Raw genomic sequence first — 144,179 nt, 5'->3', positions numbered from 1 at the left:
CCCATGTGACTGTACCCTAAAAACACTACACTACACTAACACTAACCTAAAATAAAAAGTAAAAAACACTACATATACACATACCCCTACACAGCCCCCTCCCCAAAAAAAATGAAAAACGTCTGGTACGCTACTGTTTCCAAAACGGAGCCTCCAGCTGTTGCAAAATAATAACTCCCAGTATTGCCGGACAGCCATTGACTGTCCAAGCATGCTGGGAGTTTTGCAACAGCAGGAGGCACCCTGTTTGGGAATCATTGGCATAGAATACCCCTATGTCCACCCCTATGCAAATCCCTAATTCAGGCCTCAAATGCGCATGGCGCTCTCTCACTTTGGAGCCCTTTCGTATTTCAGGGCAACAATTTTGGGACACATATGGGGTATCGCCGTACTCGGGAGAAATTGCCTTACAAATTTTGGGGGGCTTTTTCTTCTTTAACCCCTTATGAAAAGGTGAAGTTGGGGTCTACACCAGCATGTTAGTGTAAAAAAATAATTTTTTTACACTGACATGCTGGTGTTGCCCTATACTTTTCATTTTCACAAGAGGTAAAAGGGAAAAAAGACCCTCTAAATTTATAATGCAATTTCTCCCGAGTACGGAGTTACCCCATATGTGGGCGCAAAGTGCTCTGGGGGCGCACAACAAGGCCCAGAAGGGAGAGTGCACCATGTACATTTGAGGTGATTTGCACAGGGGTGGCTGATTGTTACAGCAGTTCTGACAAATGCAAAACAATAAATATCCATATGTGACCCCATTTTGGAAACTACACCCCTCACGGAATGTAATAAGGGGTGCAGTGAGCATTTACACCCCACTGGCGTATGACAGATTTTTGGAACAGTGGTCTGTGAAAATGAAAAATAAAAATTTTCATTTGCACAGTCCACCGTTTCAAATATCTGTCAAACGCCAGTGGGGTGTAAATGCTCACTGCCCCACTTATTAAATTCCATGAGGGGTATAGTTTCCAAAATGGGGTCACATGTGGGGGGGTCCACTGTTCTGGCACCATAGGGGCTTCCTAAATGGGACATGCCCCCCAAAAACCCTTTCAGAAAAACTCACTCTCCAAAATCCCATTGTCGCTCCTTCCCTTCTGAGCCCTCTACTGTGCCCGCCGAACACTTTACATAGACATATGAGGTATGTGCTTACTCGAGAGAAATTGGGTTACAAATTTTAGGGTGATTTCTCTCCTTTTACCCCTTGTAAAAATTCAAAAATTGGGTCTACAAGAAAATGCGAGTGTAAAAAATGAAGATTTAGAATTTTCTCCTTCACTTTGCTGCTATTCCTGTGAAACACCTAAAGGGTTAAAACACTTACTGAATGTCATTTTGAATACTTTGGGGGTTGCAGTTTTTATAATGGGGTCATTTGTAGGGTATTTCTAATATGAAGACCCTTAAAATCCACTTCCAACCTGAACTGGGCCCTGAAAAATTACGATTTTGAAAATCTTGAGAAAAATTGGAAAATTGCTGCGGAACTTTGAAGCCCTCTGGTGTCTTCCAAAAGTAAAAACTTGTCAATTTTTTTATGCAAACATAAAGTAGACTTATTGTATATGTGAATCAATGTTACGCCAAGCGCTCCGGGTCCCCGCTCCTCCCCGGAGCGCTCGCTTCACTCTCCCCGCGGCAGCGCTCCGGTCACGTCCTCTGACCCGGGGCGCTGCGATTCCGCTGCCAGCCGGGATGCGATTCGCGATGCGGGTAGCGCCCGCTCGCGATGCGCACCCCGGCTCCCCTACCTGACTCGCTCTCCGTCTGTTCTGTCCCGGCGCGCGCGGCCCCGCTCCCTAGGGCGCGCGCGCGCCGGGTCTCTGCGATTTAAAGGGCCACTGCGCCGCTGATTGGCGCAGTGGTTCCAATCAGTGTGTTCACCTGTGCACTTCCCTATATCACCTCACTTCCCCTGCACTCCCTTGCCGGATCTTGTTGCCTTAGTGCCAGTGAAAGCGTTCCTTGTGTGTTCCTTGCCTGTGTTTCCAGACCTTCTGCCGTTGCCCCTGACTACGATCCTTGCTGCCTGCCCCGACCTTCTGCTACGTCCGACCTTGCTTTTGCCTACTCCCTTGTACCGCGCCTATCTTCAGCAGCCAGAGAGGTGAGCCGTTGCTAGTGGATACGACCTGGTCACTACCGCCGCAGCAAGACCATCCCGCTTTGCGGCGGGCTCTGGTGAAAACCAGTAGTGGCTTAGAACCGGTCCACTAGCACGGTCCACGCCAATCCCTCTCTGGCACAGAGGATCCACTACCTGCCAGCCGGCATCGTGACAGTAGATCCGGCCATGGATCCCGCTGAAGTTCCTCTGCCAGTTGTCGCTGACCTCACCACGGTGGTCGCCCAGCAGTCACAACAGATAGCGCAACAAGGCCAACAGCTGTCTCAACTGACCGTTATGCTACAACAGTTACTACCACAGCTTCAGCAGTCATCTCCTCCGCCAGCTCCTGCACCTCCTCCGCAGCGAGTGGCCGCTCCTGGGATACGCTTATCCTTGCCGGATAAATTTGATGGGGACTCTAAGTTTTGCCGTGGCTTTCTTTCCCAATGTTCCCTGCATCTGGAGATGATGTCGGACCTGTTTCCCACTGAAAGGTCTAAGGTGGCTTTCGTAGTCTGCCTTCTGTCCGGAAAAGCCCTGTCATGGGCCACACCGCTCTGGGACCGCAATGACCCCGTCACTGCCTCTGTACACTCCTTCTTCTCGGAAATCCGAAGTGTCTTTGAGGAACCTGCCCGAGCCTCTTCTGCTGAGACTGCCCTGTTGAACCTGGTCCAGGGTAATTCTTCCGTTGGCGAGTATGCCGTACAATTCCGTACTCTTGCTTCAGAATTGTCCTGGAATAATGAGGCCCTCTGCGCGACCTTCAAAAAAGGCCTATCCAGCAACATTAAAGATGTTCTGGCCGCACGAGAAATTCCTGCTAATCTACATGAACTTATTCACCTAGCCACTCGCATTGACATGCGTTTTTCCGAAAGGCGTCAGGAACTCCGCCAAGATATGGACTCTGTTCGCACGAGGCGTTTCTTCTCCTCGGCTCCTCTCTCCTCTGGTCCCCTGCAATCTGTTCCTGTGCCTCCCGCCGTGGAGGCTATGCAGGTCGACCGGTCTCGCCTGACACCTCAAGAGAGGACACGACGCCGTATGGAGAACCTCTGCCTGTACTGTGCTAGTACCGAACACTTCCTGAGAGATTGTCCTATCCGTCCTCCCCGCCTGGAAAGACGTACGCTGACTCCGCACAAAGATGAGACAGTCCTTGATGTCTACTCTGCTTCTCCACGTCTTACTGTGCCTGTGCGGATGTCTGCCTCTGCCTTCTCCTTCTCTACAGTGGCCTTCTTGGACTCTGGATCTGCAGGAAATTTTATTTTGGCCTCTCTCGTCAACAGGTTCAACATCCCGGTGACCAGTCTCGCCAGACCCCTCTACATCAATTGTGTAAATAATGAAAGATTGGACTGTACCATACGTTTCCGCACGGAGCCCCTTCTTATGAGCATCGGATCTCATCATGAGAGGATTGAACTTTTGGTCCTCCCCAATTGCACCTCGGAAATTCTCCTTGGACTTCCCTGGCTTCAACTTCATTCCCCTACCCTGGATTGGTCCACTGGGGAGATCAAGAGTTGGGGGTCCTCTTGTTCCAAGAACTGTCTAAAACCGGTTCCCAGTAACCCTTGCCGTAACTCTGTGGTTCCTCCAGTAACCGGTCTCCCTAAGGCCTATATGGACTTCGCGGATGTTTTCTGCAAAAAACAAGCTGAGACTCTACCTCCTCACAGGCCTTATGATTGCCCTATCGACCTCCTCCCGGGCACTACTCCACCCCGGGGCAGAATTTATCCTCTCTCTGCCCCAGAGACTCTTGCCATGTCCGAATACGTCCAGGAGAATCTAAAAAAGGGCTTTATCCGTAAATCCTCCTCTCCTGCCGGAGCCGGATTTTTCTTTGTGTCCAAAAAAGATGGCTCCCTACGTCCATGCATTGACTACCGCGGTCTTAATAAAATCACGGTTAAGAACCGCTACCCCTTACCCCTCATCTCTGAACTCTTTGATCGCCTCCAAGGTGCCCACATCTTCACTAAATTGGACTTAAGAGGCGCCTATAACCTCATCCGCATCAGAGAGGGGGACGAGTGGAAAACGGCATTTAACACCAGAGATGGACACTTTGAGTATCTAGTCATGCCCTTTGGACTGTGCAACGCCCCTGCCGTCTTCCAAGACTTTGTCAATGAAATTTTTCGTGATCTGTTATACTCCTGTGTTGTTGTATATCTGGACGATATCCTAATTTTTTCTGCCAATCTAGAAGAACACCGCCAGCATGTCCGTATGGTTCTTCAGAGACTTCGTGACAACCAACTCTATGCCAAAATTGAGAAATGTCTGTTTGAATGCCAATCTCTTCCTTTTCTAGGATATTTGGTCTCTGGCCAGGGACTACAGATGGATCCAGACAAACTCTCTGCCGTCTTAGATTGGCCACGCCCCTCCGGACTCCGTGCTATCCAACGCTTTTTGGGGTTCGCCAATTATTACAGGCAATTTATTCCACATTTTTCTACCATTGTGGCTCCTATCGTGGCTTTAACCAAAAAAAATGCTGATCCCAAGTCCTGACCCCCTCAAGCAGAAGACGCCTTTAAACGACTCAAGTCTGCCTTTTCTTCGGCTCCCGTCCTCTCCAGACCTGACCCTTCCAAACCCTTCCTATTGGAGGTTGATGCCTCCTCAGTGGGAGCTGGAGCTGTTCTTCTACAAAAAAATTCTTCCGGGCATGCTGTCACTTGTGGTTTTTTCTCTAGGACCTTCTCTCCAGCGGAGAGGAACTACTCCATCGGGGATCGAGAGCTTCTAGCCATTAAATTAGCACTTGAGGAATGGAGGCATCTGCTGGAGGGATCAAGTTCTCCTGTTATTATCTACACCGACCACAAGAACCTCTCCTACCTCCAGTCTGCCCAACGGCTGAATCCTCGCCAGGCCCGGTGGTCTCTGTTTTTTGCCCGATTTAATTTTGAGATTCACTTTCGTCCTGCCGATAAGAACATTAGGGCCGATGCTCTCTCTCGTTCCTCGGATGCCTCAGAAGTTGAACTCTCTCCGCAACACATCATTCCACCTGACTGCCTGATCTCCACTTCTCCTGCCTCCATCAGGCAGACTCCTCCAGGAAAGACCTTTGTTTCTCCTCGCCAACGCCTCGGAATCCTCAAATGGGGTCACTCCTCCCATCTCGCAGGTCATGCGGGTATCAAGAAATCTGTGCAACTCATCTCCCGCTTCTATTGGTGGCCGACTCTGGAGACGGCTGTTGTGGACTTTGTGCGAGCCTGCACTATCTGTGCCCGGGATAAGACTCCTCGCCAGAAGCCCGCTGGTTTTCTTCATCCTCTGCCTGTCCCCGAACAGCCTTGGTCTCTGATTGGTATGGATTTTATTACTGATTTACCCCCTTCCCGTGGCAACACTGTTATTTGGGTGGTCGTTGATCGATTCTCCAAAATGGCACATTTCATCCCTCTTCCTGGTCTTCCTTCTGCGCCTCAGTTGGCTAAACAATTTTTTGTACACATTTTTCGTCTTCACGGGTTGCCTACGCAGATTGTCTCGGATAGAGGCGTCCAATTCGTGTCTAAATTCTGGAGGGCTCTCTGTAAACAACTCAAGATTAAATTAAATTTTTCTTCTGCATATCATCCCCAGTCCAATGGACAAGTAGAAAGGATTAACCAGATCTTGGGTGATTATTTGCGACATTTTGTTTCCTCCCGCCAGGATGACTGGGCAGATCTCCTCCCATGGGCCGAATTCTCGTATAACTTCAGGGTCTCTGAGTCTTCCTCCAAATCCCCATTTTTCGTGGTGTACGGCCGTCACCCTCTTCCCCCCCTCCCTACTCCCTTGCCCTCTGGTCTGCCCGCTGTGGATGAAATTTCTCGTGACCTTTCCATCATATGGAGAGAGACCCAAAATTCTCTCTTACAGGCTTCATCACGCATGAAGAAGTTCGCGGATAAGAAAAGAAGAGCTCCCCCCGTTTTTTCCCCTGGAGACAAGGTATGGCTCTCCGCTAAATATGTCCGCTTCCGTGTCCCTAGCTACAAGTTGGGACCACGCTATCTTGGTCCTTTCAAAATTTTGTGTCAAATTAATCCTGTCTCTTATAAACTTCTTCTTCCTCCCTCTCTTCGTATCCCTAATGCCTTTCACGTCTCTCTTCTCAAACCACTCATCCTCAACCGTTTTTCTCCCAAATCTGTTCCTCCCACTCCTGCTTCCGGCTCCTCGGACATCTTCTCGGTCAAAGAAATTTTAGCTGCCAAAAAGGTCAGAGGGAAAACTTTTTTTTTAGTGGACTGGGAGGGTTGTGGTCCTGAAGAGAGATCCTGGGAACCTGAGGACAACATCCTAGACAAAAGTCTGCTCCTCAGGTTCTCAGGCTCTAAGAAGAGGGGGAGACCCAAGGGGGGGGGTACTGTTACGCCGAGCGCTCCGGGTCCCCGCTCCTCCCCGGAGCGCTCGCTTCACTCTCCCCGCGGCAGCGCTCCGGTCACGTCCTCTGACCCGGGGCGCTGCGATTCCGCTGCCAGCCGGGATGCGATTCGCGATGCGGGTAGCGCCCGCTCGCGATGCGCACCCCGGCTCCCCTACCTGACTCGCTCTCCGTCTGTTCTGTCCCGGCGCGCGCGGCCCCGCTCCCTAGGGCGCGCGCGCGCCGGGTCTCTGCGATTTAAAGGGCCACTGCGCCGCTGATTGGCGCAGTGGTTCCAATCAGTGTGTTCACCTGTGCACTTCCCTATATCACCTCACTTCCCCTGCACTCCCTTGCCGGATCTTGTTGCCTTAGTGCCAGTGAAAGCGTTCCTTGTGTGTTCCTTGCCTGTGTTTCCAGACCTTCTGCTGTTGCCCCTGACTACGATCCTTGCTGCCTGCCCCGACCTTCTGCTACGTCCGACCTTGCTTTTGCCTACTCCCTTGTACCGCGCCTATCTTCAGCAGCCAGAGAGGTGAGCCGTTGCTAGTGGATACGACCTGGTCACTACCGCCGCAGCAAGACCATCCCGCTTTGCGGCGGGCTCTGGTGAAAACCAGTAGTGGCTTAGAACCGGTCCACTAGCACGGTCCACGCCAATCCCTCTCTGGCACAGAGGATCCACTACCTGCCAGCCGGCATCGTGACAATCAATATGTAATTTATTTGGAATATCCATTTTCCTTTCAAGCAGAGACTTTCAAAGTTAGAAAAATGCTAAATTTTCAAAATTTTCATGACATTTTTAGATTTTTTACCAAGAAAGGATGCAAATATCAGTGAAATTTTACCAATAACATAAAGTAGAATATGTCACGAAAAAACAATCTCGGAATCAGAATGATAAGTAAAAGCATTCCAGAGTTATTAATGTTTAAAGTGACAGTGGTCAGATTTTCAAAAAATGCCCAGGTCCTGAAGGTGAAAATGGGCTGGGTCATGAAGGGGTTAAGGGTCTTAAAAACAGGCGTATTCCCAACCAAAGTACTTGTGGCATTTGTTTGTAGTTGCATATGAACTGTGTATGACATGATTTAAAAAAAAAAGTTTTCCACAGGAGTAGCCCTTTAACGGAGTGGAAGGGAATGACAGGCTACTGCCAACCTACTCGCCATAGCAACCAATCACAGCTCATCATTCATTTTGCCAGAGCATAAGAATGATTGGTAAATCCATGCTGTATTGCTATGTCATCTTTGAGAACTCAGGAGTTAATAATTGTGAAGTAGCTGTGCACTCAGGCATTGTGGTCATCATAACACCAAGATGAACAGCCAGGAAGCTATCAAGCAATGCTGTTGGTGGAATCCTGTGCCTGGGATCGATGGAGGCAGTCATCACACTGTGTGTGTGTGTGTGTGTAAGGCCCCACATAAGCAAGTAGCAGCATGGGTGTGACCAGGTCTCTTAGGTAGAAAGACCTGCTAAGAGGGCACTGGAGGTGGAAACATATATGCAGGAGGTGATACAGCCACTTCTGCAGCCCTTTTTGAGGCCTGGGGGAGATCATTGTTGGATTGTCCTATGTCTGTGAGCATCTTCATGAGAGGAGATGAGCAAGAGAAAGCAGCCAAGTCCAGAACTGGGCATGCTGACTGAAGACAATGTTTTCCTTTTTTAAACTTTTTGAGGTGAGTGCCTCTCTCAGCTCAAAGAAAAAAAGTTAATGTTGAGTAAACAACTGCTCCAGCCTTTACCTGCCTAACAAAGCCACACACCATGAAAACCACATGGCCATTTGCCCTATAACCCATGATAAAGCCACTTCAGGGGAGGTGTCGATGTGTATATATATTTTTTTTTTAAAGTCAACAGTTAGGTCCATAAGATATCATGTGGCTACATGCTTGACTGATTACAAAATTATTGTGATATCATGGATGAAACTTAACTGGTTGAGGTTTTTAACAGCGGAAAAATTACTGTGATTCGGTTTATTAGTGGATGGTAAATTTAGCATATTAATGATCACTCAGTGATTACCTGTAAATAGGAATGAGCATAGCACTAGTGACACTGATGGTAGATGTGGTGATGATATTGGAAAGCATCATGGTGGACATGATGAGGGGTGCAAGGAGCCAATGTTCAGATATCAGAAGTTCTTACTGAGAGGAGTGGTGGGGATGATGAGAAGGAGTCTGATGATGATCATGTAGTTTTGCACAGGACATGGGAACCAGGTGAGAAAAAAGGGAGCAGGAGAGTAGTGGTGGTATTTTCCGTGATGAAAAGCGGAACCAAGGTAGGGTCAGAAGAACATCTGGGAAATGTACAATATGTAGGCCTGCTGGTCTGATCAGCTCAGGAACAGGTAGACTCAAGAAATAATCCTTCTAGGGAGGGGCATAGTTGTGTGATGGTGTACTTATCTCTTTGCAGTATTCTGCTGTGTGGAAATTATTTTCTATCTTGCCAGTTGGGGACAACCAGGCACAGTGCCATCTCTGCTAACAGTAAGGTTTGGGTATGGCCTGAGTTTAGGAATTACGTAAGCACATGAAGTGATATCACAAGGCCTGGCTACAAGTATTACTAATCCACCACCCCTGCTGTCTGCTACAACTACCACTAGTCCCCTCTGCCTTCAGTCCCCTGGCTACTGCTACCACTAGTCCACCAACATCTGCTGTCTTTTGGTTACTACAACTATGACTAGTCTGAAAATGCCTGCTGTCCACTGGCTACTACAACTACTACCAATCCACTACCCCTGCTGTCTACTGGCTACTGCATCTATGACCAGTCCACCAATGCCTCCTGCCTGCTGCCTACAGCTACCACTTGTCCATCAATGCCTATTGTCCACTGGTTACTACAACTATAATCAGGCCACCACCTGTGCTGCTGCTTCTTTCAGCAAGGCTTACATACACATAATCCATGATCCCAAAAAAAGGGAACAAATGTTGGCTTTTATTTAGAAAACAATTTTTTCTCTACTATTTTGAGACAACAAATCTGTTGGGATTGCCAGGGCCAAAGTTTAGGAATTAAGATGCTATGTAACTACATGAAGCAGCATCAGCTACAACTATCACTGGTCCACCACCCCTGCTGTCTGCTGGGTACTAGAACTACCATCAGTCTACCACTGCCTGTTGTCACGATGCCGGCTGGCAGGAGGTGGATCCTCTGTGCCAGAGAGGGATTGGCGTGGACCGTGCTAGTGGACCGGTTCTAAGTCACTACTGGTGTTCACCAGAGCCCGCCGCAAAGCGGGATGGTCTTGCTGCGGCGGTAGTGACCAGGTCGTATCCACTAGCAACGGCTCAACCTCTCTGACTGCTGAAGATAGGCGCGGTACAAGGGAGTAGACAGAAGCAAGGTCGGACGTAGCAGAAGGTCGGGGCAGGCAGCAAGGATCGTAGTCAGGGGCAACGGCAGGAGGTCTGGAACACAGGCTAGGAACACACAAGGAAACGCTTTCACTGGCACAATGGCAACAAGATCAGGCGAGGGAGTGCAGGGGAAGTGAGGTATACATAGGGAGTGCACAGGTGAACACACTAATTAGAACCACTGCGCCAATCAGCGGCGCAGTGGCCCTTTAAATCGCAGAGACCCGGCGCGCGCGCGCCCTAGGGAGCGGGGCCGCGCGCGTCGGGACAGGACCGACGGAGAGCGAGTCAGGTACGGGAGCCGGGGTGCGCATCGCGAGCGGGCGCCACCCGCATCGCGAATCGCATCCCGGCTGGAGGCGGTATCGCAGCGCACCGGGTCAGTGGATCTGACCGGAGCGCTGCAGTAGCGAGAGTGTAGCGAGCGCTCCGGGGAGGAGCGGGGACCCGGAGCGCTTGGCGTAACACCTGTTGGCTACAGCTATAACTAGTTTACCACTGCTTGATGTCCACTGACTGCAGCTGCCACTTTTCCACCACTGCCTGCTGTCTTCTGACTACATCTATCACTAGTCCACCAATTCCTGCTGTCTTCTGATTACATCTATCACTAGTCCACCAATTCCTGCTGTCTTCTGGCTACAGCTACCACTAGTCAACCAATGCTTACTATCTTTGCCACGCATCACCTCGTCAGCCTTTGTGGAGGAGTCGTGTCAGGGGTATCGACCTGGGTGCTGCCTGCCGCAGCAAGTCCATCCCACTTTGCGACGGGCTCTAGTGAAAACCAGCGGCACCATAGACTCTGCTCCCTGGTACGGCCCACGCCATCATCCACAAAGGTACAGTGGATCCACTTCACCACTGCCATTACAAAGGGTGTGTGTTGCTGACTCCATTTCCATCCTGTGCTGCCTTTAGTTCATTGCAGTTGATGTTGTACCCCCATAATAGCTACCATGTGGCTTCCACCACAGGCGACTATTGGCCCGTTATATCACTGCTGTCAAAGGTGCAGTCTAAAGTGTTCCTTAACCAGTTTCTTTTGTTATAGTGTGGTGGATTGGCCATCTGCGGATCCACTTCACCACTGCCATTACAAAGGGTGTGTGTTGCTGACTCCATTTCCATCCTGTGCTGCCTTTAGTTCATTGCAGTTGATGTTGTACCCCCATAATAGTTACCATGTGGCTTCCACCACAGGCGACTATTGGCCTTTTATTTCACTGCTGTCAAAGGTGCAGTCTAAAGTGTTCCTTAACTAGTTTCTTTTGTTATAGTGTGGTGGATTAGCCATCTGCTGCTTCATTGCGAGGTACATCCACTTTTGAGTTATCCTGAGGACTTACCTCTCCTGCTCTGCTTTCTGTGGCTCTGTTATTGATAGAGCTTGTCTGCTGTAGTCGGTAGTAATCTAGCTGTAGTTGCTAGTAATCAAGCTTGAGCGCTCAGCAAAAACATCAGTGATGCAGCATTGACCAAAAACTCACTAACAAACGATCCCACAATTATGAGCTTTTTCAACTGATTGGTTATAGTTATAGTCTCAACATACAATGGTTTCAAGATACAATGGCTTTTAATGTAATATTGTAACTTGAGGGATCACTGTACATGTACCTATACAAAAGTTTTTTCACTAATTCACACAATACATGTAGAAAAAAAAATCTTGAAAATGTGAATATAGTATTGTGCTATGCTTGAAAATACAGTTCAAATTTCTATCCTATATCATTTATCCAGAGGAAGGAAATGCATTGTCAGATGCCAAATGTCTTACTTTTCTTCCTGACTCCAAAAATAAATCCCTTCGGAAATGTAATAATACCCATAACTTATGATCTAATATATTTTGAAATAATTTCCAGTTTACTTTGCAGCTAGTGCTGTTTTTGAAGTCACTGGTACAAGAAGGGGGGCATGTGTTCCTGATTTAGGGGGTTAATGTGTAACTGGAACAACAGTGTGGCTGGAATTGTTAATAGGACGATAAATGTTGCTAATGGGAAAATCTTTTTAAGTTACACAGCCCATTACTGGTGTCTTCCTGTTCCTCATGTGAAGGCCACAAGAGTAAAACACAATAATATATATTGAGGGCCAGTAAGAAAAAAATAATGATAGTAAAGAGTTAATTGTCGTTTTTTTTTTAAACAGTAAATGTTTGAGCCAGTAAACACATTAGATGTTATTTCTACATAAACCGGTCAAACAGCTGATTGCTGTTATATAGTAGTTTACACAATAACCTCACTCTACACAAATACTTCAGTGTTACTTTGCATTGCACAATGCTCGTCCACTGTGAAGAAAAGTTACCGCAAATATTGGTATAGCAGTTATATGATCAAAATATTCAAAATATACTGCAATCAATAACAGAAGGGATATAACTCGAAAAAAGAGAGACTTGTGGACAACATTATATGCACATTTGAGTCTTTAGTATATAAAAGACATTTAGAATCAATATGGGTCCACTTTCTATACATGTACAAATACACTCATCAAAACATCTGTCCCCAGGTTATATGTGGTATTACAATTTGGTTCCATTCACTTCAATTGAAATGAGCTGCAGGACAAAGATAGGGAGTGGTTGCTGAAAGAAATTTGCTCAGTTTTTCTATTCCTGGATAACCGCTTTAATGGTCACTATATGGGGGAATATTAGCCTGTATTAAGTAACAGTATGGCATTATTATTCAGTCACCATGTTATGGTGATGGTATTTGTGCCGGTATTATTTTCCTTGTATAGTGATATTATTTGTACTATATACAGTGATTTTTATTCAGTACCATTTTTGTGGTATTATTCAGTCACTGTGTTGTTGTATTATTTGTCTCATGTATAACAGTATAATTGGAAATATTCGTCATGGTATACTAGTTGGTCAGCAACAATATGATGATAATATGTATGGTGATCATATTTGCTCCTTGTATTATTTGGCAGCTCTATGATTTTTTTTTTATAGGTATACAGTATTATCATACATAGAAAAATGTCTTATTTCTATCTTGTCTTGTAGCTATATATAATATATATGTATTTTTTAAATATTATATATAATATATATATATATATATATATATATATATATATATTATTTTTTTTTTGTTAAGCAAAGCTATACTTATCTTAGCCTAAGGCTTATACCTGTTAAAGCAGCATTGTACTTTTCAGTGTAATTCATTTAATCTAAAGCTACATAGGAATGGACCAGAATTCATAAACCTTTTTAAACAATTTTCAAACAATTCATTGTTTGTAAGTGTGAGGTCACTTTTCACCCTCCCACACATCAGCCATCCCACCCACTGAAACACACCTGTGATCTCTTCAATGCACTAGACCAGTGTTTTCTGACTAGGGAGCCTCCAGCCTTTCCAAAAACAGAATGATCTTCCTCTCACCCTGCAGTCACTCCACCCATTGAAGCAAAGACAGACTCCCTCTGATCACCTGACTAGTGATATAATGTCTCAAGCCAAAATTTTCAGGGACCAGTCCAGTTTTGAAGTGGATTTGAGGGGCCTTCATATTAGAAATACCCCATAAATGACCCCATTATAAAAACTGCACCCCTCAAAGTATTCAAAATGACATTCAGAAAGTGTGTTAACCCTTTAGGTGTTTCACAGGAATAGCAGCAAAGTGAAGCAGAAAATTCAAAATCTTCATTTTTTATACTTGCATGTTCTTGTAGACTCAGTTTTTGAATTTTTACAAGGGGTATAAGGAGAGAAATCACCCTAAAATTTGTAACCCAATTTCTCCCAAGTAAGGAAATATCTCATATGTGTATGTCAAGTGCTCTGTGGGAGCACTATAGGGCTCAGAAGGGAAGCAGCGACAATGGGATTTTGTAGAGTGATTTTTTCTGAAATGGTTCTTGGGGGGCATGTCACATTTAGGAAGCCCCTATAATGCCAAACAGCAAAAAAAAAAAAAAAAAAAAAAAAACACACATGGCATACTATTATGGAAACTACACACCTCAAGGAACGTAACAAGGGGTCCAGTGAGCCTTAATACCCCACAGATGTTTGAAGACTTTTCGTTAAAGTTGGATGTGTAAATTAATTAATTTTTTTTCACTAAAATGCATTTTTCCCCTCAAATTTTACATTTTTACAAGGGGTAATAGGAGAAAATGTCCAACAAAATTTGTAACCCCATCTCTTCTGAGTATGGAAATACCCCATGTGTGGACTTCAAATGTGGTACATGTCGCATTTAGGAAGCCCCTACGGTGCCAGAACAGCAAAAAAAAAGCCCAAACAGCATACTATTTTGGAAACTACACCCCTCAAGGAACGTAACAAGGGGTACAGTGAGCTTTAACACCCCACAGGTGTTTGACGACTTTCCGTTAAAGTTGGATGTGTAAATTACATATTTTTTTCACTAAAATGAAATTTTTTGCCCCACATTTTACATTTTTACAAGGGATAATAGGAGAAAATGCCCCCCAAGTATGGAAATACCCCATATGTGGTCATCAAAAGCTCTGCTGGCGCACCACAGTCCCCAGATGAGAAGGAGTATCATTGAGCTTTTGGAGAGAGAACTTGGTTGGAATAGAAGTCGGGGGCCTTGTGCGTTTACAAAGCCCCCCCCCGTGGTGCAAGAACAGTGGACGCCCCCCCCCCACATGTGACCCCATTTTTGAAACTACACCCCTCAAAGAATGTAACAAGGGGTGCAGTGAGCTTTTACACCCCACTGGCATTTGACAGATCTTTGAAACAGTGGGCTGTGCAAATGAAAAATAAAATTTAAAAAAAAAATAAAAAAAAAACAGACCACTGTTCCAAAAATCTGTGGGACACCTGTGGGGTGTAAATGCTCACTGTACCCCTTATTATATTATGTGAGGTGAGTAGTTTCATAAATGGGGTACATGTGGGGGGATCCATTGTTCTGGCACTATGGGGGCTTTGTAAACACACGTGGCCTTCAATCCCGGACAAAGTTTCTCTCCAAAAGCCCAATGGTGCTCCTCTTCTGAGCATTGTAGTTCGCCCACAGAGCACTTTACATCCACATATGGGGTATTTTCTTACTCATAAGAAATGGGGTTACAAATTTTGGGGAGCTTTTTTTTCCTATTTTTCCTTGTGAAAATGAAAAATTTTGGGTAACACCAGAATTTTAGGTTAAAAAAAAAGTTTTTTCCATTTTCCCATCCAACTTTAATGAAAATGTGTCAAACACCTGTTTCATACCCCTTGTTATGTACCGTGATGGGTGCAGTTTCCATAATGGAGTCACACGTGGGTATTTATTTTTTTGCACTTACCGTATATACTCGAGTATAAGCCGACCCGAGTATAAGCCGAGACCCCTAATTTCAACCCAAAATCCCAGGAAAAGTTATTGACTCGAGTATAAGCCTAGGGTGGGAAATACATCATCCCCCCCTGTCATCATCCAGACCCGTCATTAAAATCCTCATCATCATCCCCTTTTCATCATCCCACACATCCCCCCTTCATCATCCCCTTATCATCCCACACATCCCCCCTTCATCATCCCCTTGTCATCATCCCACACATCCCCCCTTCATCATCCCCTTATCATCCCACACATCCCCCCTTTATCATCCCCTTGTCATCATCCCACACATCCCCCCTTCATCATCCCCTTGTCATCATCCCACACATCCCCCCTTCATCATCCCCCCCCCTTCATCATCCTCTTGTCATCATCCCACACCCCCCCCCCCCTTCATCATCCTCTTCTCATCATTCGCCCTCAGTGGTCTTCAACCTGCGGACCTCCAGAGGTTTCAAAACTACAACTCCCAGCAAGCCCGGGCAGCCATCGGCTGTCCGGGCTTGCTGGGAGTTGTAGTTTTGAAACCTCTGGAGGTCCGCAGGTTGAAGACCACTGCGGCCTTCGACATCATCCAGCCCCCTCTCACCCCCTTTAGTTCTGAGTACTCACCTCCGCTCGGCGCTGGTCCGGTCCTGCAGGGCTGTCCGGAGAGGAGGTGGTCCGGTGGCATAGTGGTTCCGGGCTGCTATCTTCACCGGGGGCGCCTCTTCTCCGCGCTTCCGGCCCGGCATAGAGGCGTTGCCTTGACAATGACGCAGAAGTACGTTGGCAATGAACGCATCTCTGCGTCGTTGTCAAGGCAACGTGACTATTCTGAGGCCGGGCCCGAAGCGCTTAGAAGAGGCCTCCCCGGTGAAGATAGCAGCCCGGAACCACTATGCCACCGGACCACCTCCTCTCCGGACAGCCCTGCAGGACCGGACCAGCGCCGAGCGGAGGTGAGTACTCAGAACTAAAGGGGGGTGAGAGGGGGCTGGATGATGTCGAAGGCCGCAGTGGTCTTCAACCTGCGGACCTCCGGAGGTTTCAAAACTACAACTCCCAGCAAGCCCAGACAGCCGATGGCTGCCCGGGCTTGCTGGGAGTTGTAGTTTTGAAACCTCTGGAGGTCCACAGGTTGAAGACCACTGCGGGTGGGGGAGTTCACTCGAGTATAAGCCGAGGGGGGTGTTTTCAGCACGAAAAATCGTGCTGAAAAACTCGGCTTATACTCGAGTATATACGGTATGTCGGAACCACTGTAAAATCATCCACCCCTGTGCAAACCACCAATTTAGGCCTTGAATGTACATGGTGCACTCTCACCAGTGAGCCTTGTTGTGCGTCCATAGAACTTTTTACGCCCACCTAAGTGGTATTTCCGCAATTGCTCCTGAGTACGGAAATACCCAATATGTGGCCCTAAACTGTTTCCTTGAAATACGACAGCGTTCCGAAGTGAGAGAGCGCCTTGCGCATTTGAGGCCTAAATTAGAGATTGCATAGGGGTGGACATAGGGAATTCTATACCAGTGATTCCCAAACATGGTGCCTCCAGCTGTTGCTAAACTCCCATCATGCCTGGACAGTCAGTGGCTGTCCGTTAATGCTGAGAGTTGTTGTTTTGCAACAGCTGGAGGCTCCGTTTTGGAAACACTGCTGTACGATACGTTGTTCATTTTATTGGGGGGGGGGGCAGTGTAAGGGGTGTATATGTAGTGTTTTACCCTTTATTATGTGTTAACGTAGGGTAGTGTTTTTAGGGTATATTCACAGTGGCGGGGGTTTGCGGTGAGTTTCCCGCTAGGAGTTTGCACTGCAGCGGAGAATTTGCCGCAGCTCAAACTTGAAGCAGGAAACTCACTGTAAACCCTCCTGAGTGAATGTACCCTGTACTGACAGACCGTGCATGCTGGGAGTTTTACTTTTGCAAGAGATGGAGGCACACTGATTGGAAAACCTTCAGTTAGGTTCTGTTACCTAACTCAGTATTTTCCAACCAATGTGCCTCCAGCTGTTGCAAAACTATAACTCCCAGCATGTATTGATCGCTGAAGGGATTTTTGCCCAAATAAATAAGTGGAAACCTACCCCATGTGGCTATTTTGATAAAAAAAAAATATTTTAAAAAAAGGTATGGCTATTGTATTTGAATACAGTGACGAAAAAGAAAGCAATTCTAAAATCTGTCTGGCCTGATTGTTAAGGGGTTAATCGAGTTCAATGGTTGTTCCTAAGTCTTCTATGTCTGTAATACAATGTATCAGAACTTCCCAGAGCTATTTGTACATGGTATAGAAAGGGTAATATTTGCCTTGTGTTATGTAAAGCTAACTCCTCAGAACAACATAATCCTCCCATGGCTCCTGGTGACTGAGCAGTTTGCTTTTTGCTCACTCCTATCTGAGACTAATCTGGGCAGCACAAAGATTTCATATCTGTGTCATATATTCACATGCATGTTTACATTGTGCACTGCCCATGGTAAACTTGAATACATGAGCAGTTTTATTATGCTGAACTTTTGGCTACATCAGTCATGTGATCACAAACATCTGTTGGTACAGAGTCATTCAGAGTTTCAGAAAAGCTGAGTGACAACACTTGGTGTTTTAAATAAATGCTGTGGCCAGATGTTAGATTGGAGTCAATAGGGAAATGTGAAGCGCCTTACCCACATGGGGTTTTTCCTTTTGCTATTTTTTCACCCTTTTAAGGCATTGTAAGCTCAGTGGCGTTCTTACAAAATCACAGTATGCTAAGTGTATGGTGTGCAAAAACTGTAGCTTTGGATTGCAAAATGAGCGATCCGTTTATTTTTGTTTGTTTTTTTCAGGTCAAAATAACAAAATAACGTCACAAAAAGTTGTGTGGAACTTCATAAGTGCACATGTAGCAGAAAAATCTCAAGGCAGATTCTGCTGCAAATCAGTTATAAAATTGTCATGTGCAACATGTAGCTTTTGCTAATGATTTGGAGGGTCAAGCTGTGTTTAACAGCATTGCCCCCTTACTGGGGAGCATTTTGGTGTTACTGTCCATGTTGCTAGCACCCTTCCCAATGGTGTGGTCTCCCTCCTATCTTAAAGGGTCTCCAGCAAGGGTCATGTCCCAGAGGTGTACTGTCCCAATCACAATGACGGCTTTTCTCATTTGCCACAGCCCCTTCCTCATACCTTATAAGCTGCTTTTGGAGCAGTGTTACATTCCGCCCCCATAACCCACTCCCAGGAGGTTGTCCCACCCTCCCTCCCTGTTGCATGCTTTAGTTTTTTGCACTTTGTTTCTCTAGTTTTCTTTTGTCCGTTCATGAACGTTTTCAACTCAACTCAATTTAAACATTTTCATTTTTATATCAACTGGCTCCAGAAAGTTAAACAGATTTGTAAATTATGCCACTCCACAGAAGAAAAATAGAGAAAAATCCGGCACTGTTATAATTCCTTCCATAAATATGTAATATTAACCCAATGTGTGCTGTTAGCTGAACACTGAAAGTCCATAGATCAATACGGGTGGTGCTTCACGCTGAGAAAAGACCTAATATCTACACACATAAGAAAAAGAAATTGCGAAAGCAGCTCACCAGTTCCAAGAGATCAGGTCTGTGATGTCGCAGTCAGGCGACAGAAGGACGGGGGGGCTGAGATGTTACGGGGGGAATCAGACATCAGGGCTACAGCTGTATCGCACCCTTTGGTGCTTCGTCAGGCCTCTGTGACGTCACAGGGGCCTGAAGAAGCACCAAAGGGTGCGATACGGCTGTTGCCCTGACGTCTCATAGGCATATGCAGAGTTACACCCCCCACCCCCCCTCTTTCCCATAGGCATATGCAGAGTTACACCCCCCTCTTTCCCATAGGAATATGCAGTTACAACCCCCCCCCCTCTTTCCCATAGGAATATGCAGAGTTACACCCCCCTCTTTCCCATAGGTATATGCAGAGCTACACCCCCCTCCCTCCCTTCCCCATAGGTATATGCAGACCTACACCCCCCTCCCTCCCTTCCCCATAGGTATATGCAGACCTACACCCCCCTCCCTACCTTCCGCCTAGGTATATGCAGATCTACACCCCCTCCCTCACTTCCACATAGGTATATGCAGACTTACACCCCCCCTCCCTCCCTTCCCCATAGGCATTTGCAGACCTACACCCCCTCCCTCCCTTCCCCGTAGGTATATGCAGACCTACACCCCCCTCCCCTCCCCATAGGTATATGCAGACCTACACAAAAAAAAAATCACACGCAGCAAGTGTTTAATGGTGTAATGGTTATTATTCTGGAAAATTCAAGTTTATTACTGTGATAATTATCAGAAAATTTGAAAAAAAACACTACCCAAGAGTGTTTAATAACCCCATACATTGCACCATAAATATTGAAATTTAAATTTAGCATTTATGTATGTATTTCAAAAATTAAAGGCCCAGGCCCAGAAGCATCATGAAGTCAAGTAGTTCCTGAAAGACACAGGACCAGTCAGGAGTAGGCATCAGCAGTACCCAAGAGGCTTTAATAACCCCTTACATTGCACGATCAATCGCGAGATCGAGCAATAACAGGTGTGTTATGCCCTCAGATGTCCGGGGCTGCACGCACGCTACACTGAACGGACCAACGTGTGTCTATATTTCACTGACAGGTGCGGGTAACCCGCTGAACCCCGTTCGCGATAGGGATCAGGGATTGCAATTATTTGCCAGGAAAGAAGACTTCCAACTAAGTGCGGGTCATAAGCTCGGGTTCATTAAGTCCCTGCCCTTTGTACACACCGCATGTCTCTACTACCGATTGGATGGTTTAGTGAGGTCCTCGGATCGTCCCCGATGGGGTAGGAGAAGGCCCTGGCAGAGCGCCGAGAATTTTAAGATCATTGTTGAAATTTGCATTAAGCATGTATTAGCTACTGCTAAACTTCCAAAAATGTAAGGTCCAAGGCCAGAAGCATCAGTGAGGCAAGTAGTTCCTGAAAGACACAGGATGAGTCAGGAGCAGGCATTCGCAGTACCCAAGAGGGTTTCATAACCCCTTACATTTAAAGATCAATGTTGACATTTGCATTAAGCATGTATTTAGCTACGGCTAAACATCCAAAAATTAAAGGCCCAAGGCCTGTGGCATCAGGGAGGCAAGTAGTTCCTGAAAGACACAGAATGAGTCAGGAGCAGTTATTCACAGTACCCAAGAAGGTTTCATAACCCTTTACATTGAAAGATCAATGTTGAAATTTGCATTAAGCATGTATTTAGCTACTGCTAAACATCCAAAAATTAAAGGCCCAAGGCCTGAGGCATCAGGGAGGCAAGTAGTTCCTGAAAGACACAGAATAAGTCAGGAGCAGTCATTCTCAGTACCCAAGAGGGTTTCATAACCCCTTACATTTAAAGATCAATGTTGAAATTTGCATTAACCCCTTCAGGACCAAGGCCATTTTGGCCTTAAGGACCAGAGCGTTTTTTGCACATCTGACCACTGTCATTTTAAACATTAATAACTCTGGAATGCTTTTAATTATCATTCTGATTCCGAGATTGATTTTTCGTGACATATTCTACTTTAACATGGTGGTAAATTTTTGTGGTAACTTGCATCCTTTCCTTGTGAAAAATCCTAAAATTTGATGAAAAATTTGAAAATTTTGCATTTTTCTAACTTTGAAGCTCTCTGCTTGTAAGGAAAATGTATATTACAAATAAAAAAAAAAATTATTCACATATACAATATGTCTACTTTATGTTTGCATCATAAAAGTGCTGAGTTTTTACTTTTGGTAGACACCAGAGGGCTTCAAAGTTCAGCAGCAATTTTCCAATTTTTCACAAAATTTTCAAACTCACTATTTTTCAGGGACCAGTTCAGGTTTGAAGTGGATTTGAAGGGTCTTCATATTAGAAATACCCCACAAAAGACCCCATTATAAAAACTGCACCCCCCAAAGTATTCAAAATGACATTCAGTCATCATTTTAACCCTTTAGGTGTTTCACAGGAATAGAAGCAAAGTGAAGGAGAAAATTCACAATCTTCATTTTTTACACTCGCATGTTCTTGTAGACCCAATTTTTGAATTTTTACAAGGGGTAAAAGGAGAAAATGTATACTTATATTTGTAGCCCAATTTCTCTCGAGTAAGCACATACCTCATATGTCTATGTAAATTGTTCGGCGGGCGCAGTAGAGGGCTCAGAAGGGAAAGAGCGACAAGGGGATTTTGGAGAGTACGTTTTTCTGAAATGGTTTTTGGGGGGCATGTTGCATTTAGGAAGCCCCTATGGTGCCAGAACAGCAAAAAACCCTCACATGGCATACCATTTTGGAAACTAGACCCCTTGAGGAACATAACAAGGAATAAAGTGAGCCTTAATACCCCACAGGTGTTTCACGACTTTGGCATATGTAAAAAAAAAATTTTTTTTTTCACTAAAATGTGTGTTTCCCCCCAAATTTCACATTTTTCCAAGGGTTAATAGCAGGAAATACCCCCCAATATTTGTAACCCCTTCTCTTCTGAGTATGGAGGTACCCCATAAGTTGACCTGAAGTGCACTATGGGTGAACTACAATGCTCAGAAGAGAAGGAGTCATATTTGGCTTTTTAAAAGCAAATTTTGCTCGGGGGGCATGTCGCATTTAGGAAGCCCCTATGGTGCCAGAACAGCAAAAAAAAAACACATGGCATACCATTTTGGAAACTAGACCCCTTGAGGAATGTAACAAGGAATAAAGTGAGCCTTATTACCCCACAGGTGTTTCACGACTTTTGCATATGTAAAAAAAAAAAAAAAAAATTCCACTAAAATGTGTGTTTCCCCCCAAATTTCACATTTTTGCAAGGGTTAATAGCAGGAAATACTCCCCAATATTTGTAACCCCTTCTCTTCTGAGTATGAAGGTACCCCATAAGTGGACCTGAAGTGCACTATGGGCGAACTACAATGCTCAGAAGAGAAGGAGTCATATTTGGCTTTTTGAGAGCAAATTTTGCTCGGGGGGCATATTACATTTAGGAAGCCCCTATGGTGCCAGAACAGCAAAAAAAAAAACACATGGCATACCATTTTGGAAACGAGACCCCTTGAGGAACGTAACAAGGGATACAGTGAGCATTTGCCCCCCACTGGTGTCTGACAGATCTTTTGAACAGTGGGCTGTATAAGTTTTCATTTTCACGGACCACTGTTCCAAAGATCCGTCAGACACCTGTGGGGGGTAAATTCTCACTGCACCCCTCATTACATTCCGTGAGGGGTGTCGTTTCCGAAATGGGGTCACATGTGGGGTTTTGTTTTTTTTGCGTTTGTCAAAACCGCTGTAACAATCAGCCACCCCTGTGCAAATCACCTCAAATGTACATGGCGCACTCTCCCTTCTGGGCCTTGTTGTGCGCCCCCAGAGCACTTTGCGCTCACATATGGGGTATCTCTGTAGTCGGGAGAAATTGCGTTACAAATTTTGGGGGGCTTTTTTCCCTTTTACCTCTTGTGAAAATGTAAAGTATAGGGCAACATCAGCATGTTAGTGTAAAAAATTTAATTTGTTTTACACTAACATTCTGGTGTAGACCCCAACATTTCCTTTTCATGAAGGGTTAAAGAAGAAAAAGCCCCCCAAACCTTGTAACGCAATTTCTCCCGAGTACGGCGATACCCCATATGTGACCCTAAACTGTTGCCTTGAAATACGACAGGGCTCCAAAGTGAGAGCGCCATGCGCATTTGAGGCCTAAATTAGGGATTTGCATAGGGGTGGACCTAGGGGTATTCTACGCCAGTGATTCCCAAACAGGGTGCCTCCAGCTGTTGCAAAACTCCCAGCATGCCTGGACAGTCAACGGCTGTACGGCAATACTGGGAGTTGTTGTTTTTCAACAGCTGGAGGCTCTGCTTTGGAAACAGTGGTGTACCGGACGTTCTTATTGGGGGAGGGGGGCTGTGTAGGGGTATGTGTATATGTAGTGTTTTTAACTTTTTATTTTATTTTGTGTTAGTGTAGTGTAGTGTTTTTAGGGTACAGTCACATGGGCGGGGGATTACAGCGAGTTTCCCAGCGCAAAATTTGCTACATCTCAAGATGCGAGAAACCCACTGTAAAAGCCTCACCCATGTGAATGTACCCTGTACATTCACAGGGGGGGGGGGGGGGTGCACCAGCTGTTGCAAAACCACAACTCCCAGCATGCATGGTCTGTTAGTGCATGCTGGGAGTTATAGTTTTGCAACAGCTGGAGGCACACAGGTTAGGAAACACTGAGTTAGAAACAATGTTTCCCAACCAGTGTGTCTCCAGTTGTTGCAAAACTACAACTCCCAGCATGCCCAGACAGCTGAAGGGCATGCTGGGAGTTGTAGTTCGGCAACATCTGAAGGGCCAGATGTTGCTGAACTAAAACTCCCAGCATGCCTGGACAGTCAGTGCATGCTGGGAGTTGTAGTTTTGCAACAGCTGGAAGAGCACAGATTGGAGACCATTATACAATGGTCTCCAAACGGGGGCCCTCCAGATGTTGCAAAACTACAACTCCCAGCATGCCCAGGCAGCCAAAGGCTGTCTAGGCATGCTGGGAGTTGTAGTTTTCAGACTCCTAGAAGCAGCAGTGAAGATCTTCACTGCTGCCTCTGAGGACCACATACTTACCCGTGGCTGCTCGTCCACGTGGCCGGTCCCGCGCTGCTCCTCGGTCCCGCCGCTGGATCAGGTAAGTCCGCCGGTCCCCGCGTGTTCCCCCTCCTATGCTGCAGGTCCCCGCGAGCCCCCGCAGCCATCGTCCCCCGTTCTGCCCGACTTCCAGGGGCGGGCAGTGCGGGGGATCTGAACTTTCACCCCAGATCACTGTGATTGGTCCACAGGGACCAATCACAGTGATCGCTGACCAGGACCATCAATGGATGGTCCTGGGGGTGAAGCAGAAGTTGTCCCCTGCTGGAAACAGCGGGACTTCTGCCAGTTAACCCGTGCGATGCTGCGCATCGCCGGGTTAACTGAATGTCATTTATAAACGCCGGGATGCGCGAACGCACTGCACAACCCGGCGTTTATATATGACATTCTGTGGGAAGGGGTTAAGCATATATTTAGCTACTGCTAAACATCCAAAAATTAAAGGCCCAAGGCCAGAAGCGTCAGTGAGGCAAGTAGTTCCTGAAAGACACAGGATGAGCCAGGAGCAGGCAATCGCAGTACCAAAGAGGGTTTCATAACCCTAATTGATAACCCAAGAGGGTTTCGTAACCAACCATAATTGGGAAATGTTGGTGTAGCAGCATGGTCAATCTACTCTGGGGCATCTGGCATTGGTGGCTCGAAATCCTGGCTGATCCATCCCTGATTCATCTTGACAAACGTCAGTCTCTCCACATTTTTAGTGGACAGACGAGTTCGCCTTGGGGGGGGCTATGGCCCCAGCCGCACTAAAAACCCGCTCTGATGGCACACTACTGGCCAGGCAGGACAGCTTTTCAAGGGCAAACTCTGCTAGTTGCGGCCATAAATCAAGTTTGGCTGCCCAGAAGTCCATCTTCAATGGTTGTCGGCATGGTCATGTCAAGGTATGCCACCACCTACTGGTTCAGGTCCTGCTCCATGTCTACCTGCTGCTGATGAGTTGCTTCACTATGCGGGTGAAGAAAGCTACTCATCAGCGACTGTCGACTCAGGCTGCTGCTGATTGAGCCGGTACTGCTCCTGCCACCCCTTCCCTCCCCAGCAGCCATGGCAGTGGAAGGTGAGCGCAGAGGGCCCCCCGAGTCAGACCTGCGAGTGGATGGACCATGTGGCTGATAGGCATCGGCCAACTGACTACGTAGAATCTCTCTGTAGTAGGACAGTTTGTCCTCCCTCTCAATGGGTGTAAAAAAGGCCCCTATTCTGGGACGGTAGCGAGGGTCTAATAAGGTGGAGATCAAGAAGTCATCACGCCGATGAATTTTCACAATTCGGGGGTCACTACGCAAGCAACTGAGCATGCATCGAGCCATTTGCGTCAGTAACTCGGAGGGATTACCTGCCTGCATACTGCCACGGTGTGTCTGGGTCCTCTGTCTCACCTTCCTCATAACCCTCCAGCTCCTCTGGCTGCTCCTGCTCCTCCTCTCCTGTCCGATGACTAGAAACACCGGCCATCTCATCCAACCTAAACTGTGCTCTGCTCTGACCCTCATCATCCTCCTCCTCCAGTTCAGCCCCCACAGGGCTCATGTAGCCTTGAGATGTAGGCGCAACGTCTCCATTACCGTGACCAGCCATGGTTTCAATCATTTGTTGTAGGAAATGTAGGAGTGGAATTATGTCGTTCATGTCGTAATCCAAGCGACTTACAAATAATGTGGCTTCCTCAAAGGGCCTCAGCAAACGGCAGGTGTCACATATGAGCTGCCACTGGTTCACATTGAAGTTACCCAGGGAAGTACAGCTATCTGCTTGGATCATCAAGAAATCGGTGATGGCTTTTCTTTGTTCGTATACTCTGTCCAACATATGGAGGATGGAATTCCAACGTATGGCAACATCACAAATTATTCCCCCCACTCTATGTCTCCCTTCCTTTATATATAAGTATGTGATTTATGCAATAAAGCATGAAGAACTGAAGCCCTGGTGAGTGCCGATTTTCTCTACATCATCCTTTATCTGTTGAATATATTGGACGCTATTCATAAATCTGAGCACCACACAAGCTTCACTACAGCTAAGTCCGACAACGCACAGTATCACCGTTCCATAGAAGCCACAATGCCGTACGCACCCCTCTACACACTGTAAGGTCACAAATAAGACTATGTTGTGGGATACCGTTCTGACGCTGCAGCTCAAGGAAGGTGTGCTTGGCGGTGTACGAGTGGCTGAAGTGCATGCACAGTTTCCTTGCCATTTTCAGGATGTTTTGCAAATGGGATGAAGACTTGAGGAAGTGCTTGACAACCAGATTCAACACGTGTGCCATGCAGGGCGCATGTTTCACACTTCCTTGTCGCAGCGCGGACACAATGTTCTTCTCGTTGTCGGTCACCATGGTTCCCATTTCCAGATTTCATGGTGTAAGCCATACTCGGATTTCTTTACGAATTAACTTTAGCAGTTCCTCCCCTGTGTGACTCCGTTCGCCAAGGCGAACCATGTGAAGAACAGCTTGACACCGCCGTGCCCTACACACATGATACGATGAAGGGCCACCGAGACTTGGACGTGTAGTGGAGGCTGAGGACACGGTGGAGGATGAGGAGGCGGCATCGCACACTTTAACAGGACCAACTGCCTGAGAGCGAGAGCGTGGAGGAGGAAGCGGTGTGACCTGTCCAAGTTGCTGTTGTGGCTGTGCAGGAACCACATTTACCCAGTGGGCCGTAAAAGACAAGTCCCTGTCAGTAGTTACAGCTCCACACGTCGGCGCTGCCATGCACTTTTGAACACACCGACAGGCTCAAGGACTGGCCCACCTTCTCTTGTACAAATTTATGCAGGGCTGATACTGCCTTCTTTGCAAAGAAATGACGGCTTGGGACTCTCCACCTCGGCTCGGCACAAGCAACTTGGAGAGGAGCACATTCAACTTCTGTGCCGTTGGATGAGTGAGCGCATACTGTTGTCTCTTGGACATGGCTTCGCCGATGGATTGTTGGCGGAATGGCTGACTAAAAGTGGGAGAAGCAGGAGCGACAGAAGGAGGGTTTGACACACAGCTCCCTTCGGCTGAGGTGGTGGAGCCTTGGCTGGATGAAGGAGGGAGCGGATGGCCACTGGGTGATGCATCAGGCTGGACCACTACATCGAAGCCACAGTTCTCCCAGGGCGCTTTATGGTGGCGAAGCATGTGTTGACGCAGGGCCGTGGTGCCGACATTGGGACCCTGCCCACGCTTCACCTTCTGCCGACAGATCTTGCATGTGGCTACGTGAACCTCCTCCGGATGCCTTATGAAAAACTTCCACACCGCCGAGTAGCTGCTTTTCCCACCTGCAGTCCACACTAATTGACTGCTACTGGCGCCGTCTCCAGGAACCCTGGTAGGCTGCTGCGAAGGTAGGCTGCCGCGAAAGGTAGGCTGCCGCGAAGCAGGTGGTCTCCCCCGGGCACATTTGGCTCCTGAATTTTCACTCCTGCCACCACGCTGAATGCCAACCGTGCTACCCCCTTGCTGCCTCACGGGCAACCTACAACTCTCTTCTCCTGATGATGATGAAGCCCCTTCTGCACCCGGCTCCCAATTGCGATCGGCTTCATTATCATCAACAGGTGTGTGCACATCACTGATGTCCTCCTCAGGTTCCCCAACAGTGTCTGCTTCAGGACCCTGAACCCTTGCAACACTGCCTCCCACGTCACTCTCCGCATCACTACTTGGACGCCTAGCAGAGCAAGCGGCGCATGTCTCCTCCCCTTCTTGGCTGTCCAGTAGCTGCTGACTGTCCTCTATTAGATCGTCCTCAGTAAATAGTGGAGCTGAACCCACAGCATAAGATACTTCTTTAGGAGAGGGAAAAGCATAGGACAAAGGCAATCGGAGGACAGGGACTGCTCCCGGGCCATGCCAACTCAGGGTTGTGTCTGAGGAACCCACCGACTGTTGACTGGGGGTGTCAGATGTCACTTGTGATGATGTGGACTAGTGTGTTAACCAATCGACGACGGCAGATGGGTTGCTTGTGGAGACACAACCGCTGGCTGATAACGGGAGCTCAGGCCTCTCGCTGCGACTCCTGCTGCCACTCGCCCCAAGTCTGCTTGACGTATTTAGGTCTCTGCCACTCCTCTGTGCACGTCCTGGCACTTCTCTGCCTGATATACTTAGTGCGTTTATGAGGGTATTACAATACGCTACACTACTATTTAAACAGTATTTGTCTAGAACAGCAGCAGGTGATTACTTATGGCTGTCCTTTCACAGTATATAAGCCCTTTACAGATTAACAGGTACAAGGTGGTACACTACTTGGATGTACGTATGCGGTATGCACTGATGAGGGCAGTAATATGCGCAACTATAGGCAGAAAAAACTCTGTATTTTTTAAAAACACCAGCCGTTGAATACTATTGTTTGGACTTTGACAGTATGGAGCACCTTGACAGATTAACAGGTACTAAATGGTACAATACTTGGATGTACCTATGCAGTATGCACTGATGAGGGCAGTAATATGCGCATTTATACGCAGAAAAAAATCTGTATTTTTTTAAAACACCAGCCGGTGAATACTATTGTTTGGACTTTGACAGTATGGAGCACCTTGACAGATTAACAGGTACTAAATGGTACAATACTTGGATGTACCTATGCGGTATGCACTGATGAGGGCAGTAATATGCGCAACTATACGCAGAAAAAACTCTGTATTTTTTAAAAACACCAGCCGGTGAATACTATTGTTTGGACTTTGACAGTATGGAGCACCTTGACAGATTAACAGGTACTAAATGGTACAATACTTGGATGTACCTATGCGGTATGCACTGATGAGGGCAGTAATATGCGCAACTATACGCAGAAAAAACTCTGTATTTTTTAAAAACACCAGCCGGTGAATACTATTGTTTGGACTTTGACAGTATGGAGCACCTTGACAGATTAACAGGTACTAAATGGTACCATACTTGGATGTACCTATGTGGCATGCACTGATGAGGGCAATAATATGCGCAACTATGCGCAGAAAAAATAAGTATTTTTTTTAAAAACACCAGCAGGTGATTACTTTTGCCAGGAGTCAGGAATTTTCCTGTATCTAGACTTGTTACAGATACAGAATAGTAGACTGCTTTGATGTAGGCATGTGTTATGCACGTATGAGGGCAGACAAATGCACTACAGTCAACTGAAAAACAACGTATTTGTGAACAGCAGCAGGACCCAACAGTGCAGCACCACAATAAAAAAAATACAGGGATTAAACCCTAAATTGCACTCTGTCACACAATTGTGAGCAGCAGATGATTTCTGGAGCAGAAAAATATACTGAATTGCTCTGAAAAATGAGGTGGTAAGATGGTTGATAAAGTTCAGGCAGCTTGGAGATCTGTATGAGGCAGCTGACAGGTATCTGCCCCTCTCTGCTGCAATGCTCAATAACGTGAATAGGAGGTTTAGCTATCAATGATCCTTCTCAGTGTAACAGCACAGCACTCTGCACTCTTGTCTTTCCCCAATGCTGATGTGACTAGCAGTTGCAGTGTAACGCTGTGGTATAAGCTAGTCAGACACACGCAGTCCCGTTCTCTCTATCTCTGAGTGCATAGACGAAATGAAGAGAGGAAAGATGGCCACCGATAATATGGGGGCTGTGACATCACAGGGGTCAGTGAACACTGATAGGCTGCATCTCACATGTGATTCAGGGTCAGCCCGCCTACCTTCATTCCCGCCGCTGTTTCCCGCCCTCCCATAATCCCCTGCCCCATGTACTGACACGTGGATCCACCATTTTAGGTCTCCAATAGCCTGGAATTCTGTAAAATGAAGTTTAATGAAGCGATTTGCGCGATCAAATTGCGGCGATATTCGCATTCGTTGCGAATCAAACTTTTCATTAAATTCGTAACGAATTTGGGTTCATCAACTTTGATTCGCTTGTCTCTAACTACACAGTAAATTCAACTGAATTCAAAGGGGACTAATGGCTTTGTTTGCTATAAGTACCATACATTGTCCTGGAGCATATGGTGAACATGTTTATCCAAATTTAGTGTGAACCAAGCCCAAGTGGATCATTTTTACTTTTAAATGTCAGGGTCACAGGTAACAAAGCCTAAACATCCCCCCTAAAGCAATGTTAACACAACGGAATTTCTGTGTGGAATTTCATAGATTTCCACACAGACATTCCACTGCGGCAGAGTCCCATTGATTTCAATGGGATTCTGCTGCACTGTGCACATGTCAGAATTTTAGCTTTAGGTGTTTCTGCCATAGAAAATTCTAATTCCGGCATTCGCAGAAAGAATAAACAAGTATATTCTTTCTGCAAGTAAATACACTGCATTTAGAGATGAGTGAATCGAAGCTGACGAACCCGAATTCGTTACGAATTTCATGAAAGATTCGATTACCAATGAATGCGAATATCGCCACGATTCATTCATTCATTCGCTTCATTAAACTCCATTCCACTCCATACTACGTTCCAGGCTCCAGGGCATCTAAAATGGATGATCCACATGTCAGTACATGGGCAAAGAAAGCTGGGAAGGCGGGAATGCAAGGCAAGAAGGGAAGTAGGCTGGATGACCCTGAATCACATGCAGGATGCAGCCTATCAACAGCCAGTCACCCCTGTGATGTCACAGCCCTACATATTCGGCAGCCATTTTGTGGCTCGTCATATCATTCATTACTAGTGTTGAGCGGCATAGGCCATATTCGAATTCGCGAATATTCGCGAATATATGGACGAATATTCGTCATATATTCGCGAATATTCGCATATTCGTAATATTCTCGTTTTATTTTCGCATATGCGAAAATTAGCATATGCGAAAATTAGCATATGCGAAAATTTACATATGCAAAATTAGCATACGCGAAAATTCGCATATGCTAATTTTCGTATATGCGAATTTTCACATGCCAATCTCACACAGTAGTATTAGAGCCTTCTTTACATCACACAAGCTGGAAGCAGAGAGGGATGATCACTGTGATGTGTACTGTGAAAAAAAAAAAACGAATATTCGTAATTACGAATATATAGCGCTATATTCGCGAAATTCGCGAATTCGCGAATATGCGATATTCGCGAATAATATTCGAATTGCGAATATTCGCGAGCAACACTATTCATTACACTGCATAGAGATAGGATGGACATCGCTGTGTGTGTGTTACACAGAAAAGCTCATTCCAGCAGCGTTTCACCTCCTAGTCACATCAGCGTTCAGGTGGACAGAGAGCAGTATTTTTTTCACTGAAAAGCATTTTACTGCTGCGATTAACCTTCCAGTCACTTTCTTCAGCATTGTATTACAGAGAGGGGCAGATATCTGTGTGTTGCCTCACACATTTCAACAATCTGCCTCAACTTCATAAACCTTAGCAGAAGAGGCAGGAATAACTTTTCAGCGCAATTCTGTGTCTTTGTTCCACAATAAATCATCTGCTGATTATACTAGTCTGTGAACGGTATAATACCCAGCAGTCCATTCCTAATAGTCTTTGACAGAGTGCAATCTTGTGTTTAGTACACAGCTTTTTTGCGCTGTAACACTGTTATGTACTGCTGGTGTTGTGCAAAAATACGTTTTTTTAAGCTTACTGTACCGCATTTTTCTGCCCTCATAAGTGCATACCACATTACCTACATCTAAGTAGTGTACTATTTTGTACCTGTTAATCTGTCAAGGGCCTAGATACTGTGAAAGTCCAGGCAAAAGTAATCACCAGCTGGTATTTTACTCCAATACGTTTATAAAGCGTAATGTAGCACTTTTTTCTGCCCTCATAAGTGCATATCACATACCTACATCTAAGTGGTGTACTATTTTGTACCTGTTAATCTGTCAAGGGCCTACATACTGTGAAAGGACAGCCAAAAGTAATCACCGGTTGGTGTTTTACTCCAATATGTTTATTAATCATACTGTAGCGCATTTTTTTGCCCTCATAACTGCATACCACATACGTACATCTAAGTAGTGTACTTGTTCTATTTGTACCTGCTAATCTGTCAAGGGCCTAGATACTGTAAAAGTCCAGGCAAAAGTAATCACCAGCTGGTGTTTTACTCCAATACGTTTATTAAGCGTACTGTGTTGCTTTTTTCTGCCCTCATAAGTGCATACCACAAAAATACATCTAACTAGTATACTATTTTGTACCAGTTAATCTGTCAAGGGCCTACATACTGGGAAAGGAAAGCCAAAAGTAATCACCTGCTGGTGTTTTACTCCAATATGTTTATTAAGCATACTGTAGCGCATTTTTCTGCCCTCATAAATGCATACCACATACCTACATCTAAGTAGTGTACTATTTTGTACCTATTAATCTGTCAAGGGCCTACATACTGTGAAAGGACAGCAAAAAGTAATCACTGGCTGGTGTTTTACTCCAATACGTTTATTAAGCGTACTGTAGCGCTTTCTTCTGCCCTCATAAGTGCATACCACATACCTACATCTAAGCAGTGTACTATTTTGTAACTGTTAATCTGTCAAGGGCCTACATACTGGGAAAGGAAAGTCAAAAGTAATAACCTGCTGGTGTTTTACTCCAATACGTTTATTAAGTGTACTGTAGCGCATTTTTCTGCCCTCATAAGTGCATACTACATACCTACATCTAAGTAGTGTACTATTTTAAACCTGTTCATCTGTCAAGGGCCTAAATACTGTGAAAGTCCAGGCAATAGTACTCACTGGCAGGTGTTGTACTCAGATACTTTTTAAAGAATACTGTAGCGCATTTTTCTACCCTCATAAGTGCATACCACATATGTGCATCTAAGTAGTGTACTATTTTGTACCTGTAAATCTGTCAAGGGCCTACATACTGTGAAAGGACAGCCAAAAGTAATCATCTTTTATTCTTAGAGATTGTGAGATTATTCTTAGAGTGTATTGTCTCCTCATCTGCCACCAACTCCAGACTGTGCCATTCAGCTACCATATGGTTTACTGATGCTGCTGGGCTTGGAACATTACCTTAAATTACAATTCCAGGCTGTGTCATTCTGACAGATTATGGTCTCCTCATGCTGCCAACACCTGCACGCTGTGCCATTCAGCCACTATATGGTCTCTCCTCATTTTCAGCCACCTCCAGACTGTGCAATTCAGCCACTGTATGGCCTCCTCATGCTTCAGCCACCTCCAGGCAGTGCCATTCAGCCACCATAGGGTCTCCTCATGCTTCAGCCAGTTCCAGTCTGTGTCATTCAGCAACTACATGGTTTGGTGATGCTGCTGGGCCTAGGGCATTACCTATATATGTTTATTGTATCACTAGGTACCATACATCTTCAATAGAAATTTCGAAATTCCTCTTTTATTCTTAGAGATTGTGAGGCCCTAGTGTCTCCTCATCTGCCACCAACTCCAGGCTGTGCCATTCAGCCACTATATGGTTTACTGATGCTGCTGGGCCTGGGACATTACCTTAAATTACAATTCCAGGCTGTGTCATTCTACCAGATTATGGTCTCCTCATGCTGCCAACACCTCCATGCTGTGCCATTCAGCCACTATATGGTCTCTCCTCATGTTTCAGCCACCTCCAGACTGTGCAATTCAGCCACTATAAGGTCTCCTTATGCTTCAGCCACCTCCAGGTGGTGCCATTCAGTCACTATAGGGTCTCCTCATGATTCAGCCACCTCCAAGCTGTGTCATTCAGCCAATATATGGTTTACTGATGCTGCTGGGCCTGGGCCTAAACATTTTTTTAAATTCATATTTTAATCTTAGGGATTGTGAGGCCCTATTGTCTCCTCCTTCTGCCAACTCCAGGCTGTGTCATTCAGCCACTATATGGTCTCCTCATGCTTAAGCCATAACCAAGCTGTGTCATTTAGCCACTATATGGTCTCCTCATGCTGCTAACATCTCCATGCTGTGTCATTCAGCCACTATATGGTCACATGCTGCCAACACCTGCATGTTTCGTCATTAAGCCACTATATGATCTCCTCATGCTGCCAACAACTCCACGCTGTCATTCAGCCACTCTATGGTCTCCTCATGCTGCCAACACCACCACGCTGTGTCATTCAGCCACTATATGGTCTCCTCATTCTAATGCCACCTCCAGGCTCTGTCATTGTGCCACTCTGTGGCAATGATTCTAATAATGATGCCTGTAATCTGCCTGTCATACTGAATAACCGTTTTATTTCACTATCCCAGCACACTCCATATGCGTGTTAGAACAAAGCAAAGTGTTCTACACCCCTATTGAGGCTCTCTGTAGTCCAGAAATAGCCGTTTTTAACCCCTTAAGGACTCATGACGTACCGGTACGTCATGAGTCTGCTCCCGATCTATAACGCGGGGCCACGGCGTGGCCCCGCATTATAGTGGGTCGGGCCCGGCATCTAACAATGGCCGGGACCCGTGGCTAATAGCACGTGGCACTGATCGCAGTGTGGCACGCTATTAACCCTTTAGACGCAGCGTTCAAAGTTGAATGCCGTGTCTAAAGTGAAAGTGAAACCATGCCAGTTAGCTCAGGGAGCTGTTCGGTTTTGCCGCGGCGTCCCGAACAGCTGCTGGACACGAGGAGGGTCTCCTACCTTGCCTCCTGGTGTCCGATCGCCGAATGACTGCTCAGTGACTGAGATCCAGGCATGAGCAGTCAAGCGGCAGAATCATCGATCACTGGTTTCCTATGAGAAACTAGTGATCAATGTAAAAGATCAGTGTGTGCAGTGTTATAGGTCCCTATGGGAGCTATAACACTTCAAAAAAAAAATGTGAGGAAAAAAAGTGAATAAAGATCATTTAACCCCCTCCCCTAATAAAAGTTTGAATCACCCCCCTTTTCCCATAAAAAAAAAAAACTGTGTGAATAAAAATAAAAACATATGTGGCATCACCGCGTGCGTAAATGTCTGAATTATAAAAATATACCGTTAATTAAACCGCACGGTAAATGGCGTACGCGCAAAAAAATTCCAAAGTCCAAAATAGGGCATTTTTGGTCACTTTTTATATCATGAAAAAAGGAATAAAAAGCGATCAATAAGTTCTATCAATGCATAAATGATACCGCAAAAAACTTCAGATCATGGCACAAAAAATGAGCCCTCATACCGCCTCATACCCGGAAAAATAAAAAAGTTATAGGGGTCAGAACAGGACAATTTTAAACATATAAATTTTCCTGCATGTAGTTATGATTTTTTCCAGAAGTACGACAAAATCCAACCAATATAAGTAGGGTATCATTTTAATCGTATGGACCTACAGAATAAAGATAAGGTGTCATTTTTACCGAAAAATGTACTGTGTGGAAACGGAAGCCCCCAAAATTTACAAAATGGAATTTTTTTTCCGATTTTGTCTCACAATGATTTTTTTTCCATTTCGCCGTCGATTTTTAGGTAAAATTACTTATGTCATTCCAAAGTAGAATTGGTGCCACAAAAATTAAGCCATCATATGGATTTTTAGGTGCAAAATTGAAAGAGTTATGATTTTTTAAAGGTAATGAGGAAAAAACAAAAATGCAAAAACGGAAAAACCCCGAGTCCTTAAGGGGTTAATCTAGATTCGGCGCAAATAAATTCAGTTCAAAACAATTTTTTTTTCGAAAAAGTCATCCCGAATCAAACTTTTCAAAAGTTTGCTCATTTCTAACTGCCATCTATGAGGCGGCGCATTTATGAGCAGTCCTAGCTCGGGTATATTCTGCCGCACAGAGATTTTCCATGCGTACATTCCACCGTGTGAACATAGCCTAACTGTCACAAATTGGGTAGGGTAGTCCCGCTTTTGGAACCCCACCTGCCATACCACTTTTGGCTTGCGCTGTCTGAGGGCTTTACCTACTGCTATCTAGAGGGGTCTACCTACAGAGGACAGCTATCTAGGAGGGTCTTCGTACAAGGAGAAGCTTTTTAGGAGAGGGTCAACCTACTAGGGGCACCTATGTAATGGGGAAAACTATTGAAAAGGGCCTGTCTACCTACTTAAACGACCTAATTACCGGGGGACCGACCTACTAATGGGGGAGACCTTTCTACTCTTCCCCGGCCCACTTATCCACCCAGTCTACTATGTGTGACACCAAGAAGGGCATTATTAGTGTTTGGGACACTATAGGTGTTGGAGCAGAGCCCAAAATGTTTTTTTTTTTTTTTTTTTCTGGCAGATTCTGCAGTAGCTGGAAGAAATCATTATAATGGTCTGGGCTAGTTGGAGAAGAAAAAGGAAAGTGAATCACTCCGATCATAGAAAACATCAAATGTGAGTCAATAGATGTAACTGTATGTAATCACTTCTATTGTGGTAATGATAGTAGGTGTTGTCAGTCTGTCACCTGTGTATAGAAGTATCTAGGAACGGCTACATGGTACACACTTCACAGCTATACACAATAAAAATCCTGAGTCTCTGAAATGAATGATTTTTGAAACCATTCCTATGGATTGTCTAAATCCATTCCAAAAATTAATCAACCATAACATTTTTCGGAATTCATATACTTACATATAATTTTTTTGTATTAGATAGATATTCTGTCTTAAGTGCCATATGATATGTATTAGCATTTTGTATTGTTCTTTGTTTGTTGCTATGACTCACTATAAACTCTGTGTTTATTAATTCTTGGTATTCTAGGTGTTACATTCGGAATTCTGGGTAATACACTCATTCCTGTTTAAATCTATGTGTGGTTGTCTTCCCAGTGCCATTGGAGTCCTGTCATTCTTCAGAGCAAAATCGGTTTTGGTGTTCTGTGTATAGGAGGTCCTTCTAAACTTAGGAGACAGACTAAGAACAATATGGGTATATTCACATTGAGGAATTCACTCAAGTAATTCTTCTTACTTATTCAACTCAAATTCTGTTTACACTGAGGAATTTCTGCAAGTGGAATTGCAACGTTGAATTCTATTCTGCCAGAAGATTAAACATCTCCATTCTTCTGGTGGAATCCAAGGGTAAAAGTGCGTTGAAGTCATTGGGACATAATTTTTTCTGACTAAATGGGTTTGGACTGGATTTGATGCAGAATTTCAGCAGAATTTTCTAGCAGAATTTTGAGAAGTGTTTCTGGTGTATTACCAATGGCTGCAAACCTGTACCCAACTTGCAACTAATTGCTCTGTGTAACTTGACCAGTACAGACTTATAAAGTAGTCTATGAGACTGTCCTGCCCCCAAAAACACAGAGGAGGGAGAGAAGTGTGCGGAAGCGTAGTCCTCTACCCACCCATTCTACTGATCGGTCAGGGCTTTGATGATAAAAACTTTTGACATGTCCCTAGGACTTGTCAAAATATTATTATTATTTTTTTTATAATGACAAGTACACTTTAAACAAGTCAGAGAATGACTGATAGTTAAACTTGTTAAAAACAAAAAACTTGAAGTGGTATTATGGTATTTCTACCAAGTGACAGGTTTAACATAATTTTTGTCTACCTTCACTTGGAAAAGTCAATAAGCAGGTGTATTGTGATTCAGCCTCAGGCATGGCTGGAGAACCTTAGCAAAATTATTTTTTTATAATGCATTTCAATGCTGTGGAATGGCTTTACACATTTGGCATTATAAAACATTAGTAAAAGTGGTAGACAATAGCGAATACTTCTATGATTTACCACTATGCAAATAATGTGACTGATGTGAATATGTGAGTCAGTGAAATGTAAACAAAAGATTAGCTGGAATTTGAGGAACACACAAATATTTAGGCTAAAATTCAAAGATGATTTGCCAACATCAATTTCACAATTCTGGTAAAAAAACAAAATCATGGAATTCCCTATAGACAGGGTCACACTCACAGTGTATGTGCTGTAGTATTACCATAAAATGCCATGTGGAAAATCAGCAGTATTTACAGTAGTGGCAGACTGAATACAATTTTACACATCTCATCCACATGACAAGGAAAGTATCCGCACAAAATCTGTAACATATCACATACAGCTAAAGGGGTCTCAGAGGCTGCAGTTATGACTGGGAACCTAAGCCAGGGGCCTGGGGCTCATTCCCACTATGTTAGGGCTGACTTCTTCTGCCTGACATGTTGCTTCTATGTTCAGCAGTATATTAAGTCTGTGCCGCATCAGGGGATCAGAGAAAAATACAAAAACCGAACAAAGAGACACTGACTGGTGCCGTTATCCCAATATTAAATGGTAAAGAATGAATTAAAAAAATCACTTGTCACATGGGCTAAGAGCTCAACATCTATGAATGCAGTTGTTAAAGATGTGCCGTGGCTGCCACCGACCCAGAACTAGAAGAGGAAGGTCCAATGTAGAGCAAGCATTTACTGTCTGGGGGTCCAGAAGACTGCAAGAAAAAAGGGGTCAATAGGGGAGCACGCGGCGGGGGTCCTGAATTATACTCGCAGACACTGTGAGTAAAACAATAAACAGGTATTTTTATTAATGTGACGACGCGTTTTGGGAGTCCCAGCTCCCTTTCTCAAGTCATGGTGATACACATATGAAACATCTTATTTATAGTAACATAAAACTAAAAAACCCGGGAAAGTGGACTTGTGTTGACATCATATAGGTCAAAGGATATACATCTCATTCACATTGATGTTCACGGTTCTCCAATAAACATAATGGTAAAATGCAAGAAGACATAAGAACAGGAAAAATAATGCATCCCCGTACATAAGAATGACATTATATACTTGTACATATAAAATACTTAGTAAAATAGCATACAATTATTATATTAACAAAACCACGACAGGTCAATTTGTGAATTCAACAGTGAGTGAGATCTAATGTCTGTCTGAATGGAACCACAGCCCGTCAGTTTTTAAAAGTGAAAGAGATCTGATGCATGTCCAGATGTGTATTTATAAATCATACTTATACCTTATATTAATGGGTATGGACACTAATTTATTAGAATACAATGTTGCAATCTTTTTTTTTTTTTTATATTCCAAAGCTGGGACTCCCAAAACGCGTCATCACCTTTAATAAAAATACCTGTTTGTTGTTTTACCCACGATGTCCGCGAGTATAATTCGGGACCCCCGCCGTGTGCGCCCACATAGACCCCTTTTTTTCTTGCAGCCTACTGGACGCCCAGATGGTGAATGTTTGCATCAGTTAGAGGAGGCATGCTTGCAGTATGAGCACCCTCACCTGGGCAGAAAACAGTCTCTAAAAGGAGCAGAGGTATAACACAGACCAGAAAATATGGTTTACCTATTGAGAGGTCAAAGGAGTAAAGTCATAAAGTCTAAGCACTGAGAGGGGATTAGAAAACAAGAACTGTGAGTTTGTTTACACCTGTCAGGACATTACATGTGGCCACCATGTTTGACATTTGTCTATGTTGTCTATCAAGGGTTAAAGTAAATTCATTTCAAATTCTTTATTATATAAACTTGTTTTACTAATCATAGATATAGCCAGCACTAAATCAGCATTATAGCTCCTAGACCTTCAGCTCCAGGCTCTCTTGCCATCCTAAGGTGGAATGAATTTAGTATTTTAAAGGGGTTCTCCGGTGCTTAGACATCTTATCTCCTATCCAAAGGATAGGGGATAAGATGCATGATAGCGGGAGTCCCGCCGCTGGGGACTCCCGTGATCTTGCACGCGGCACCCCGTTTGTAATCAGTCCCCGGAGCGTGTTCGCTACGGGTCTGATTATTGGCCACCAGTAATCAGATTCCTCACTTTTCCCCAGTTATCCATACTAGCCATTTTATTTTAATATGTGGTTCCGCAAAACTGCTACATTTCCCCCCTGCCTTCCTTGTAATCTGTGCTCACTCGTAGTAGGTGGGCCTCACCATGTGACTGCTGCCCCCTTTCCCCCTATACATGAACTAACTAAACATTTACTAGAATGAGAGGCAGAACCACCCAGCTTGGAATACCTTACTTCAGGGAAAATGTAGCATTTTATGGCGAGCATTTGAATGAATGGCTGTGCATTTAACACATTATTATCAACTTCACTCCAGCAGCAGAATAATAAAAATTTTGCTGCCAAACTCTTGACCTGAGACTGGCCCCAAGACTCACGTCTCAGACGGATTCCCAAAACTTCTATGTCACAGGTTCAATGCGTGTTGCTCTGGCACATTAATGGTGTCCTAAATGATGTACAGAAGCTTTAATATGAAATATACAAAATGGGTTGATGTGAGCCCTGTGAGCCTTTAATACTTTCCAGTATTAAAAAAAATTTGTGTGTGGTATTGTAGTTCAGTTCCATTGGAGTGAATGGAGCTGGGTTGTAATACAAAAAAAAAAAAACGCCAAAGGGGCCAAAAATGCAATTTCCACACAAATGAAAAAACACGCAAGAAATTGCACTGCCATTTTTTCAGGTGTTTTTTCTTGCATTTTATTCAAACCAAAAAACGCAGGACAAAAAAACAAGTAGAAACTTGGCCTAAGACAGAGGTGGTGCTGTTTTTTCTAATACGTGATAACACCTTTAAGTATACAGAAATATAAATGGATTGGGCTAGGTTTCCACTTGTTTTTTTTTGTTTTTTTTACACCTAAAAAAATGCCAGCAAAAATGCCAGAAAAACTGCCACAGCTTTCTCCTGTGTTTTGGCAGTTTTTTCTGGTGTGTGGAAAGTGGGTCGGATGCTGAGCGCCCGGTCCACAGAGTGTAAGGAGATGAAGAGTGATATACAGCATTACTATTCACCTCCCCAGGCCATATAGTATACAGGGGGGCATAGTGTACACGTGTATACTATACAGGAGCCAGGAATTCAGTCACTATACTGACAGGACTCCCTGCTCCTATAGCCCCTTTGGGCGGTATACAGAATATACAGCTATCAATTGATAGCTGTATATAGTGTACACAGAAGACAAGGTCCACTTACCTCCCTCGCATGTTCATATTGTCTGTTTTGTATAATGTGAACAGACCCTTCGGCCAGTGTCTTCCCAGACAGGGAGACACCAGCTGTTGCTAAACCACAACTCCCAGCATGCCCAGATTGCCAAAGGATGTCTGGGCATGCTGGGAGTTGTAGTTTTGCAACAATAGTAGGCTCTCTATTTCGGAAGAAATTGCATGATGGCAGCTTTCCCATGCGGAGAGCACCAACAATGTTTCTTTTTTCTTCTCGTTTCAAATTCGTGTCTGCAGAGGATTACGGCAGATTCGGAGGACTACTGCAAATGAACTAAACTAAATAAAATAATTTTTCCAATGTGTAATTTTTTTATTTTTTTTATTGAATTTTCAGGCTCAGTAGTGCCTACTACTGTCTACTATACGGAATCATTTATTAAGCTGAGGCTTAGCGTTAGCCCTAAAAACAGCTAGTGCTAACCCCCAATTATTGCTCCGGTACCCACCGCCACAGGAGTGCCGGGAAGAGCCAGTACCAACAGGCCTGGAGCATCAAAAATGGCTCTCCTGGGCTTAGGCTCACCCTGGTAACCTCCGGCGGTTGCTGCTTGGTTGGTATCTGGCTGAGAATAAAAATACGGGGAACCCTATGGATTTTTTTTATAAATAAATACATTTTAAAAAATGCATAGGGTTTCCTGTATTTTTATTCTCAGCCAGATACCAACCAAGCAGCAACAGGCTAACGTAACCAGGGTGGCCGAGGGCCACTGTTACTGGCTCTCGCCAGCTTAATTAACACCAGCCTGTTACCGCCTAGGCCCAGGAGCGACACTTTTAACCCCTTCCCACTATTGGACGTATGCATACGTCCAGGCGAATTACACGTTCGCGCAAATGGACGTATGCATACGTCCAAGCGATCTCCTGCTCTGCCACGGGCAGCGTAGGAGATCACGGGTGGGACTCAGCTGTCAATCACAGCCGGAGTCCCACCGCAGCTGCCGGGGCCGCAATCGCGCCGGCCGGCAGCATTAACCCCATAGATGCCGTGATCAAGGCATCTACGGTGTTTGCAGGGGGAGCGCTCTCCCCCTGCCCATCAATCGCGGCGCCGCGATAAAATAAGGGGGATCGGGGGTGTCCAAGACACCCTCGATCCTCCTTGAAGAGATAGGAGTGAGGTGGCAGGGTTGCCACCCCTCCTATCCATGCTATTGATCGGCGGAGCGGCCGACCAATAGCAGACTGGGGGCGGGGGGGTTAAAGTTCGGTTCCCCCTGCTATGCCCACCCATCGGTGTCCGGGCACAGCGGGGGGAACCGTGTAATAGCGGCAGCGGCAGTCACTTACCCGGCGGCGGCGGCTGTGATTACGGCGGCGGTGGAGGTAAGTATGACGCCGCGTGTCCAGAGTCTGTTGCCTAGCAACATCTGCAGGGCGACAGTTTAGAGAGTGGTCTCTAAACTGTCGCCCTCCAGATGTTGCAAAACTACAACTCCCACCATGCCTTGACAGCTATTTGCTGTGTTGGCATGCTGGGAGTTGTAGTTTTGCAAGATTTAGAGGGGTTCAGGCTGGAGATCACTGACAGTGGTCTCTAAACTGTAGCCCTCCAGATATTACAAAACTACAACTCCCAGCATGCCCAGACAGCAGTTTGCTGTCTTAGCATGCTGAGATTTGTAGTTTTGCAACATCTGGAGGGCCACAGTTTAGAGACCACTGTCAGTGATCTCCAGCCTGAACCCCTCTAAATCTTGCAAAACTACAACTCCCAGCATTCAGGAACAGCAAATGGCTGTCTCGGCATGCTGGGAGTTGTACTTGCGTGCCTCCAGCTGTTGCATAACTACATCTCCCAGCATTCCCTTTGGCAATCAGTACATGCTGAGAGTTGTAGTTCTGCAACAGCTGGAGGCACACTGGTTGGGAAATACCGAGTTAGGTAATAGGTTCTATTACCTAACTCAGTATTTTCCAACCAGTGTGCCTCCAGCTGTTGCAAAACTACAACTCCCAGCATGCACGTTCTGTCAGTGCATGCTGGGAGTTGTAGTTCCCCCCCCTCCCATGTGAATGTACAGGTTACATTCACACTGGCGACGGATTACAGTGAGTTCCCTGCTTCAAGTTTGAGCTCAAACTCCTAGCGGGAGACTCAGTGTAATCCGCCGCCAGTGTGAATGTAACCTAAAAACACTACACTACACTAACATAAAATAAAGAGTAAAACACTACATATACACACGTACACTGCCCCCCCCCCCACCACCACCCCTTCCCCCCCAATAAAAATGAAAAACGTATCCTACAGCAGTGTTTCCAAAACGGAGCCTCCAGCTGTTGCAAAACAAAAACTCCCAGCATTTCCGGACAGCCATTGACTGTCCAAGCATGCTGGGAGTTTAGCAACAGCTGGAGGCACCCTGTTTGAGAATCACTGGTGTAGAATACCCCTATGTCCACCCCTATGCAAATCCCTAATTTAGGCCTCAAATGCACATGGCGCTCTCTCACTTAGGAGCCCTGGCGTATTTCAAGGCAACAGTTTAGGGCCACATATGGGGTACTTCCGTACTCGGGAGAAATTGCCTAACAAATTTTGGGGGGCTTTTTCTCCTTTTACCCCTTATGAAAAGGTAAAGTTGGGGTCTACACCAGCATGTTAGTGTAAAAAAAAAACATTTTTGTACACTAACATACTGGTGTTGCCCCATACTTTAAAATTTCACAAGCGGTAAAAGAAAAAAAGCCTCCAAAATTTGTAACGCAATTTCTCCTGAGGACGGAGATACCCCATATGTGGGCGCAAAGTGTTCTGGGGGCGCACAACAAGGCTCAGAAGGGAGAGTGCACCATGTAAATTTGAGGTCTAAATTGGTGATTTGCACAGGGGTGGCTGATTTTACAGCGGTTCTGACATAAGTGCAAAACAATAAATACCCACATGTGACCCCATTTTGGAAACTACACCCCTCACGGAATGTAACAAGGGGTACAGTGAGCATTTACACCCCACAGGTGTCTGACAGATCTTTGAAACAGGGGTCTGTGAAAATGAAAAATAAAATTTTTAATTTGCACAGCCCACTGTTCCAAAGATCCGTCCAAATGCCAGTGGGGGGTCCACTGTTCTGGCACCACGGGGAGCTTTGGAAATGCACATGGCCAAATTCTCTCTCCAAAAGCTCAATGATGCTCCTTCTCTTCTGAGCATTGTAGTTCGCCCCCAGTGCACTTCACGTCCACTTATTGGGTATTTCCATACTCAGAAGAGATGGGGTTACAAATTTTGGGGGGTATTTTCTGCTATTATCCCTTGTAAAAATGTAAAATTTGGGGGAAAACAAGCATTTTAGTGTAAAAAAAATATTTTTTTTTACATATGCAAAAGTCGTGAAACACCTGGGGGGTATTAAGGTTCACTTTACCCCTTGTTACGTTCCCCAAGGGGTCTAGTTTCCAAAATGGTATGCCATGTGGTTTTTTTTTTCTGTCCTGGCACCATAGGTGCTTCCTAAATGCGGCATGCCCCCATAGCAAAATTTGCTTCCAAAAAGCCAAATGTGACTCCTTCTCTTCTGAGACCTGTAGTGCGCCAGCAGAGCACTTTTCATCCCCATATTGGGTGTTTTCTGAATCGGGAGAAATTGGGCTTCAAATTTTGGGGGGTATTTTCTGCTATTACCTTTTTTAAAAATGTAAAATTTTTGCTAAACCAAGCATTTTTGGTAAAAAAAAAATTTTTTTTTTTACATATGCAAAAGTCGTGAAACACCTGTGGGGTATTAAGGTTCACTTTATCCCTTGTTACGTTCCTCAAGGAGTCTAGTTTTTAAAATGGTATGCCATGTCTTTTTTTTTGCTGTCCTGGCACCATAGGGGCTTCCTAAATGCGACATGCCCCCCGAGCAAAATTTGCTCTCAAAAAGCCAAATATGACTCCTTCTCTTCTGAGCATTGTAGTTCGCCCGTAATGCACTTCAGGTCAACTTATGGGGTACCTCCATACTCAGAAGAGATGGGGTTACAAATATTGGGGGGTATTTTCTGCTATTAACCCTTGCAAAAATGTGAAATTTGGGGGGAAACACACATTTTAGTGAAATTTTTTTTTTTTTTTTACATATGCAAAAGTCATGAAACACCTGTGGGGTATTAAGGCTCACTTAATTCCTTGTTACGTTCCTCAAGGGGTCTAGTTTCCAAAATGGTATGCCATGTTTTTTTTTTTTGCTGTTTTGGCACCATAGGGGCTTCCTAAATGCAACATGCCCCCAAAAAACCATTTCAGAAAAATGTACTCTCCAAAATCCCCTTGTCGCTCCTTCGCTTCTGAGCCCTCTACTGCGCCCGCCGAACAATTTACATAGACATATGAGGTATGTGCTTACTCGAGAGATATTGGACTACAAATTCAAGTATAAATTTTATCCTTTTACCCCTTGTAAAAATTAAAAAATTGGGTCTACAAGAACATGCAAGTGTAAAAAATGAAGATTTTGAATTTTCTCCTTCACTTTGCTGCTTTTCCTGTGAAACACCTAAAGGGTTAAAACGCTTACTGAATGTCATTTTGAATACTTTGGGGGGTGTAGTTTTTATAATGGGGTCTTTTATGGGGTATTTCTAATATGAAGACCCTTCAAATCCACTTCAAACCTGAACTGGTCCATGAAAAATAGCGAGTTTGAAAATTTTGTGAAAAATTGTAAAATTGCTGCTGAACTTTGAAGCCCTCTGGTGTCTTCCAAAAGTAAAAACTCATAAATTTTATGATGAAAATATAAAGTAGACATATTGTATATGTGAATCCAAAAAAAAAATATTTGGAATATCCATTTTCCTTACAAACAGAGAGCTTCAAAGTTAGAAAAATGCTAAATTTTCTATTTTTTCATCAAATTTTGGGATTTTTCACCAAGAAAGGATGCAAGTTACCACAAAAATTTACCACTATGTTAAAGTAGAATATGTCACGAAAAAACAATCTCGGAATCAGATTGATTAGTAAAAGCATTCCAGAGTTATTAATGTTTAAAGTGACAGTGGTCAGATGTGCAAAAAAGGGCTGCGTCCTAGAGGTGAAAATGGGCTGTGTCCTTAAGGGGTTAATACTTCGGGCCTGTTGGTACCGGCGCTTCCCGGCACCCCTGTGGCGGTGGGTATCGGGGTAATAATTGGGGTTGTTTTGGGGGCTAACGCTATGCCCCGGCTTAGTAATGGATTCCATTAATAAGACGGCTTCCACTACTAAGCCTTAAAATTCAATTAAAAAAACACGACACATTGGAAAAATAATTTTATTTAAAAAAACACTCCCTCACAGCCCTCGTTAGCCATTTTATTAAAAGAAAAAAAATCCAGTTCATCCGCAGTAGTCCTCCGAATCTGCCGTAATCCTCTGCATACACAGATCTGAAACAAGAAGAAGAAAAGAACACAAAAAATTGGTTAGTACATTTTTGGCCCTCTCTGCCAGGGAGAGCACCCATAATGCAATGTCTGCCCAAACAGGGAGCCTCCAATTGCTGCAAAACGACAACTCCCAGCATGCCCAGGTAGCCTTTGGGTGTCTGGACACGCTGGGATTTGGAGATTAGCAACAGCTGTCTAGGAAGACACTGCCAGATGGGTCCGTTCACATTTTACAAAACGTACAATGTGAACAGAGCCTTACACCCTAACCAGCCTGACTCCCGTCTGAAGCTCCACCCCTAATGATGTCATCACTAGGGGATGGAGCTACATGGACCCAGCTGGGACTGGAGGGAGGTAAGCAGACTTTGTCTTCTATATACACTATATACAGCTATCTATAGATAGCTGTATATAGTGTATACCGCCCAAAGGGTTAACCTACACTGTCCAGCAGTGTAAGTTAACTCTTTACTTACTGGGCTGGCACAAACCGCACAGCTCAGCAAGGGGTTAAGTGAGCCAGCAATGTGTATACTGTATACACATTGCAGGCTCACTGTAAGTTCTTGCTGGGCAGAAGATATATGATCAGATCGCAGCCAGTGTCACTCCTGACACCCGCTGTGATCCTCCTGTATAATGTATAGATGCGTCTGGACGCTCTTCTATGGTCCCCTGCACTGATGTATATATACACCTATTCATATTTCCCACAGAGCTTTGATTGGCTTGAACCATCTGGCCAATCACAACTCTCTGTGGGAAATATGAATAGGTGTATATATACAGCAGTGCAGGGGACCATCGAAGAGCGGCCACATCTATACATTATACAGGAGGATCGCAACGAACTGTCAATTAGTACAGGTAGTACTACTCACATCATGGGACAGTGTGGTCCATGCTGGGAGTAGCAGTACTACTAAAAAATGTAAAAGATAAAAAAAGGAAAAAAAACACACACACACACTACATTCTATTATTGTCTGCTACATTTTTTGTGCCCTACCCGCCCACATAAATTAATCCCTGTATAAAAATTAATTAACATTTTGTTAAAAAAAAGATACATTTTGTTAAATACAATTTTTTCATCACTACTGTATCTTTTTTATTATATTTTTTTAATGGTACCCTACAAAATTTTTTTTATAAAAAAAGGTATCTCCATCACTTTTTTGGATCGCTAAAAAAGAATAAAAACCGCATGCAAAAATGCAAGTTAAAACTCACATGGCATTTTTCCCCAAGATTTTCCCGAAAAAAACCCCAAAGTCTCAACAAGAGGTCGTTTTTTAAAAACTGCCAAGTAGCCCAAAATAGCAGAAAAACACCAAAAGGATAAAAAAAAACACCAAACTGAAAAATGCCAAGTGGATATGGCATTTTGCAGTTCCCTATTTACTTGCAGCTAACATCTGGCCGCAGCGTTAAAAAAAATCAATAAATATATAAACGCAATGCGGCAGAATGGGCATTTTTATTGGTGTTTTTGCAAAAAAAACAAGTGGAAACCTAGCCTTACAGAGAGAATGACATCCAAAGGTTGACATTTGGTGCAATGTTTAACAACCTGGTATTGCTTCTCCCTCAGTGCACCATCCAGGGCCTGCAGGGTTTAAAGGGGTACTCCGGCGCTAAGACATCCAAAGGATAGGGGATAAGATGTCTGTTCGCGGGGGTCCCGCCACTGGGGACCCCCGTGATCTTGCACGCAGCACCCTGTTACAATTAGTCCCCGAAGCATGTTCGCTCCGGGTCTGATTACTGGTGATAACGGGGCCGGAGCATTGTGACGTCACGGCCCCGCCCATGTGACATCACGCTCCACCCCCTCAATGCAAGCTTATGGGAGGGGGCATGGCAGCTGCCACGCCCCCTCCCATTGTCTTGCATTGAGAGGGCAGAGCGTGACATCACATGGGACGGGGCCATGACATCACAATGCTCCGGCCCCGTGATCGCCAGTAATCAGACCCGGAGCAAACAAGGTGCTGCGTGCAAGATCAGGCATCTTATCCCCTATCCTTTGGAGTACCCCTTTAAGGAGAGTTATATAAAATCTGAATAATTCATGCTGGGAAAAAAAAAAACAGGAAGATCGATAGATCATATTAATCATTACAACAAAGAGAACTTTGTCTGGCTACGCAATGAATGCGTTATAACAATCCATGCTCAGAAGTGACAATAAGAGTTAAAATGTCCCATTGTGTGTGCTGTGTATGTTAATTGTAGTCTGTTGTCAGGTGTTCCATGGTTGTGTACTAACAATAAGCCGCATTGTTATGTATAATCTGATAGGAAATTCTGAGTGTGTAATGAATTGCTGTCTGCTTAATAATAATATATGTCATATATGTTATAGAAATGTAGGTTAGTGCATCATTATAAGAATGGCCAGCTGAAACAGTTAAACGCTATTAACACTATTCAACAATGAGGTGATACATGAAACCAGGAAACTATGTATAAGTCATCTGTAAAAGAAAACACTACTGATAGTCTACGTGATCAGCTGATCTTCAGTAAAACCTTGTCAGACCTTAGTTAACATATATCCTGCTACGTTTTTGTTGGTTTATCATCTTTATCTTGCAAATAAGTCAACTGATCTGCAGAATGTGAAGACTGCTTCCTGGTTGTTACAGGTAAGCTGCTGACCTACTGGTGTGTCTCCTGTGTCTGGCGTTATGACAGGAAGAACAAAGGCAGGGAGAGCAGGTGGAGAGCGACAAGGTACAGAAAGCCAGTCGCTTCCAGCTATGCTGACACCTTTCCCACAGTCGTTCACAGATCAACCAAAGATCTGAGGAGCCAGTAAACGCGTCTTGTGTTTCTGGGGTCACGCTTTTAGCAAGACTTGAGTCTGACAAATACTGCTCTAAATATTTATGGCATTTTAACACAACTTTGAATAATTACAAACTTTAAAGAAGAAACAAGAAGCTTGACTGTAGATGAAAAAGGAGAACATGGCCATAAAACCCCAGGAAAATGAAGATATCATCATAGATTGTCACCTGATGAGTGAACAGAGAAGATCTTGTGGACTATTGACCAAACTATGAAGAGAGCTTCTTTTCAGGTACAATTTAATTATTTGTATGTTATTCTATTATTGCTATTTGTACAGCCCAGGTTGGAGTTGTTTAGCATAAAATATTCAGAAATTGTGATAAAATAGGCTTCTTTCCCAAAATATTATTGAGGAAACTTCTGTTTGTGCCAAGATTGCTGCAAATCGTGTAAGGCCGCCGAGGGAAATTCAGTTCTCTTACTCTTGCTTTGTGATCATTAGGCTTTAGATCGTCTGTAGTTTTATAATAGGATCGAGACTATTTACTATGGTTCTCACTCTCAAATCCGGGTAAGTCCTGACTATGTTGTTGTAATTTATAGATGTATGCTCTATATTCTATTCCCCTATTATATATAATCCCTATTTCCTTCCTCAAGTCAACTCTATACTCAAGTCACTTTATATCATACTCTTACCCAAGTCATCCCTATTCTCTGCCCTTCCCTAGTACCCACTGCTCACCAGTCGATGTGCAGTCTATCCTCCAATGACAGCCCAATACTACCGGAGAACCGGCTATCAACTTGATAAAATGATTCTGTTTGCTTGGTACGCTATGCCAGAGGTACAACAGGATTAGGGACTCCTATCTATGGCTAAACTCCTTGCTCCTGTTTAGTAGTCAGTGACAATGCATACAGTATATGTGGTGATAGCACCTGGCTCAGCAAATGTACAGTGTAGAGCAGTAAGCATGATGTATACACTGTATACATAGCCACAGTCATCTTTATGCTCATTGTTCTACCTATCGTTTTGTTTCTGTTGTGCTATTGGTTGCTCGATTTACCTCCTATAAGGGGAAACCAGCCAGGGCGTGACTTGGCGAATTTATTAGGAATCAGAGGTGGAACTTGATACTCCTGGACCCTTGTGCAAAATATTTGTGACCTCATGCTGTCTAATATATATGGTTGTGAGAAATTAGGTCTGGCACCGCTACTGTGAATGCATCTAGAGAGCTATATTCAGAACAGTATAATACAGCTTAACCCCTTAATGACACAGGACGTAAATGTACGTCCTGGTGATGTGGTACTTAATGCACCAAGACGTACATTTACGTCCTGAGCATAACCGCGGGCATCGAAGCGATGCCGGCATCATGTGCGGCAGGTCCTGGCTGTGGATCGCAGCCAGGGACCCGCCGGTAATGGCTGACACCCGCAATCCCGCGGATGTCCGCCATTAACCCCTCAGATGCCGTGATCAATACAGATCACGGCATCTGCAGCATCGGTGTCACTTAACAGGATGATCGGATCGCCCGCAGCGCTGCCGCGGCGATCCGATCATCCTGCATGGCAGACTGAGGTCCCCTCACCTGCCTCCGCTGCCTTCCAGGAGTCTTCTGCTCTGATCTGCCTTCCCGCAGACCAGAGCAGAAGATGACCGATAATGCTGATCAGTGCTGTGTCCTATACATAGCACTGAACAGAATTAGCAATCGAATGGTTGCTATAAATAATCCCCTGTGGGGAATATAAGAGTGTAAAAATAAAAGTAAAAAAAATAAAGTAAAAAAAATGTGAAAAACCCCCTCCCCCAATAAAATCGTAAATTGTCCCATTTTCCCTATTTTACCCCCAAAAAGTGTAAAAAAAATATTTTATATACATATTTGGTATTGCTGCGTGCATAAATATCCGAACTATTAAAATAAAATGTAAATAATCCCGTACGGTGAACTGCGTGAACGTAAAAAAAAAAAGTCCAAAATAGCTGCTTTTTTATAACATTTTATTCCCAAAAAAATTTATAAAAAATGTAATAAAAGTTTTGTATAAGCAAATATGGTATTAATAAAAGTAAAGATCATGGCGCAAAAAATGAGCCCTCATACCACCGCTTATACGGAAAAATGAAAAAGTTATAGGTCTTCAAAATAGGGGGATTTTAAATGTACTAATTTGGTTAAAAAGTTTGCGATTTTTTTTAAGCGCAACAGTAATAGAAAAGTGTATAATCATGGGTATCATTTTAATCATATTGACCCAGAGAATAAAAAACACATGTCATTTTTACCATAAATTGTATGGCGCGAAAACAAAACCTTCAAAAGTTTGCAAAATTGCGGTTTTCTTTTTAATTTCACCACACAAATAGTATTTTTTGGGTTGCCCCATACATTTTATGGTAAAGTGAGTGATGGCATTACAACGGACAACTGGTCACGCAAAAAACAAGCCCTCATACTAGTCTGTGGATGAAAATATAAAAGAGTTATGATTTTTTGAAGGGGAGGAGGAAAAAACGAAAACGTAAAAATAAAATTGTCTTAGTCCTTAAGGTCCAAATGGGCTGAGTCCTTAAGGGGTTAATGGTCGTGTCTGTCTGCTAGATAGTTGCTACGGGTGATGGCGGTGCTCGTATCAAGAAAGTCCAGTATAATGGATGGAACAAGTGAGGCGGGGGCATGACAAAGGGGTGGCAACCAGTTTCACGCACTGAAGCGCTTCCTCTGGCCCACACGTGGGCCAGAGGAAGCACCTCAGTGCGCGAAACCGGTTGCCACCCCTTTACCACGCCCCCGCCTCACCTGTTCCATCCATGCTCCCTGTGTGTCTGTCTGCTCTGTTTCACCGGCTCAAGTCTGGAATTAAAGCTCAAGTTTGTTGCTGAACCTCTGGCCGTGGTGAGTGCTTTATCTATACTCTCTACTTGCAAAGTTTCTGTCTAATATATAGTATTGCTATCCTCTTAAGGGCAGAGGCTCCTAGGCTTGGTACAACTGCAACATTCACACCTAGTATAGATATCCTTCTGTTAGATATATACAGGTTGAGGTTTCTGTACAGAGTTGTTTTGGGGACTGCTCCATTTTTTTAGGGCATCACCAGGGCCAGTTAGACTTTGTACACAAGGTGGAATGTTTGCACAGAAAAGTTCTCTGCCTCCAACACAGCACATACACATGAAGGTGCTCGCTCCCACCGGCTGACACCTCCGTGCGCATATGCAGTGCTGGAGGCAGAGAGCTCGCCTCTGTTAATTCACATGCACACGTCGGATCCAGCAGGGGCGCATGCGCTATGGACCGCTGTGTCTTATTAAACATCGATCCCAGCGCTGACAGAGAGAATAGGCTTGGCAGCGGGTGGGCTTTGCTAACCCCAAGCCACGTCTATCCGACTGTAGGTGACCACAGAAAATAAAGATTTTAAACATGATAAAAGATGAAGTAGCCAAGCCAAAGGTATGGCTGTATTTCGTTTTATGACATCAATACTATACAGTGGGTCATAAAAATATTTAGTCAGCCACAAATTGTGCAAGTTCTCCCACTTCAAAAAATGAGAGAGGCCTGTAATTTTGTAGGTATACCTCAACTATGAGACAGAATGAGAAAAAAAATCTATAAAATCACATTGTCTGATTTTTAACCCCTTAACCCCTCAAGGACCAGGGTTTTTTCCCTTTTTGCACTTTCGTTTTTTCCTCCTTACATTTAAAAAATCATAACCCTTTCAATTTTGCACCTAAAAATCCATATGATGGCTTAATTTTTGCACCACGAATTCTACTTTGTAATGACAACAGTCATTTTACACAAAAATCTACGGCGAAACGGAAAAAAGTGAGACTAAATTGAAAAAAAAAACGCCATTTTGTAATTTTTGGGGGCTTCTGTTTATTCGCGGCAATTTTTTCGGTAAAAATGACACATTCTCTTTATTCTGTAGCTCCATACGATTAAAATGATACCCTATTTATATCGGTTTGATTTTGTCGTACGTCTGAAAAAAATCATAACTACATGCAGGAAAATTTATACGTTTAAAATTGTCATCTTCTGACCCCTATCACTTTTTTATTTTACTGCGTTTGGGTCTGTATGAGAGCAAATTTTTTGCGTCTTGATCTGAAGTTTTTAGTGGTACCCTTTTTGTATTGATCGGACTTGTTGATCACTTTTTATTCATTTTTTCATGATATAAAAAGTGGCCAAAAATACACTATTTTGGACTTTGGAATTTTTTTGCGCATGCGCCATTGACCGTGCAGTTTATTTAACGATATATTTTTATAATTCGGACATTTCCGCACGCGGCGATACTACATGTTTATTTTTATTTTTACTTACACTGGTTTTTTTTTTTAATGGGAAAAGGGGGGTGATTCAAACTTTTAAGTGGAGGTGTTAAATTATCTTTATTCACTTTTTTTTGCAGTGTTATAGCTCCCATAGGGACCTATAACACTGCACACACTGATCTATTACATTGATCACTGGTTTCTCATAGGAAACCAGTGATCGATGATTCTGCCGCTTGACTGCTCATGCCTGGATCTCAGGCACTGAGCAGTCATTTGGCAATCGGACACCAGGAGGCAAGACACAGAAGATGCGCTTGCTTCATTCCCGGCGGGTTCCAGTGGCTGTCAGCAGCCACGGACCCACTGGTAATGGCGGACATCAGCGATCACGCTGATGTCTGCCATTAACCCCTAAGGGGCCGGCATCTGCGGCAGTGCGGCACTTATCATGGCTGATTTGATCGCCCGCGGCGCACGGGGATCAGATCAGCCAAGATGGTCGACGGAGGTCCCCTGCCCTGTCTTTTTGCAACCCCCCCGGGTCTTCTGCACTGATCTGCCTTCCAGCAGACCAGAGCAGAAGATTGCCGATAATACTGATCAGTGCTATGCCCTATGCATAGCACTGAACAGTATTAGCAATCTAATGATTGCTATAAAAAGACCCCTATGGGACTAAAAAAGTGTAAAATAAATAAAAAAAAAGGTTTTAAAAAAAGTTAAAAAAAATTTGAAAAATCCCCTCCCCCAATGAAGTTTTTAATCACCCTTTTTCCCCATATTAATATCTAAAAGTGTAAAAAAAAAAAAAAACGATAAATAATAAACATATTTGGTATCGTTGTGTGCGTAAATGTCAGAACTATAAAAATATTATGTTAATGATCCCCTACGGCAAACGGCGTAAACGAAAAAAAAAATGTCTGCTTTTTTCTTTTTTGTATCGGTATTAATAGTATTTGATAATAGACCTTATTTAATTCTTAGTGCATTTCTAATAAGTGTAAACTTTTACTAGTTAGGTGATTGGGAATATGTCAGCTGGTTTCACACACATTGCTGAAGGGGTTGCCAGCATCTTTACAGACATAAATTTGTGAAATTCTGTTTGTCTGAGCTTAATAATTAAAATGTATTTCAAATATGCAAATTAACAAGTGTCCAAAGGGCCGGGCCGATCACCTCAAGTGCCCAACAGTAACTTTTCCTCTAGCTGCTTTCCTCTTCCTTCTGCATTTGATTCACAGCCTCTGCACTGTGTGTCATAGGGAATGAAAATGCATTATGCATAAAAACACTAAATGCTTAGGCTTATTCACATCACGATTTCCCCATCTGACTTGAGAAAACGATTTTTATAGTTTAAAATCATATGAAATCGTTTATAAAGTCGGATCCATTGACCTCCATAAAAAAATCGGATCCATTGCACACATCCGATTTGATCCGCATCCGATTTCACACGATTTTTGTTTGGGTCTGAAATCGGGGTTGACCACGATTTCAGTCCTGAACAAAAATTATGTGAAATCGAATGCGGATCAAATTGGATGTGTATAATGGATCCGATTTTTTAATGGAGGTCAATGGATCCGACATTATATACGATTTCATACGATTTTAAGCTATAAAAATAATTTTCTCAAGTCAGATGGTGAAATGCAGCCTTAACTCTAAAGCAGAAGTTTACAGGTTTAACTGTGTTCCTCAGTAAATTATTTTAAAGGTGTGTTCCCAACTTGGAAAGTTATCTCCTATCCACAGGACTGGGATAACAAGCTGATCTGTGGGGGTCCAACTGCTGCTCTGACCACTCTGACCATGGTGGCGAAAAGGGTGTATGGTTTACTGGCGACTGCAAACAGGCATAGAGTATTCTCCATTGCCAGCTATTTAACTTTTTAAGGGAATGTGTAATCAGAAAATTACATCAGGTTTTTATGTTAACCATATATATTTTTTAATTGTTAGTGATGTTTTCTCTGGTTTTACATTTCACAATCTATATTTTATAATACTCCTAAAACTTGCAATTTCCGTTCTTGCCACTAGGCCTGATACTAAGCTGAGACTGCCTGTCATCCTGAGATCATTTCTCAGGAATATCTTTCTCCTAAGAACAGGCAGAAGTATAGTAAAAGGTGACTACAATATATAGATAACACTGGATCGACCATTGTTCACAGCAGACATCAGCATGCAGGCCAGTTCCACAGGAGTGTGCTACAGTATATATGCTGATGTCTGCTGTGAACGATGATCGATCCAGTGTTATCTATATATTGTAGTCACCTTTTACTATACTTCTGCCTGTTCTTAGGAGAAATATATTCCTGAGAAATGATCTTTGTTGAATGACCTCTGAAAAGGTCAAAGAGGATGCTCAATAGTGTCTCCAATTCATCTGAAAGGGACCAGTCCTATGTATTGTTGTCTATGGTGCACTGGGCTTGCTGGCAAAGTGGCAGCCCTCAATATAATGCACAAAAATAAAAAAATAAAACAGAAACAGGTTAGAAAAAAATAAATAAATAAAAAAGCATGTATAGGTTCCTTGCCCTAATTAGGAAGAAATATGTGTGTGTTTTTAGCTACTTTGAGCTATATGTTTCTTTTCCTTAAGATACGTAATACAAGGGAACAGGCACAAATGCCATAGTAACTAATCAAATTCCACTCCTTCCTGAAGCTATTTGAAAATTTAAAAGAGCAGCTTGTTTACTATGTGCAATTACTTTTTATTTTTATTAGGCCAGTTCCACAGGAGTGTGCTACAGTTTTATGCAATTCATAACACAGAGCTAATGTTAAAAGGGTTGCCTGGGCTACCGAGAAAATAACAAAGGGGTGAACTTACCTGGCCCATCGCAACAAATGCAACAAATGCATGATAAATATATCTAAATAGTGAATGGTAGAAAAAATTGAGAAAAATTAATTTGGGGCTCTGATCAAAACATGTCCCCCATCCACCACGTTGAGGTAGTCTCACTTCGGATGGGACCCTAAAAGCTCACTAAATGCTAACTCTACTGAGCCTCTGACTGGGTGACATACAGGATCCACTTTCAATTTAAAAACCTCCATGTGGAACGGGAGTTATCACTAAGAAGGGGTTATCACTAACCCTCACTTGCAATGCAAAACCCACATATAAAAGTAGCCAGCACTAACCAAGAGCTATCAACAGTGTATATACATGAGTTTATGCTGCTCTGGCAAATGAAGCTTACACAAAAAGAATGTTGCAGCAACACTCTATATTTGATTAAAAAAATGTAAAGCTCTTAGTGCACTGTGTAGATTAAGGCTAGGTTCAGACTACGGAATTTCCGACTGTCTGCCTGCAAAATTTTCCGCGAATATTTTCCGCCTCCAAAGGCGTTTTTCAGTTTCATGCGTAATTTTGTCATTTCCGCGAGTAATCCGCCGCTATTCCGCACGGAAATGATGCCACCAAATCCGCCTTAAATTTCCGCTTCAATTACAAGCAGAAAACAGTGGGAGTGCTAAGAGCCAAGTTCAGCCCTTTTTGGACCATGTGATCACATGGCCCAAACCAGATCAGTCAATTTCAATGTGGGCTAGTCCAAGAACCAGTGGGCTGATCATATCTAAATTTCTGACTCAAATCCGTACGGATTTTCCGCATGTAATCCGCTTTCAATCTGCCTACATTCTGCGTTTGAACAAAAATCTGCCGGGAAATGAGAGTCCCATTGAAGTCAATGGGATTCTGCTGCGGAAATCCGTCTAAAGAAAGAGCACCTAGCGGAAATTAGACACGCAAATTCCGAGTGAAAAAATCCAAAGTATGAACAGGTGCACGGTAATCCCATTGACTCGCATGTACTTTTTAGCAAGCGGAATTTCGGACGGAAATTTTAAAACGGAATTTCTGTTGGAAATTCTGTAGTCTGAACCTAGCCTAAAAAGTGTCCCATATCAACCAAATGGAGATTGCCTCACTTCAAAATAGACCATAACATGCTCACTCTACTCACCTCTTGAAGGGGTTGTCCCATACTGGGTTGTCCCTTCTCATTGCCAGCCATAGCGGGCAAGTTACGCAATAAACCAATTTTTTGTTCACTGAAGCCTTGTAGTACTGCTTTCCATCTGTTGTTTTTGGTTCCTCACATTAAATACATATAGAGGTCACACTGTCAATGCTTAGACCATTCCCCACGCGATTATTGCAATAGTCTTACATGAATTAATATGTCTTGTATATATTTTGTATAGTATAGCATACACTAGCCGAGTACCCAGTGTTACCAAACCTTTTGGGAAAAGAAAAGTAACATTCAACATTGGTGCTCTCATCCCAACCTCACATCACGATTTTCCTGGAATATACATCATACATGCACAAAAAACATACACACATATGTTGAGATATAAATATATATATATATATATATATATATATATATATATATATATATATATAGTAAGGATTTCTCCCTGGGGATAGCTCTGGGATCATTCTTGACACAGCCACAGGACACGTTTTCACTTCAATCAGCAGGCAGACAACAGTACTTTATGCAAGTCTGACCCCTCGCCAGCTTTATTAGCCCGTCCAGTCACTAACTAAACAATCCAGCATGCCCTGACTATCAACTGGTGGGCTTTTCCCGGCCAGTTAAACTTATGCCTCCTGCAACCTTCCACTCACTGTTCACACACAGCGTTTGCAATGTCTTGTTGTGTGTCTCATCCACACTTGGCCGTTGGGGCCACTCACAGCTCAAGCTGTGTGTTCCTCACCAGAGACCTTGCCTCCCCCATACAGCTACCTTGCTGTCTTCTGGGGAGAGCCCAGATTGTTCAGTCTGACTTCCTTTTGAAACACACTTCCCCTTTCTGCTACCTCATTAATTAGGCAACAGGTGGAGGTTTCTCCAGGGATAGCTATGGAAATACACCCTTTCCTTGCCACCCTGTCATAATATATATATATATATATATATATATATATATATATATATATATATATATATAAAATATCCATACTTATTATTCTGACATGTTTTGTTTCAGACACCTTTTGGAATGAAATGTTAGATTAATACATTTAGTTGGTTCCCACTAATAAGTTAGAGGTTGAAGCAATGTTATACATACTCTTGTTTCTCATTTGTGCTGTGAAAAACAAATACAGACAACTTGGTAAATTCCACTAAATGTTTCATAAGCTAAAAAGGCCAAAAAGCTAATCAAAATATTCATCATATGTAGTGTGACAATATGGTAAATTTGTCACATTTGGTATTGGCACATAGGAAACAATGCAAATAATGTAAAAAAAAAAAAAAAAAAAGAGAGAAGTGAGAAGTGAGAAGGTGCAAATCATTTGTGCACTTTTTTCTGTGTAGTTTGGGTCTGTGCCATATTTTTCAATATGCAGCATGTTCTAGGTATAGCATTTTGTCTGGAGGCTTCTCCATTCAAATAACACATTTTCAAAACAAACAAAAAAAAATCCCTCACTGAAGAGAACAATGAGTTAAAATGACAGTGCAGCTGTCCACGATAATATTTATACAGTAATAAAAGATAGCTGCTGTAGTTTTATATTGTACACATCAGAGTGTAAGGCATTGTAACCAATAATTATTTCTGCTTGTTGCTAGCCACCCTTCGCTGCCTCATATGAATGTATAAATAAAGGCAAGTTGGTGTTTACTTGCTGTTGGTAATACAGTGAAGGTGCCCCTTTAATAGGAATGGACGCTGATAGCAAAGGCTCCATTCAAAAGGTTTGTCTGAACACTTAAGACTTTGAGGTCAACAAAGCAAGGCAAAGATAAATATATGCATGCACTTACTGTATGTGCCGCAAACAAGTCACATTGGAACATGCTGCACAGACCTCACTCACATACAGGTATTGGACAAACACAACGATCATAGTAAGGAAACATGCTTTAAATTCTGTATTCATCTCATATGTGGGGTGCATACTATATATGAGGCATGCATGTCACTTTGCATAGGACACATACTATCCATTCTATGTGCGGGTCACTAATACATAGGCAGCATGCTATTAATACTGTGCATGTACCACTAATACACAGTATGCATCCTGTAAATATTGTGCATGTACCACTAATACATAGGACGCAGGCTGTAAATACTGTGTATGTAACACTAATACATAAGACGCATGCTGTAAATACTGTGCAACTAATACATTGGATGCATGCTGTAAATGTTGTGCAACTAATACATAGAGTGTATGCTGTAAATACTGTGCATGTACCACTAATACATAGGACACATGCTGTAAATACTGTGCAACTAATACATAGGATGCATGCTGTAAATACTGTGCATGTACCACTAATAGAGAAGATAAATCCTATAAAAAAAGTCTGCATGTACCACTAATACATAGGACGCATGCTGTAAATAATGTGCAGGTACCACTAATAGAGAAGATAAATTCTATAAATAGTGTGCATGTACCACTAATACATAGGGCGCATGCTGTAAATACTGTGCAACTAATACATAGGACGCATGCTGTAAATACTGTGCATGTACCACTAATTCATAGGATGCAGGCTGTAAATACTGTGCATGTACCACTAATACATAGGATGCATGCTGTAAATAATGTGCAGGTACCACTAATAGAGAAGATAAATCCTATAAATAGTGTGCATGTACCACTAATACATAGGGTGCATGCTGTAAATACTGTGCAACTAATACATAGGACGCATGCTGTAAATACTGTGCATGTACCACTAATTCATAGGATGCAGGCTGTAAATACTGTGCATGTACCACTAATACATAGGACGCATGCTGTAAATACTGTGCATGTACCACTAATACATAGGACGCAGGCTGTAAATACTGTGCATGTACCACTAATACATAGGACGCATGCTGTAAATAATGTGCATGTACCACTAATATATAGGATAGATGCTGTGAATATTGTGCACGTACCACTAATACAAAGAACACAGGCTGTAAATACTGTGCAACTAAAACATTGGATGCATGCTGTAAATGCTGTGCAACTAATACATAGGACGCATGCTGTTAATATTGTGCATGTACCACTAATACATAGAACACAGGCTGTAAATACTGTGCATGTACCACTAATACATAGGACACATGCTGTAAATACTGTGCAACTAATACATTGGATGCATGCTGTAAATGCTGTGCAACTAATACATAGAGTGTATGCTGTAAATACTGTGCATGTACGACTAATACATAGAGCGTATGCTGTAAATACTGTGCATGTACCACTAATACATAGGACACATGCTGTAAATACTGTGCAACTAATACATAGGACGCATGCTGTAAATACTGTGCATGTACCACTCATAGAGAAGATAAATCCTATAAAAAGTGTGCATGTACCACTAATACATAGGACGCATGCTGTAAATAATGTGCAGGTACCACTAATAGAGAAGATAAATCCTATAAATAGTGTGCATGTACCACTAATACATAGGACGCATGCTGTAAATACTGAGCAGGTACCACTAATAGAGAAGATAAATCCTATAAATAGTGTGCATGTACCACTAATACATAGGACGCATGCTATAAATACTGTGCAACTAATACATAGGACGCATGCTGTAAATAATGTGCAGGTACCACTAATAGAGAAGATAAATCCTATAAATAGTGTGCATGTACCACTAATACATAGGACGCATGCTGTAAATACTGAGCAGGTACCACTAATAGAGAAGATAAATCCTATAAATAGTGTGCATGTACCACTAATACATAGGACGCATGCTGTAAATATTGTGCATGTACCACTAATAGAGAAGATAAATCCTATATTTATTGTGCATGTACCACTAATCCATAGGATACATGCTGTAAATACTGTACAACTAATACATAGGATGCATGCTGTAAATACTGTGCAACCAATACATAGGACATATGCTGTAAATATTGTGCATGCACCGATAATACATAGGACACATGCTGTAAATACTGTGCAAGTACCACTAATAGAGACGACAAATCCTATAAATAGTGTACAAGTACCACTAATACATAGGACGCATGCTGTAAATACTGTGCATGTACCACTAATACATAGGACGCATGCTGTAAATACTGTGCATGTACCACTAATACATAGAGTGTATGCTGTAAATACTATGCATGTACCACTAATACATAGCACGCAGGCTGTAAATACTATGCATGTACCACTAATAAATAGGATGCATGCTGTAAATACTGCGCATGTACCACTAATACACAAGACACATGCTGTAAATATTGTGCATGTACCACTAATACATAGGGCGCATGCTGTAAATACTGTGCAACTAATACATAGGACATATGCTGTAAATACTGTGCATGTACCACTAATACATAGGGCACATGCTGTAAATACTGTGCAACTAATACATAGGACATATGTTGTAAATACTGTGCATGTACCACTAATACATAGGACGCATGCTGTAAATACTGCACATGTACAACTAATACATAGGACGCAGGCTGTAAATACTGTGCATGTACCACTAATACATAGGACGCAGGCTGTAAATACTGTGCATGTACCACTAATACATAGGACGCAGGCTGTAAATACTGTGCATGTACCACTAATACATAGGATGCATGCTGTAAATACTGTGCATGTACCACTAATACATAAGACACATGCTGTAAATACTGTGCATGTACCACTAATACATAGGACGCCGGCTGTAAATACTGTGCATGTACCACTAATACATAGGACGCCGGCTGTAAATACTGTGCATGTACCACTAATACATAGGACACATGCTATAAATACTGTCCATGTACCACTAATACATAGGACACATGCTGTAAATACTGTGCATGTACCACTAATACATAGGACACATGCTGTAAATACTGTGCAACTAATACATAGAATACATGCTGTAAATGCTGTGCAACTATTATATAGGATGCATGCTGTAAATACTGTGCATGTACCACTAATACACAAGACACATGCTGTAAATACTGTGCATGTACCACTAATACATAGAACGCAGGCTGTAAATACTGTGCATGTGCCACTAATACATAGGACGCAGGCTGTAAATAATGTGCATGTACCACTAATACATAGGACGCAGGCTGTAAATACTGTGCATGTACCACTAATACATAGGACACAGGCTGTAAATAATGTGCATGTACCACTAATACATAGGACGCAGGCTGTAAATACTGTGCATATACCACTAATACATAGGATGCCGGCTGTAAATACTGTGCATGTACCACTAATACATAGGACACATGCTGTAAATACTGTGCATGTACCACTAATACACAAGACACATGCTGTAAATACTGTGCATGTACCACTAATGCATAGGACGCAGGCTGTAAATAATGTGCATGTGCCACTAATACATAGGACACATGCTGTAAATACTGTGCATGTACCACTAATACATAGGACACATGCTGTAAATACTGTGCATGTACCACTAATACACAAGACACATGCTGTAAATACTGTGCATGTACCACTAATGCATAGGACGCAGGCTGTAAATAATGTGCATGTGCCACTAATACATAGGACACATGCTGTAAATACTGTGCATGTACCACTAATACACAAGACACATGCTGTAAATACTGTGCATGTACCATTAATACATAGGACGCAGGCTGTAAATACTGTGCATGTACCACTAATACATAGGACGCAGGCTGTAAATAATGTGCATGTATCAATAATACAAAAGATAAATGCTATAAATACTGTGCATGTACCACTATCCATATTCAGCAAGTAGCACTTCTCAGGCCATGTTGACATGCAGCAGAATTGTTTTAGACTTGCAATAAATTTAGCTGTTTCTTCAACACATGCATGGATTTCTGCAAACTCCATTCACAGCTACAGGCATCTCTACAACAAATCTGCTGTGTGTGATTAAACACTTAAGCTGTCCTTGTCATAAAAAAAAGAGACTTATAGCAGGGTCATTGATCACTGCGAATCGTATGCTCCTCCTTGCTTGTTCTAGTAATTGTGGGGAGTCTCAGCACTAAGACTCTGACTAATCAAAACGTTAAACATGTCTCTTTAAAATATCAAGTTTTTTATACTCTAGTGGAACCAAATTATTATTTTTTTTTTAATCAACTGGTGCCAGAAAGTTAAACATATTTGTAAATTACTTCTATTTAAAAATCTTAATCCTTCCAGTACTTATCAGCTGCTGTATGCTCCACAGGAAGTTGTATTTCTTTATGGAGTTCTTTTCTGTCTGACCACAGTGCTCTCTGCTGACCCCTCTGTCAGGAACTGTCTGGAGTAAGAGCAAATCCCCATAGCAAACCTCTCCTGCTCCGGACAGTTCCTGAGACAGACAGAGGTGTCAGCAGAGAGCACTGTGGTCAGACTGAAAATAACTCCAGAAAGAAATACAACTTCCTGTGGAGCTTACAGCAGCTGATAAGTACTGGAAGGTTTTTAAGATCTATTTAAGATTTTTAAATAGAAATAATTTACAAATCTGTTTAACTTTCTGATACCAGTTGAAAGAAAAAAAAATGTTTTCCACCGGAGTACCCCTTTAATGCACAAGGTTTTCTATTATAGATATATATATATATATATATATATATATATATATATATATATATATATATATAATTCACACTTCATAATTAACGTCTGGAAAATATAATGCAGAATTGATCACTGTGCCACTTTTCTGTAAAAATTGCAAACACTGTTCATAATGGATGAACAATAGATGGCAATTTTCTTTAAATGGTATCTTTCATCAAAAAAACTTTTGATGTATTATAAATTAATGTATGCAGAATAACTTTCCAATTGCATGTTATTAAAAAATATGCTTCTTTCTATTTAATTTTCCACTTTGAAAAATTACCACTAGAGGTCTCCCTACCAGTCCTGGCCGCAAGCCCTTTTTATAGATTTCAGACTCATGCTTGAGTCCTAAATTTCAGACTGCAGCCGGGACACAGAAAAGCTCAGCTGGCAGCTCTGAATCTTCTCCTCTCTGTTTACAATTGCATGTGCAGAGAGAAGAAAGATCAGATAGTAAAATGAATGAGGGCATGCAGTGAGGCAGAGTCAGGAGTATGCCCTGCTGTGCTATGAGCACAGTGCTGGCTCCTGCCTGTCTGATTGATAGGCAGGGAGCAGTGCTGAGATTGTCTGTGTCCTGGCTGCAGTCTGAGATTTAGGCCTCAAGCATGAGTCTGAAATCTATAAAAAGGACTTGTGGCCAGGACTGGTAGGGAGACCTCTAGTGGTCATTTTTTCAAAGGAAAGATAAATAGTAAGAAGCATATTTTTTAATAACATGCAATTGGAAAGTTATTCTGCATACATTAATCTATAATATATCAAAAGTTTTTTTGATGAAAGGTACCCTTTAAGAATTTTCACATTGGTCAACTAGCACTGTCCCTCAACTCAAGAAAAGTCCCCTGGTATTTATAAGAGCAATGCAGGTTTATCTTGAAATGACTATCTCAATCCCGGAAGAAAGAATATGAGTAATATGTCCTTATTGTTAAGATTGTATGCTACGGCAAACCCACAAAGATTTTCCACAGCTATCATTTTGCAAGCCCGGCTCCATTCCTTTCTACACTTAAATGTGAAAACCTGTGCAGAGGAAAGGTTGGCCAGTTACCCATAGCAACCAACCAGATTGGTTCTTTCATTTTTAAAGAGGCATGTACAAAATAAAAGAAACAATCTGATTGGTTGCTGTGGATAACTGGCCAACTTTTCGTCTACACAGGTTTTGATAAATCTCCCCTTTTGTTTTTAAGCATTTCCATAGCATTTTTTTTTTATTTACTATAGATGTGTTGCTTATCTCTTCCATTTGTGTGCAAGCCACATGTTTTGTAAATCCAAACAATTGTTTGAATCCAAAACTTGAGCAAATGGTCACACATGCTGACGCCATTCAAAGCTTTACAATACGGTAGAGCCATAAAAATCTACTGGCATGCTTTGTGGACTGAGCATAGGTCATTGCTTAGGGATGAGCAATAGGTTAACTGTGACTATCATCTATTGTGACTATAGTGTGAACCTGTGTTATCTATACATAGGTTTCTCCTTTCATTGTAATCTTGTCGGTGATGATAATGAGAAGACTTGTGTAAAGTAATCTCTACAGGGTAGGAAGTGAGGCCCAACAGCCAGAGTGAAAACTGCAAAATGTATTTATTTTTTAAAGGAAATCTGTCATCAGTATCACCCTCACTAATCTGTCATACAGGCGTGTAGTGCGGGTGATACTGATCAAAATTATACTTACAGAATCCCAAACTGTCACTCCGTTACGCTGTGATTCATCTTATTCGGTATATGCAAATTAGTTGCTTGCGGCATGAGCGGAGCTGCGAACCATGCACTGTGATGTCATCTTCGCCGGGAGCCAATCTCAGTACCCTGGAAGCTGCGCTTGCACAGTACAGGCCGAGTGAGCAGGAAGGGGATTATGAATATGGAGGAGCCGGGCAATGCCCACTGACGAAGATGACGTCACAGTGCCCGGACAGGGTTCGTTGCTCTGCCAATGCCCCAAACAACTAATTTGCATATACCGAAAAAGATGAATTACAGCGGAATGGAGTGACGGTTCCGGATGCCGTAAATATTATTTTGATCAGTATCGCCCTCACTACAAGCCTGTATAACAGGTAAGTGCGGATGATACTGATGACAGATTGATGTAAATTGAAAAAAAAAAATGTTTATAATAAAAATTTGGTCACATTAGATGTTCCTTTAAAATGTCTGCCAAGTTGGGCATTTACTATCATATTATATATACATTTTCTTAGAGATATATACAAAAAAAGTTAATATAGAATTTTTTTTCCTCCTTTACAGAATGTTCCTTGTATTCAATGCACAGAGTTGAGCAAATACAAGACGATCAAAGGATTGCCCGACAGATAAACTCTGAATAGATGTTATGACTATTAAATAGCTACTAATAGAAAGTCTTAAGATGGCTAACTCTCAGGTGAAATGTTTGGAAGACGACCAAGAATTTGTGGACATTTCGGAAGCAAGTCCGCAATTTTATTATTCAGAAATACAACGAAATGCCTTGGAAACGCTTTTATCTTCTGGAGAAGCAGCTTTCTACAATTGTCTTAAAAATGATGGCGCTCGAGAGTTTCTATCTCGGGAAGAAGTGAATTCTTTAAAAAGCTCTGCAGTGGATTCTCAGTTAGGAAAACTAGAATATGAGGAAGATTCAGAGCTGGATGAAGATACAAGTTTAAGTTACTGGCCAGGAAGATCAGATGTACCAACACCTATGCTGGACCTTGGATGGCCAGAGGGAGACACATGGAAAGGAATTACAAGAGCAGAAGTTTACACACATCCTCCTACTAATAATGCTCCTCATATTAAAGTCGTTGTTCGAAGAACAATACAAAATGCAACAAAGGTGGGTCAATAGTTTCTTCAGAATGTGTAGCCCCAAAATCTGCAGACTTTTAGCGGTTTGCTCATAATTTCTGTTATTGTATCAGTTCATTTAGTTCCATGAGTCCACATTTCCCCTGTAGTATCAACAGCGAGACACACAACAACCATCTGGTCGACAAGCACTTTCATTTCTGCACAAGCACATCCTTCCTCACAGATGTATCAATCATTGGAAGAGGTCATTTCTAGGTTGTGAATGCTGTGTTTCTCAACTTTCCATAGTCCAAAGGCAATACAGTGTTATATAAAGGCTGCACAATTGGGTTAAATGGGTACTCCAGGGAAGTGTGTATATATATATATATATATATATATATATATATATATATGCTCCAAAGCCACCACACTACCTGGATATATTCCCTGTAATCCATCCTGCTTGATATGCATGGCTCCTGTGGCCCCTGTTGTCTTCTCTGGCTGCTTGATATTCTTTGCCATCCTCACCTCCACTTGCATAAATCTCCCAGCAATCATTGCAGCTCTGCTGTGCCAGCCAGCTCACTCTTTGAGAGCAGCCCCTACTCTCCTGCTCTGAGCAGTACAGAGAGGTTCAGTGACCGATTAGCTAAGGCTACACACACCTCCCAGTTTCAGCACTAAAGAAAGCATCAGTGCAGGGCAGAAATCACTTGGTCTGTGTCTCTCAGGAGAGTGGGGGCTGCTTTCAGAGAGGAATTTGGACAGAGACAGAATGGATGGCTAGATGATGTCATTCCCTCACTTCATGGATGTAAGTGACAACCAAAGAGGGGGGAACTGTTCTATATAGCTAAATAATTATATTTAGACAATTAAATAGGTTTATGAGAAGGAAAGGATGGGCTATGGATTTAGTTCTCCGGAGTACCACTTTAGTAAATGCCTAAGTGATAGATAACAGAGGATGGTTATTAGGGTCAAGCTGTCATTTATCAAAATAAGCTGTGTTTGTACATGAAAAGTCATACTATTTTGGCCATATGTAACTTGTAAATGGCATTATTTAGCAGATCTGTGCTCTGAAGGTTCCATCTCTAATTTCCAGTTGTCAGCTAGTGGATGGAGCCCATCTATCTTGGGGGTAGGAGAGTGTGACCTAGGTAAAATAGTCGGGGACACATACCCGTGGTGGGCTGGGCCTTGTGGTGCACTACAGCACTATAACAATGGAGACAAGGGTTTTTGCAGGGTAGTAAGATGCCACTTAGGTTGGTGCATAGGTGTGGTGGCCGCAGAGATGTTAGTTGATGGTAGGGGTTCCCTATGGGCACACTTTGGTAATGGTATCTTGGCTGATGGATTCCCTTGGTGTTGGTGAGGTGTGAATAAAGCACTGGGAGTCAAGAAGTTGCAATGTGAACAGATAGATTTTCATAACAGTGTAACCTTATTCACTGAATAGAGGTTTAAAGCTTTAAAGAGTACCTGTCACCAAACTAAACTTGTAATATATTGTTCCTTATGTTATTATAAGACACTTTGCTATTTACTTGCTGTTAAAATTCTCAATCTTTATATGTTTTTAATGTGTTTGAAAAAACAGTCGCTAGGTGGCTATGTTCTGTTCCCAAACAGTTAATTTGGTCTCCACCCGGACTTGCAGAAGTCCAAACTAAGATAGTGCATGCCGGGCATGGCGTCACAGCTCTCGCAGGCTTCAGTGATGTCGCCCCTGCTGTGGAACACCCACTTTTTCCTGCCGGGAGCTCACACAATGTAAGCAAGGGGAAAGGTATGATACAGAGCTTTTTAAAGCTCGGATTTTTTTTTTTTTTAGGGCAGGAGGGGTGTTAGAAGTAGTTAGCAAATATAATCTGAGTTAGTTTAGAAAATATGGTTTGATGACAGGCACTCATTAAACAGCTTTTACAGTTCTTAACCCCTTAAGGACACAGCCCATTATGACCTTAAGGACCAGAACATTTTTTGCACATCTGACAACAGCATTAATAACTCTGGGATGCTTTTCCTAATCACTCTGATTCCTTGATTGTTTTTTCGTGACTTATTCTACTTTAACATAGTGGTACATTTTTGTTGATACTTGCATCATTTCTTAGTGAAAAATTTAAAAATGTCATAAAAAATTTTAAAATTTAGAATTTTTCTAACTTTGAATCTCTCTGCCTGTAATAAAAATACTAAATGAATTATATATTTATTCACATATACAATATGTCTACCTTATGCTTGCATCATAAACACATTGCATACTCTTTTGGAAACTACACCCCTCAAGGCACATAAAAAGGGGAACAGTGAGCCTAAACTGGTGTTAAACAGGTGTTTGACGACTTTTGGTTGAAGCCGGATGTGTAAATTTATATTTTTGTTATCACTAAAATGCAGTTTTTTCCCCCCAAATTTACCATTTTTACAAGAGGTAATAGGAGAAAATGTCCCCCAAAACGTGTAACCCCATTTCTTTTGAGTATGGAAATACCCCATGTGTGGAAGTAAAGGGCTCTGTGGGCGCACTACAGAACTCAGAAGAGGAGTCACATTTGGCTCTTGAAAAGCAAATTTTGCTGAAATGGTTTTTGGGGGGCATGTTGCATTAAGGAAGCCTCTATGGTGCCTGAACAGCAAAACAAAGAAAAAACACATGGCATACTATAGTGGAAACTACACCCCTCAAGGCACGTAACAAGGGGTAAAGTGAGCCTTAGCACCCTACAGGTGTTTGACAACTTTTCGTTAAAGTCGGATGTGTAAATGATTTTTTTTTTCACTAAAATGCTGTTTTTTCCCAATGTTACCATTTTTACAAGGAGTAATAGGAGAAAATGCCCTCCAAAATTTGTCACCCCATTTCTTCTGAGTATGGAAATCCCCATGTGTGGACGTAAAGTGCTCTGTGGGCGCACTACAATACTCAGAAGAGAAGGAGCCACATTTGGCTTTTGGAAAGCAAATTTTGCCGAAATGGTTTTTGGGGGGCATGTTGCATTTAGGAAGCCCCTATAGTGCCATAACAGCAAAAGAAAGGAGAACAGTGAGCCTTAACACCCCATAGGTGTTTGACGATTTTTGGTTAAAGTCGGATGTGTAAATTACATTTTTTTTTATCACTAAAATGCATTTTTTTCCCCAAATTTACAATTTTTCCAAGAGGTAATAGGAGAAAATTCCCCCCCAAAAAAATTTGTAACCCCATTTCTTGGAAATACCCCATACCCGCTCTGCGGGCACACTACAATACTCAGAAGAGGAGTCACATTTAGCTTTCGAAAAGCAAATTTTGCTGAAATGGTTTTTGGGGGGCATGTCGCATTTAGGAAGCCCCTATGGTGCCAGAACAGCAGAAAAAAAAACACATGGCATACTATTTTGGAAACTACACCCCTCAAGGAACACAACAAGCAGTACAGTAAGCCTTAACATCCCACAGGTGTTTGATAAATGTTCATTAAAGTGGGATGTGAAAAGGAAAGTTTGATTTTTATACACTAAAATGCAAGGATTACCCCAAATTTTTTCATTTTCACAAGTGGTAATAGAAGAAAATGTCCCCCAAAATATGTAAATACGTTTCTCCGGAGTAAGGACATACCTCATGTTTGGATGTAAACTGCTCTGCGGGTGCATACCAGGTCTCAGAAGAGCAGGAGCGCCATTTGGCTTCGGAATCAAAGTCAGGGGCCTTGAGCGTTTACAGAGCTACCATGGTGCCAGAATAGTGGGACCCCCCTCAAGTGCCATTATTTTGGAAACTAAACCCCTCAAGGAACATAAAAAGGGGTACAGTGAGTACTTACACCTCAAAGGTGTTTTGAACAGTGGGCCGTAAAATGACAAAATCGTTTTTTATTTCATTTTTTCACTTGCACAAGGGATAATAGGAGAAAATGCCCCCAAATTTTGCAACCCCATTGTTTCTGAGAATGGAAATACCCCATATGTGGACGTAACATGCTGGGCGGGCACATAAAAGGGCTCAAGAGTCATAGAGCTTTGTTTGCATTTGAGGCCTATGGCATATCAGTAGCTAACGATTACATACATTCAGAGGAAAAAAACAAAGATAAACACCCACATGTGACACTATTACAGACAGTACAACCCCTGGGGAAGGTGTATAGGGGGGACTGGACATTTGGAAAGGATGGGTGTTCCCTAAATTTATTTTCCAGAAATGGATGAAGTGTACTATGGGATTATGTAAAACAGGAAAATGAAAATGCAGTTTTACTACTGATGGGCCAATTATGTTCCCAGAAAAACATGACCCAGAGCATAGCCAAAAGTAAAAAATATGCCTGCCCCAAATCCTATGCTCTGAATCATCATTCTGGCAATGTGATGTGTGTGGCCATCACTAACCTGTTGCCTTAACCCCTTAAGGACCAGGCCATTTTACACCTTAAGGACCAGAGCGTTTTTTGCAAATCTGACCACTGTCACTTTGAACATCAATAACTCTGGAATGCTTTTAGTTATCATTCTGATTCCGAGATTGTTTTTTCGTGACATATTCTACTTTAACTTAGTGGTAACATTTTATGGTAACTTGCATCCTTTCTTGGTGAAAAATCCCAAAATTTGATGAAAAAAATGAAAATTTTGTATTTTTCTAACTTTGAAGCTCTCTGCTTGTAAGGAAAATGGATATTCAAAATATATTTTTTTGGGGATCACATATACAATATGTCTACTTTATGTTTGCATCATAAAATTTATGAGTTTTTACTTTTGGAAGACACCAGAGGGCTTCAAAGTTCAGCAGCAATTTTGAAATTTTTCACAAAATTTTCAAACTCACTATTTTTCAGGGACCAGTTCAGTTTTGAAGTGGATTTGAAGGGTCTTCATATTAGAAATACCCCATAAATGACCCCATTATAAAAACTACACCCCCCAAAGTATTCAAAATGACATTCAATAAGTGTATTAACCCTTTATGTGTTTCACAGGAATAGCAGCAAAGTGAAGGAGAAAATTCAAAATCTTCATTTTTTACACTCGCATGTTCTTGTAGACCCAATTTTTGAATTTTTGAAAGGGGTAAAAAGGAGAAAATTTTTACTTGTATTTGAAACCCAATTTCTCTCGAGTAAGCACATACCTCATATGTCTATGTTAATTGTTCAGTGGGCGCAGTAGAGGGCTCAGAAGGGAAGGAGTGACAAATGATTTTTGGGGGGCATGTCACCTTTAGGAAGCCCCTATGGTGCCAGGACAGCAAAAAAAAAAACACATGGCATACCATTTTGGAAACTAGACCCCTCAGGGAACGTAACAACGGGTAAAGTGAACCTTAATACCCCACAGGTGATTCACGACTTTTGCATATGTAAAAAAAAAAAAATTGTTTTTTTACCTAAAATGCTTGGTTTCCCAAACTTTTTACATTTTTAAAAAGGGTAATAGCAGAAAATACCCCCCAAAATTTGAAGCCCAATTTCTCCCGATTCAGAAAACACCCCATATGGGGGTGAAAAGTGCTCTGCTGGCGCACTACAGGTCTCAGAAGAGAAGGAGTCACATTTGGCTTTTTTTAAAGCAAATTTTGCTCTGGGGGCATGCCGCATTTAGGAAGCCCCTATGGTGCCAGGACAGCAAAAAAAAACAAAACACATGGCATACCATTTTGGAAACTAGATCCCTCGGGGAACGTAACAAGGGGTTAAGTGAACCTTTATACCCCACAGGTGTTTCATGACTTTTGTATATGTTAAAAAAAAATTACTTTTTTTACCTAAAATGCTTGTTTTCCAAAAAATTTTACATTTTTAAAAAGGGTAATAGCAGAAAATCCCCCCCCAAAATTTGTAACACAATTTCTCCCGAGTACGGCGATACCCCATATGTGGCCCTAAACTGTTGCCTTGAAATACGGCAGGGCTCCAAAGTGAGAGCGCCATGCGCATTTGAGGCCTAAATTAGGGACTTGCATAGGGGTGGACATAGGGGTATTCTACGCCAGTGATTCCCAAACAGGGTGCCTCCAGCTGTTGTAAAACTCCCAGCATGTCTAGACAGTCAGTGGCTATCTGGCAATACTGGGAGTAGTTGTTTTGCAACAGCTGGAGGCTCTGTTCTGGAAACAGTGGCGTACCAGACGCTTTCATTTTTATTGGGGAGGGGAGGGGGGCTGTGTAGGGGTATGTGCATATGTAGTGTTTTTTACTTTTTATTTTATTTTTTGTTAGTGTAGTGTTTTTAGTGTACAGTCGCACGGGCGGGGGTTCACAGTAGTTTCTCGCTGGCAGTTTGAGCTGCTGCAGAAAATTTGCCGCAGCTCAAACTTGCAGTCAGATACTTACTGTAATCCTCCGCCCATGTGAGTGTACTCTGTACGTTCACATTGGGGGGGGGGGGAGAAACATCCAGCTGTTGCAAAACTACAACTCCCAGCATGCACGGTCTATCAGTGCATGCTGGGAGTTGTAGTTTTGCAACAGCTGGAGGCACACAGGTTGTGAAACACCGAGTTTGGTAACAAACTCAGCGTTTTGCAACCAGTGTGCCTTCAGCTGTTGCAAAAGCTACAACCCCCAGCATATACGGACAGCGGAAGGGCATGCTGGGTCTTGTAGTTATGCAACAGCCGGAGGCATACTACTTTGGCTGGGGATGCTGGGGATTGTAGTTATGCAACAGCTGGAGACACACTGGTTTGCTACTTAACTCAGTGTGCCTTCAGCTGTTGCAAAACTACAACTCTCAGCATTCACCGACAGCCAACGGGCATGCTGGGAGTTGTAGTTATGCAACCACCAGATGCACCACTACAACTCCCAGCATGCACTTTAGCTGATTGTGCAAGCTGGGAGTTGTAGTTATACAACAGTTGAAGGTACACTTTTCCATAGAAAAATGTGCCTCCAGCTGTTGCAAAACTACAAGTCCCAGCATGCCCATAAGGGCATGCTGGGAGTTGTGGTGGTCTGCCTCCTGCTGTTGCATAACTACAGCTCCCAGCATGCCCTTTTTGCATGCTGGGAGCTGTTGCTAAGCAACAGCAGGAGGCTGTCACTCACCTCCTGCTGCTGCTCCACGATGCAGCCGCACAGGTCAGTCCCTCGCCGCTGCCGTCGCTCCTGGGGCTCCGATCCCAACAGGGACGCTGGGGATCGGGGTCCCCAGCACCCGGGGTCTTCTGCCCGCACCCGCTCACGTCCTCTGGAAGAGGGGCGGAGCGGGTTGCGGGAGTGACACCCGCAGCAGGCACCCTGATTGGTCGGCCGGGAAACCGGCCGACGAATCAGGGCGATTGTGAGGTGGCACCAGTACCATATCACCCCTGCTGGCTATGGCTGTTTGGGGCCATCAGAGACGGCCCCAATCAGCCAGTAATTCCAGATCATCGGGTCACTGGAGACCCGATTGACCCGGAATCCGCCGCATATCGCTGGACTGAATTGTCCAGCGATCTGCGGCAATCGCCGACATGGGGGGACATAATGACCCCCCTGGGTGATATGCTGGGATGTCTGCTGAACGATTTCAGCAGGCATCAGGCACCGGCTCCGCTCCAGCTAGCGGCGGGGGCCGGAAATGCTCAGGGCGTATCCATACGCCCTCGGTCCTTAAGGACTTGGAAACGGGGGCGTATGGATACACCCTATGTCCTTAAGGGGTTAAATATGCACATGGCAACATGAAAAAAAATAACAATGATAGTGACAAAAAGATAGCAAGAGGTCTTATCAGGATTTTTTCATTTTTTTTTTTTTTTTATGAAAGGGTTTTTTGGGGAATTTAGATGTTTATGGGGTTAAAATTTGTAATGTACTCTCGACTGGTACACTGGGGTCAAATTATGGGAAATGAAAATGAAAATGGAAAAATCAAGTACTTAATGGAAGTGTGATATTCCCTGAAGCAATCCTTAATTCAGAGGCCCGGATGATCAAGGCAAGTGTCGCATTGAGTAGTGGTGTCCTTCCGTATCCCCCTCTTGTGACACTCTCTGCTTTTTTTCTGGGATCGTCCCTACTTTCCAGTGTGGGGAACCTCACCTTCCTGGCACCTATATTTTCAGTTCCTTGGGAAGTCCGGCCTGCTCTTTCCCGGTCGCCAAAGATCAGGGCCTTTAGGACTTCTTCTTGGAACTGAAGGTATGTCACTGTGTTGCCAGCGTTCTGGTACAGTACAAAAGAGTTGTTCATGGCAACCTGTTCCAAGTAGACCACAACTTTTTTGTACCATATCCATGTTTTCCGCATGGCAAAGTATGGCTTGAGGACTTGATCAGACAGATCAACTCCCCCCATATACTGATTGTAGTCCAAAATACATGACAGGCCTTACTTTGTAAAGCCGGTCATCAGCCTAATGCAGGCATTTCCGTATGGCCTCGAACGGTTCCTGTGTCATAGCCATACTGTAGATTGGTGTCTGGTAGAGGACGTCTGCGCTCTAGTATTGCCTGACACTGGGTTTTTTCACCAAAAGTGAGTCTGGGTAGTGGGCGATGAAATGTGCGTACAAGTTCATATGCTCCACCATTAGATTCACAATAAATAATAGTAATAGTCATCACTAAAAATAATAACTGAAAATGTCCATTTCAGTGTATGTCAATCTGGATTCCTGAGTCGCCAGCAAACTCAGGAATCCGAGGCTGATGTCGGCGGGGGAAGTGTTTGTATGTGTGTACTTGGTGCAAACTACATAACAGTGTGTGATTATATATCACACACCGTTTTATTACAAGAAAAAAAAATGTTGCAGCCCCCCAAAAAAGGGTGGCAAAGCGCACTTAAGCCCTAATAGGGCCAATGTCATGCTAAAAAATGTGCAGCGGACCCCTGGGGACCTGTTAGGGGGTCAGGGGGATTTTTATTTTTTTACTTTTTTTATTAACACTTCAACTACCTGTCCCTCACTCAATCTCTCCTTGCACTAAGAGTGGCAGGAGGCCACTTACAGATTGTCAGGGGGGGGGTTCCTGGCACCTTCTCTCAGCTCTGCCCGCTGACTGAGGTAGGTGGGCTGGCAGAACTGAGAGATGGGGACATTAACACTTCCTCTGCCGGCAGCTATTAGTCGGACAATCGTATGACCCGTATGACAAGATTTGCAGCAGATCACCAGTCTGAATTCACTGGTCTCAGGACCCCCAGGCGTTGACATGGGGTGCCTGCTGAATGATTTCAGCAGACATCCCGTACCATTCACCGCATGGTTACCGGTGGTAATCGGAAACTTCCAGGGCATACAGGTACGTCCCGGGTCATTAACTCCTTAACGATGCAGGACGTATATTTACGCCCTCCACCGGCTCCCGCGATATGCCGCGGGGTCACGTGGTGTCCCCGCATCATATTGGGTCGGTCCCGGCGGCTATCAACAGCCGGGACCCGCGGCTAACACAGGACATCACCGATCTCGGTGATGCCCTGTATTAACCCTTCAGACGTGTCTGACCGCCGCGTCTGAAGTGAAAGTGAAAGTATCCCGGCTGCTCAGTCGGGCTTTTTGGGACCGCCGCGGTGAAATCGCGGTGTCCCGAACAGCTTACAGGACACCGGGAGGGCCCTTACCTGCCTCCTCAGTGTCCGATCGACGAATGACTGCTCCGTGCCTGAGATCTAGGCAGGAGCAGTCAAGTGCCGATAACACTGATCACAGGCGTGTTAATACACGCCAGTGATGAGCATGAGAGATCAGTGTGTGCAATGTTATAAGTCCCTATGGACTTAATAAAGGTCATTTAACCCCTTCCCTAATAAAAGTTCAAATCAGCCCCCTTTTCCCATAAAAAAATAAAACAGTGTAAATAAAAATATAAATAAACATGTGTGGTATCGCCGCGTGCGTAAATGTTTGAACTATAAAAATATATCATTAATTAAACCGCACGCAAAAAATTCCAAAGTCCAAAAAAGCTTAATTTTGGTCACTTTTTATACCATTAAATAATGAATAAAAAGTGATCAAAAAGTCCGAACAAAACAAAAATCATACAGATAAAAACTTCAGATCATGGCGCAAAAAATGAGCCCTCATACTGCCCTGTACATGGAAAAATAAAAAAGTTATGGGGGTCAGAAGATGACATTTTTAAACGTATACATTTTCCTGCATGTAGTTATGATTTTTTCCAGAAGTACGACAAAATCAAACCTATATAAGTAGGGTATAATTTTAACCGTATGGACCTACAAAATAATGACATGGTGTCATTTTTACCGAAATATGCACTGTGTAGAAACAGAAGCCCCCAAAATTTAAAAAATTGCGTTTTTTTCTTTGATTTTGTCGCACAATTATTATTTTTTCCATTTCGCCATGAATTTTTGGGTAAATTGACTAATGTCACTGCAAAGTAGAATTGGTGACGCAAAAAATAAGCAATAAAATGGATTTTTAGGTGGAAAATTGAAAGGGTTATGATTTTTAAAAGGTAAGGAGGAGAAAACGAAAGTGCAAAAACTGAAAAACCCTGAGTCCTTAAGGGTTAATAGGGAGTTAAAAGGGAGTTTTTTATTTGACTATGCTACAGGGGCTGTAAAGTTAGTGTGGTTCACAATATAGTGTCTGTACCTATGTGTGATGGTTTTCTCACAATTCTTCTGTGATTTTCACCCCATTATGTATGTTTAACAGCATAAAAAAGGACTGTTGTCTCAGATTTTTCCCAGGTTGCCGTGCGGCCGAGACCTGACTCACTAGTCATCTGATGACAGGAAGCCTGTCTGCTTCAATGGGTGAAGGGATCACTTGGTGGGAGAGAGATCAATCTGCAACTAATGCAAGGTGTAGGCACCCTGATTGAAAACCACAGGTCTTTTGAATGGATGCAGCTCATTTATTTTTCAATGGGTGGGGTGGCTGATGTGTGGGAGGGAGGAAAATGAAATTATAGGATTTGTAGTCAAAAAAAGAAAACTGAAATAGGAAATACCAGTTCACAAAAAGCTAGCCACAGTATTATGGTAATCTCACAACATTGTCATTTAGCCCCAAGACAAGTGCAGATCATTCCTAAGCATGTCCATTACTGCCTGCCAGGTATGGACTAAGATTATATTATCGTAGATAACCCCTTTAAGTTGCCCAGTGGACTTTTTTTTTTTACATTTGCTATTGTCCACAGCCTGCCCAAAAAATATTAAAAAATATAAAACAGGATTCCCATCTCTGGAGAGTCTCTACTGTATTCTTCACTGGAGCAGGCCAGAGCTGTACACGTGTCATAGTGCCACTCCGCCAATCAGTGATTGACGAATGGCACTGTCAGTTCCCCTGCCTGTAGATGCTACAGTCTGCAGCTCAGGGGAGTCAAGTAGGTCTTGGTAACCCAAGCTCAGACTACTACTGACTGTAATGTTCTGGAACTCGTTGCCTAACACTACCACTTGAAGACAGTAAAAAGTAGTCAATCTGAATAATGTGTGTGTTGTTATCCCTTTACCTCCTGCCAAGAACATGGTACAAAGATAAATTGCAATTTAAAATTTATCAGAAACAGATTTAACATTTTTATAGCATGGCAAAAACACAAATTGACACAAATTGTGGTACACCAAACTAGCCATAAAAAACAATGTAGCAGGATACTACATACAAGTCCTCATAGCAAATGGGATACTGCTCCCTTATGTCTATATAACACACACTAAGCAGCAGTAAGAGCATGGAGGACATTATAGAGTTGTACTGAGTAGTGTGAGTTGTGAATCCAGTTCTAGGATAAGACCTAAGCTTTGCAGTCTCCCAAGCTGCTCTTTGCCCACTTCTTCCTCCCTTCCCCATAGACTGGAAGCTATAACCTGATACTTCAGTTAGCTGATCCAACTTGAGACGAACTTGAGCAACTTGTGTGTATGATAAGCTTAGGAAAGTGGAGGAGCCTGATAAGTGGAGAAAAATACATAAAATATATTACAAAGCTTCTTTATAGTCACATAGAAATCCACATGGATTTGTGCAAATATTGTTGAAATGACTGTGTGCCTATTTAATGGTGCATTCTCAGATTGAGTCATAGTTACTAGTGGGGTATCACAGGGGTCAGTATTGGATGTTTTCCACTAAACTGTGTAGAGTAGTCAGCACAAGGGAGTATAATGTAATATTACAGATGGATTTCAAAAGTTGTAAGCTTGATGGACTTACTGTATGGCAAAACTGTCAGATTTGACTATAGCAACTAATGAAATTAAATCTGAGCTGTGATTGGTTGTTATGGGCAAATCAGGCAGTTTTTGTTTTAGACAGATTGAGAAATTTGTGCCATATATGTGAAAAAATTAAAGATTACTTGCAATGCAATATTTTATACAAGAACACTAAATAATTCTGATTTTAGTAAAACAGAGACTCAAGGATATTGTTGAACAGTAAACTTTACTTTAGCAACCAGATTAAGCTAAAGCGTACCTTTCATTTCAGGTAACTTTTCAGGATAAGCTCCCCTGTGAGTGTACATGAGAAGCAGCACTATATCTGGCCATTATATAACTCATATAAGACATTTTCCCCTACAGGCCTCATTTCTAATGTTTTGTTGTCCCTGAGATAGTAGGTGAAGCCTAATGTCTATGGTGACTGACATAAATTGCACACACACAAAAGAGGGGATGCTGCTCTTCTCTGTCTGTATGCACACTCTAAAAAGCAGCAACAGCATGGAAGGCTTCATAAAACAGTGGTGAATAGTCCAAGGTGTGAATCAAGCCCCTTGGGTGATATCTATGGCATACAGTTAAGGCTTCTTTAACACTGCTGTTATGACACGGCATGTTGCCCGTTGTCACACAAATAAAAAAAGAGACTTTAACGGCCGTTCTTGACAGGGAGCAACGGCAGTGTGAAAGGGGCCTTACAGTCCCTTTGCATTCTCTCTCTCTCTGTGTCTCTCTGCCTCTGCTGTCTGATCTCACTCCTTCTCCAATCTCATTTCTCACTGTGCATCAATGTCAAGTTATAATATCCCAAGATAAAACCTTGTATGTTAAAGTATTTTTAGAGCTTTCTCAGTAAGCACTAAATGGACTAGGTGTCTAAACAAACCATCACAAATCAACTATATGTATAGATGTTGTCAATGGAAGATCAAGATACATTAAAAAATGACATGATATATTGGGTATTATATGGTCAAACAGCTACTCAGGAATATGTATGCGTCACTATTGTTGTCACCTCAGCAATATTGCCTTGTTGCATATACTCCCAGAACTAGGCTTACATCATCACACCACCTGCCCCCAGAGAAGAGATAAAGATACATCGTCTCTCCAAGAATAGTCTTGTCCACTCTTCTGAGTTCCAGATTTGTCTGTTGCATAGCTTTTGTATTGGAGACATTACCCTATAAGCTGTGTGTTTTCCTCTCCCAAAAGAGAAGACGCTAAAAATATATTGTCTGTTCTTGGATGGTTTTATCCAAACTGCCAACTCTGCTGTATTGTAAATGGAAGCACATCATGTCATTGTACCATTGTCCCATTGGTTGATATTTTACTGTGGACATAAATAAAAGGGCTGGTACTGTTCAGTGTTGGGCTACTAAAATGGAGTAGAATAAGCTGTGTATTGCGTTTCTTTTGTTTGTATGAATGTAAAGCTTACAGGCCGACCAGGCCGACGAAGGGACAGATGGGGCAAATGCTGCAGCTCCACCATCCAAAATCACTTAAGTATGGCCAGCTTTACAGCTATGTATAGCAATGTATTGCAAATTTAACTGGTAATGATCATTCATCTCAAAATGGAAGATAATACTCAACAGGTTGCTTGATATTTTCTACATGTATCTACTTACAAAGAAAACACAAGTTAACTTGCCACTTTGTCTGAAGAACATATTTTGAGGAGGATTTGTATAGATTTACATTATTCTGCAGTTGGAGCAATGGCAGGATCAGCTACAATGTAGGATGCATGACCAAGAGAAAATAATGATACATTTCTTCAGTTATGTTAGATTAAAGGGGTCAGGCTGCCTTATAATCAAAAGTGTCATTCACCTGCCCAAAGCCTCATATGTGATGTCCTAATGGTGCTTGGGTCCACGCTGCCTCCTGGTTACAGCAGGGAGCCACTGTAGTCAGTGATTGGCATATTGAGATGTCATCCGTCACTTAAGTATGCCTTGATTTTTATTTTTAAGCCATTCTGACCTTGTAAACATTTGTTTTCAAGCCCTTCATTTTCCCTTTATGACCTGTCTTGTTTTTTGTTATTCTGCTACTTAGTATATTCTAATAATTTCATGGTACATGATACCTGTGCCCAATCCAACCTTTGTTACTTTTATTTATGCAAATGACAAGAAATACACAATAATTCAAAAATAAAGAAATAAATAAAAATGTGTTAATCTTTTTACATTATTACCATATATGTGTATTTAACCAAATGAAGACTCTATACATCTTCATGGTAATGTTGCGAATGGCATGTCAAAGTGAAAGTAAAAGTTATTGCTACAGCTCAAAGACAGAAATGAGTAGTTTTTCATACTACTGTTTTGAATAGTATTATGATCTGGAATGTATTTTTATATTTTCTATAAATAGTTCAATTTGCCCAAAATTAAATACTGATGTTAGTGCCTAATCACTAGTAGATATCTAAATGATAATAAAAGCAGATCAGATGAAATGTCAGACCCATAATAATGTACAGAAACAGAGTAAAAACAAATACAATCAGAAAATAAATATAGATAAGAAAAAAATATGTATTAGTATCTGGTTTCAGGTGATACATTGCCTTTATTCCCTAATGGCCTATGACATGTATTTACATCATAAAGCCTTTAAAGGGGTATTCCAGGCAAAACCTTTTTTTATATATATCAACTGGCTCCGGAAAGTTAAACAGATTTGTAAATTACTTCTATTAAAAAACTTAATCCTTCCAATAGTTGTTAGCTTCTGAAGTTTTCTGTCTAACTGCTCAATGATTATGTCATGTCCCGGGAGCTGTGCATGATGGGAGAATATCCCCATAGGAACTGCACAGCTCCCGGGACGTGAGTCATCAGAGAGCAGTTATACAGAAAACAACAACTCAACTTCAGAAGCTAATAACTATTGGAAGGATTAAGATTTTGAATATAAGTAATTTACAAATCTGTTTAACTTTCCGGAGCCAGTTGATATATAGAAAAAAAAAGTTTTGGCCTGGAATACCCCTTTAAGGGTGTATGGTGAGGACTTGGGACTCAAGGGCAGTGCTAATAGCCAGCACGGAATGATCTATGAAGCTGCTATTAACCATTTAGATACTGCTGTCAAAGCTTGCAGCAGGATGTAAACAGTCTTAGTAAGCTTCATTGATGGGGAGTTGATTAGCTGTCAAGGCAGCACACAGCCTTCATTTAGCCTCCATTGCTGCCAGGAATCTGCAATTGATAGAATTGATAGAGCCTGCCTATGGCAATCTCTACCAATACCTAGTGCAGATGTAAACGATCAATGCAGTACATATGTACTACATATGATCTGTATAAGAAACGCAATGATTGCTCATACAAGTCCTAAAGTTTTAAAAAAATTCTAAAGATCACTAAAAATTATATATTAATAAAAAAATGTAATAAAAAAATTGCCTGCCCCCTTCTGACATTTTCCTTAAAAAAATGTAAACAAAAAATATTTGATATCAATGTGTCCACAATTATATGAACTATTGAATATAATGTTATTTATCCCACATGGCATAAACAGAAAAAATACCATATGCCAGTATTGTTGTTTTTGGTCATATCAAAAAAGAAAAATGTGTTAAAAAATTTCCTATCTACCCCAAATTAGTACTGATAAAGACTACAGATGAGTCCTGACACAGCTGTATAGATGACAAAGTTTTAGGAGATCTGGGACTGTCTGGGCTATGTGGAAATTTAGTCTTGTGGGGAGCCATAGCTGTGTCAGTGTGGGTTGTGTGCAACTTCCGCCCTGATTGAGAGAGAGAGCATCCCGTGGACAATGGTGGTTTGGCTACTTTGGTCTGTAGTTTGCTTGTTAGTTCCAGTCCTATGAAATTATTGAAGCAATTTTCGTAGAAAAGGACCACTATAATCCAGGCGCTGCTTAATCCAAAGATGCAAGGATGCAGGGAGATATTGTAAAACCAGAAGCTTTTATTTGTATTACAGCATACAAGTTAGCAGAATCATGACGCGTTTTGGGATCTATTGCCCCTTCCTCAGATCATCTGAGGAAGGGGCAATAGACCCCAAAACGCGTCATGATTCTGCTAACTTGTATGCTGTAATACAAATAAAAGCTTCTGGTTTTACAATACCTACCTGCATCCTTGCATCTTTGTATTAAGCAGGGCCTGGATTATAGTGGTCCTTTTCTACGAAAATTGCTTCAGTTTCTACAGGAAGATACCTGTCTTCCTGTGACCATCGGGCTTGGCAGCTGATCCCTATCTCTTGATACCCCGGATGAGGGGTGATATGCGCAATTTCTTCATTTATAAGGTGAGCGGCCATCTTCACTAAAATCCTGGGTTTATTTACCCAGTAAGTGTAGTGGATTCCTCACCAGCCAAGGGTAATACACGAGGCGCTGCCTCCCGGTTGTCTTTTTTTTGTCTCTACTTTTATACTATGAAATTATTGGACTGGTGAAATCTACAGGGAGAGTATTAGCTCAACAGGCTGTTTGAAGATAAGTCAAGTTTCAGGGAGTATTCCTCCTCCTGTGTAAAGTGTCCTCCGGGCTATAAGTTAGTAAAGCCACTAAAAATGTTACCCTACAAAGGAGGAGGGGTGGAAATTACAATTACCAAACACAAATGGTCCATAGGGCCGCAATCACACCCTCAATTTCCTCCTTTAAAAAGTCAATTTTTTTTTTAGTCAAGAATAAAATGATAAGGTGCTACACATGCGAATGTGTAATCATAATAACACGACCCACATCATGCCACTGTACTATATATACTATATAATTGGCTTGGCTTGCACTACAGAGTAAATACACTACTATGCTAATATGTGGGCTCTCTGGTGACACTTGTAACCAGAGAGTATTTTTCTATTTTAAGGAATCCTAGACAGATGTGTCAGGTATCATGTGCCTCCTTGTTCTAAAAGCTAACATTGTCATGATAGTATCACAGCAATTATAGCTGCAAAGTAATGGACGGCCATGTAAATACGTAGTCATCCAAAGTTCTTGAGAGCTTACAGCTATGCTCTGTTCTTGCTAATATTAGGGGTGGACCCTCCTCTGACATCTACAGTATTTGCTTTAAAACCATAAAAATGGTTATTAACAAATTCCACGTAACTTTATTTAAAAAAAAGGAAAAATAAAATGGAACATATCCAAATAAATCCACATTGTTTGCAGAAGTATTACACAGATGTGTTTTCATGATCAGATATGGGTCTTAAAGATGCAGTCTGTGCAGTTCCTCTGCTTCTGTTTTGCTTGATATAATCAAAAGCAAAATATGACTCAGATAAGACACTTTTACAGCAGATTTAGCACACTTTCCAGTCCAGTTCCAGCAAATTCTGGTCACTGCTTGTTGCTACCTCAAACAGTTTTCAGAAGGACCTGACTGTTCAGCTTGTCGCTGACTGAGGTGGGACACTGCTGCAACTGGTGACTGGCTTAGTAAGCAGGTTCTGCTGACAAGATTTGTCTTTGAAGTACCAAGATGCAGTGACCAGCAGAGGGAAGTAAGGCGAAGGAACAGGAGCTTTGGGGGACCGTGGTAGGTGAGTACCTGTTATTTTTACTGTGCCTACATGATAATATAAAGAAAGGGTGCTGCACTTAGTCCCAGCCAGGACATGCAAAGAATATAGAGCCAGGTGCTGCTTATAGAGCAAGGTGCTGCTTACAGGTAGTATACATGTCTTTGCTCCCTTTGGTTCCATTGTCTCCTCCTTATCACCACATTAAAGCCTTCCTGTATGACTAGTGGGTGTGTTGATATAGAGGAGGCAAGGCAGTCACCACATTACCTCATTGAGATAAGATGTTTGGTCCTGTTGTGCTTTCACAGATGGCCAGTTTACAGTTCTAATGTCACTACTGTCTTTTGTCACAGTAGTACAGGAGAAGTCTCCAACTCCCTCACCCTCCTAATGCTGCTCCTCTGCAGTTTGTAGCCTAGACAACCATGACATAGTATATAACCCTCACCTCGGCCTCACAGCTCCTATGCCGGATGCTGGGACCCCATCTTTGTGAGACCTAAACTGCCACCTGTGTCATGGGGCTCACAGCGACCCCTATTGCTACATCCCTGCCCCTTTCCACTGCCAAAAGTGCCTCTAATGGGCATGTGAATGTTAGAACTGGACTGGTTCATGTTTTCTTTTACATCATATGGGTGCATGTGAGACACTTACATTGTAAAATGGTGGCAGACCAGAGGGAGCGCAGATGGAAAAATCAAGCAAGACCTGATGGGAATGCTTAGGGTCTAGTCTTCCTGATGGGTACACTAGTCAGAAGGCTTCCACAGGATCACATAATTTAGGCAAAAAGCAAGCTAGTAGTGTAATTCATAATACTGGAGTCATCTAATGAAACCAGGGCCAGTCTAAAAATAGGGACCAAAGGTAGTGTGACCAATCACCATGTTGTGTTCCCCGAATGGTGCTGCATCTCAGCTAGTAAATGGGGTGGCACTCCAAACTGCAAGAGGCTGTGACAGCAACCTGACAGACATGGTGATTCCATCCAAGATCGATTTCTGGCCGTGGCAATTTTGGGGTCGCAGTGCGACCCCATTTACCTGCATTGGCTGAGATTCAGCATGATCTGGTAATCTTTGATGTCACAGGCAAAGACCCCATGTTGCCCTAGCCTATCAGTGTCACCTTTTGTTCGTCATATAGTCCTAAATCCCACATATCCTATAACAGGGATTGTCTAAATGCTGCTTATCTGTAATAGTGCACATTGAATTCCTTGTACATTAATAGCTCTCCTCATGCCCCATTCTGTAATAATGCCCATCTGTGTGCTCCCTCAAGCTAATAATGTCACATTTATGCCCCTTACTGTAATAATACCCATCTGTGTGCTCCCTCAAGCTAATAATGGCACATTTATGCCCCTTACTGTAATAATGCCTTTATACCTCTTACATATTAATTCCCCTTACATCTGAAACCTATCTATGTCTGTATTTACACTGCTGTATTGTTGTCAGTCTGAGCGCTGTATACCAAAAAGAGAAAACTCATCAGAGGTGTGCCTACCCTACCCCAAAACTTTCCACCAACCCCTATCCTTTATACTGCCATCCTGCTACTACTGTTTGTGCCTGCGGCTGCCCTATGTGCTGACATAAGCATGCCTACAGTGCTGCCCAATGGCCTCAAAAACTATACTCCAGGTAGGTATGAAGGGGATGAACTACAAAATATGGGCTTCAGACCAGACCAAAAAACTAAACATATTTGGTATTGCCCCAAGCAGAATTGACTAAACTTAAAATATAAAATTACTGATCCCACATGGTGAATTAGGTAAATAAAAAAGATACCAAACACCATACCATAATTGCTTTTATATGGTCACATCACATCTCAGAAAAATAAGAATTAAAAATGATCAAAAAGTCTCATCTAAACAAACATGGTACCAATAAAAACTACAGATCCTGATGAAAAGAAAATTAGTCCTTATACAGCCCCGTACATAAAAAAAATAAAAGAGTTACAGTTAAAATTTGTACGATTTTAAGCATACTAATATTTTAGTAGTCAAATAAAGTATTGGCTATCTTTGTAATCGAATGGAACTACAGAATAAAGATAGTGTGTCCTTTTAGCCATAAAGTGAACTGTGTAGAAATGTAACTGCCCAAAAGTACCAAGTTGTAGCTTCTTTTTTTTAGCTTTTTTTTATAGCTTTTTTTTTAGCTTCTCCCCATACGGGAGATTACAGGAGGTCCCAGCGGTCGGACCCCCCATGATCAGACACTTATATAATGATAAGTGTCTAACACTGCAGTACTCCTTTAACCCCTTAAGGACGCAGGACGTAAATGTACGTCCTGGTGAGGTGGTACTTAACGCACCAGGACGTACATTTACGTCCTAAGCATAACCGCGGGCATCGGAGCGATGCCCGTGTCATGCGCGGCTGATCCCGGCTGCTGATCGCAGCCAGGGACCCGCCGGCAATGGCCGACGCCCGCGATCTCGCGGGCGTCCGCCATTAACCCCTCAGGTGCCGGGATCAATACAGATCCCGGCATCTGCGGCAGTTCGCGATTTAAAGCTGCGGGGATCCGATCATTCAGAACGCCGGACGGAGGTCCCCTCTCCTTCCTCTGCCCGGCTCCCGGCATCTCCTGCTCTGGTCTGTGATCGAGCAGACCAGAGCAGGAAATGACCGATAATACTGATCTGTTCTATGTCCTATACATAGAACAGATCAGTATTAGCAATCATGGTATTGCTATGAATAGTCCCCTAGTTAGAGGTCATCAAAATAAAGGGATTATAAACGTACTAATTTGGTTAAAAAGTTTGTGATTTTTTTAAGCGCAACAATAATATAAAAGTATATAATAATGGGTATCATTTTAATCGTATTGACCCTCAGAATAAAGAACACATGTCATTTTTACCATAAATTGTACGGCGTGAAAATAAAACCTTCCAAAATTAGCAAAATTGCGTTTTTCGTTTTAATTTCCCCACAAAAATAGTGTTTTTTGGTTACGCCATACATTTTATGATATAATGAGTGATGTCATTACAAAGGACAACTGGTCGCGCAAAAAACAAGCCCTCATAATAGTCTGTGGATGAAAATATAAAAGAGTTATGATTTTTAGAAGGCGAGGAGGAAAAAATGAAAACGTAAAAATTAAATTGTCTGAGTCCTTAAGGCCAAAATGGGCTGAGTCCTTAAGGGGTTAAAAGAGTTATTGATTTTAATAGGCGATGAGTAAAAAATATAACCACAAAAATGAAAATGTACTGCATCCTTAAATCTATGTTCACACAGCATAAAATGTGCGGTATTGCCACCAGGAAAAGACAGACAACCATTTTGCACATCTTCATGCTAGAAAATGAATTTCCAAGGGAAATCTGCAGAAACAATTAACCTGTTCAATTTACCGTTTCTGCAGACACCAAAATCGGGATTTCTGCTGGAGATGTTTCTGCCACAGAAATTCCGCTGTGTGCACAGTGCAGTAGAACCACATTGAAATTAATGCTGCAGCAGAATTTCCCAGTGGAATTTTTCTGTCAGATTCCATTCAGAAATTCCACCATGTGAACATTGCCTATTGGGTTAAAGGATTTGCCCCAAGATTCAAAGGAATCACCTATCAATGGAATAGGGGGATAATGTAAATAAACGATTGGCTGGGTCCAAACAGTGGTGAATAGAACATTAGCGCACATGATCTCCCACCGCTTCATTTATTCTCTAAGAAACCTTCCTAAATTGCAAACAATGCATAGCAATGTCCATAAGTATAGATGAGCAAACTTTTGAAAAATTCGATTCGGCCGTTTCACCAAATTTTTAGAAAAAATTTGGTTCGATCTGAATTTATTTGTGGTGAATTTATATAAAAAACAGCTATTTATGGCCTACAGAGAGGCTCAATAGGAGTGTAGAACACTTTGCTGTGGAGTGTGCTGGGGTAGTGAAATATTACTGTTATTCAGAATAACATGCAGATTACCGGCATCACTTTTAGAATCACAGCCGCAGAGCGGCACAATGACAGAGCCTGGAGGTGGCATCAGCATGAGGAGACCCTATAGTGGCTGAATGACACAGCATGGAGGTGTTGGCAGCATGAGGAGACCATATAATGGCTGAATGACACAGCATGGAGGTGTTGGCCGCATGAGGAGACCATATAGTGGCTGAATGACACAGCTTGGATGAGGATGAAGCATGAGGAAACATATAGTGGCTGAATGACACAGCGTGGAGGTGTTGGCAGCATGAGGAGACCATATAGTGGCTGAATGACACAGCGTGGAGGTGTTGGCAGCATAAGGAGACTATATTGTGGCTTAATGACACAGCTTGGATGAGGCTGAAGCATAAGGAAACATATAGTGGCTGAATGACACAGCGTGGAGGTTTGGCAGCTTGAAGAGACCATATAGTGGCTGAATGACACAGTGTGGAGGTGTTTTTAGCATGAGGAGACCATATAGTGGCTGAATGAAACAGTCTGGAGCTGGCAGCAGCGTGAATAGACACTAGGGCATCACAATCCCTAAGATTAAAAGATGAATTCTGAAATTTAAATTGAAGATTTTGGGTAGCTAGTGCTACCATAACCACATTTTTATTCCCAGACCCAGGCCCAGCAGCATCAGTAAACCATATATTGCCTGAATGACACAGCCTGGAGTTGGCTGAAGCATGAGGAGACCATATAATGTCTGAATGGCACAGCCTGGAGTTGGCAGCAGCATGGGTAGATACCAGGGCTTCACAATCCTAAGGAAAAAAAGATGATTTTTCAAATTTAAATTGAAGATTTAGGGTAGCTAGTGCTACCATAAAAATGCTTAGGCCCAGACCCAGGCCCAGCAGCATCAGTAAACCATATATTGCCTGAATGACACAGCCTGGAGTTGGCTGAAACATGAGGAGACCATACAGTGTCTGAATGGCACAGCCTGGAGTTGGCAGCAGCATGAGTAGACACTAGGGCTTTACAATCCCTAAGATTAAAAGATGAATTCTGAAATTTAAACTGAAGATTTTGGATAGCTAGTGCTACCATAACAAAATTTTTATACCCAGGCCCAGCAGCATCAGTAAACCTTATATTGCCTGAATGACACAGCCTGGAGTTGGCTGAAGGTTGTCCTTGACAGATTAATAAGTACAAAATAGTACACTACTTAGATTAAGGTATGCGGTATGCTCTGATGAGGGCAGAAAAATGTGCTACAGTATGCCTAAAAACTCAGTATTTTTGTAAAAAAAACAACCGGTGATTACTTTTGTCTGTCCTTTCACATTATGTAGGCCCTTGACAGATTAACAGGTACAAAATAGTACACTACTTAGATGTATGCATGCGGTATGCACTTATTATGAGAAAAATGTGCTACAGTACCCTTAAAAAAAAACTTATTTTTGTAATACACCACCAGTACACAACAGTGCTGCAGCCAAAAAAAGCTGTGTACTAAACACAAAATTGCTCTCTGTCAAAGACTATTAGGAAAGGACTTCTGTGTATTATACTGTCTATAGACTAGTATAACCAGCAGATGATTTTTTTGTGGAACACAGACACTGAATTGTGCAGAAAAATTATTCCTGCCTCTTTTGCTAAGGTTTATGAAGTTGATGCAGCTTGTTGGAATGTATGAGACAACACACAGCTATCTGCCCCTCTCTGTAATACTATGCCGAAGAAAGTGACTGGGAGGTAAATGGCTGCAGCTGAAGTAAAAATCCTATTAAGTGAAATAAACACTGCTCTCTGTCCACGAGAACGCAGATGTGACTAGGATGTGAAACGCTGCTGGAATGAGCTTTTCTGTGTAACGTGTAACACACACACACACAGCGATGTCCATCCTATCTCTATGCGGTGTAATTAATTATATGATGAGCCGCAAAATGGCTGCCAAATATAGGGCTGTGACATCACAGGGGTCACTGGCTGCTAATAGGCTGCATCCTGCATGTCATTCAGGGTCATCCCGCCTACTTCCCTTCCTGCCTTGCCTTTCCGCCTTCCCAGCGTTCCTTGCCCCATGTACTGACATGTGGATCCGCCAATTTAGATGTCCTGGAGCCTGCACTGCAGTAAATGGACTTTAATGAAGTGATTTGCATGATAGAATCACGGCGATATTAGCATTAGTTGAAAATCGAACATTTCCTAAAATTTGTAACAAATTCAGGTTCGTCAGATTTGATTAGCTCATTTTTATCCATAAGTACCAAAGAGAATAAATGGAGCAGAAAGCAATCATGTGCACTACTGCCCATTCCTCAAGGGATTTCTATTCTCATGATCAATGGGGGACCTATTCAGGGGCATAACTAAAAGAGGCAGCCCCCAACTACTCCCTGTGACCATATTGCTCCTTATATACTGCTTCTTGTGTCCCCATCTACACTTGTCTCCTCATCTTTCTTAAGGTACCCTCCACCCAAACTTTCGCCAATAACTCTTCTATGTTAGTTGTATCTTAAAGGTCCTGCAATGACGTAGACAGAAAGGTTTTGAAAGGTAGAATGTAAGTGTTTATTCTGCTCTATGAACCAAACAGCTATTCAACCACACTTACATCACTGCAATCTATCATAATTTATGCAAAATTGCTGTGTTTTTGCCCAACACCAGCCCTGTATTAGACAGAGAGGCTATTTGCATCTGTAAACCATTTCAGTATACCCCCCTGACATAGTATCTGCCACCCAGTTAAAAGTTTGGCTAAAAGTGTTCTTCACCTTATACTAAAGTCAGCTGAACCGTCACATTCAGCAACTTTGGCCAAAGAGCATTTGTCTAAAGTAAATGATGCATGTTGGTGGACAGAAGGGTGAAACATGTTGGATCTTTAACACCTGATGCTATTGTTTTGGTAGAGCGGCTTACCCCTTCCTTCACTTAAAAAAAAAACATGAACGTTTGGCCATGATGAAGTTCATGACTATGAGGAGGATGGAAGAGATATCTGTTGGCCAACTGCTTGTTCAGCCGATTATTGAAAGTATATGGGCACCTTAGCAGTTTTCAGTCCTGATTTTTATCTTTATTTACAAGCTTATTTTACTATTTAACATAGATAAATGCAGCTATACAACTGGTACTGCTAATACCTGAGGGAAGCAATGGGAACCTGAGGGATTTTTCCTTGATATTAGAGATATGGGGAACAGTCTCCCATGTTCAGATCCTTTATTACAAAAATATAAAGGCATAATCATATCTCTAATACCCTGAAGATTTGCCATGTCTGATAGATGTAAATTTCACGTCTGGGACGCACACCTAAGTCCCCTCAGGCCACCACAAGCAGGCCTGAGGGGGTCTGAAAGGCCCTTGTTCTCAAGATAGCTGTGGGTGCTAGAGTTGGGACCCATATCTATTAGACATTTATGGCATATACATTAAAGTACACCTGTCTTTATCGGTCAGGGTCTGAACGTTCAGTCCCTTACAGATCAGTAGAACGAGCAGAGAGTAAAGTGCGTGACTGCATGCTGCTCTCCCCATTCTGTGTTTATGTGAGCAGAATGGTTTATAGACTTTCATTTGAGACCAATTGTCAGGATCGGCAGGCTGGAGGTGGATCCTCTGTGTCAGAGAGGGATTGGCGTGGACCGTGTCAGTGGACCGGTTCTAAGTTGCTACTGGTATTCACCAGAGCCCGCCGCAAAGCGGGATGGTCTTGCAGCGGCGGTAGCAACCAGGTCGTATCCACCGGCAATGGCTCAACCTCTCTGACTGCTGAGATAGGCGCGGTACAAGGGATTAGGCAAGAGCAAGGTCGGACGTAGCAGAAGGTCAGGGCAGGCAGCAAGGATCGTAGTCAGGGGCAACGACAAGAGGTCTGGAACACTGGCTAGGGATACACAAGGAACGCTTTCACTGGCACAATGGCAACAAGATCCGGCAAGGAAGTGCAGGGGAAGTGAGGTAATATAGGGAGCACACAGGTGAACACACTAATTAAAACCCATGCGCCAATCAGTGGCGCATCGGCCCTTTAAATCGCAAAGAACCGGCGTGCGCGCGCCCTAGGGAGCGGGGCCGCGCGCGCCGGGACAGCACAGACGGGGAGCGAGTCTGGTAAGCGGGTCGGGGTGCGCACCGCGAGCGGGCGCGTCCCGCATCGCGAATCGCATCCCGACTAGGGACATTATCGCAGCGCACCCGGTCAGCGGGTCTGACCAGGGCGCTGCGAACAGGAGAACGCTGCGAGCGCTCCGGGGAGGAGCGGGGACCCGGAGCGCTCGGCGTAACAGTACCCCCCCCTTGGGTTTCCCCCTCTTTTTAGAACCCGAAAACCTGTAGATAAGGTCCTTGTCAAGGATGCTATCCTCGGGTTCCCATGACCTCTCCTCCGGGCCGCAATTCTCCCAGTCCACAAGAATTTTTTTTTTACCTCTGACCATCTTGGATGCAAGAATTTCTTTAACCGAGAAGATGTCTGAGGACCCGGAGACAGGAGTAGGAGCAACAACCTTAGGAGAGAAGCGGTTAAGGACAAGCGGTTTAAGGAGAGAGACATGAAAAGCATTGGGAATACGGAGAGAAGGAGGAAGAAGGAGTTTGTAGGAGACAGGGTTAATTTGGCATTTGATTTTAAAAGGTCCGAGATAACGTGGTCCCAGTTTATAACTGGGGACACAGAAGCGGATATACTTGGCGGAGAGCCACACTTTGTCTCCAGGAGAAAAGACAGGAGGAGTTCTTCTTTTTTTGTCGGCATGTTTCTTCATCCGGGATGAGGCCTGTATGAGAGATTTTTGAGTCTCTTTCCAGATGGTGGAGAAGTCCCGAGTCACCTCATCAACAGCGAGCAAACCAGAAGGCGTGGGAGTGGGGAGGGGGGGAAGAGGGTGACGGCCGTACACCGCAAAGAATGGGGATTTAGCGGAGGACTCAATCTGATCATGAGGCGCAAAGCCAGGACAGAGGCAACCAATCAGATTCCTTCTTTCATTTTTGAAAAGGCCTGTGAAAAATAAAAGAAGCAATCTGATTGGGTGTTATGGGCAACTCAGCAACTTTTCCACTAGTCAGGTTTTGATAAATCTCCCCCAGAATGTGTTAACTGCACGCTTCTCCTGGCTTGTCCTATTAATCGGTCAAGATCAGAACACTCAGACCCCAACAAATAAAAACTTTTGCTACATCTCTATTAGTGATGAACGAATCAAATCTGACGAATCTGGCGTTCCAGGCTCTAGGGCATCTAAGATATCTGCTCCACATATCAGGACATGTGGCAAGGAATGCTGGGAAGGCAGGAACAAGGGTAGGCGGGATAACCCTGAATCACATGCAGCCTATCAGCAGCCAGCCAAACCTGTGATGTCACAGCCCTATATAATTGGCAGCCATCTTGCGGACAGTCACATCAGCATTCTATTGCAGAGAGAGAGGGACAGAGAGCAGTGTGTGTTGCACAGAAAAGCATTTTTACAGCAGTGATTCACCTCAAGCCCAAATCCCGCCTATAAGCACTGATAGGGAAGGAAGAGAGAGAAAGAGAGAGAAAGTGCAATTGTGAGTGTATTACAGCAGTGATTCACTTCAAGCCCAAATCCAGCCTAGAAGCACTGAAAAGGGAAGGGAGAGAGATTGAGAGAAAAAGTGCAATTTTGGGTGTAGTACACAGCCACTGTGTGCTGCATCACTGGTGTGTACAACAACAGTAATGCTAATAGTAGCCTGCCGGTTAGGGTGAGCAGAGCACTAAAAGCCATAATCACCTGCTATTAGTCCCTAATACTGGTTCATTAGCGGAGCGTATTGTCCTCTATTGAGTGTAACCTGTGGGTACATAGGCAGTTTACCATTTTGTTCCTGGTAAAGTCTTAAGGGCCTAGTTACTGTGGAAGGCTAGCCAAAAGTACACACCTGCTGCTGTTCTAAACAAATACTGTTTCAAGCATAGTGGAGCTTATTGTACTCCCCTCATAAGTGCATACCATGTACGTACATCTATGTGGAGTACCATTTTGTTTCTGTTAAAGTCTTAAGGGCCTAGTTACTGTGAAAGGCCAGCCAAAAGTACACACCTGCACCTGTTCTAGAAAAATACTGATTTAAGCGTATCGGAGCGCATTGTACTCCCATCATATACGCACTATGTATGTCAGGCAGAGAAGTGGCAGGACGTGCACAGAGGAGTTGCAGAGGCCTAAATTCATCAAGCGCAGGTAGAGGTTGCAGCAGAATAGGGGTGAGTGGCAGCAGGAGTTGCAGCGAAAGGCCTGAGCTCCTGGTATCAGCTACTGGTGGTAGTGTCTCGACCAGCAACCCATCTGCTGTCATTGTCTGGTTAACTCGGTAATCCACTTCCTCACAAGTGACATCTGACACCCCCAGTCAACAGTTGGTGGGTTCCTCAGACACAACCATCAGTTGGCATGGCCTGGGAGAAATCCCTGCCCTCCAATTGCCTCTGTCCTATGCTGTTCCTTCCCCCAAAGAAGTATCCTATGCCGTGGGTTCAGCTCCACTTTTTAGTCAGGAAGATCTACTAGAGGACAGTCAGCAGGGAGAGCGGACTGTTGAGGGGAAAATCAGCTACTCTGTGGTGAGGCAGTTTTTCATCAAGTATCCGGAGGTTATTAACATGACCACATGCAATTTTAAAAAATATCTTCAATTGTGAGGCCCTTTGGTCTGGTCGGGCTGCCGCCACATCCAGGCTGTGTCGTTCTGTCACCCTATGTTCTCCTCTTTCTGCTGGCACCACCAGGCTTGGTAATTCTGCCACATTTTGGTCTCCTCATGCTGGTGCCACCTCCGGGCTGTGTCATACTGCCACTATATTGTCTCCTCATGCTTTCGCCACCTCCAGGCTGTGTCATTCAGCCACTATATGGTCTTCTCTTGCTGCTGCCAACCCGAGGCTGTGCCATTCAGCCACTATATGGTCTCCTCATGACTCTGCCACCTCCAGGCTGTGTCATTCAGCAGCTATATGGTCTCCTCTTGCTGCCGCCAATCCAGGCTGCGCCATTCAGCCACTATATGGTCTCCTCATGCTTCCGCCATCTCCAAGCTGTGTCATTCAGCCACTACATGGTCTCCTCTTGCTGCCGCCAACTCCAGGCTGTGTCATTCAGCCACTATATGGTCTCTTCATGCTTCTGAAACCTCCAGGCTGTGTCACTGTACTGCCATGTGGTCTCCTCATGCTGCTGGCACATTAAATAAAACTTTTTAGGTTCATCTATTTGACATCTTCAATTTAAATGTTAAAAAATATCTTTAATCCTTTCAATTGTGAGGCCCTATGGTCTTGTCAGGCTGTTGCCACCTCCAGGCTGGGTCATTCAGCCACTACATGGTCTCCTCATGCTGCCACCACCTCCACGCTGTGTCATTCAGCCACTATATGGTCTCCTCATGCTGCCGCCACCTCCACCCTGTGTCATTCAGCCACTTTATGGTCTCCTCATACTGATGCTACCTCCAGGCTCTGTCATTGTGCCGCTCTGCGACAGTGTAATGCATGTCATACTGAATAACAGTATTATTTCCCTAACCCAGCACACACCCTATGCGTGTTAAAGCAAGGCAAAGTGTTCTACACGCGTATTGAGGCCCTCTGTAGGCCAGAAATAGCCGTTTTAATAGAGCTTTGCCACAAATAAATTCAAAATTTTTTTCAGAAAATTCGGTGAATCGGCCAAATCGAATTTTTCAAAAAATTTGCTCATCTCTAATGTTTATGTCAAAAGATTTTAAATGTTGACAAGTAGTCTTAAGACTAAATCCTAATAACTTAAAATGTTTCTCTTTCAGGTCATTGCTGTTGTGATGGATATATTCACAGATCCAGATATTTTCTTGGACATGTATGAAGCAGCTACAAGACGCATGGTTCCTGTATACATTATCTTAAGTTTACATCATCTGGCTTCTTTTCTTCATATGGTGGAAACAACCAGAATTAATGTTAGATTCACAGAGGTATAACCTCATCTTTTCTATTATTTCTACAGTTTTTATAACTTTATAAAGAATCCAGTTCAATGGACTATGGAGTCATGTTTTTAACACACCATTGTCCTAGGGTCTTAGTGAAGATCTCTGAATCATTTCATGTGTTGGTCAGACTACATTCTATTTGGGGCTGATAGAAGTCTTTTAAAGCTGAAGCTGGCAAGTTACGTATGTCTTATTTTTAGGCCATACTGCTTCTTATTAGAAAATAAAGCCAGCCTTTAGATATTTGTATCTTAAAAGGGTACTCTGGTAGAAAACTATGTTGTTGTTTTTTTTTTAATCAACTGGTTCCAGAAAGTTAAACTGATTTATATTACTTCTGTTAAAAATCATTAATCCTTCCAGTACTTATTAGCTGCTGTATGCTCCAGAGGAAGTTGAGTTGTTCTTTTCAGTCTGACCACAGTGCTCTCTGCTGACACCACATGTCAGAAGCTGTCCAGAGTAGGAACAAATTCCCATATAATTCCTCTCCTGCTTAGGACAGAGGTGTCAGCAGAGAGCACTGTGGTCAGACAGAAAAGAGCAACTCAACTTCTAAAAAAAAAAAATTTTCCACCGGAGTTCCCCTTTAACAATGTTGGATAGGGATTTTGAACTATACTAAGCTCTCAAACATATTGGGAAATCCAGAACTTCTGGAAATATGACACATGTTCTTTGACAGAACATCAAAAAGGAACCAAATCGGAATGTGCGTGGCCAACAGTGTTTGAGAGAGCAATAAAATAGCTACAATGTCTGCCAGATAACAAGTCCTACAGGTGTATAGAGCTATAAAGAGAGCAGACTGGGCCATACAGCATGTCAGTAAAGTGAGAATTTGTTTACACTTGATTTACAAAAGTCATAACCATAAAATAACACACCTTCCTTTAGTGAGCCAATGATTTTCTCTTCAGTTCATACACAAAGTGATAGCATAGTTGTCATACTGGAACTGACAATTTCAGACAATTACAATTGTCAAAAGTAGTAAATTTACTGCACAATGTTACTATTTTATGTGTTATTTGTAAAGCGAAGAAAATGCCTCCTGACTCTCCCCAGATATTGGGGGAGAGAATGATCAGGCATGTTGGAGTTCTTGTATTGACCTTATGGTTATCTATTACCATATGTGCCACGGTAGACAACATCAAAAAGACAGCAAGTGATATTTCACAGCACTATAATACATGCTGATGGTCTGTCTGCTTTTATTTTAACTACTTCTTTACATTTTTACAGAATATCCGTATAAGGGTCATTTCTGGATGCATGTTTAGTACTCGACATTTGAAGCAAGTAACAGGAGTGCTGAAAGAGAAGTTTCTGTTGGTTGATTGTAGTACTGTAATAACTGGAACCTATAGGTAAGGGAATAAAACTCTGTTTAATATTACTCCAGGCATAAATCAAAGATTTAAGAAATAAAATGTAAATATCAGAATAGCTCCTTACTGGACTGCAAGATCTGCACTGCTGCTCTGCAGGGACTGTCAGCAGAAAACATGCAGCCTATATCTTGGCAAGGATTCTTAGTCATGGAGCTACTCATAGAAATAATTATGGGCTCCAATGTGAGAGCATCACTTCAAAGAATAATATTTGCAATTATCTAGGAATGTGCTTCTTATTTGTTTGTTTCTATCATTATGTAGCTGTAACATACTCCTCATCACTGTACAGAGATTGTTATTAAACAAATAGGTCCCTGCCTCCAGTACCCTCTCATCTAATATCTCAGACACACACAAGGACAACTTTTAAAGGAAGTTAACCCCGAAACAACACATGTATGGCCATTTGTGCCTGCCATTGTGACAGGAGCAGCTCCTGTCACCTGCCCGATCGGCATCCACCACCACCCCCCCCCCACCCCCATTGTGACTGTGGGTGTCCAATCAGATTTCATGGCCTTCTAAAGGTTTCCGTGCTGGCCACTCGGGGATCTGCTACTGCAGTCTATCACAGATGGATTCTACTACCAATGCTATGCAATAGTATAGCATTGTTCAGTATTAGTAATCTAAAGATTGCTTATGTAAGTCACATATGGGGACTTAAAAAGTGTAGATAAAATAATAAAAATATTTTTTTGGAATATAGAAAGCCCCTCCTCCAATCACCTCCTTTTCCCATTTCTCACATTAAATTAAAAAATATATAAATAAATACATGGTATTGTAATGTGTGGGATTTTTCAAACAATTTAAATATAACATTATTAATCCTATACGGTAAATGGCACAAACACAAATCATTACCAAATCCAAAAAGTCACATATATGCAAAAGTAGAACTTACAGATCAAAAATTAGCTCTTCCACAGCATCATGTGTAGACTGAAAAAAAAAACTTATAGGGGCCAGAATAGGGTGATTTTACCTAGTACAATAATACAAAAACTATGAAAATATGGGTATCTTTGTAATCATATAATTCACAGAATGAAGTAAACATGTCAGTTTTACCGTAAAGTGCACGGCGTAAAAGAAACAAATCTCTCAAAAGTAAAAAAATGTCCTCTTTTTTACAATTTTCCCTACAAATAATATATATTTTTTTTACCATGCATTTTATGGTGAAATGAAAAGTGTCATTAGTTGCAAAGTGAACGATGATGAAAATTGTCTGTGTCCTCAAAGCCAAAACTCAGTGTCCTTAAAGAGTTAAATAACCTACCTGTAAGTTTATGGCGTGTGGTTCCTAAGTATCCAGTATAGACTTGCATAGACTTTAATACCCTCAGGAAACTATATTTTAATTTGCATATGTAAATTTTACCTAGCAGCAATGAGAATAACTTGCATGGTTCCATGCATTAATATCAGTCTCTCAAAATATACTAGAAGATTATCCAACTTAACCACTTAAGGACCTAGAGCGTATGGATACGCCTTGACGTCCTGGTACTTAAGGACCCAGGGCGTATCCATATGCCTGTGGGAATTTCGGTCCCCGCCACACGCCGAGCAGGGATCGGACCCGGATGACTGCTTATATCGAGCAAATGCCCAGGGGGGTCATCAGACCACCCCCATCGGCGATCGGGGCAAATTGCAAGTGAATTCACACTTGCGATTTGCGCCGATTCTGCGTCATACGGGTCTATGGTGACCCGGTGACCCGGAATAAAAGGGGGATCGCGGTTGTCTAAGACACCCACGATCCCCCTGAAGGGATAGGAGGTGGCAGGGGTGCCACTCCTCCTATCCCTGCTATTAGTCTGCTATTGATCGTCAGAATCGACGACCAATAGCAGATCGGGGGCAGGGGGGGTTTACTTTCATTTTCCCCATCCTTCCCACCCGCAATAGGCAGGGCAGAACGCCGACGTCCACTTACCCATCCAGAGACAGCGGTGACGGTGATCGGCGGGCGGCGTGACGTGCGTCAGAAGAGGACGGCTCCCGGGATCTTAAGCCGGTAAGTTGATCTGGAGGGCTACAGTCTGAGACTGTGGTCTCTAAACTCTAGCCCTCCAGATGTTGCAAAACTACAACTCCCAGCATGCCCAGACAGCTGTTTGGGCATGCTGGAATATGTAGTTTTGCAACAGCTGGAGGGCTGCAGTTTGAGACCATTATACAGTGGTCTCTAAACTATATCCCTCCAGATCTTGCAAAACTACAACTCCTAGCATGCCCACATAGCTGTTTGTTGTCTGGGCATGCTGGGATTTGTAGTTTTGCAACATCTGGAGGTCCACAGTTTGCAGATCACTGTGCACTGGTCTATAATCTGTAGCCCTCCAGATGCAAAAATGCAAATCCCAACATGCCCAGACAGCGAACAGCTGTCACGGCATGCTGGGAGTTGTAGTTGTGTACCTCCAGCTGTTGCATAACTACATCTCCCAGCATGCCTTTCGGTGATTAGTACATGCTGGGAGTTGTAGTTTTGCAACAGCTGGAGACACACTGGATGGAAAATAGTGAGTTAGGTAACAGAACCTAACTGAAGGTTTTCCAACCAGTGTGCCTCCAGCTGTTGCAAAAGTACAACTCTCAGCATGCACAGTCTGTCAGTAATGCTGGGAGTTGTAGTTTTGAAACAGCTGGAGGTTTCCCCCCCCCCCCCCCCGTCCCATGTGAATGTACAAGGTACATTCACACGGACAGGTTTACAGTAAATTTCCTGCTTCAAGTTTGGGCTGCGGGAAACTGCCCGTAACCCGACAGTGTGAAAGTACCCTAAAAATACTACACTACACTAACATATAATAAAGGTTAAAACACTACATATACACCCCCTCACACTGTCAGCCCCAATAAAAATTAAAAACGTCTTGTACGGCAGTGTTTCCAAAACGGTGCCTACAGCTGTTGCAAAACAACAACTCCCAGCATTTCTGGACAGCCACTGACTGTCTAGGCATGCTTGGAGTTTAGCAACAGCTGGAGGCACCCTGTTTGGGAATTACTGGCGTAGAATACCCCTATGTCCACCCCTATGCAATCCCTAATTTAGCCCTCAAATGCGCATGGCGCTCTCTCTCACTTCGGAGCCCTGTCGTATTTCAAGGAAACAGTTTAGGGACACATATGGGGTATTTCCGTACTCGGGAGAAGTTGCACTACAAATTTTGGGGGGCTTTTCCTCCTTTTACCCCTTATGAAAGGGAAAAGTTGGGGGCTACACCAGCCTGTTAGTGTAAAAAAAAAAAATTACTCTAACATGCTGGTGTTGCCCCATACTTTTTATTTTCACAAGCGGTAAAAGGAAAAAAGACCCCCAAAATTTGGAACGTAATTTCTCCTGAGTACGGAAATACCCCATGTGTGGGCGTAAAATGCTCTGTGGACGCACAACAAGGCTCAAGAGTGTGAGTGCACCATTTACATTTGAGGCCTAAATTGGTGATTTGCACATGGGTGGCTGATTTTACAGCGGTTCTGACATAAACCCAAAAAGATAAATACCCACATGTGAACCCATTTTGGAAACTACACCCCTCATGGAACGTGACAAGGGGTATAGTGAGCCTTAACACCCCACAGGTGTTTGACGAATTTTCATTAAATTTGGATGGGAAAATGAAAAAAAAAGTTTTTTTCACTAAAATGCTGGTGTTACCCAAAATTTTTCATTTTCACAAGGGAAAATAGGAAAAAAGCCCCCAAAAATTTGTAACCCCATCTCTTCTGAGTAAGAAAATACCCCATATGTGAATGTAAAATGCTCTGCTGGCGAACTACAATGCTCAGAAGAGAAGGAGCACCATTGGAATTTTGAAGAGAAAATTTGTCCAGAATTGAAGGCCACGTGTGTTTACAAAGCCCCCATAGTGCCAGAACAATGGACCCCCCGACACATGTGACCGCATTTTGGACTACACCCCTCATGTAATGTAATAAGGGGTACAGTGAGAATTTACACCCCACAGGTGTCTGACAGATTTTTGGAACAGTGGTCCGTGAAAATGAAAAATTAAAATACAAATTTTGGGATCATTTTCTCCTATTTCCCCTTGTAAAAATGTTAAATTTTGGGGAAAAAATGCATTTTAGTAAAAAAAAATTTTTTTTCATTTACACATCCAACTTTAACAAAAAGTTGTCAAACACTTGTGGGTAGTGAAGGCTCACTGTACCCCTTGTTACATTTGTTAAGGGGTGTAGTTTCCAAAATAGTATGCCACGTGGGTATTTTTTGCTGTTCTGGCACCACAGGGGTTTCCTAAATGCGACATGCCCCCAAAAAAACATTTCAGCAAAAGTTGCTTTCAAAAAGCCAAATGTGACTCCTTCTCTTCTGAACATTGTAGTTCGCCAGCAGAGCATTTTACGTCCTAACATGGGGTATTTCCAAACTCAGAAGAGATGGGTTTACAAATTTGGGGGGGGGGGGGGCATTTTCTTCCATTACCCTTTGTAAAAATGGTAAATTTGGGGAGAAAACTGCACTTTAGTGTAATTTTTTTATTCCATTTACACAACCGATTTTAACGAAAAGTTGTCAAACACCTGTGCGGTGTTAAGGCTAACTGGACCCCTTGTTACGTGCCTTGAGGGGTGTAGTTTCCACAATGGTATGCCATGTGGGGTTTTCTGCTGTTCTGGCACCATAGGGGCTTTCTAAATGTGACATGCCCCCCAAAAACCATTTCAGAAAAATTCACTCTCCAAAATCCCATTGTATCTCCTTCCCTTCTGATCGCGGTGATGCCCTGTATTAACCCTTCAGACGCGGCGATCAAAACTGACCGCCGCGTCTGAAGTGAAAGTAACACTAACCCGGCTGTTCAGTCGGGCTGTTCGGGACCGGCGCGGTGAAATCGCGGCATCCCAAACAGCTAACAGGACACCGGGAGGGACCTTACCTGCCTCCTTGGTGTCTGCTCTGTGCCCCTGCATGGCCAGCGCTCTCCTTCGACGTCATCACGTCGTCGCGCACGCCGTCCCGTCATCCAATAGGAGTGGCGTGCGTAGCGACGTGATGACAGCGACGGAGAGCGTGGATCCCGGGGAAGAAGACATCCGGAGTGTCCGGAACCCAACGGGGATGCAGCGACAGTGATGGAGCGACATCCAGGGCAGCAGTCACGGGTCCGGAGCGGCGGGGACAGGTGAGTGTTGCCTCCTATCCAGTGGTCTTCAACCTGCGGACCTCCAGATGTTGCAAAACTACAACTCCCAGCATGAACGGACAGCCAACGGCTGTCCGGGCATGCTGGGAGCTGTAGTTTTGCAACATATGGAGGTCGGCAGGTTAAAGATCACTGTTGGGTGCAGAATCTTTTTTTTCTAGATTTTGCACCTTTCAAAATAGGGTGCGTCTTATATGCCGGTGCATCCTATAGGGCGAAAAATAGGGTAATTACTTTTATTTCATAATATATGTGATATTTCTTTTTCAGTTTCACATGGAGTGACTCAAGACTAGACAGGAACTTGATCACACTTCTAACGGGAGAAATAACCGATTCATTTGATAATGAGTTCCGTACACTGTTTGCAGCCTCTCGACCACTTCAGAGATATGATTTCAACAAAGAAGCCCTTAACAGTGTAATACTACCCTCATCTACAATAGATGTGCCTAAAACTGATGAAAACATAAATTCTACTGCACAGGTTGTGCCAGTTGTGCCAGAACCCTATATCAATGGATTTTCCTCACCTCAAAGGTTTACCACCAATGGAGCTTTGCAGCCGACAGATGTAATTTCATCTCCTTTCCTGACCCCACTGGGTGGATTACAGTTGTCAAAAAGTATTAATAAAATAGCAGAGCGGCGGACTGTTGTACCAGCAATCGTTAAGAATAATGGAATGGATGCTGGATTTAACAGGACTTCAGGTGCGCCTCAAGATTTTACAGCTAAAGAAGCAGTAAATGTGCCCGATTACTCCATTCGCCACCGCCTTGCTGCCTGTCGCAATTTTGAGGGACCTACCATGAACCTTCGGAGTGCTCAGGAGTCCCACAGTGCTTTGAGTGATATTTTAAAGAATGTTCAACGAAATAGGCTGTCTGTGGCTAAGACCACAGGGGGAAGGCCGAGCAAGTCTCTGTGGGATCTTAGTCAGCTGTCTCAATTGTCAGGCTGCAGTGGTGAACCTGGCGGAAGACAAAACCCCTTAGAACTTGGGGAGGACTCAAAGGTGAGTTGGTATTTTATTTAGCTTGGAATAAAAAGTACTTTTCATGCATATGCAGATATTACCACTGTACAGATTTCTGAAAAGCTTGATGACATTTATGTAAGTCTAATCCATCAGTCTGGTTGAAGACTAAAAGAAATGGCTGCTAGATGTAAAACAACACAGATTATTTTTCTTTCTCCACTTTGTTCATCTGATCATATCTGATCGCACAGTATTTGAAATCCAGCACCTGTTGGTTCCCACTGACACAAAAGAATTCAGGTTTGAGAACAAACAATTGAGAATTTCTATAGAAAGTGCTAAATATAACAAACATGTACCTGGTGTCAGATATCACGATACATGCCCATTTCTGGATTACCTGTAAGATAACATTCTTAAGAATTGGCCGGGTTTACTTTCCTGCTTAATAAACTCAAATCTTTTTAATGTGTAATTTAAAGGGGCTGTCCAGTTTTTGAAACCTAATGTTACCGTATTTTTCGCCGTATAAGACACACTTTTTCTTCCCCAAAACTGGGGGGGGGGGGGAAGTTGGTGTGTCTTAAACGGCGAATACACACCTATCGGGTCGGTCCCTGCGGCCATCAACGGCCGGGACTCGCGGCTAATACAGGACATCACCGATCGCGGTGATGCCCTGTATTAACCCTTCAGACGTGGTGATCAAAGCTGACCGCCGCGTCTGAAGCGAAAGTGACAGTAACCCGGCTGCTCAGTCGGGCTGTCCGGGACCGCCGCGGTGAAATCGCGGTGTCCTGAACAGCTTACAGGACAACGGGAGGGCCCTTACCTGCCTCCTCGGTGTCTGCTCTGTGCCGGGATCCCCTGCATGGCCGGCGCCCTCCTTCAACGTCATCATGTCGTCGCGCACGCCGTCCCGTCATCCAATAGGAGCGGCGTGCTTAGTGACGTGATGACGGCGACGTGATGTCGGCGACAGAGAGCGTGGATCCCGGGGAGGAAGACGTCCAGACCATCGGGGACACCCCGGGGATGCGGCGACAGCGATGTAGCTACTGTCAGGTCAGCTGTGACGGGTCCGGAGCGGCGGGGACACATGAGTATTACCTCCTATCCAGTGGTCTTCAACCAGCGGACCTCCAGATGTTGCAAAACTACAACTCCCAGCATTTAGGATTCTCATCTAATAAAAGCTGGCTACAAAATTCCGCTCTCATTTTGGAGGGTTTTATACTGCATTTCATAGTGAGAACTGTGTAATGTTTAAAGGGTTGTCCCAACTCGCAATGTCATGCCTACAAATTATTGCAAGTTATTCCTCACAAATGATCTGATGGTGGATGGTCCAACTGCTTAGACCCCCACAATCTTGAGAACAGTGACCCAAGTCTCCCATCAAAATAGTGTGGCAGAACCTGCATGTGCATCACTGCTCCATTCCTTATGTTATGAGAGTTGCCACAGGTATCCAAGTAAAGCGTTCTGCTATCTCTGCAGCCTCCATAGAGCATGAATGGAGTGTGAACATACATACATGCCCTGCCAAATTATTCTACTGGGAGACTCAGGTTCCAAAAATGGTGGGGGTCAGATCACTGAACAGTGGAAAGGGGATAACTTTGTGAGTTGACACAACCCCTTTAATTTACTATGTTGTAGTGCTGCATGGAAACTAAGCATTCATTGCCACCTATGTTCACGGATAACAGCTGATCGCTGATGGTTCCAGCAGGAAGATCCTTTGTCATTAGATAGCTGGCAAAGGAGTTTCTAACAAGTAGGAACTGTCTAAAGTGGAGAACCCTTTTAATAAATATAGAAGGTACAATACATCGCTTGCCAGAGAATAAAAACAATGTTCCTTAAAGGGGTATTCTGACTTAACCCCTTAAGGACCAGGCCATTTTACACCTTAAGGACCAGAGCGTTTTTTGCAATTCTGACCACTGTCACTTTAAACATTAATAACTCTGGAATGCTTTTAGTTATCATTCTGATTCTGAGATAGTTTTTTCGTGACATATTCTACTTTAACTTAGTGGTAAAATTTTATGGTAACTTGCATTCTTTCTTGGTGAAAAATCCCAAAATTTGATGAAAAAAATGAAAATTTAGCATTTTTCTAACTTTGAAGCTCTCTGCATGTAAGGAAAATGGATATTCAAAATAACATTTTTGGGTTCACATATACAATATGTCTACTTTATGTTTGCATCATAAAATTTATGAGTTTTTACTTTTGGAAGACACCAGAGGGCTTCAAAGTTCAGCAGCAATTTGGAAATTTTTCACAAAATTTTCAAACTCGCTATTTTTCATGGACCAGTTCAGGTTTGAAGTGGATTTGAAGGGTATTCATATTAGAAATACCCCATAAATGACCCCATTATAAAAACTACACCCCCCAAAGTATTCAAAATGACATTCAATAAGTGTATTTACCCTTTAGGTGTTTCACAGGAATAGCAGAAAAGTGAGGGAGAAAATTCACAATCTTCATTTTTTACACTCGCATGTTCTTGTAGACCCAATTTTTGAATTTTTGCAAGGGGTAAAAAGGAGAAAATTTTTACTTGTATTTGAAACCCAATTAATTGTTCGGCGGGCGCAGTAGAGGGCTCAGAAGGGAAGGAGCGTCAAATGGTTTTTGGGAGGCATGTCACCTTTAGGAAGCCCCTATGGTGCCAGGACAGCAAAAAAAAACACATGGCATACCATTTTGGAAACTAGACCCCTCAGGGAACGTAACAAGGGGTAAAGTGAACCTTAATACCCCACAGGTGATTCACGACTTTTGCATATGTAAAAAAAAAAAAAAATGTTTTACCTAAAATGCTTGGTTTCCCAAAAATGTTACATTTTTAAAAAGGATAATAGCAGAAAATACCCCCCAAAATTTGAAGCCCAATTTCTCCCGATTCAGAAAACACCCCATATGGGGGTGAAAAGTGCTCTACTGGCGCACTACAGGTCTCAGAAGAGAAGGAGTCACATTTGGCTTTTTGAAAGCAAATTTTGCTCTGGGGGCATGCCGCATTTAGGAAGCCCCTATGGTGCCAGAACCTCAAAAAAAAAACACATGGCATACCATTTTGGAAACCAGACCCCTCGGGGAATGTAAAAAGGGGTAAAGTGAACCTTAATACCCTACAGGTGTTTCACGACTTTTGCATATGTTAAAAAAAAATATTTTTTTTCCGAAAATGCTTGGTTTCCCAAAATTTTTACATTTTTAAAAAGGGTAATAGCAGAAAATACCCCCCAAAATTTGAAGCCCAATTTCTCCCGATTCAGAAAACACCCCATATGGGGGTGAGAAGTGCTCTGCTGGCGCACTACAGGTCTCAGAAGAGAAGGAGTCACATTTGGCTTTTTGAAAGCAAATTTTGCTCTGGGGGCATGCCGCATTTAGGAAGCCCCTATGGTGCCAGAACAGCAAAAAAAACACATGGCATACCATTTTGGAAACTAGACCCCTCGTGGAACGTAACAAGGGGTAATGTGAACCTTAATACCCCACAGGTGTTTCACGACTTTTGCATATGTAAAAAAAAAACATTTTTTTTTACCTAAAATGCTTGGTTTCCCAAAATTTTTACATTTTTTAAAAGGGTAATAGCAGAAAATACCCCCCAAAATTTGAAGCTCAATTTCTCCCGATTCAGAAAACACCCCATATGGGGGTGAGAAGTGCTCTGCTGGCGCACTACAGGTCTCAGAAGAGGAGGAGTCACATTTGGCTTTTTGAAAGCAAATTTTGCTCTGGGGGCATGCCGCATTTAGGAAGCCCCTATGGTGCCAGGAAAGCAAAAAAAAAAACACATGGCATACCATTTTGGAAACTAGACCCCTCGGGGAACATAACAAGGGGTAATGTGAACCTTAATACCCCACAGGTGATTCACAACTTTTGCATATGTAAAAAAAAAACTAAAAATTTTACCTAAAATGTTGGTTTCCCAAAAATTTTAGATTTTTAAAAAGGGTAATAGCAGAAAATACCCCCCATAATTTGTAACACAATTTCTCCCGAGTACGGCGATACCCCATATGTGACCCTAAACTGTTGCCTTGAAATACGACAGGGCTCCAAAGTGAGAGCGCCATGCGCATTTGAGGCCTGAATTAGGGACTTGCATAGGGGTGGACATAGGGGTATTCTATGCCAGTGATTCCCAAATAGGGTGCCTCCAGCTGTTGTAAAAGTCCCAGCATGCCTGGACAGTCAGTGGCTGTCTGGTAATACTGGGAGTAGTTGTTTTGCAACAGCTGGAGGCTCCGTTTTGGAAACAGTGGCGTACCAGACGTTTTTCATTTTTATTGGGGAGGGGAAGGGGGCTGTGTAGGGGTATGTGTATATGTAGTGTTTTTTACTTTTTATTTTGTGTTAGTGTAGTGTAGTGTTTTTAGGGTACAGTCGCATGGGCGGGGTAGTTTCTCGCTGGCAGTTTGAGCAGCGGCAGAAAATTTGCCTCAGCTCAAACTTGCAGACGGATACTTACTGTAATCCTTCGCCCATGTGAGTGTACCCTGTACGTTCACATTGGGGGGGGGGGGGGGACATCCAGCTGTTGCAAAACTACAACTCCCAGCATGTACGGTCTATCAGTGCATGCTGGGAGTTGTAGTTTTGCAACAGCTGGAGACACACAGGTTGTGAAACACCGAGTTTGGCAACAAACTCAGTGTTTTGCAACCAGTGTGCCTTCAGCTGTTGTAAAAGCTACAACTTCCAGCATGTACGGACAGCGGAAGGGCATGCTGGGTGTTGTAGTTATGCAACAACGGGAGGCATACTACTTTGGCTGGGGATGCTGGGGATTGTATTTATGCCATAGCTGGAGACACACTGGTTTGCTACTTAACTCAGTGTGCCTTCAGCTGTTGCAAAACTACAACTCTCAGCAGTCACCGACAGCCAACGGGCATGCTGGGAGTTGTAGTTATGCAACCAGCAGATGCACCACTACAACTCCCAGCATGCACTTAAGCTGTTTGTGCAAGCTGGGAGTTGTAGTGACACAACAGCTGAAGGTACACTTTTCCATAGAAAGAATGTGCCTCCAGCTGTTGCAAAACCATAAGTCCCAGCATGCCCATAAATGCATGCTGGGAGTTGTGGTGGTCTGCCTCCTCCTGTTGCATAACTACAGCTCCCAGCATGCCCTTTTTGCATGCTGGGAGCTGTTGCTAAGCAACAGCAGGAGGCTGTCACTCACCTCCTGCTGCTGCTTGATCGCCGCACAGGTCAGTCCCGCCGCCGTCGTCGCTCCTGGGGCCCCGATCCCAACATTAATGCCGGGGATCGGGGTCCCCAGCACCAGGGGTGCACATCCCGCACCCGCTCACGTCCTCCGGAAGAGGGGCGGAGCGGGTGCGGGAGTGACACCCGCAGCAGGCGCCCTGATTGGTCGACCGGTAATCCGGCCGACGAATCAGGGCGATCGTGAGGTGACACCAGTGTCACCTCACCCCAGCAGGCTCTGGCTGTTCGGGGCCGTCTCTGACGGCCCCGATCAGCCAGTAATTCCGGGTCACCGGGTCACTGGAGACCCGATTGACCCGGAATCGCCGCAGATCGCTGGACTGAATTGTCCAGCGATCTGCGGCCATCGCCGACATGGGGGGGCATAATGACCCCCCTGGGCGATATGCCGCGATGCCTGCTGAACGATTTCAGCAGGCATCGGGCACCGGCTCCCCTCCGGCTAGCGGTGGGGGCCGGGAAAGGACAGGACGTACTCCTACGTCCTCGGTCCTTAAGGACTCGGAAACGGGGGCGTAGGAGTACGTCCATTGTCCTTAAGGGGTTAAAGGAACTTGTTCCCTATCCACAGGACAGGAAATAAGTGTGAAATTGCAGGGGTCCCACTACTGGGCCCCTTTGCATGATCTCCAGAATGGAACTTTGAATGGAGTGGTGGGTCAGTTTGCATGCTAATGCTCCAACCATTGTCTATGGAGCTGCTGGAGATAGTCTAGAACCAACATATGAATTGGGTGCCATTCTGGAGATTGCAGAGGAATTCAGCAGTCAGACCCATGAACCGGGGATAAGACAACTTAATTCAGAATTCCTTTCGATGTGTACATATAAAAATGTAAAAGAAAAAATATTGAAATAACAGGTCAAAATCGCAAAGAGTGGTTCTGAGAAAAATATATTCTGTTGAGACTTCTGAAAGGGGCATCATTAGACCTTCTGTGACTCCAAAAACATCTTTCCACACAAACATATCTGCCACTATTCAAGCCAAAAGTTAAAAAGACATTGCTGCATATGATGATTTGGAGCGGTGATAGAGATAGAAGTTACTCCCAGGCTCTTGAGGGGGTTCAATGTCCTTTGCCACATTAAATAGCATGTTATAGTTTGATATTTTGCAATGGGGCCCAGGATCTTCAAGTTATGCTTCTGATTTGGACCCACACAAGACCTCTATGACAATACTATACATGACATCACTCGATTTTTCTCAGGAAGGCCCCAGGCTCTGGGCCAATAACTTGAAATGGGCAAATGTCCACGTAGAAAGCACTTATATGTAGGAATTCCTTCTCTTCTGCTGGTCTGTCTCCTATGAACTCTTTGCAAAGACATGATGTATACCAGTAAGAACTCTTCCAGAGGTTGTGTGTCCCTCCCCCACCCCACAGAAAACACATGATGGGGCTGAGCACTGCCTGAAGGTGACAGTGAAACCGATTTCGCAGGAAATTTCAGTTAACAAATAGTAAACTTCTTCCTTTGTATTGCTTAAGTTTACATACAGTTCACACACAGTCGTAATATATATGATTTTTATATTTTTTATAGAAATCATTTCAGGGTAGATGTCTTTCTAGTTTGCTATCTGTAATGCCATTACACCCAGTGAGAGGTTAATACACAGGAAACACCTGAACATTCTTCCACCCATTAAGTATACAACACAGTAGAATCAGTCATAGGGTTCACATACTCGCCATCGGGCTGCTGACAGCAATCACAAGATGTAAGACACAATAAAAAAATCACACCATATTTAAAGGGACTCAAGTTGAGTCTGTCTTAACATTGTTAAAGTGTAAAAAGTTTAAAAGTCCATTTGTGGAACATGGTCACATGACAGTCTGCAAGCTAAAAGTAATATTAGGCCCCTTGTGCTGATTATTGAATTAGGGTAATGGGCATTAATTTTATTTTTGCTTAAAAAATGTCAGCCACAAGCACACATTAATAGTATGGTAGATGTGGTAGAAGGAATATGGCTAAGGATGTGCTTTACATAGTCAGCTGAGTGGGGGAGATGCCTGGGCAAAAACATGTTGGCCATGGGTGCCTTATGCCTATTTCAAAAGGATATAATGCTTTTAAGCCAAGTAGTCAACATCATCACAAATGAGTGCAGTGTTCATATGATACTGAAGATCATCACATTGCCCACTTTTGCAGTGTCATCATCTCTTTACCCCATGTAAGTTTTAACTACTGTGGGGCATAGAGATATAAGTCACAGTATGGCCACTGTGCAAAAATATTCTTTCTATTACACTCTGCTGTGCCAAAAAATGTGCTAGGGTATCACTCTACGATAAACACCAAACCCCAGTCACCTAGGTGACAGGGTATAAACCCCTAAACAAAATATCCCCCTTACTAAGTATATGTATGTTAAAACATCACTTTTATTTATGAACTTATTAAAAGGTCCAGAAGAAGTGTATTAAAAACACCAGCACAGTCCCTCCAAGAAATTATTAAGCTCTCCTGCATGGAGTAGACATAAATATGGCGGCGTCTGCAGTACACTGCACTATGGGACTAGTAAACTGCTTTGTTAAAACCACAACACCTTGTCTCCCCTACATGTTTCGTGGTACCAACCACATCCTCAGGGGCTATGAGAAATATGACCACGTGAGAGAGAGGGAGCTGCTTTTTATAACATCCTTGGATCCTCCCCTTGCCAACTGGCCAATCAGGCACTGCCTTCAATAGATGTAGACCAGTACAACCAATGAAAACCTACCTTGTAGATTGATCACAGTAAGAGAAGAAGTAATTCCGGCCCATAACAATGACTTACACGGGTCGCCGGACATCCCCGTGCTTCCTGCTGGTGAGGTCGTTGTATCACCTGATCATCCTAAAGTCCCACGCATGCATGCGTACTTAATGCAAAGGATATGCTCCCTTAACAGAGATCACGGGAGGTGCCGCGTAATCTCGTGCATGCGTGGCGACTTAGAAATTCTCCCAGAACATGCCAAACCAGTGCGCATGTCTGGGGACTTAGAATTAGACAGCAGGATTTCAAACACTATGCACAAATGCAGTACTACAAAGGACTTAATGTCCATACAACTAGAGATGGAAAGTGTCTATTAAGGACAATACATACTGTGCTTACTATGTAAAATTTGTTATTAGAGAAACCACAAGGTAAGTATTAGAAAAAATATTAAAGTTTTATTTAGACTAAGAGGCTCCTATATTAAAACAAATATCATTAAAGAGTCATACTAGCACAGCATGTATATCTCTCCTTGCCAGGAATACATACTCAAAACCATACTCCTGGATTGGAGGATGATTTCAAAGTCAAGATGACACGTTTTTTTTACGCCCATCAACCTCCCCCCAGCTTCAGACAGGGGCAGGCAACACGGGCAGTTTTCTGAAGCCGAACATTACGGCAACCACATACACTTTGGGCCAATAGACAGAATGCTCAATGGAAATGGATTTGGTGAGCCTATTCAGGTACCATGTGATAATTCTCTGAATACTACTGAATTACAGATTATTAATTTATCTTCTCAATCTCTATCTGCTGATGAGATATCATTATTGAAGAAGGGCTTATCTTTTACCCCTACACCCAAATTTGATACATTTACATGGGTGAAAGATGTAAATTTGTTTGCCCATAAACTTTGTTTGCATAAGTGGCACCAACAACATACCAACTCTAATATGACAACTCAAAATAATGAGTTGATTGCTATTGAAGCCCTTGAAGATCTTCTTCTAGAGAATGAAGAGGACCCTCAGGGTTGTGAAGGTACTCTTACAAATTTGTAACCTAAGTCTAGAGTCACATCATCTATCTCACAGTATGGTAGTATCGACCCTTTTGTTAGCCTAGTAACTAAAGTGAATGAGACAATTAGACCTACATATAACATGGTACATTCAAATCTTACCTCAGGGGAATGCAAAGCTGTGGATGATTTGAAACGTAATAATGACATCATAATAAAGAGCTCCAATAAATGGGGTAATGTTGTTATTCTGGACAAGAGTGAATATATATGCATGACTATCACTCTATTGGAGGATCCTGATAAATAACGCAGATTACGGTCAGATCCAACTGTACCTTATCTTCAAGAACTAAAATCTCTCCTGATATCAGCTAAAGACAAGAATCTTATATCTATGGATGAGTTTAATTTCATCTATAACCTGAGTCCAACAATTGCTACATTTTACTCCTTACCTAAAACACACCCAATAGTATCTGGGAACGATAACCTCACACAGGGTGCCAGCATTTATGTAGATCAGTTTTTAGCACCACATGTTACCTCCCTCCCGTCTTTTTAAAAGACACTAAGGATACAGTCAATAAATTGCTAGATTTGACAGTCACTGATTCCACCATGCCATTTAGCACTGAGAGCACTGTGTTCCAAAAAGAAAATAATTTCCTCTGTAGTATTCAGCAGCTAATAAGTGCTGGAAGAATTAAGATGTTTTAATAGAAGTAATTTACAAATCTGTTTAACTTTCTGGAACCAGTTGATTTAAAAAAAAAGTTTGCCACCGGAGTACCCCTCCAAGTGCGCGTGCATGCGTGGGATTTTAGGAGGATCAGGTGATACAATGACCTCCACAGCAGGAAGTACAGAGATGTCCGGCGACCTGTGTAAGTCATTGTTATGGTCCGGAAGTACTTCTTTTCTTACTGTGAACTATCTACAAGGTAGGTTTCCATTGGTTGTACTGGTCTACATTTATTGAAGGCAGTACCTGATTAGCCAATTGGCAAGGGGGGGATCCAAGGATTTTATAAAAGGCAGCTCCCTCTCTTGCACGTAGTCTTTTGTCTCATAGCCCCTGAGGACGTGGTTGGTACCATGAAACATGTAGGAGAGATATTGTGTTGTGGTTTTAACATAGCAGCTTACTTGTCCCATAGTGCAGCGTACTGCAGACACCGCCATATTTACGTCTACGCCATACAAGAGAGCTTAATAATTTCTTGGAGGGACTGTGCTGGTGTTTTTAATACACTTCTTCTGGACCTTTTAATAAGTTCATAAGTAAAAGTGATGCTTTAACATACATATATGTATTAAGGGGGATATTTTGTTTAGGGGTTTATACCCTGTCACCTAGGTGACTGGGGTTTGGTGTTTATCGTTGTTGGTACCCCTTCCCTGCCTTGGGCAAGTGGTTTATTTTTAAGGGTTTCACCCTGGCACATCCTGGCACCATGGCATACCTGGTTATATAAATCTTAAGCAATATGTGTAACTAGGTAACAAACATGTTTACTATGTTCATGTATGCAGCTAAAAGTCAGTATATGTTCTGCTTGGCCGGTCTCAATTATGAAACTGTTTAAAATATTCTCTCAATGTATTTGGGGAAATGGTTCCTTAGGTTTTAGGAACAATTATGAGAACATCCTTAGCATATCTCAACATAAAATAAAAACTTAACAATTTAGAAATCATGTAAGAAGTTTATTTAACAAGATCATAAAGAGAATATCCACACCAAAAACTACTTATACATAGGTGCAAGAAAGAATTGTGGATTATTATAAAAAAAAGTCTATATTTTGAAAATTTAAAAATGTTTTCAATCTCCCCTCACAAATAATTTTGTTCCCCGTTATGTTATGGAAAAATGAATGAAAACATTAAAATGTACAATTAGTCTTGCAAAAAACAAATCTTTATATAGGCATGTAAAAATAATAGTGGTATGGCTATTAAAGGGTGAGGAGGAAAAGAAGTGCAACAGCAAAAATTGGCCTGGTCCTTAAGGAGTTAATGGTCGATAACCAAAAACTAAACAAAAAATGAAACAAAGTTTTTTTTGAAAAAACTAAACAAAGGCCAGTGATAGTGATTCATTAGTACCCCAAAATTATAGTATACCTAAACTCTGTGACAATTTATGACATGTCAGAAGTTGTGATCGGTGAGGGTCCAGTCATTCGGCGATCGGACACCAGGAGGCAAGGTAAGGGACCCTCCTGCTGTGCCTCAGCTGTTCGGGATGATGCAATTTTGCCCCGGCGATCCTGAACAGCCCCCTGAGCTAGCCGGCAACGTTTTAGTTTCATTTTAGACGCGGCGATCAACTTTGAACCACGATCAGTGCCGCATGCTATTAGCCATGGGTCCCGACCCGCTATAACGTGGGGCCACATCGTGCCCCACATTATAGAAAGGGAAAGGACTCAGGACTTACCGGTATGTCCTTGTTCCTTAACAGGTTAAATCTATTCTGTCTGGGCCAGGGGATTTACATACAATGCATTTGATAAAGTGTCACTGTGATTTGAACAAACTATTGGCATGTTGCCCAGACATGTCAAAAGTTTAGTTTGCCCTAGGTCTTACTTCTGAGACCTTCTGCGATCAGGAGTAATAACCCTGTGAAGTGCACAGCAGCACCCTTCACTCCTCAGCCAGGCTTTACTCCTCTTTTCACTCCATAGACTTATGCAGTGAAAGGGATATGTTTGACCAACGGCTGGGGAGTAAATATGCACGCTGCCGCGTATTTCTGCTAGCTGTAACTCATGATCGCAGGGGGTCTCAGGAGTGCCATCTAAACTTTTGACATTTTCTGACAAAATGTGAAAAGTTTATTCAAATGACAATGACGCTATAACTAAATCTTTGAGTGGAGGACAGCCTAGCAATGACTCTGGATGATGACTTAATGTTTTTCAGATCATCTTGTTACCCATGTTTACAATTATATTCATAAGGAAAAATATGTCCCTTTCTTTTCTCCACATTTATAGTGATCTTTGAATTGTGTTCTGCACTGTGTGGTTTCCTCCCTTGTCTAATATTCCCTCCACCTTGTTCCAATATTTACTCTGCAGGTCCAATAGATTTGTCAGTTTGTCTATATAACTTTCAGATACATTTAATCTTTTCATCAGCATTCAATAAAATAAGGTAAAATAAGATGCAGCAAAGCCCATAGATGTGAGTTGCTGTTTGAACCTTTCATGGATGACATATGTCATGACTACACAGAGCATTAATATAGGTCAGGATAACACATTACAGATTTACATATTTTAAATAATTCATCAAAGCGAATTCCAACCGTGCCAGAAATGAAAAACTATTTTGTACAGCTGTACGAGGAGATGAAAGCCGGCCGCTGTTTTTTAATAACTACTTCACTCTAATTTCTGTATTTACACATTCAAATGGCTCATATCATCTGAAGAATCATTAATACATTCATTGGGAGTTTAGGAATTTTAAATCCAATATAAAGATGCTACAAAGCAAGACCTATATAAAAATATTCAATACTATAGTCCCCGAAACAGTAATGTATTCCAGAAAAGTAATGAAGTATGCTCTATTAGCTATCATTTCTACATGTAAGGGCTCGTTCACGCTGCCTTGTGCTCCAGTAAATGAAGCTCTGTTGGCTAGTCTGTTGAAACGATGGAGTTGAGCAGAGAAAATAATATTGAATGTCCTTTTTTTTTTTTCCCTGCTCAACCCCGGTAAAACTAGATCCCTGACAAACCCAGTCCAGGTCAATAAAGTAAACAAATATATCACCTCAGCCATTTCCTGCATGGACCATAGATCAAATGACCTGTACCTTAACATTGGAAACTTAAGGCTGCCATCCATTTTTTTTACTAATAGTTATCTGTTCTGACTTCCCCATACACATGTATGTTCGGCCTGGGCAAACGTTCATATGGGGAAGGGTAAGCCACAGTCACACAGCTCTGATGCTAAACAATATGGTCAGGCGTTAAAAAAATTTGCTTACTTAAGATTTTCAGTTTGTAGGATGTGGATGTTTAAAGGATAACTCCTGTGAAAATTTCAATGACAAAATAAAAATCTTAAAATTTGACTTATGCTCGGCCACCTTTTGCCTGCGGTTACTACTGGAATCAGTCTTTCATCTTCCAACCTCTGTCTTTTGATGCCAGACACTCGGCCGATGATAGGCAGAGGGCCAGTGTGATGTAATAGCCCGGGCATCAGAAAGAAGGCCTGGCCTGGCCACGTTACATCACACTATCAATCATCCTATTATCGGCCAAAGCAGGACATAGCTGCAGGCAGTGATTAGCTGTGCACACAGTGTAATGCGTCGGGCACCGAAAGCTGGAGGAAGATAGGGGCAGAAGGTTGAGAGACCGATTCCAGCAGTAGCGGGGGAGCGGAGGACAGTAAGTCAAAGTTTATGGGGTTTTTGTTCCGGCAGCCCAAGCATACACTAGAAGGCACACTATGTAAAATTCTTAACTAACTTTACTAGCTGCTGGTTATAGTACCTGTTACCCTGTACCATGGTATATACACTGATTGACTCATTCTTCACTATTACCTCTTCACGTGAATAGGAGAACCCTGTGGTACTTTGTGACCACTTATAGCATGCTGCACTTTCTTTGCCCGTTATATCTGACTGAACTACTGACAAACTAATAATATAGTAATTAACAATTATGACTGGACGGCCAGTTACCACTCACATGTCTCCATATATGTATATTGTTTAAAGGATTTGTATTGTATTTTTGACTATACTGCTTGTTATTGTCACTAAAGCAGCACTTTGTATCTGGGCTATATGCCAGGCATGGCAACACATGTAATCTGCCCTGCATTCCAGCCCTGCCCATCTTCCATATAAATCATGCTATTTTGATTTTCCCTTTATTAAAAATGACTGAAATGTTAGTTGATGGTTTAATTCTAATGAAGTCTAAATAGCATTCAGTTTTGATACTGAAATAGTCTTCAAAGAGCCCAACAATTTAAAAAATATATATTTTACTGTTATTAAAGTGTACCATTTGCGCTGGCCATGAGTGCATTACCCAGCTGTCCCCTGCTGCCGGTGGGGCTGGGATTCGCATGTCGGGATGCACCCGCTTGCGAATCCCAGCCCATCACTTACTTTGGTCCTCCGCTGCCTCTTCCGCTGCCTCTCAGCTCCGGCGCACGTGTCCCCGTCTCATAGAGTGTGCGCGCGCCGGAGCTCTGAAATTTAAAGAGCCAGTACGCCTATAATTATGTGCAACACCTGACACTGCCCTATATATACAAGAGTAGTCCGGCACTGCGAGGATACTAGGAGGCACTGGATGGGGGTGGATGACAACTGCTGGGTGGGGATGTGTGGTGGTGCTCTGGATGTATAACAGTGCATCAACAGTGTAATCTTCATATACATACAAGAAAGGAAAGAAATACCAGCAACTCACCAACTTCACTTTATCCATCTTCTTCATTGGAATAAATACTCACATAAGGTAGAAGGGAGGGGATATGTGACAGGGGGGGAAACCACAGGCGACAAGCTCCGTTTCGTACTCAGTTAGTACTTCATCCGGCCATACCACTCTGTTTGGATAAGTGGACTATATACACAGGTAAGACCTATCAGTGACCACCCACACACGTGATGTGCAACTTCCGAGATGGAGGCAGAGCAGATCACAGGTATACCGCTGTATCAGCTTTCTCATTTAACCCTAAAGGGCTGTTGCAATGGATCTTAATATCCAATGCAGCTCCCTTTTTTAAGAGAGTTTTTTCTATACTTTCTATACTTACGATTTTTTCGAGTCCCACAAAACTGAGAATTTCGGGGTTATTCCCGTGCGACTCTCTCACATGGGATATTTGCCAGGTCGCCCCCTTTTCTGTTAGTCCGTATGGAAAAAAATTTTCCCTGATCTGGATAAACAGCTGGCGACGCGTTTTCCCAATGTAAAAGAAGCCGCAAGGGCAGAGAATTGCGTACACTATGTTTTTGGACTTGCATGTTATCAATTTGTTTACTGTGTGATGTATGGACCCTACTCTTAGGTGTCTCACTGCCATGTTAAATTTACAGAAATTATAGTTTCTACATTTCAGGTTTCCTTTAGGTGAAACATCTCCTAGCCATGTTTCTTTGTTCTTCCTCTCATCCTTATTTTGGGCTACTTGTAAAACGTCTCCTATTGTTTTGTTCTTTTTATAAGTGATCCTTGGTTTTCTTAGTGCTACTTCTTTCAATATGTCATCTGATTCTATTATATACCAGTTTCGTCTTATTGCAGCTTCGATTGTTTTATTCATTGACGAGTTATTGAACACAAATGTAAAATGTTTGTCAGGGTTAATCTTTGTTCTTTCCTTCAATAAATCGTTTCAATTTTTTTAATCTACTTTTAATCTACTTTTTCTAATCAATTCTGTAGGATAAGCTCATTCTTCTAACCTTTTTGTGAGTTCTTTGGCTTGTTCTAAATATGTTCCCTCACTACTATTGTTCCGTTTTAAGCGGATAAATTGCCCGTATGGGATACCTTTTTGATTGCATATCTGTGTGAACTATTAAAGTGCAATAATGGGTTTCTGGCTACATCTTTTCTATAACCCTCTGTAGCCAAGGCATTCTGTACATTCTTGATTTTTACGTCTAAGAAGTCAAGTGTATCTCCCCCAAACTGGCTAGTAAAGGACATATTCTCAGTGTTAGTCCCATTTAAATATGAGACAAAATCTGAGAATTGCTGCTCATCTCCGGACCAAATCACCAATATGTCATCGACATATCTTGCATAATTATTAATATACTGTATGTAAGGGTTATCTTGGGTATAAATTTATTTTTCTTCAAAGATGGCCATAAACAGATTTGCGTATGTGCAGGAGACCAGCGTGCCCATAGGGGTTCTGGTTTCCTGCCTATACCAAATATCTGCTTGTTTGAAGGTACTGTTAGTCAAAACAAAAAGCAACCCCTCACATATGAATTTGATGAAGGCGTCTTATTTACCGGTCTGCGCAAGGTATCCCCTCACAGCCTGTACACCCGTATCATGTTGGATTCGGGTGTACAGGCTGACGACATCAATAGAGCATAATTTAAAGTTTTCCTCCCAGTACATTCCTTCAATTATTTGCAGCAGATGACGCGTGTCTTTTATGTAAGACGGAATTGATGCTAGCAGTGGATTGAGGAGCCAATCCAGGTATTGTGAAAGGTGTTCTGCCACAATGGGTCTTCCTGGGGTTCGGCTCAGTGACTTATGCACCTTCGGCAAGTGATACCATTTGGCAGGTCTTCTGTCTATTCCCGAAACTCAGGCCCTCACTAAATACATTTAACAAAATCTTCAAAAAGGCTTTATCAGGAAGTCATCTTTCCCTGCCAGAGCCATATTCTTCATTGTAGAGAAAAAAGATGGTTCTTTGCGACCCTGCATTGACTATCGCGTACTAAATAAAATCACCGTCAAGAACCGTTACCCACTTCCCTTGATGTCGGAGTTATTTAATCATCTGCTTGGGGCGAGGATCTTCTCCAAACTTGACCTTCGAGGTGCCTATAACTTGATTCACATAAGAGAGGTTGACGAATGGAAGACTGCATTTAATACTCGGGATGGACATATTGAGTATCTTGTGATGCCATTCGGACTCTGTAATGCTCCAGCAGTCTTCCAGGAATTCGTTAATGATATCTTTTGTGACCTCTTATACACCTGTGTCGTAGTCTATTTGAGCGATATTCTCATCTACTCGCCCAATGTTCTGATTCATCGTTCCCACATCCACCAGGTCTTACAATGTCTCTGAGACAACCATCTTTACGTTAAACTGGAGAAGTGTGTTTTTGAAAAAAACTGTCTTCCTTTTCTGGGTTACATCGTTACTAGTCAAGGTCTACAGATGGATCCTAACAAGTTTTCTGCTGTACTGGTCCCGACCTACCAGCTTAAAAGCTATTTTAGCGTTTTCTTGGTTTTGCCAATTACTATTGCCAATTTATTCCTCATTACTCCATCTTGGTGGCTCCCATTATCTCTCTCACCAAGAAGACTTCTAATCCCAAGGTTTGGACCCCAGAGGCTGAAGATGCTTTTAAACAGTTAAAGTCCATCTTCACTTCGGCTCCGATCCTGTCTAGACCTGACTCTAGCAAGCGTTTTCTTTTGGAGGTGGATGCATCTTTGGTTGGAGCAGGTGCTGTCCTAACACAAAAATCATCTATGGGAAGAATTGTAATCTGCATTTTTTTTCTCTAAAACTTTCTCTCCCGCGGAGAAAAACTATACTATAGGAGACCGTGAGCTCTTGGCTATAAAGCTGGCCTTGGAAGAATGGTGTCATCTCTTGGAGGGTTCTGTACATGCTATTACTATATATTCTGACCACAAGATCTTCAGACAGCCCATAGACTCAACCCACAGCAGACCCGATGGTCTCTGTTCTTCTCCAGATTTGACTTCTACATCCACTTCTGTCCTGCAGAGAAGAATTTATGAGCTGTTGCTCCTTCCAAGTCTTCTGATGTGCAAGACCGAGAATCTCCTCCTCAGAATATTATTCCTCCTGAGCGTCTCATCTCTGCAGCGCCAGCAAATCTTCAGCACCTGCCTCCAGAAAGACTTACGTATCTCCCCGTTAAGTCTTGAAATGGGGCCATTCCTCTCTTCTGGCTGGTCATTCTGGAACTTGTAAGTCCCTACAGCTCATCTCCAGACAATATAGGTGGCCTAGTTTAAAACAGGATGTAGTTGATTTTGTCTGTTCCTTTTCGGTCTGTGCCCGGGATAAGACCCCTCATTCTAAACCTGCAGGTCTTCTACAGCCTTTGCCTGTTCCAGAGCTCCCCTGGACCGATATTACTATGGACTTCATTACTGACCTTCTGTCTTCCAGAGGCAATATTGTTGTTTGGGTGGTAGGGGACCGATTTTCTAAAATGGTTCATTGTGTGCCGCTGCCTGGACTTCCATCTGCACCGCAGCTTGCTAAACTGTTTCTTTTCCACATCTTCCGTTTACATGCATTGCCTTCGCATATTGTATCTGACCGTGGAGTCCAGTTCATCTCTAAATTCTGGTGGGCCCTCTGCTCAAGTCAAGTCAAGCTACCTTTGTCCCTTTAAGATCAAGAAATGTTTAAATCCTGCAGCCTACTATCTCCATCTGCTGTCCTCTCTCCGGATCCTGAATTCCTTCCTCCCTCTTGAAACCTGTCAACCACAACTGCTTTTCTAAAAAAGACATCTCCCCTACTCCCATCTCTGGTACCTCTGATGTTTATGTTGTTAAACAGATTCTGGACGCTTTTTTCTTGTGGATTGGGAAGGATTCGGTCCTGAGGTGAGATCTTGGGAGTGAGAAGAAAATATCCTGGACCGTGACCTTCTCAGTAAATTTCTGAACTGCAAAAGAAGGGGGAGACCAAAGGGGGGAGGGGGGACTGTTACACATTGCGCTCCGGCCACTTGTGCTGGCCGTGAGTGCATTACCCCGCTCTCCCCTGCTGCCGGTAGGGCTGGGATTCGTGCATGTATGCAAATCCCATCCTGTCACTTACCTCGGTCCTCTGCTGTCTCTTCCTCTGCATCTCAGCCCCGTCTCATAGGGCGTGCGTCGTGTTCTGACCCTTCCATTACGTTATTGACTACGCACCTTTGCCGTCTGCCTTGACCCTCTGCTAAGTACGACTTTGTCTCTGCCTCGTCCTACTGTAATTTGCCTCGCCCAGCTACCTGTGTGGTCGAGTCATATCGGGGGTAGTGACCTGGGTGTCGCCTGCTGCAGCAAGCCCATCCTGCCTTGCGACGGGCTCTGGTGAAGACCAGCGACACCTTAGACTCTGCTCCTGATATGGCCCGTGCCATCAGCCACACAGGTCAGTGGATCCACATCCAGCAGTGTTACACTGTAAATAACACCATTGTATGTATATTTTTAACCCCTTAAGGTTTTTCCGTTTTTGCACTTTTGTTTTTTCCTCCTTACCTTTTAAAAATCATAACCCTTTCAATTTTCCACCTAAAAATCCATATTATGGCTTATTTTTTGCATCACCAATTCTACTTTGCAGTGACAGTCATTTTACCCAAAAATTCACGACGAAACGGAAAAAAAAATCATTGTGCGACAAAATCGAAGAAAAAACGCCATTTTGTAACTTTTGGGGGCTTCCGTTTCTACGCAGTGCATATTTGGGTAAAAATGACACCTTATCATTATTTTGTAGGTCCATACAGTTAAAATGATACCCTACTTATATAGGTTTGATTTTGTCGTACTTCTGGAAAAAATCATAACTACATGCAGGAAAATTTATACGTTTAAAAATGTCCTATTCTGACCCCTATAACTTTTTTATTTTTCCACATACAGGGCGGTATGAGGGCTCATTTTTTGCACCATGATCTGAAGTTTTTATCAGTAGGATTTTTGTTTTGATCGGACTTTTTGATCACTTTTTCTTCATTTTTTAATGGTATAAAAAGTGACCAAAATATGCTTTTTTGGACTTTAGAATTTTTTTGCGTGTACGCCCTTGACTGTGCGGTTTAATTAATGATATATTTTTATAGTTCGGACATTTATGCACGCGGTGATACCACATATGTTTATTTCTATTTACACTGTTTTATTTTTTTTTATGGGAAAAGGGGGGTGATTCAAACTTTTATTAGGGAAGGGACCTATAACACTGCACACACTGATCTCCTATGCTGATCACTGGCGTGTATTAACACGTCTGTAATCAGCGTTATCAGTGGTTGACTGCTCCTGCCTGGATCTCAGGCACGGACCAGTCATTCGTCGATTGGACACAGAGGAGGCAGGTAAGGGCCCTACCGGTGTCCTGCAAGCTGTTCAGGACGTCGCGATTTAACCGCGGCGGTCCCGAACAGCCCGACTGACTAGCCGGGATACTTTCACTTTCGCTTTAGAAGCGGCAGTCAGCTTTGACCGCCGCTTCTAAAGGGTTAATACCGCACATTGCCGCGATCGTCGATGTGTGGTATTAGCCGCGGGTCCCGGCCGTTGATGAACGCGGGGACCGACGCAATGTGATGCTTCATATCGCGGGAGCCGGCGCAGGACGTAAATATACGTCCTGCGTCATTAAAGGGTTAATATAACTTGGTTCAAAAAAAAATTCTGCATATTTTTGGGTGATAAAATGCTGTCCTTGCAGCTATTGCCTGTGTGTCTCTGTGAGGAGACGAAATACAGGAAGTGAGGGCAGGACAAGCAGGGCTCCGTGCAGGCTCCTAAGCTGTCAGTCATCCTGCTGTGTGAACCGAGGGGATGTTACAGAGCTTCACTTCACAAAGCCCTGCTTGTCCACCCACACTTCCTGTATTTAGTCTCCTTACAGAGATCACAGAATTCTGGGGCGCTAAGTGCTTAATTTTCACACTTCTCCCAGTTCGTTTTAATGATTGGTGGGAAAATGATCATTAGCAGCAAGCCAGGAAGTGAAGCACTGCTCAAGCACACACTTCCTCCAGCTTATTCTAATGATCATGGGCATTCACGGCTGACTAACCAGACCCCCAACTTGTTTAAACATTTTAAGATTTATCTCTGTGGCATGTCAAAAGTTTTGTTAACCCCTTGGGGACGGAGGGTTTTTCCATTTTTGCACTTTCATTTTTTCCTCCTTACCTTTTAAAAATCATAACCCTTTCAATTTTGCACCTAAAAATCCAAATGATGGCTTATTTCTTGCGCCACCAATTCTACTTTGAAATGACATCAGTGCTTTTACCCAAAAATCTACGACGAAACGGTAAAAAAAATCACTGTGCGACAAAATTGAAGAAAAAATACCATTTTGTAAATTTTGGGAGGCTTCTGTTTCTATGCAGTACTTTTTTTCGGTAAAAATGACACCTTCTCTTTATTCTGTAGGTCCATACCATTAAAATAATACCCTACTTATATAGGTTTGATTTTGTCGTACTTCTGGTAAAAATCATAACTACATGCAGGAAAATGTATATGTTTAAAATTGTCATCTTCTGACCCCTATAACTTTTTATTTTTCGGTATTAGGGCTACTTTTTTGCACCCTGATCGGAAGTTTTTAGTAGTACCATTTTTGCATTGATTGGACTTTTTGATCGCTTTTTATTCGTTTTTTCATGATATAAAAAGTGACCAAAAATATACTATTTTGCACTTTTGAATTTTTTTGCGTGTACGCCATTGAACGTGCAGTTTAATTAACGATCTATTTTTATAAATCAGACATTTCCGCACGTGGTGATACCACATATGTTTATTTGTATTTTCACAGTTTTTATTTTTTAAATGGGAAAAGGGGGGTGATTAAAACTTTTAGTAGGGAAAGGGTTAAATGATCTTTATTAACTTTTTTTTCACTTTTTTTTGCAATGTTATAGCTCCCATAGGGGCTTTAACACTGCACTAACTGATCTTTCTCATAGGAAACGATTGATCAATGATTCTGCAGCTTGACTGCTCATGCCTGGATCTCAGGCACTGAGCAGTCATTCTGCGATCGGACAACAGGAGGCAGGTAAGGGGACCCTCCTTGTGTCGTACACCTGTTCGGGATGCCGTAATTCCGCCGCGGCGAACCTGAACAGCCCCCTGAGCTAACCGGCAGCAATTAGTTTCTCTTTAGACATGGCGATCAACTTTGAACGCCACGTCTAAAAGGTTAATAGCGCGGGGGACCACGATTAGCCATGGGTCCCGGCCGTTGTTAGAGGCCGGGCCCGACCCGCTATGATGTAGGGCCCCAACAGGTTAAATAACAGGAACACTATAGGTTTAACACATTTATTTATGTAGGAGTATTCTGGTGGCACAAACATTTTTCTAATTGAATTTTCTCCAAGTGCTGTAAAAAATATAAAAGCAAGCATACTCTCTTACCCCACCTCCCCCACCCCTGCCTCCGCTACCATTAACAACTGATTACCAAGACAAATGATTTGTATTATGTTTTTGTTACTATTTACACCTAACTCAACAATGTTGAAAATTGTTGAGGAAAAGGGTATAACTGAGAGGAGTTGTTAAGTACATCAAATAAATAATTAGTGGATTCCTTTTTTTTCTATTCTTTGTATTCTAATTATCTATCTATTCTAATTATTGTTGTTGTTTTTCCTGGCACTAACTCTTTAACTCCTACCTGACCTATGGCGTACATTTTTGACATGGGTTTAATATGGTGCAGGATCTGGGGCCCACATACAATCTGCAGCTGACACCAGCCATTAATGACCAAAATTGGAGATCACTCCCATTCCGGTCATTTAACTGTTTAAATTCTGCAAATTAACAGCAATTGTGAAATTTTTGGCATGCATACCTGATGCCTAGTGGCCCAATCAGCCACCTTACGGTGTGTAATCATGGGGTGCTGATTGGTTGTCATAGCAGCCTGATGTCTGTAGTGGCCCTGATGTCTACCAGGAATTGACTATTGATACAATAGAGCACCAATCAAATAATACATATGTAATACAACGATCTGTAAAATCAATCAAATAATTGCTTACAAAATGCCACTTGGGGGCAAAAAAAAAGCATTAAAAAGCGGAATAAATGATTTTAAAACCTATCCCACCCCCAATTACTTTTTTTTCTATTAAAATAAAACAGAAATTGAAATCATGCTGAATCAAAGAGTAAATTAAGCATGTCAGTTTTACTGTATGCTGAAACATTTCCATTTTTTTTTTTTGTTCAGTTTTACCCTACAAATATTTTTTTTTCTGGCTTTTTAAAACATTATGTGGTAAAATAAAGTCTGCCAGAAAAAAACACAAATTTTCCTGCAGAAAATAATACAATAATTTCACTGGAAAAATAAAAAAGTTAAGGGTGAGGATGAAAAAAAATTGGGTCTGGGAACATGTTAAACATATATCAGAACGGTTCCATGAACTTTAACCATTTCATATATGCTTCTATTTGACACACCATTATGTTTTCTAATTGTAATGACTTTTTAGGGCTCTATTACATGCGCTGGTGTAATTTTTTATCACAAATATATTGCAGCAAAAAATATGCCGAGATTCTTGTTTATACTTTTCTGTGAACAGTCTGATAATCCAGCACCTGCAGGATTCCATTGTTTGTCGCATAATATGATTTATCATTAAATTAATATACGTACAATATAATATAGCAATATACATAATTGTTGGTAAGAGTTAACATGTCTTTCGTTTTTTCCACCAGAACAAATCAAGATGGTCTATAAAGGATACCCCGGCAATGCTACTGATGAGACAAAGAGCTTTTCCTGAAGACAACAGGCCTCGAGAGCCCAACCTTATGTCACATCAGTCACCAAATAATATGACACCAGTAAGACTACAAGGACAGTTAGTGCATGGAGTGTCTACAACCTCTTTGCCAAGACCATGGACTAATACCTCAAGACAACTCGGAAGACTAACATACTATTGATCATCTGTAGACTCTGATAAAGATTTTATTCCATTCCAATTTTACTGATCACAAAGAAGATACAACCTTATTTTTACAATTCCTAGGCTGGACCTTGACTACTTGACAACCTACTACTTTCTATCTCTATCCACTGCAGAATTTATTATCTTGGTAGTTTGATCATTGACATAGTAAGTTTGGTAGTAAAAAGACAGAGGTGGATCTTTTATGCTCTATTGATGTCCATTATATGAAGCTGAAACTGAAAATGAGTGTTGATATGTGAACAGCGCCATAAGGACTCACATGGATATTCAGGATGATTCCACTTTTCTCTGCATTCACCATTTTGCAGCAGATCTTCTTATAATCTGTTCCTATTGTGTCTATTTAAAGGGGTACAGTGGGAAAAAAAATTCAAATCAACTGGTAGTAGAAAGTTATACAGATTTTTACATTACTTCTATATAAAAATGTTAATCCTTCCAGTACTTATTTGCTGCTGTATGCTCCACAGGAAGTTGTGAAGTTCTGTCGAGCCTGACCACAGTGCTCTCTGCTGACATCTCTGTTCGTGTTACAAACTGTCCAGAGCAGCAACAAATCCCCATAGCAAACCTCTCCTGCTCCAGACAGTTCCTTACACAGACAGAGGTGGCAGCAGAGAGCACTGTGGTCAGGCTGGAAAGAACTACACAACTTCCTCTGTAGCATACAGCAGCTGATAAGTACTGGAAGGATTAAGATTTTTATATAAAAGTAATTTACAGATCTGTAAAACTTTCTGCCACCAGTTAATTTGAAAACATTTTGTTTCCTCCGTAGTTCACCTTTAATGTATTACTATAGTTATTTTCAGCCGCTTCAGTCTTTTCATACACAGATAATTTACATATTATCTTTCTGGTTGCTACTGTATATAGACATTCCTTGCTTTGTTTACCTTACACTGCATTGTTTTGTGCAATAGTATAAAGACTGCTGCCTATAATGTCTATGCAGTTTGGTGTAAAAGTAGTGAGCCCCTATTATACAGAGCTCTCCCCAATACACTCCCAGACAAAAGTCATGTATTTGCTGAACTATTACAGTGTGCAGAATGCATCGGAGGCTGAAAGATGAAAAACAAACATGTATTCTGCAAATGCAGATTATAATAATTAACCCATAAAAAAATGCTGATGTTACAAGGTGGCACTGATGGAAATGACCGATATTGTATGAACAGATAAGATCTAATAGAAAGTCACCCATTTAGTGATGCAGGAAAAACATGGTGTACAGAAAGAAGCCAAAAAAAATAGGAAAAGTGCAATTGTCTTATTCAGATTAGGGTTACATGGAGACTTTTTCCAAGGGAATCTGTCATAAGTATCACCCGCACTAACCTGCTGGTACAGGATTACAGTGCCGGTCACATTGGTGAAAACCATACTAACTGATCTTCTGTCTGTGGCTCCCTTCTTCTGTAACCCCTGGTCTTCTGGATATGGGGTGTTTCAAAGCCCCTCTTGCATGGTGATGTCCGGTGTTCTGAAGATCTGAGCATGCTGGCTTCTTCATTGTCTCGCCTCCTCCCCCTGTGCTGAGCCTCCTATGCTGCAGAATGGAGCTTCACTCTGCGGCATAACGGCTGTGGCCTCGGTTGTTGCACATGTAGAGGAGACCTGTTAAGCTGCAGAGTGAAGCTTCATTCTACAGCATAGCAGGCTCAGCCCAGAGGGGGAAGGGGGGTATTATAATAAAGAAACCAACATGCTCAGATTTTTGGAACACTGGACGCCACCAGAAGACCAGGGATTACAGAAGAATGGAGCCACAGACAGAAGATCGGTAAGTATAATTTTCATCAGTGTCACCCGCACTGTAACCCCGTACCAATAGGTTAGTTCGGTGATACCAATGACAGGTTCCCTTTAATGAAATTGTTTTATTTCAACACAGCTGCATACAACTAATGTATTTCTGTGAACTCTAGGTAAACATTTATAATTCATACAAATAGTAGGGTAAGAGCAGAACCACATCATCAGGTTGTGCTGCAGTTATATTGTGGTTGTATTGTGGTTGGCCGAATGCTGCTGTTAACCTGCATTTTTTATTACTTGCCAGTTTTGCTATTTAGCAATTAGAGTGTATTTAGATTCACTTCAATGGTAATGCTTATTCGTTTAATTTGCTGTTTCTGTGTCTGCTTGAATATTGCCTCAGTCGCACACAGCAGAAACAATGACGATGTGGCCAAGATCTGAATGTTACACAAAAAACGTGTCGAAACTTACTATTAGTCCAGCACTGGACACACTATTTGGCAGGAAAAAGACAGGAGCACAGAAACTGTTTTGTGAACTGGACCTAAAGCGAAACATCCCAGCATAGGGGAGGCTCTATGTTAGAGAGGGGGAGTGGCCACAGGGGCAAAGGGAGGAGTTTGTGTGGCCTTACCAGTGCATCTATGGTGGAAAGGGCTAATTACCATATCTAATAAAACGCTTCTCACAGGACAATGGTGAAATGGATCGCCAAAAGAAAGGTATCAGTTTATTGAACAGGGGGTGGTGACAGTTTACCTTTAGTGCCAGTTTTTCTAGTAGGCTATGTTCACCCTATTCTGCCCTCCACTGATCATACAGCAGGGCTGGTGCAAGGAGCTAATTTTGCAGCTCCCTTAACTCAGTCCATTGGCTCCGCCCTTTGATACACCCCACCCTACCACTGGGGTGACACACTGTAACAAACCCCCTCCTCACGTAATCACCTTACTACTGGGGCAACACAGTTTACAGAGACAGTGTAGTAACTTTCTTGCAGCTGGCTGAGCTGCGCCCCATCAAGAGTGGGCTATAGGCGGCTGCCTCTTTTGCATATAGGTGGCACCAGCCCTGTCATAAAGCTAAGTATGGGCAAGGACAAAGAAGACTATACACCTTAAAGGGGTTTTCCAGGAATTTTTTTTTATTTGACTATGCTACAGGGGTTGTAAAGTTAGTGTAGTTCATAAGTGTCTGTACCTGTGTGTGATGGTTTTCCCACAATTTTTATGTGATTTTCACCCAATATTTATTTTTACAAAATGACTGTTGTCTTGGATTTTTCCCAGTCAGCTGATGATAGGGAGCCTGTCTGCTTCAATGGGTGGAGTGATCGCTTGGTGGGAGAGGGATCAATCTGCAACTAATGATACAGCTGTAGGCACCCTTCCTTTTGTTTTAACAGCTGTAGGCACCCTGAAAACCACAGGTCTTTTGATGGATGCAGCTCATTTGTGTTTCAATGGGTGGGGTGGCTTATGTGTGGGAGGGAGGAAATGGAATTGTGGGACTTGTAGTCAAAAAAAGAAAAGTCAAACAGGAAATACCAGTTCACAAAAAGCTTGCCACAGTGTTATGGTAATCTCTCAACATAGCTATTTAGCCACCAAGACAAGCGCAGATCCTTCCTAAGCATGTCCATTACTGTCTGCCAGGTACGTACTAAAATCACCTTATGGTGGATAACCCCTTTAATGTTAAACAAGCACCTTGTAACATTATGAACTTTACTGGAAATCACAATGCTGTTAATAGTTGTTTTTTAATCTCTTTATTTTGGCTATATTTGTCTTCATAAATTTGTTTTTTTTGCAAATGAATGGATTATATAAAATGCCAATATGTATGGCGGCTCACTTATATTACATAGAATCTTACAATAGTAATTGTATAATTTAAAATTGATAATAAAATGTGAACTGAAATGTGTTTTTGATTAAAATGACCAAATTGTGTCCTGATCACAAGATTATTGCCAGCACTATTGTATACTTACTTAATAAACAATAATAAACATGCAGAGTTTATGCAGCGGAAATTCTGCAGCAGATTTACTGCAGACCCATTGATGGGTAGCGACATAATCCACTTTGGAAATTTTGCAGAATTTCCATAGTGGATTATGTACGTGTGAACATACCTAAACACTAATTTGTAAGATAGCTGACAGTCACTTAAGAGCCATGACAAGGGCCAGACTGGCCTACCGGGATACCAGAAAAATTCCCGGTCGGCCGTCCACCCAGTGGTTTGGTGGGGGCAGCCTGTGCCTGGCCACCAGGCTGCCACTCAAGCACACAAGGTCTTGACTTTAATATCAGGACCTTGTGTGCAGTGGCAGCAGAGTGGCAGAGCTAAGAGCTATTAGCTCCCAGCTCTGACACTCACTCTCTAGTACCTGTCGGCAGGGTTGCACATAGCGTCTTTCACAATGCCGGCACCATGATTACGTCATATCATTGTGCCAACGACGCCTTGACATACACATTCTGTGCGGACTGGACGCAGACATTACTGGAGCAGACAGTTCTGCTTGAGCGCGGTGGGAAGGTGAGTTTTTCTTTTTTTATACTTAACCTTAGCTAATATAGAGGAAAGGGGGGGGGGGGCTGACTGCCTACCTGCACGTCTGTCTATATATCAGGGGGGGGGGGGAGAGGAGAATGGGGGGCTGTACCAACTACCTAAAGGGGGCTGCTGCTATTACTAACTATAGGGGTCTGCTTATGCTACTGACTAAAGGGGACTGCCTAAAGGGGGCTGCTGTTTCAACTGCCTAAAGGCGGCTGGTGATGCTACTGCATAAAGGGGGCTGGTAATGCTACTGCCTAAAGGGGGCTGCCGTTGTTGCAGCCTAAAGGGGACTGCCGATGTTGCTGCCTAAATGGGGCTGCCAATGCTCCCACCATCCTATTTTTATTTTTTTTGCTAGCCTGTTTCCCCCCCCCTCCCCCCGCTACGGCACTAGCCCGTTCACTCCTCCACCACCAACCCCCCCCGCCCCGCATACCCCGTTCCCTCATTACACTTGCAGTTACTGCAGAGTCCAGCAGCGGGCGTGCAGGGACAGCGGCGGCAACGAGGCGGCGGCGGCGATGTGCGGGAGGAGTGGCCTCCCAGCCAGTGGCCGGGGAGCCAATGCGCTCGCTCGCTCCCACCTGTCTGATTGGCAGGCAGGGAGCGAGTGCAGCCTAACTGAAAAAGGACTGATTGCCACTCCAAAATCAGTCCTTTTTCAGTGGCCGGTTTTTAAATGTAAATTAAACCTTTTTAATGAAAAAAATAAAAGTATATTAGAGATATGTTGTAGTACATAAGTACTACAACATATCAAAAAATAAAGTTGGTGACAGTGTCCATTTAATGAGCGGGGACCCAACACATATATCTACCCTTTCTACTGTGTGAGACACCAAGGGAGTTATTATGATTGTTTGGAGTGCTATAGGTGCCGGAAAACTGCAGAACCTAAAATGTTTGTCTGACAGGTTCTGTGGAGACGAGTTGTGGCTGGAAGAAATTGCTATTACGGTCTGGGCTAGATGGAGAAGAAAAAAGAAAGTAAATGGCTACGATCAGAGATGCGTCACCTAGTGTAACTGTATGTAATTACTTATATGGCCTACAGAGTCTGTGTAGAGCTGCTATCTACCACTATATGGTCAATGTATAGAGAAGATATTTCCTTCTTGTATACTGGTATTATGGGTAATATTGTTCTCAGTATATAGGATTTGGTCAATAGCAGTATGATGGAAATAGGTATGGTATGATATTTCTCGCCTCCTTGTATACTGGTATTATTTATAATTTTGGTCTCAGTATACAGGATTTGGTCAGTAACAGTATGGTGATAATATGTATGGTGTTAATATGTCCTCCTTGTATACTGGTGTTATTGGTCTTAGTATACAGGATTTAGTCAGTAACGATGGTATGATTGTAATAGATAGTAACAGCTTGATAGATATATAGTGTACTGCAAAGTGTCTGCCGGGTGGGGCTGGTATGCAATTTCCAGGGCAGGTTTTCATCCCCAGTACAGCCATGGCCACAGCCCTAGGGAAATTTTTGAACCTGCCCCCTTCCCTAATGACTGTGATTACAGTAACATCTGGTGACATCTTCTTGAAGTTGTTCTCTTTTGTCCCTTCATCCAGCCTCAATAACCATGACAACTCCCTCCAGCCGCGATATGCCGAATCTACTCGACAAGCTCCTTAGGGATCATTCACAGCTATATCACAGCAGTACACTGCAAGAAACGGAACCTAAACTTTTGATGTGGTACAGCTATAAACTTCTGTTATGTAAAAGTTGCCAAAAGTTACTTGGACCTGTTTTATGTAGTTTGTGTATATTTTGTGGGACAGAATAGTTCTGCGTGCACTAATTTTCTGTACCACAAAAAATCGTATGCTATCGTATAGAAGTATATTAGTGAAAAAAAGGATTGGTTGGCTTTTGGCGCACGCTTTTTGCGACATGGCTGCGCCATCGTACAACAACATGCAACATTATGCATCTGAAAAACCCACAAAACCAACCAAAATCAAATAAAAGCCAACAAAGGGAGGGTGGCAACAAATTTGCATAAGAAACCTACATACATATTAAGGTTTCTGACTTAAAAAGGAGAATTCTGTGGGGAAAATTTCTGACCAAAACAAAGATAGACTGAAAATATGTCTACAACACCACATTACCCAATCCCTTCACTTCTGATCCTTAGGGAATTTTGATTTTTAATTCTAAGGTTTTTTTTTTTCCTATTTTTATATACTTAAAAATTCTAACAAAAAAAAGTACACGTTTAAAACGTATGCAAAGGTATACAAGTGTATACAACAAACAAAAACATATATGTAACATTGAGCCAAATAGGCCTTGCTTTGGTTGATCCATAAGATCCCTTAGGCTCCACACAATTCCAGTACCCTCCTTAGCTTTCTGCCCAAATAATACTCCAAATAGTAATAAAGCCCAACACAATGATAGTACTTACTGGGTGCCTTTGTGCCCTCACTCAGTAGTTACCCTCCCCCCCCCCCCCTTTGTTTATTGCTACCCCACTGCTGACAGCAATTCCTTTTGCCAAAACCATAAATATGCACATTCGCTCAGCTGCCGAGCTTGTGAAGTGCTACAGCCTGGCACACCTCTTGGCTATCATTCCCATTCCTTTATTGACATACAGGGCTCCACTTTCTATGCCACGCTCTGTCTCAAAATCTTGCAATTTTTTTAACCAAAGGTTGTCCTTTTCAATAGGCCCAGAACAGTGAATGTTACTAGAACATATATAGATTTAACTAGAGCACTGTTACGTGTATACTGTATGCCAATGTATACAATTTTTTTCTTATCCTACATCCTATGTCTTAAAAAACCTAGCCCCAGCTTCAATAAGAAATTTTTATGAGCTCAAAACGGGAGTTAGGTGGATGAAAGTTTGTGCACGCTAATGATCTCTCCACTAATAATGAACAAGCTACCCTGCTACTCTGGCCCCCACCTGCAGAACTATTGTGCTGTAAATCAAATTTTTTCTTCCTCTTTTTGTGCTCTAATATTTAATACCAGACTCTGGTACCTCTATACAACCCCTCCCCCCTCCCTTTTTTTTTTATTTTTAATATTTTTAATTTATTTATTTCCCCTCTTCTCTTTGTCTGGTTAGGCCCCTTTCACACTATAAAATTCATCCGTTAAAAGATCCGTTATAAACGTCCATTAGAAAAGCTTTAAAAACGGATGTTAAAGGGGTTGTGCGCTGCCCTGCCTTTCGGAGCTCCGCTCGCAGCTTCCGGAAGTTCATTACTCCGAACGCTGTGTGTGGGCTTCCGTGTTCACGGGCACCGCCTCGTGACGTCACGCCTGCCCCCTCAACGAAAGTCTATGAGAAGGGGGCGCGACCGCTGTCAGGCCCCCTTCCCATAGACTTTCCTTGACGGGGCGGGCGTGACGTCACTGGGGGGCGCCCGCAAACATGGAAGCCCGCACACAGCGTTCCGAGTAATGAACTTCCGGACGCTGCGAGCGCAGCTCCAAAAGGCAGGGCAGCGCACAACCCCTTTAAACGTCCGTTACAAAATCCCATTCAAGTCTATGGGATTTTTTTGATTATCCGTGTTATGACCCGTTACAGCCCGTCATGAAAACGGCACATGCACTAATTTTTCTTCTGTCACAAGAGACGGGTAAATTAACAGCTGTTATTTTTAACATTGAAGTCTATGGCAAACGGATGAGCCTTTATGTCATCTGTTTGAACCTGGTTTATAACATCAGTTATTACTACTAAGCATGCTCAGAAGAGGTGACATCAACAGACTCCTGCAGGGCTTAGGGACTACTACTACTCTCATCATGGAACAGACTTGGAGTAGTAGTTCCCTGGCTGCTGGAGTCTGCCAGTGGCTGGGGAGGCTACATTAGTGTTTATACAACAACCCCCATCATGGAACAGACTCAGTTCCATGATGGGGGTTGTAGTACAGGGGTTGAGGGATTGATCGCACCAGGTCTCCCATCTGAGACCCGATGCGATTAAAAGTTAATAAACAGGGTGGCGGGCGGCATGCTGCACTCCCCTGCGATGTACAATGCATTTACTTTCATTTTTAAATTCCTCGCCAGGAGCCCTGAATTGTGAGTACTGAGGATCCATTCAGGGCTCCCGGCAGGGTTTTCAAATAGAAGCGCTGCGGTGGGGAAAGAAATATAGAATCATTGGGGGGGGGTGTATATCTGGCCCACAGCCCTTCTATATATCTTGTCCCCCGCAGCACATTTATATATGTCCCCCCTGCAGCACATATATATATGTTCCCCCCGTAGCGCATTTATATATGTTCCCCCTGCAGCGCAAAAAAAAAAATATATATATATATATATATTGTGACGATCCGTCTTGGAGATTAGCTCTGAGATCGTCCTGGACCACGCCACAGGATGCGTTTCTTCTCAATAAACCAGCAAACAAGCGCTTATAATGCAAATCTGGCACCTTGCCAGTTTTATTAGACAGGTTGCAGGGAAAGAAATAAACAAAAAGCAGGAACAAAACAAAATCCTAGACCATCTGGTCACTGACTAAACAGATCAGCTTGTCCTGACTAACAACCGCTGAGCTTCCCTCAGCCGGTTAAACATATGTCCCCTGCAACCTTCTACTCACAATTCATGGCAGTCTCTTTGAGCCTCTCTTAGCTCGGGCTGTGTACTCCTCAGCAGGCTCTGTCTCTTCCCTACAGCCCACATGCTGTCTCCTAGGAAGAGCCCCTATTACACTGAGTCTCCATCTCATATACACTTCCCTTCCTTCCTGCCTTATTACTTAAGAAGCAGGTGAGAGCTTCTGCAGGGTGAGCCAAGGAAATACACCCTTTCCTTGCCACACTGCCACAATATATATATATATGTGTGTGTGTGTTTCACCCCGCAGTGCTATCATAAGCCCCCAGAGCGCTATGAATGAAAAGTATTCTACAGCAGCATATCTGGCCGGCGCTATGTGCTGCTGAAAGAATACTTGTCATTCATAGCGCTGCAGCGGCATCTGTATATAGATGCGCTGCAGGGGTCAGACATATATCCACATATCTGGCCCCCACAGTGCTTCTATAATCATATGCCTTTGCAGCGCTATAAATGAAAAGTATTCAACAGCAGCACATCGCGACGGCCAAATGCGCTGCTGTAGAACTTTTCATTCATTACGCTGCCCGAGGCTTGTGATAGCGCTGCGGGGGGAACATATATATATATGCGCTGCAGGGGGAACATATATAAATGCGCTGTGGAGGGCAAGATATATAGAAGCACAGTGGGGGACAGATATATACTTCCCCCCAGCGATTCTATATAGCTTTCCCCACTGCAGCGCTTCTATTTGAAAACCCCACCAGGAGCCCTGAATGGGCTCCCGGCGGGGAATTTTAAAATGAAAGTAAATACATCATACATCGCAGGGGAGTGGAGCATGCCGCCTGCTCCCCTGTTTAATAACTTCTAATCGCATCGGGTCTCAGAAGTAAGACCTGGTGTGATCAATCCCTCAGCCCCTGTACTACAACCCTCATCATGGAATAGAGTCTGTTACATGATGGGGGTTGCAGTAAAAACACTAATGTAGCCTCCCCAGCCACCCACAGACTCCCGCAGCCGGGGAACTATTACTGAAGAGGTGGGTAAGCTCACAAGGTTGTGTCAAGAACTGTGCGACAAAGTGAGGGACCTAGAAGACAGACGGAGACGATCAAATATAAGAATAGTTCGGATTCCAGAAAAAACGGAAGGAAATGATCGTCGGGGATATGTTAAGAATCGGATATTAGAAAATTTTGAAAAACAATGTCTCTCCACTCTATTTGAAGTGGACACATAGGGTACCTTCAAAATCTCCCCCACCAGGTGCCCACCCAAGAACAATTCTGGTTAGGTTGCTATCAGCGGTACACAGAGATTCTCTCTCTCTCTTTGTTTGAATGAGGATATTGATAAGGAATGTGAGGGGGTTGGCAGATAGAACGAGGCGGACGGCGGTCTATAAGGTGATAGATAAACACCTACCAGGAATCATCTGCCTATTGGAGACACATATAATGGTTAATAAAACTCAGATCTTATAGAGAAAATGGATTGTGAAGCAATTTCATTCAATACATACTTGCTACTCAAGAGGTGTAAGTGTATTTAAACATAAAGGGCTAGAGGTAGAAGTGTTGAATTCAAAAGTAGATAAAGAAGGCAGATATGTATTTCTGGTATTAAATTGGGAGGGAAGAAGACTGTTGTTCACTTTTGTCTATGTGCCACCCCCCCTTCTCACCTGGAGTATTTAAGGAATTATGTGGGTATGCTGATGATAAAGGAGGTATTCCAATCATGGTGATGGGTGATATTAATGTGGTAATTAGTGAAGAAAAAGATAGGTTAAGGTTAGGGAGACAGAGTTTCAAGGGCGGAAAAACAGGTTTAAAGAAAATTGTGGAGGAATTAAGATGAGTTGACTATAGGAGGGAGAGAAACTCAGAATTAAAGGTATACTCATGTTATAATAAATCTAAGAAAACATTATCCCGTATAGATATGGTTATGGGAGATAAGGAGATCATGCCATGGATAAAAGATGTAAAATATGAACCCTTGAGTGTATCCGACCATGCCCCACTGATGTTACAAATGATAACTAAAAAAACAAGGCAGATAAATATGAGAATAGACCCCTTTTGGGTAGAGGTATGGGGAGAAGATAGTGAAATAATTGGTAAAATACAGGCATATTTTTTAGACCAATGAAGGATCAGCTTCGGAGCGGGTTTAAGGCGGTATTGCAAAGTTTCTGAAAAGAAAAAATTGTGAGGATGAAGAGAAAAGTGAAGACAGAAGAGGAAGAGGTTAAAAGGGAAGTGGAGCAAGCAGAACAGCACTTTATAGAAACAAGACTAGAAAAGGATAGCAGAGAGTGGGAGGAGGCAATAGGAAGGTATAAAGAGTTATTGGCAGCAAAGGCTAAAAAAGTTATATTTCAATTTGAGCAGAAAAGGTATTTAGAAGGAGGAATGCCGGGAAACTGGTTGGCCAAGTTGACGAAAGAAGTAAAAGATAAAACGTTGATAGTAGCTGTTAAAGATAAAGAGGGACAGATAGTAAGAGAACAGGAAGGAATTTTAAAGGTCTTTTCTGACTTCTACGCTTATCTTGAAGCCTGGAAAAGATGAATATGAAGCTGATGCGTATAGGCCTATCTCACTGCTAAATAAAGATATGAATATACTGGCAAAAATATTGGCAGTGAGATTGGCAAGGATAATGCCTCTATTAATATCGAATGATCAAAATAAAACAACGGCGGATAATGTGAGGAGATTGTTTGGGAATCTGCAGGTAGATGGGGAGGGGGGACCACTCCATCATGTCATCGGATGCAGTTAAGGCCTTCGACAGGGTGGATTGGCCCTTCCTTCGGACTGTTATGAGGGGATATGGGTTTGGAGAGGGGTTTATGAAGTGAATGGGAATCTTATACGGCTCTCCAAGGGCAGCGGTTCTGGTGAACGGCATTCAGTCAGAGGGTTTTCAATTAACAAGGGGAGCTATACAGCGCTGCCCCTAGTCCTCCCACATCTTTGCCTTTTATGTTGAACCATTGGCAATCAGAATAAGATATATGGAAACAATGGAGGGGTTCGGATGTCGGGGGGCAGGGGACAAAATATCACTATTTGCAGATGACATCTTGGTACAAATTGGAAATACGACACTGGCATTGGAGCGTATTATAGAAGAAATAGAGGAGTTTAGAGAAAAATCAGGATTAAACATAAATTGGAACAAAACTGAATTGATGCCACTGGGCAGACAAATATCTCACAAAAAATTGAAAATAATAGGAGAGGGAGAAATATTTAGGTATTTGAGGATAACGGTCGGACGGGATGTTAAAAAATATCCTGAACTAAACATTTGGCTTATTTTGAGAAAGATAAGAACAAAAATCAAAATTTGGCTAGGTTTGCCACTTAATATGGCAGACAGGATCAGTTTACTAAAGATGATAGTCTTGCCACAGATTCGGTTTGTTTTGTCTAATAGCCAGGTATGGTTGGGAGAACAAATTTTTAAAGAAATTGAAGCCATGGAAAGAGAACTGGTCTGGAAAGGCAAAAAAACAAGAATGAAACTAGGTTACTTACGTAAGGAATTGGAGAAAGGAGAATTTCAGAATGCATTATATAGCAGCGCAATTAAGATATGTAAAGAATTGGAAGGAAACGGATTCCTGATAAAGGGAATATGGGAATATGATAAAGGGAAAAAGGGATGTGTGTGAGGATATGGGAGAATTTCTAGAATCAAAGTTGAACGGTAAGGAGCCCATAGCAGAGATGGTGGGCAGAGTTTGGGCATAAATGAAAAAAATTATGAAGGTGGAGGGTTCACTAGAAAGCATAAGATTATTCAATAATATGAAATTTAAAGTACCGGAGGCACAAGAGTGGAGGTTTTGGGACAAGTATAATTTAAAATTTGCTGCACAACTTTTTGAGGGTGGGAAACTCAGATCTTTTGAGCACAATATAAACTTCCAAATAATGTAATGCCACTATTTAGATATGCACAATTTATGGAATCAGTGAAAAAAATAGATAAGAAAGAGGAATTAATAATTCCCGAGTGTGAGATAATGAGGGTTTCAAGGGAAAAAAAATTCTAAGATGTACAAAATTATGTTAGAGGTTAAAAATCAAGGGTTGAGGCACTTCAGTATGAAAGAATGCGAATAGGATACAGGACAAGTAACAGAGAAGGAATGGAGGGGAATTTGGAAAGAGAGTTCTAACACTATTAAAAATGGATCATATAGGATTACACAATTTTTTATAACACATAGGTTATACTATACGTCGCAACTTATGGCAAAAATAGATAAATCAAAAAGATACAAGTGCCCAAAATGTAATGGTGAAGGAATGGGTTTTTTCATATGTGTTTTGATTGCCCAATGCTTAAGGAATTCTGGTTTGAGATAATAAGGGTGACAGAAAAAAGGTTAGAGTTAGAGGAGGGAGATACATTAATAACCTGGTTAATAGTAGGGGGAAGAATGAAAGGAAGAAGGATGGATAAGGTTTTAAGTGGTAAAGTGCAATTAATATCCAGACTATTAGTGGGGAGAAAATGGATATGTAAAGAAGTCCCAAATATCGATGAAGAGAGAGAGAGAGAGAGAGAGAGAGAGAGAGAGAGAGAAAGAGAGAGAGAGAGAGAGATTTATCAAAATCTAAATCAAGATCAAGAGGAAAGGTTGCTGAGTTGCCCATAGCAACCAATCAGATTGCTTTTTTCATTTTTAGAAGCAAAAGAAGCGATCTGATTGGTTGCTATGGGTAACTCAGCAACTTTTCCTCTGCACAGGTTTTGATAAATCTCCCCCTATGTCTAGAAGAAAATCTTAGAAAAGAGAGTTGGTGTTTTTTTTTTTATCCCTTCTACTATGGGGTGGTGATTTAGAAAGGGTAGAGGGAGGGGTGATTAGGTGATTATTGTTTTGTAAGGGGAGGTGCTCTGTCCGACCAAAGGAGACCCTAATGATAGATTAGAGGGGAAGGTAGAAATTGTAAGAAGGGAATTTTAAATGGGATGAAAAAGAGAAAATAATGTGTAACTGTTATTTTAATTTAATTATTTATTGTATGTTATTTAAAAAAAATAATAATAATTCTTCCCCCCCTCAGTAGAATGTATGTTGTGGAGTTGTGGGCCCTCACATTTTATCTGATGAAGGGATGAATGAAGACTTTCTTCCCCTAGAAAATGGAGAAAGCTGCATAATAGTTGGTATAATAGAAAAGGTCAAATAAATTGTAGTTTCTCCTCGAGTTGGCTGATTCTGTAGATGTGCAATAAACATATCATCGGTAGATCACAAGAGAGTCAGGAAGGATGGTGGCACAGAAGGGCACCATCCCTTTCTGGCAAGAGGAGTAAGCTAAAGTAAATGTAATACAAGTGATGGTGGCGATGAATGGTGTGGCAGGGCCTAAACTGGAAATTGGAAAATGAGTGAAATTGAGGAGAGGGGGTGGGATTTTTCTATTCTTTTTTTTTTCTCTCTTCTTAGGTGTAAATTAACAGCCAGAAAACAATAGAAAAATAGATCTCCAGCGGGCGCTTTAACAGCATGAATTAAGGATGAAGATGTTCAAAGATCATATAGCAGTTTATTTAGGCACACAAAGCAACGCGTTTCCTGCCCATAGTGAGTACTTCATCAGGCAAATGTAATAACAGGGGACAGACAGGTTTAAATAGAAAGTCCTTACGTACATTTAAAAGGTTAAGTCAATTAGGCTATTTGGTAGATAAAACACTAAGTAACATGACGAGCAGGTATAAAAAAAATAGTGCAATTGAAATAAAGGTATTAGACAGTATTACATAAAAAAAAAAAAACAGTGCGGACACATGTCAAAGAGAATCTATATATTGTGGCAGTGTGGCAAGGAAAAGGTGTATTTCCTTGGCTCACCCTGCAGAAGCTCTCACCTGCTTCTTAAGTAATGAGGCAGGAGGGAAGGGAGGTGTATATGAGATGGAGACTCAGTGTAATGGGGGCTCTTCCTAGGAGACAGCATGTGGGCTGTAGGGAAGAGACAGAGCCTGCTGAGGAGTACACAGCCCGAGCTATGAGGGGCTCAAAGAGAGTGATATTGTGAGTAGAAGGTTGCAGGGGACATATGTTTAACCGGCTGAGGGAAGCTCAGCGGTTGTTAGTCAGGACAAGCTGATCTGTTTAGTCAGTGACCAGACGGTCTAGGATTTTGTTTTGTTCCTGCTTTTTGTTTATTTCTTTCCCTGCAACCTGTCTAATAAAACTGGCAAGGTGCCAGATTTGCATTATAAGCGTTTGTTTGCTGGTTTATTGAGAAGAAACGCATCCTGTGGCGTGGTCCAGGACGATCCCAGAGCTAATCCCCAAGACGGATCGTCACATTTTGGTGGAGGATGCGGGCACGCCGTTGCTAAGGGCAACCCGTTGCCAAGGGCAACCAACAAGTGAGTTGGAGAGGAGCTGTTGCTAGGAGCAACCCCCTGCAAGATTGCAAGTCGTAGGAGCCCAGCAGAGGAGTTCAAGCACAGTTTGGTGTCTGTGGAGGAGCGTTGCTAGTGGCAACGGATCGAGAATTTTTTTTCAAGAAAATGGGACAACCTCGAAAGGCCGTTGCTGGGAGCAACCGACGTGGGCCACAAGCTGTGGTCGCCAAGACGAAGCCGAGGTCCCGTGAGTTGTCGGTGGGCGGAATCCCACTGTGGGTGGACTTGGATTGTTGCCAGACTGTATCTCGGATTATGCCAGAAATAATTCCATTTGTGAAGTCCCACCCGGAGCCCGGTAAGACTGTTCAAATTACCTTTGATACATGTTTTGGGACAGTAAGCCATATGATGGAGGTATGTGCGGAACTTACAGTGGAAATTGTACTGGGCAGAGACTTTCCGTATTTCTGGCAGCTGTGGGATGCTGAGAGTGCACCTGAGAGTTCGCAACCAAAGGTTCCAGAAGTAGTGAGGACTGTGTGAATCTACTGGACTGTGTGAATGGTGCTGTATATTGTGAACCCATGCAGGCTGATAATGTTTTTCTTGAAACACTTATGTTAATGTGTTCTGATGTAAAGAGTTCTATTCCCACCTCTCGCAGGACAAAAGAAAAGCTGTGTGAGCTGGAAATAGAAGGTAAAAAGATGACGGTTTTGTTAGATCCAAAATGTATAATAAGTCTGGTAAAGACCAGCTGCAGAAAGCCAGACCCCGCTATAGTGTCTATACAAGCCGGTATTTGGGGTTATAAAACAGTTAATGTCTGTATTGCTACTCCCTATGGTACCATAAGTCACAAGGTTGCAATAGAGCCTACCTTAGAGTATGAAGTAGTGCTGGGGAAGGATTTTCCGTTTTTTCAGCAGTTGTGGGAAGATAGTCAGGTGACTAGAGCAGGAACACCTGATAGGCTCACAACACTTGGTTTTCACCACATAGCAGGGGACAGTAACTCAGCTGAGGACAGGGAGTGTCAGCAGACCCTAGGTATATCTCAGGTGGGAGTGTGCCAGACCACTAGGGGAGCTGAAGAACAGTCCACGAGTTAAGTTAAAGTGGTGACTGGAATAGAAGCTCCAGAGATGGCTGTGGAAAAACCAAAACTCCAGAAAAGAGTACCAGTGGAGCTGGGGGCGGCACTTATGGTCACAGACAGAGTCCTAAGTGAAGGAGACTGTGACAAGACAAAAGAAAAGTCTGCCAAGAAGCCAAGAGACAGTTCAGAGGAACTGATCAGGAATCTCCCTGACTCGCTGGTGCCAAGAGCCATTGAAGTTGTTGCTAGGGGCAACAAACTTACCGCCAAGGGATTGCCGGTCCGACGGGAGTGTTTAGCGAGAGTCTCCAGAGTTGTCAACGTG

General features: G+C 42.7%; 1 protein-coding gene across 1 annotated transcript; it reads left to right on the top strand.

Annotated features, from left to right (window-relative positions):
* The first annotated feature begins 65,792 nt into the window (after positions 1-65,792).
* FAM83E (family with sequence similarity 83 member E) lies at positions 65,793-127,492 on the top strand. Its single transcript, XM_056543346.1, has 6 exons — positions 65,793-65,972; positions 66,166-66,736; positions 96,157-96,324; positions 97,591-97,715; positions 103,205-103,952; positions 127,187-127,492. The coding sequence occupies exons 2-6, from the start codon at positions 66,287-66,289 to the stop codon at positions 127,415-127,417; spliced, it is 1,722 nt and encodes a 573-aa protein (XP_056399321.1). The 5' UTR covers positions 65,793-65,972; positions 66,166-66,286; the 3' UTR covers positions 127,418-127,492.
* The last annotated feature ends 16,687 nt before the right edge of the window (positions 127,493-144,179 follow it).

Source organism: Hyla sarda, chromosome 10 (genome assembly GCF_029499605.1).
Source record: "Hyla sarda isolate aHylSar1 chromosome 10, aHylSar1.hap1, whole genome shotgun sequence".
Lineage (NCBI taxonomy): Eukaryota > Metazoa > Chordata > Amphibia > Anura > Hylidae > Hyla > Hyla sarda.
Note: the sequence above shows the minus strand (reverse complement) of the source record. Positions and strands in the feature narration are given on the sequence as shown.

Coding starts and splice junctions, on each gene's coding strand:
- FAM83E (XM_056543346.1), top strand. CDS start 66,287: ATGGCTAACTCTCAGGTGAAATGTTTGGAAGACGACCAAGAATTTGTG. Junction 96,325..97,590: donor TTAATGTTAGATTCACAGAG/GTATAACCTCAT, acceptor ACATTTTTACAG/AATATCCGTATAAGGGTCAT. Junction 103,953..127,186: donor AACTTGGGGAGGACTCAAAG/GTGAGTTGGTAT, acceptor TTTTTCCACCAG/AACAAATCAAGATGGTCTAT.